Source organism: Setaria italica, chromosome IV (assembly GCF_000263155.2).
Source record: "Setaria italica strain Yugu1 chromosome IV, Setaria_italica_v2.0, whole genome shotgun sequence".
In the NCBI taxonomy this organism is placed as follows: domain Eukaryota; kingdom Viridiplantae; phylum Streptophyta; class Magnoliopsida; order Poales; family Poaceae; genus Setaria; species Setaria italica.
Window position 1 is genome coordinate 2,217,690 of NC_028453.1, and position 140,754 is coordinate 2,358,443.

The 140,754-nt window shown below is 46.8% G+C and overlaps 13 protein-coding genes across 20 annotated transcripts; 2 read left to right on the plus strand and 11 right to left on the minus strand.

Annotated features, from left to right (window-relative positions):
* Positions 1 to 7,384: 7,384 nt before the first annotated feature.
* LOC101766218 (probable WRKY transcription factor 72) lies at positions 7,385 to 12,424 on the plus strand. The gene is made up of 6 exons (XM_004964484.3): positions 7,385 to 7,623; positions 8,007 to 8,078; positions 8,325 to 8,408; positions 8,535 to 9,113; positions 9,241 to 9,354; positions 11,255 to 12,424. Exons 1-6 carry the CDS (start codon positions 7,570 to 7,572, stop codon positions 12,197 to 12,199), a joined length of 1,848 nt encoding a protein of 615 aa, XP_004964541.1. The 5' UTR covers positions 7,385 to 7,569; the 3' UTR covers positions 12,200 to 12,424.
* Positions 12,381 to 16,052, minus strand: LOC101765536. Its single transcript, XM_004964483.2, has 9 exons — positions 15,735 to 16,052; positions 15,543 to 15,630; positions 15,256 to 15,366; positions 14,989 to 15,071; positions 14,674 to 14,788; positions 14,189 to 14,280; positions 13,415 to 13,480; positions 13,240 to 13,333; positions 12,381 to 12,869 (listed from the first exon to the last, which is right to left on the minus strand). The coding sequence occupies exons 1-9, from the start codon at positions 15,995 to 15,997 to the stop codon at positions 12,759 to 12,761; spliced, it is 1,023 nt and encodes a 340-aa protein (XP_004964540.1). The 5' UTR covers positions 15,998 to 16,052; the 3' UTR covers positions 12,381 to 12,758.
* Positions 16,053 to 16,197: 145 nt separating this feature from the next.
* LOC101766626 (uncharacterized protein slr1417) lies at positions 16,198 to 18,541 on the minus strand. Its single transcript, XM_004964485.4, has 3 exons — positions 18,291 to 18,541; positions 17,061 to 17,285; positions 16,198 to 16,589 (listed from the first exon to the last, which is right to left on the minus strand). Exons 1-3 carry the CDS (start codon positions 18,439 to 18,441, stop codon positions 16,414 to 16,416), a joined length of 552 nt encoding a protein of 183 aa, XP_004964542.1. The 5' UTR covers positions 18,442 to 18,541; the 3' UTR covers positions 16,198 to 16,413.
* Positions 18,542 to 19,263: 722 nt separating this feature from the next.
* LOC101767039 lies at positions 19,264 to 20,411 on the minus strand. The gene is made up of 2 exons (XM_004964486.2): positions 19,981 to 20,411; positions 19,264 to 19,688 (listed from the first exon to the last, which is right to left on the minus strand). The coding sequence occupies exon 1, from the start codon at positions 20,381 to 20,383 to the stop codon at positions 19,991 to 19,993; it is 393 nt and encodes a 130-aa protein (XP_004964543.1). The 5' UTR covers positions 20,384 to 20,411; the 3' UTR covers positions 19,264 to 19,688; positions 19,981 to 19,990.
* Positions 20,412 to 23,500: 3,089 nt separating this feature from the next.
* Positions 23,501 to 24,378, minus strand: LOC101767447. Of its 2 annotated transcripts, none has more exons than XM_004964488.2 (2): positions 23,905 to 24,378; positions 23,501 to 23,780 (listed from the first exon to the last, which is right to left on the minus strand). In XM_004964488.2, exon 1 carries the CDS (start codon positions 24,358 to 24,360, stop codon positions 24,013 to 24,015), a length of 348 nt encoding a protein of 115 aa, XP_004964545.1. In that variant the 5' UTR covers positions 24,361 to 24,378; the 3' UTR covers positions 23,501 to 23,780; positions 23,905 to 24,012. The 2 variants fall into 2 exon arrangements, with proteins under 2 accessions (XP_004964545.1, XP_004964544.1); XM_004964487.2 differs by having other exon boundaries at positions 23,501 to 23,804.
* Positions 24,379 to 38,906: 14,528 nt separating this feature from the next.
* Positions 38,907 to 39,780, minus strand: LOC101768121. Its single transcript, XM_004964489.3, has one exon. The coding sequence runs from the start codon at positions 39,669 to 39,671 to the stop codon at positions 39,315 to 39,317; it is 357 nt and encodes a 118-aa protein (XP_004964546.2). The 5' UTR covers positions 39,672 to 39,780; the 3' UTR covers positions 38,907 to 39,314.
* A 5,431-nt stretch (positions 39,781 to 45,211) lies between these two features.
* On the minus strand, positions 45,212 to 45,976 carry LOC101768522. The gene has a single exon (XM_012845421.2). The coding sequence runs from the start codon at positions 45,815 to 45,817 to the stop codon at positions 45,458 to 45,460; it is 360 nt and encodes a 119-aa protein (XP_012700875.1). The 5' UTR covers positions 45,818 to 45,976; the 3' UTR covers positions 45,212 to 45,457.
* A 719-nt stretch (positions 45,977 to 46,695) lies between these two features.
* LOC101768920 lies at positions 46,696 to 47,519 on the minus strand. The gene has a single exon (XM_004964491.3). The coding sequence runs from the start codon at positions 47,394 to 47,396 to the stop codon at positions 47,028 to 47,030; it is 369 nt and encodes a 122-aa protein (XP_004964548.1). The 5' UTR covers positions 47,397 to 47,519; the 3' UTR covers positions 46,696 to 47,027.
* Positions 47,520 to 48,107: 588 nt separating this feature from the next.
* LOC105913542 lies at positions 48,108 to 49,345 on the minus strand. Its single transcript, XM_012845441.2, has one exon. The coding sequence runs from the start codon at positions 48,604 to 48,606 to the stop codon at positions 48,178 to 48,180; it is 429 nt and encodes a 142-aa protein (XP_012700895.1). The 5' UTR covers positions 48,607 to 49,345; the 3' UTR covers positions 48,108 to 48,177.
* A 6,427-nt stretch (positions 49,346 to 55,772) lies between these two features.
* Positions 55,773 to 56,626, minus strand: LOC101762849. The gene is made up of 2 exons (XM_004966578.2): positions 56,383 to 56,626; positions 55,773 to 55,952 (listed from the first exon to the last, which is right to left on the minus strand). The coding sequence occupies exons 1-2, from the start codon at positions 56,601 to 56,603 to the stop codon at positions 55,796 to 55,798; spliced, it is 378 nt and encodes a 125-aa protein (XP_004966635.1). The 5' UTR covers positions 56,604 to 56,626; the 3' UTR covers positions 55,773 to 55,795.
* Positions 56,627 to 84,106: 27,480 nt separating this feature from the next.
* Positions 84,107 to 96,840, plus strand: LOC101769334 (putative disease resistance protein At1g58400). Of its 7 annotated transcripts, none has more exons than XR_001163884.2 (12): positions 84,107 to 84,345; positions 84,514 to 84,612; positions 84,693 to 84,831; positions 85,452 to 85,713; positions 85,805 to 86,033; positions 86,130 to 86,280; positions 86,390 to 86,575; positions 87,297 to 88,433; positions 89,585 to 95,416; positions 96,031 to 96,195; positions 96,280 to 96,372; positions 96,489 to 96,840. XR_001163884.2 is itself a non-coding variant. In XM_004964493.3 (10 exons), the coding sequence occupies exons 3-10, from the start codon at positions 84,730 to 84,732 to the stop codon at positions 96,115 to 96,117; spliced, it is 7,986 nt and encodes a 2,661-aa protein (XP_004964550.1). In that variant the 5' UTR covers positions 84,107 to 84,345; positions 84,514 to 84,612; positions 84,693 to 84,729; the 3' UTR covers positions 96,118 to 96,487. The 7 variants fall into 7 exon arrangements, 2 of the variants coding, with proteins under 2 accessions (XP_004964550.1, XP_012700956.1); XR_002677431.1 differs by having other exon boundaries at positions 96,283 to 96,372; XR_001163883.2 differs by having other exon boundaries at positions 96,031 to 96,372; positions 96,489 to 96,834.
* Positions 96,841 to 138,040: 41,200 nt separating this feature from the next.
* Positions 138,041 to 139,264, minus strand: LOC101764469. The gene is made up of 2 exons (XM_022826170.1): positions 138,673 to 139,264; positions 138,041 to 138,567 (listed from the first exon to the last, which is right to left on the minus strand). The coding sequence occupies exons 1-2, from the start codon at positions 138,924 to 138,926 to the stop codon at positions 138,447 to 138,449; spliced, it is 375 nt and encodes a 124-aa protein (XP_022681905.1). The 5' UTR covers positions 138,927 to 139,264; the 3' UTR covers positions 138,041 to 138,446.
* Positions 139,265 to 139,380: 116 nt separating this feature from the next.
* On the minus strand, positions 139,381 to 140,022 carry LOC101764877. The gene has a single exon (XM_004966582.3). The coding sequence runs from the start codon at positions 139,857 to 139,859 to the stop codon at positions 139,506 to 139,508; it is 354 nt and encodes a 117-aa protein (XP_004966639.1). The 5' UTR covers positions 139,860 to 140,022; the 3' UTR covers positions 139,381 to 139,505.
* Between the last annotated feature and the right edge of the window lie 732 nt (positions 140,023 to 140,754).

A 140,754-nucleotide genomic window follows, 5' to 3' on the forward strand; every position in this document is an offset into this window, starting at 1 on the left:
AATCAGAATCCTTCAGAAACAGAGACATTTTGTTTGCATAGATGAGCATGAAAGGTAATACTGACGAATTAATTGGACCATTTTGGCCAACACTCTTTCCCAAACTTATGGATAAGTGTAAACACGTGAGAAAAATTACTGAGTCAACTTGAAGATAAAGGCAAAAACAAGAAACTCCATAAGAGGATGAAAAAGGGACCAGGTCATTTAGGACATTTACATTTCTTTGGTTTTCTTTTGCATTTTTCTTGTTTGCTTTTCCCAGTTCAAAGTGCGGAAATTTAAGTTTAGTGATTCCCTTCCAGCAATACTTGAACAGTGAACATGCATTTTTAGCTTCATTGTTGTGTGCTCTGACTGATTCTGTTTAGTTTGTGTCGTCTCCCTCTACGAAACCTGTTACATTCTCTTTTCTTTTTTACTTTGTAGATGGACAGTAAGGATGACTCATTTAAGTGTTGTGCATATCCCTGAAATGAAACAATCCTTTCCTTTTTTATCATTTCAATGGCGGCTTTTAGATAAGCACATGGACTGTATGAAGATGATTTGACTTTTTTGCATTATTGAAGAACAATAGAGAGGCTTCCAAGAAATAGGTTCAATGAGATCTTAGCTGTTTTATGCTTGCTGCCATGGTTATAAGTCGATTCCTCAAATGTTTAACACCCAATTGTCATTATCGCCTGCATATAAATATTCCATGTCAATACTAAAGAGCCAATGAGATCTGATCTTTAATAATTTAACTGCAAGGAACCAAATTTTACTTCTAGGTCTTATGCAATGCGTCGTAAAGGGGAATAAAGAAGTTTTGTGTTCTTGGCATGCACGATCCAATGCTTGATGAAAGCATTGACCTGCATCATTATTTTAAAGTTATATGGCTGCGCAAACTACTGTGATGATATGCTAACAAATTCAATTTTTCAAAGCTTGGACTTGTTACTCCCGATTTTCAATTGCATGTTGGCGTTTGTTTAATCTGATCGCGGTTGAATTACGAAAATGAAATGCTGCAGTAGCATTCCAAGTACAATGCGACAATGCACCTCTTGTCCCTTACATATAATCCCTCAAAGTCAAAATTCTTGAAAGCAAAACAGTTCTAGTTGACATGTTTCAGATGTTGATTTTTTTCTGCAACAGCATTGCTGCATTTTTTTTCTGAAGTTATTTAGGATAGATGCTAAATTTAGATGTAAATACTCATTTCTTTATATTTTTATTTTTCAATTTGATCTCACTTCTCCTGCAAATTTTCCCATCTTCTGACATTGAATGATTGGATCGTTCTATATGTTTGTGGGGAAAGTGCCCTTCTCTTGCTTGAAGGTTTATATTCCATTCCCTTGCTTCATTCCCAAATTCATCTGTGGAGATGTATTTTACTGCACTTGCAGCCGGAAATCTTTTATTCAATGTGGCAAGTTTAAAGAAGTTTCAGTTGGCGGCAAGGATCAAGCAGCTTTAGAAAAAAAGAGGATCAAGCAGCTTCTTGACTTTACATCATTGACTATTTACTTGCTAGGTAAACAGTGTTGTACAAACTACGAGCTGCAAACAAAATGAGAGCCTCTGCTTCTGATTAAGTAAAAGATGACATAGGATGAGTCCTGTTAATTGTTGAGGCAATGGTACCTCAAAGGCAAAAGCGTTGAAAATCATGTCTTAAAAGCACATGGAGAGATATCCTGTCACCTAGAAACCAGCAGCTAAAAGGCCTCTTACCTATTCCTCTGTTGTACACCAGAGACCGTATAAACTATTGTTTGGTCATGTTCGCAATCTAATCTGCTAATATTGATGAGATAACTCTACTGAGAGCAATTGACCACCGTGTACGTGATTTTAAAGTCTTGTTTTGTATTCTGAACAACCAGTTGCTCTCTCCATTTTCTTCTACGAGTGTGAGTTCTGTTGGAATGTGAATCCAGCCAAATTTTGGTGGACCTAGTTTATTCATGCAAATGTTATCCACTTTTGAAGGAAGCCCTGTGTGGCTATGTGCTGTAGTTAGAGGTCAGATGCAGCTGGGAGGCTAGCATCAGCTACCAATTTGTTTGATGCTTACTAAACTACGTGGTTGCAATGCTAGCATAGGCAGCTTGACCATTCCTCTCCTTGATGTAAGTCTCAAATCTTTTTTAGAAAAATATGCTCAAATAGAAAGTACTAAATTCTCTTAAGGTCAACAAGTTGATTGATGACTGACAATGATGCTTCATTGAATTTTTTAAAGAAAAAAATAGATGGAAACGGATAGGTTCTGTATAACCAGCACGTTTGGTCCACGTCCTGAGATGATTACGGACGCCAGATCCTAGTCTGTCTAGGACAAACAATTTCCGTGTACTTGTGCGTTGTAGATGGTCAAATACAAGGTTTGGATAGTCTCCAGCTGGTAACCCAGTACCAGAGCTTCAAATTCAACTTGTAATCTTTTTTTGCCAACCAAATTCTACATACAATCTACGGACTACCAAGTCGTACCGGCCCACGTGGCATTTGAAAGAACCAAGCCAATAGAAATGAATAGTCTCTGTCAGGAACGTAACGGAACCAAAAAAAGTTGTAACACCAAAAGAAGAGCATGTTTGAAAAGGGCTCGTGTACTGACCTCACCGGAAGTACGCCATCGGAAGAGCCAAAGCTAGCTTGACGAAAGTATGCAAGAGGTCTGCTGCCCAATCAGAATTCAGAGATCAGACTCAGATTCTCTCTCTTACTGCAGCTCAAGGTTTTCAGACTAACCAAATGGCTCTATGCAGCGCCAAATAGTGTCATATAGCTAACATAGCCCTACAGATTTGGTGTAGAAAGTTTTCATAATCAACTGGAGAAATATCTAAACTTGAAAAAGTAGAACATTCACCCTTCTATTCGAGAGAAAAAGAACATTCATGTTTCAGACCAATTACTATGAAATTGTGTCACTTGTGGCTACAAGTCAATGGACCATCTTTATCACGAGCACAAATGCACAGCCAACTGAACTAGAAGCTGTGTAACACCAAAAGAAGAGCATGTTTGAAAAGGGCTCGTGTATGACCTTACCTGAAGCACAACATGAAAAAGGTAGAGCCCCATGTTTGACGCCATGGAAAAAGTGGTGGCACAACGAGGTGCGTACGGACCGTAGAAAAGTATGCAGCGGTTTCCCTGCCCAATCAGAACTCAAAGTTCAGACGACATGCTCTGTCTTCATGCATGTCAAGGTTTTCAGGTTGGCTCTATGCATGTAGGCCCAATTATATGTCAACATAGTCCTATCAAATTGAGGTAGACAATTTTCAGTAATATTGATTTGCTTAGCAAAATGAACTGGGGAACTTTCTCAACTTGAAAATGTTGTCATGTGCGACTACAAGTCTACAACCATGCGACACCACTTGCACCTAGTTCAACAGCAATTCAAGCCTTTCATAAATACAACAGTGCACCGTACTTAGACTTCCATAATCCCATCGTCAAGAATTCTAATATCAGGAATAGGAAATTCTGAACTGGTGATCTTGACCCCCCCGGATACCACTTGCATGCTCACAGTTCAATGGAAAAGCTCAACCGATATATAGGAGAATAATAGTGGGCACAAGCTAGGTGAGGACTCTCAAGTCCCAATTCTGAATAGACCACGAAAGTTGACGGAGCAATACAAAAACATGCGTGGGAATTCACTTCTCTCAAGCAACCAGTTTGAAATTCGATTTTTCAGGATTTCTAATTGGTTCCCGTGCAGTTTCAACTTTCAACCAATGGCAATGAGTGGCCTCTCCATGTGGATGGCGACAATATTAGGCACCGCTTTGACGGGATCGTTGAAAAGCTCAGCCTCATATGCTGCTTCATGATGACCACTACAGATTATATGGTATAGGTTTGTTTGATGGAAATATATGAAGAATGCAAAGGTTATCCCTTTTTCTTTTGTGCATACACAGAGACCCGTGGAACTTGACTTCTTCTCAGAACTACGGCTTTCTAGTTAAAAAATAGCAAGACAAAACAACAGGACAAATTCCTACTCCAAAAATGTTACCAATTCACAAAGACACAGCTAAGCTTGACTGCATTTGGATCATGACACATAAGCATGACACAAGTCAGACGTCAAGTTGATGCTTCCTTCTATCCTTAATATTTTCAATTAACTAAAGAGACGTACTTCCAGTCTTGTCGTTGTGCTCGTGTGATCGATCTAACAACCCTATGTGATATACCTGTCAAAACTCTTGGTGACCAAAACCTAATATTTCTAGCAACCACTTAACTTAAGCTAGCTCCTAATTACATGATCACCAACTAGGTTATTTCCATAAATATCCAGTGGCCACTGATTATTCCAGCATGTCAAACTACCCACTGTCTGTTATGTACTGTGCTATTACCCAAACCACTGGACTCTATTTTAATTTGCAGCCAACTCTTCATTTCACTTTAGAGTTTAAATATCCAAGGAAAACAGTGCATTTTTGCACTCTAGTTGCAACCATTATTGCATCTGAACAAGATATCAGCCGTCGACTTTACTTATATACATACAACTGATTAGATCTGACCAGGCACTTCTTTTTTAGTATTCATGCTACATTTATGCATGTCATGATTGCTTTACATATGTTTATCTTCTTATTGAAGAGCTAGATCCGCAGATGCAAGCGGCAGCATTGCTTCATTTGTATGTATAGATTGATGGATTCTAGAGGTAATTAACCAAAACACATGGCCTCATTGTGTAAACTATAAAAAGATACTCAGTGAGGTCAACAAATACATACACAAACGCAAAAGGCAAGCCATAGTCAACTGTAAGGATGAACCTGCATTTCAACAGAACATGGTACCTGTACCGTACAAACACATATACTTCTAAATAATCAACATGTCAAAACACCTTACAAATCGTAACAGCTTAGCAACATTTGTTTACCTCTTAACAAAAAATACTATACTTCAGTTGACTTCTGGTCCATGAATCCAGATCAGAAACAGGTGAGCACTGGAATAAGGGCATATGCATGTATGGCTATCACACTGCTCATCTTGTAACTTCAACAGGACTCAAATTATAAGAGCTAGAAAGCAAGTTGCTTTTCTTTCTTCCAAGTCAAATAAGCGTAAGCATGTGACTTTGAGAAAGATCAAAGAACAGTACTCACAATTATTAGCTAAAATGATACTCTGATCGTAAAGAAAATACCACATTAGTTGATAAGCTAAATTAACAGATACTGTCATAAGTTAAATAGCGAGACAGAAGGTAAAGCAAACTTGAAGTGAACTAACATGACGGTACTGTTGAGTTGAAATCAGACTGGATTTTAAAACTACGGTTTTATACCTACTTCTTAAATTTCTGCAAACTTCAAGCTCTGAGCTATATCTAACATAAATATGTAAAGTCCAGCCGGTTTGTACACCAATTCAAAGTGAAAGCTTGAACGGCACTGCGCATAATAGCTGATTACCTCAGCTACGAGCTGAGAAGTACAAGTTTCCAACGCCAGCTATGGGTAGCATAGATATATATGTAATTTTCTCTGGTAATATATGAGCTAGTTATGAAGGTCCAAAACGGCAAAGAAAAGAAAGATTAATTTAGAGATTGTCCTTTTCTAGCTGGGTATGTACTGATTTCAAAAAAGATTTATAAATATACTGCTCTTTCTAGCTGTCTATACAGTCAACTATTCATAAGGATTTTAGATTGGCAAGGCAATAATCTCTGTTACTAATGGAAGACTAGCAGAACCATGCATGAATGCAAGGCAAATGGACAATAGTAAATGGAAGTTTCAAAGCATTGGGATCTAAAAAGAACGAAATCCATGGACTTAGCCTCTAAAAGAGCACCAATGGTGTCACCAGAAGAGGCAGTCAGAATCTCAAAGACCACCCCAGCTGAACCCACACGATATTCTAGAAAAATGGTACAGCTAGCTTTGGATCACAGCACTGCATCGTGTTCTTAATTTCTATAAAATTAGTTATGATTAAGGTCAATGGTCTTGCGATTGATTAATGTATAGCTTTGTTGATTTCCCAAAGAATACCATACAAGTGGACCATTGATGTGCCTGAGGAAGTGGAAACCTTGGATCTAGGAGATATATATAGTCACAGTCCAAGCTTTGTAGATGAAGCCCAATCCTTGATAGATCTAGCTAGCAACAAATCATTACTTTTCTTGAACCACGAATTTTTCATTCAGATGAGTCTTAGATTGTATAGCATTTTATCAATAATATCCCCTTTGTTTTCTTTTGGCAGAAGTTGCTATATACTTGGTCACTCTTTGTGTTCTGCATGTTCTGAGCATATAGATACACCAAAGACTTGGAAACAAATGTGATATTCCTTCATTTTTCTTAAACCAGGTTACACTTTTTTTGGGGTCTAAATGGTAAACCCATCAGAAATTTTTTTTTCGGTGGTAGACCTTCCACTGTAATACTAGTACCTATTTCAATCAAATGATACATGTTGAAGTCCATGACATGTGATTCAGAGATTGGAGAACACAACTTTAATTAGAAAACTTAAATGCATGTACAATGGCTGTTCATATACGCACCCAAAGAAATTGGTTTGATTTGGAAGCTATTATCACCATATCACATCATGCATGTAAATATAGCTCGTGGAATGCAGTGGGCTTTTCTCTAAGAGCAATACTGACTTCTGATAAAGACACGTGGTCCTCTAGTCTACCCAAATAGCAATACAGATAAAAAGACGTATGCGGTCCCTCTACTCTCATAAAATGACAATACTAGTTTTCCCTAAAAAATGTACATATAAGCCATCACTGAACTATATCTTAAGAAAACTTCCACCATTTCTCTGTAATCTGGTAGTTTCATCTAAACCAATAGCTTCCCGCCATCAGAGGATTCCAGAAAAAACGCATGCTCATTAGTCACTTAAGCTGTTTCCAAATTCGGCATGAGTTATCCATACTTTACAGCCCCACATGGTCAGAACTCAAATGCATAAGGAACCTTTATGGATACTATCCTACAGATACCAGATTACCATCCTACTATTCTGAGGTCCTATGTTGAAGCTTTGAAATGCAAGGTCTTACGTGAGGATAGCTTTTTAATAGTTAGCTGACGTGATGACTCGTGGGAAGCTTCACATGGACATTAACAGTGGACCCGCTCCTCCAGCTGGACGTATTCAGTCTGGACGCACATCTTAATTGGCCAAAAAACAACAGCAACATGTTGCACACGTTGAAGTCCACATAAATCTCAGTCGTCTGTGCCTGTTTTTTTTTCCTCTTTTTTCTGTCTCCAAGTCATGGAAGAGTGCGGCGATATTTGACATATCAGATGCTGACCGCCTAACATAGGTTAGCACTGGGTTATGACTTCGTTTATGCCAAAGTCCAAATAGGGGAGAGAGAAACAAGAGGCCACGGCCTGCCTTTATAAGCCATAGACTGATGCAGGAACAAAGAGATCCGAAGAGATAGAGCTGCTGGACCTAGACAGAAGCTAGAAAAGTAGAGAAGAGGGATTGCACCCCCAAAAGTTTGCTAGCTGCTGTCAAAGAGGAGAGATGATCAAGGGGGAGAAGCAGCTTGGTAGCCATGAAGAGCAGTTAACAGACGAGGTTTGGAATTTCTCTCTTCTCTTGTTCGCCTCTAGTTTTCTGAAGGGTTTGTGTATTCGATTATGCATGATCAGGACATAGTGAGTTTTTCTCTTTCGAATTCTTTTGTTCTTGATCTGTGAAAAGGGACTCTTCAGAAATGCAGTTTTTCTGGAATATATAGATATGATTAGAACTAAGATTAGGAACATGTTTAGGGGCAAATTCTGATGTCCACAACCAGTGTCCATCTTTTTACAAAATATTAGGAACTACCAGTTCCGCTGCATGTATATATAGCACACAGAAAACATGAGGATAAACTAAGAATTGGAATAGTCTGTGCTCATGATTTTCTTTGCTGATCTTACAAATAAATACAATTTTCCATGTTACTATTGCAGATCAAAGATGATGATCACATCCCGGAAGGCTATCTGTTTAAGTCCTTACACAAATCAAGTTCAAGAAAAGAGGTGCCTAACTATTAGTACAATATTCAATAATTCATTAACCATGAAAATACTTTGTGCATGGATGACCATGAGAGGATAAATCGTTCTATTTTTCTTTAATTTCAGAATAGTTAAGTTCCTTATCCTAAAACCTTTAACCTTGAATTTTCACGGAGAAGACAACCTTAGTTTCATGAGCTCTATGCTTTACCTCTTCTTATCTACTACAGTATTCTGATCAACCTTCTTTTGTGTGTTTGTTACTAGGCGTGCTCGCCAAACCCAAGGGAAAGGTCTCAAATGGACGAAGCACCAAATCAAACTTCAACAAAGTTGAATGCTCATAGCAAGGTCAGGATGCATTATGATTATGACAATAATCTTCTGAAGTTTACAACCAGAGACAAAAGTCCATTATCATATGTGATTAGGTTCGAAATGGATACATATCTCATAGTGGTGCATTTCCATCTTCAGGTTGAGGAAGATAAACTTGCATCCACAAGGGCAGAGATGGGTGAGGTAAGAGAAGAGAACAATAGGCTAAAAACAATGTTGTCACGCATTGTAGAGGACTACCGATCTCTTCAATTGCACTTCCATGACGTTCTTCAACAAAGACAAGGCAAGAAGCTTGCAGACCCTACAACTGCCATGCCCACCAACATCAAGGAGCCTGAATTCGTCTCACTAAGCCTCGGCACGAGCACAAGCATGCGCAAGAAAGAAGGGAAGAATACTAGTGTTTACGAAGGCGAAGGGAGAGAAGACTTCATGGATACTAAAGAAGGAGGGCTCTCTCTTGGATTGTCGGACTGCAAAGTTGGTGCAACTAACAATGCAAAGATACAGCCTGATGAGCTGACCTTGAGCCCTCAAGGTAGCTCTGAGGACGCCAAGGACGACGCCTTGGAGGCAGCAGATCAGCAGTGGCCACCAAGCAAAACGCTAAAGAACTTGAGGAGCGTTGGCGCGGAAGCCGAGGATGACATAGGTCCAATGCAGCAGGCCAAGAAGGCAAGGGTGTCTGTAAGGGCAAGGTGTGATGCACCAACGGTATGTAGATACATACATCTCAGAGAAAGATATAATGCATGCTTGATATGTAGGAGCAACTAATGATACACGTTGATGAGATGAGCTGAACAAATTGCTAATTAATATGCTTTGGATTGTTGATCAGATGAATGATGGATGCCAATGGAGGAAGTACGGGCAGAAGATAGCCAAGGGGAACCCATGCCCCCGTGCCTACTACCGGTGCACAGTGGCAGCAGGATGCCCCGTCAGAAAACAGGTACATCATGCGTGATCTGCATCAAACAATACTGCTCAATTCTCATCTTTGAAACCACACAATTCCAGTCCAAAATTGCAATGCTACTGTCTCTAAACATGAAAACTCGAACACTGAATCTAAGTCTCCTATACTATGCCAATTTATTTATTTAGTTGAAAAAGATATGGGACTTTATTTAAGATGAGCATAATGTAGTTGCAAGAGATTGACTTGGGGCTGGTAGCTGGGGACTGAATCTAAGTCCCCAACTAACAAAGGCATCATTATACAATTGATAGAGAACATGGGTTTGGAGTCAATGGATGACCCAATTCTGCTTAGTTTGAACTTTGAACAAATCATTACTTATTGTCCAGGAGGAATTTAAACTGCAAGTGACTGGTTGACGTGGACCCGTTAACCAACAAACAAATGCTGTCCTTAGTAGTTACTACTAAGTACTTATTAGGTCTTCCAAACCCAGTTAAACTGATCCAATGGCTTCCGAAGCCTCTGCTTAGTCTATGAATGGATTCTACCAGTTGGCGATAGACGAGCGACCGTTAGGTCCTACGAACTCATCAGAACTCATCAGTAAACACGATCGGAATCTCCAAACAGGATGCAAAAAAAAAACACGCATCTAATTGAACTCGTCTTCTTTTTCCCCGAACGTTATCTGTTCGAACTCGTGAATCAAACAATCAATCAAGCACTTGCGCCGAGCACAGATCGAGATGTACTGGAGACTGGGGACCCGGAGGCTTACCCGCGAGGAGGGCCGCGCGGCGCGGGAGCGGTAGGGAAGGCGACGCGCAGCCCGCGGTGTCGACCTCCAGCCTCCCTCTTCTCTCTGTCGCATTGGGGCACTCCGGCGGTGCCGGCTAGCCGCGAGGAGGAGTGTGGCGGCGCCGGCGAGCCCCGAGGAGGAGCGCGCCGGCGCCTGGTGGGGGCGCTTGCGGCCTCGCCGGCAGCGACGGGCTTCCGGTTCGCGCGCTTGCTTTGCTTTGAGGTTTCGGGTGCGCCTTCCCATGCGGGCATGCGGCCATGGCCCATGGCGATTTGAAGAGAACCTGGGCCTTGGAAAGCTTGTGTTCGGAAAGGGCTGGGCAATCGCAGCCATTTTCAGCCCAGAGGGGCAGGATTACGATAAGTCCATAATTATTAGTGTCTCTTTTATATAAAGTTAAAAAAACAAAGTGCATAACTGGCCCCCAACACTTGGTTCTCAATACAAAATTCCACATTATTTAACTCCATTGAGATATTTAAACTGAGTTAATTTACCCTTCAGTAAAATTGTCTTTGTTTTTGTATGGTAGTAGTGCCAGTTGTCTTTTGTTGAAACTTTTTAGGTGACAGATGGTACTATACGCTATGTTACAAAAACATATCAGATCTTTTCGTGATTATTTTCATAGTTTTGAGGATCTAATGCTAGTTCGATATATACTCATAAAATTCCTTGAAACTTTTTCCGGGTATATTTGGTCAGCCATTTTTAGTAAAAGCGTTACATATCCATTACTTGCTATATAACATTTTCTGGTGGTTAGAGCATCTAAATAGCACCTAGCAGGTTTGGGTTTAACTTCCTGTGAGAACGAATTAAACATGTATAAAATAAAACAAATTATAAAGAAATAGGTAGAGCTTCCCTGACTTCGGTAAAAAAAAAGCATTTTCTAGAACCTTTTTCGGGTATTATATTTTTGCTCGGCCATTTGTGGGAAAAGCGTTACATATCCATTACTGATGGAACACGAATTGAAGTTTCATCTTGAAAAAAAACAATAAGTTCATGTTTTACAACATGTCACGAGAGGGATAACTAGCCAGTGCCGCTTGATTATGGGCTCGGTGAATTTTTTTTTTACAAGCATCCGTCCTCACTCATCACAACGTGTAACATTTGCAGGTGCAGAGGTGCGCGGACGACATGTCGATCCTGATCACCACGTACGAGGGCACGCACAACCACCCGCTCTCCGCCTCCGCCACCGCCATGGCCTCCACCACCTCCGCCGCGGCGTCCATGCTTACATCGGGCTCCTCCACCTCCCTCCGCTTCCCCGCCGCCTCGTCCGCCGCCGGCCTCAGCTTCGGCTTCCCGTCGGCGCCGCACGACGCTTCCAAGCACTTCTTCCTCCCGAACGGCGGCGCAGCGTCCATCACCTCCACCCCGTCCTACCCGACCATCACCCTCGACCTCACCTCGCCGGCGGCGGCCACCTCACAGGCCTTCTCGCTGAGCAACAGGTTCTCCTCGAGCTTCGGGCACGGCGCGACGAGGTACCATCCCACGAGCTTCTCCTTCTCCAACTCCGGCCCGAGCGCGCTGTCCGGCGCCGCATGGCCGGCGGCCGGCGGTGCCGGGTACCTGAGCTACGGGTCGCCAGCTGCGTCGCTGTTCAACGGAAGGCAAAACGGCGGGGAGCTCCCGGCGGTGCTCCACCAGCAGCAGCAGAAGGCTTCCGCGAGCGGGAGCTCGCCTCCGGCGGGCGTGCTCACCGACACGATAGCGAAGGCGATCACGTCGGACCCGGGCTTCCACACGGCGCTGGCGGCGGCCATCACGTCGTACGTCGGCACGCAGGGTGGCAAGTCGCCGGCTGGAGGAGACGGCGGGAGCCAGACGCAGGGGCTTTTAAAGTGGGGGCAGCACCTCGGCCTGGGGCCGTCGCCGTCGAGCGCGGGCGCGGCGTGCTCGTCGGCAGCGATGCTGGCGCGGTCATCGCCGACGACGGCAGCGGCGGCGGAGCAGAAGGGTTCGAACGGGCATCGGTCGTTCTTGCAGCCGTCGCTAGGGCTGTCAGGCTCTCACAGTGCCTCGACCTCCCCTGTGGAGAACAGGGAGCACTGATCGCGTCGCGTCAGCTGAAGATTCTGAACGATGTTTAGTTCACTTCATTCAAATGTTTGTCAAAATTTGGTTGTTTCATCATTTTGGTGTATATATGCTGGGGATAAGTGTGCCATTTCAGAGGATAGATGTCCTGACTCTCACTGTAGGATAAAGAAATTGTTTCGGTTCACAACATACATGTAAAACAGAGAATTGAATTTATGTTCGTCCAGCCTTTCCTTTCCTGAGTTAGCACTTTAGCAGAATGTGTGCTGTTTATGACACATGAACCCAATAGTGAATTGCAATTCGAATCTCCACTGCTTCCAGGTTAAGGAATTATCTACAGAGATTTTTCTGGGTACACAGTTACAGTTACATATACATCGGAGTTGGGCAGAAATTTGATAGCTGCGCTGAAATGCCAAACCATACTGGCTATAGCTCCAAACAGCAGTACCCATGGTGTTGCAGACTGAAAACAGCAGGGATGCAACAAAACTATCGTCTGGCATAATAACTCAAGATTCAAGAATAAACCATCACCGTGATTATCAGCGACTTCAAATGTCCATTTTCACCTGGAGATGACCCTCATAAACCGGCTCACGGAACTAAACACGCCCATGACATTGTTCATCAACGACGGTGACTCCTCAGATTGCTCGTCGGCACCTCCAAATATCCTCTGCAAAATAGAATGGCACCAGTTTATTCTTTTATAAATGTACTATATTGACAGTAACAGCTTTATTGCTGACTACAAAAGCATATGTAATCCAGCCTTTTCCTAAACAGCGAACATATTTTCTCACAAAGAAAAAGGAATTAACGTTCTCCAGCTTGAGTTGAATGCCAATAGTTTGGCTGCTTAGTGTGTGTGTGTGTGTAGCCACAAAATGCAGCTTTTGGGTGCTTGCAGTTTCTATAGCAGCCGCATGCTTTGACTCATTTTTTCAATAATGCGCACATTGAATTCAGCATAATTACTTAAATAAGTACTGATCAAAGATAAACATAAACAACAAACAAAATATTAATTAGTCACAGTGCCTTACCTCAATATCTGTGGCATCAGGTTTACTTGTGAGTTCTCTGGCAAGCAAATACCTATTTGGTCTGCTTGGATCATCATAAAATACTTTCCACTTTCTGTAACACAAATAAAAGAAACATATATCTTTATCTTTTTGGATCATATATGAATGGAAAAGACAACAATGCTCTACGCACCCAGGATAGCATCTAAAGACTGCACCAGTTGGCAATGGCCTCATTGAGTAAACAGTGGTAAAAGTACTGCAAAGTGAGTGATGGGTGTTAGCAAAAGAAAGGGACAAACCAACATGTAAGAAGAGAACATGCTCTAATTCAATGGGATGTGCAGTCAACGGCAGAAAATATACGCAATTAATTTATAAGATTGAAAAAGATTGCTCAACTAAATGTGCTCATCTTCGCGACAGAAAATACTAGATTCATTAGAAAATATAATTGTCCAAAATAACCAAATGATGTACATGTACAACTACCATAGTTTAGACAGTATACTTCAGAAAACATATATAACTAATGCTTATCAAGGCCAGAGCATGGACTCTGTCCCTGAGACACTCTTGCCAGTTCAACAAGAACAACAACAACAACATAGCCTTTCAGTCCCAAGCAAGTTGGGGTAGGCTAGAGTTGAAACCCAACAAGAGCCACAAATCAGGGTTCAAGCACATGAATAGCTGTTTTCCAAGCACTCCTATCCAGGGCTAAATCTTTACGTATATTCCATCCCTTCAAATCTTCTTTTATTGCCTCTTCCCATGTCAATTTTGGTCTTCCTCTACCTCTCTTTACATTACTATCACGCTTTATGGTTCTACTACGCACCGGTGCCTCCGGAGGCCTCCGTTGGACATGTTCCACTACACTCTTGCCAGTTCGAGAAAAAAAATGTTTTCTGAAAGAAATAGTTACACAATGACAGGCAACAGTCTACAGATGTTTCCGAATTACCTTAAGAAATTTCTGCGTAAATTCCGAACATTAAAGCCTACTCCAACATCTCCACTAACAAGTCGTGGGTTCCACATGACAAGGGGTCTTATCTTCAAAAAAAAAAGAGTAGACACTGCTTAAGGATACAATATTGAATGGAATATATATACAAAAACCAACAATAGAGAAATATAAAGATGGTTGCCGATCAAATTCAATCTTAAATCGATGTGAATATGGATGGATGGTTTTAGGCATGAAAACTCATATGAGTTCTTTTATGAAATGGCTAAACATGTAGGTATAGAGACTAATCTGATAAGAGCAAATGCATTTAGATCCTGCATAGGTCCATGCACAGCCTTTAGCCTAATACTCTCTGTAGTTCATGCAAATGCTATTCTACCAATTCTCCATGGAATACTAAATGGAATTCAATTTTTCATATGTTTCAATGCAAGATCTACAGAAAGTTGCAGCTTGGTCAGGCATAAGTCACATACAGGATCATCCGAGAGTTGAGATGCGATGCGCTCAACAGATTCCAGCATCTGATGATCAGGAATAATCATAACAGCAACCTCATCCTCAGGACCAACTGGCTTCCTGTCACTTAAGCTGCAGGACGAATAAAAAACAGATTTTAGTTACAATCTGTGTACTATTTAATGTCATAGTGTAGAAGCATCCAATAATGTCATAATCTAGAAGGACTGATCACATTGATATCAGTAGCATGTCACTTGTAGTCAGAAAACCATGAGGTACAACAAGTTACATCAGTTCACTATGAAATCATCACTCTAAGTGGACAGTACCTGGCACACTTGAATTCTGCATCTTTCCACTGATACTTGAGAAGGGCAGCTGCTCCAGCATCGGGAAAAATGGCAGTAACTTTCTGTGAAGCAGCAAATCGAATCAGAAATGAACAATAAATAAATCACAAGTCACAAAATTACAAAGTAGTGATCCGTAGTCTCAAGTATCAATCAGTGCTTGGTAGGAGCTCGAGTAATGCAATTGTAAGCAGGCAAAAAAGGGTAAAAGCCATGACTATAGCTAAAACGACCTTGTATCCAAACCTGTCCTGTCTCTTGTACAAGTGTGTCCAGGAAAATTTTCGATAACGCCCAGAGCTCAGCTTGTGCTCCTTCCTCGTTGAGGAATTCCAACTGAGGGATCAGCAGCTCTGCCTGCAACCGTGATATCACCAAGCATAAGTACTCTAGAACTGTATGGTAAAGATGCATAGTCAGTGGTTCAGCACAAATGAGGACTTTTATCACTTTGTACTTTGTATACAGCATATAAGATTGAACAGGATTATAGAAGATAGACGCAATACGTATATGAACAATGTGAATCATACGATAGCTCGCAGGCCTCCTGAATTGACGAAATCGGCGCTCGCCTTCCCCGACTGCCGAATCGCGCCCTCCAAATCCGACGGCAAGCAGCTGAACCACACAGCACCAAACGCAAAATTGTGCACGGCCAGCGTCAGAAAGCGACCAACCTCTCCTGTGCTCAAGCACGGGTCTGGGGGTGCAGTGAGCCTAACCTGTCCTCCTCCGCCGCCGGCTGCGCCTGCGCCACCTCCGCGTCCGCCACAGCTTCCGCCGCCTCGGCCTCCGCTGGGGCGTCGGAGGCGTCGAACTTGCCGAACTTGGCCCCACACGGGGGCGGCGCGCGGCGGAGGCGCAGCAGCGGCCGCAGCCTCGCCGGCGCGTGGAGTGGAAAGGCGAGAGGCGGGGTCGGGAGGAGGCGGAGGTGGCGGCCAGGGCGGGCGCGCTGGTGCGAGAGCAGCGGCGCCGTGGTCGCCATTGCTTCGCCGCGCGGTGCAGGGAATACGTGGCCGGGAGCAGCGGACTGTTCAGTGTTCACCAGCTGCTTGGATAACGGCTTGGTCGTTCTGGTAACAGGATTCCATCCACGTGAGCCGTCGGATGGGAATTCAACGCATCAGATTGATTGCCACACGATACGACTGCAGAGAACTGAGAACATAAATCTGGGACCCATGGTTATGGTAACTATCTTTGAATTCCATTGAAGCATACAGGTTTACAGCAGTAACAAGTCCCACTGGATGCTGAATACATACTAGACTGTCGAATGTTATTATAAATCGTGTCAATCTTACAGTCTTGTGTATGCATCTGTGGTATAGCCACCAGACTCCAACAGGAGCAAGCTATATGTCATGTTACAACACTGTTTGACATGATTATCGAACTATTTTAATTGTTGCAAGCAGTCGCTGCGCTCTCAGTTTCTTTGCTGGTCGCAAAAGATTTGCCACACCCACATGTTTTTGTCGCATTTGGATTCTGGAAGGAGAAGCCACCGCCAATGAGTGAGTCGCTGTAGTCCAGCTCCATTCCGAACATGAAGAGAAGGCTCTTTGGATCACATACTGCAGAAGCGCATAGGCTGCTGTTAGAACTAGTTCATTCTGAATATAGTCAGTCAGAGTCAGTTCTCGGTGAAGATTCTAGACATTGTACTATACATCAAAATTCAGAAGGCATTCAAAAGTAGGACGCTAAGACCGGATGCCTATTGAGCAGCTATGCAAGTGATGTCAGGTTATCCTGCTGACCCGTGACTGCATTCACTTATCACATCTTTCATTTTAGTCCAAATAAGGAATGCATATTTCTTGGGTTCTTTTTTGTAACACACATCTCCAACAATCCAACTTAACATCAATAACGATTTCTTGACCAACTATACTTCAGAGTTTAGCAGAGACAGAAGCGGCAAAGTAGGAGAGATGATATTCAAAAACTAAATCATAGAAACAGTAGTCATTCCTAAATCCTAACACAGGTACTGCATAACATTTTTTAGATGAAGTGCTGCATAGTTAAGATAAGGTAGTTACCTATTGCAAAACCATCATATTCTACAATGGAATCGTCAGGGCTGGCATTTGCTCGATTTTCAAACTCCATGGTGTAAGACATGCCAGAGCAGCCGCCCTGTCTCACTCCAATTCTCAAACACAGATCTTCATTCCGTTCAGCCCTCATTTTGTTCAGATGTTTCAAGGCCTTTTCGGTCAACGAAATAGCTGGAGCAATGCTACCAGATGCTGCTGCTGCTGCGGCTGCAAAATATGATCAATCAACAATCATTTAGTCATTTGGTATTAAATGTAACTTGAACCAAATTATGTCCACTCCTTGGATTTCTTTTTTATACAGCATTTTGATTCCCAATATGCACTATGACAGAAAATTCAGTATTAACAGTTTCCTCAATATTTCCCTGTCTCCCGCTAATACGGGAAAGATGAACCAAGGAGTGATGTAGGATAAATTACTGAAGTGCCTTCAATCTATAGCTCCGCAATCATGTTAATTGGTAACAGAAAAAAGCTTATAATCTGATGTGCGTTCAGTTCACTTCAGCCTACCACTTCCCAATCATGAACATTAGAAACAGATCCTTATGGGGGTAACAGTGGTGACAGGCGTAATGAATAAAAACATGCAAGTTGATAGTTTCCCAGGTCATGAGTGGGCTAGCAGCAGCATATTTGTAAACTATGCATAGCTTTAGGAAAAGAGCTGTTTATTTAAAAGCCTTGAAAGAAAAAGGGAACAAAGTCTAGGAATGTGTAACCCGTAAATAAGAACTATCATCTACCATGGTTCTTGGGATTTATAAGATCTATAATTGGGGATTATGTCTGAATATAAGATTTCTACTTTCTCACATAGGAGATTGCACGGTTTAAACCTCTGATCGGGGAAAAAATATACTACATGGATTGGGAATTTGGGGCGGCCAGGTGACGATAGCAGTTACTTGACTGAAAAGACAATATAGGCAGATGACCATAGTGGGAATTCTGCAGAAGAAAATTGCTTATACTGCGGGTTATCCTCATTAACCAAGCATTCGATGGTTGTCACGCTTATTAAAAAATAGGGACTAGTCCTGCACGGAAATTATCCCCCTTTCCATAGCTAGAACAGCACGAATCAGTCCCAGACTTCAAGTTATAAGTTTCTACAATCCAAATCGATATCTTCTTTTACAGGAAACGTAACCCCCTACTGTTTCCAATTGCGTGGGGAAAAGAAAGACATCTGGGTTGACCAAGTACCTGGAGGGGAGGAGATGCGGAGCGAGACGGCCCTGCCGCCGCGGCGGGGGAACCGGATCGATGAGGCGGCGGAGGACGATACGGCGAGGTGGGGCCGAGCGGTGCCGGCGGGCCGGCCGAGGGTGCTGGACGTGCCGGAAGCGAGGGCCATGGCGGAGGGTTGGAGGCGTGCCAGAGAAGCCGGAAGCGAGACGGAAGCGGCAGGGAGGGGAAGGAAAAGATCTGGCCCGGATTCTTGGAGCCACCCCCCACGGCCCCACCCCACCCACTCGGGCTATACGTTCCGAGGAGCATTCAGTTTGTGTGGTTTTTTCTCGATTTTCTTAAATAACTAAGCATCATGCGGTTTGATATTGCTCCCTCCGTGTCGAGTGTTAAGGGTTTGTTTTAACTTTTCTAGGTATTTTGATATGCATTTATATATACACATAATAAAATGGATGTTCGTAATTTAGGACGGAGGGAGTATTTTCTAAATAACTTTTTCATAAATGATTGGTAGTGCTACTGTCTCCAGTAGCAATAAAAACTACTGTTGTACCTCTTTTTTCCTTTTAGGAAAGATAAATCAATCCTCATCTATTACAAGCTAGGTGGTGAATAATCATGATAAAATCAATTCCCCAAAATCAATACAAGATTTAAAATTTGGACGGTAAAAATAAAGTGAATATTTACTCCAAACTAACATCATAATTTCTCAATCAAATATATTCAATGTACCATGGCTTTAGCTGGGAAGATGCCAGCTATAAAAATTCTTAAGAGGTCAGAGCTGTGGCAACCAGACCTTTAGTTACTCGGTATGACACTGCCTCATATTGGCAAAAGCTGAAAAGTTTGGTCTCTATATGCTGTAGACATTTTATTATTAGTATATAATGAATTCATATGGAAAAGTATTTCACTCTTCTATTGGTATGATAATATACTCATGTGCATTTAATTCAAAAAAAAATATACTCATGTGCAATTGGCCAAAGGAATGGTTATTAGACCAGTAGTAGCCATTCATTTATTCAATTAATCCCACACCACTTACAAGAATATACAGCGTGCCCTTCCAAGGAAAATAAACATACAATACGCGAATGTTTCGTTCAACACGGTCGAGAGGCGAGGTTGTGCGTACAATGACAATTTGTTGCAACCAAATTAAAATTTACAATGCTTAAATAAAACCACACAACCTAATAAAAATCTATTCTTTTCCACGCTTTGCAAATTGCACTCGTCCAACATCCACAATCTTCACTTCTGTATAGTACGTAGCAAGCTTGAGCGACGATAAATACACCATGATGAATGACTTAATTCTTCCGCTTGCAAGTCACTTGTAGCATACTCGATCGACCGAAACTGTAGTTTTGTAGGATAACCTCTGAACATGATGTGTACCTGCAAGAATCAATCGTGAGGTATGTCTTATAATTGCAAAGTTTTAAATCTCAGGCTACTACCGCTATAGGCCGCTATAAGAGTACTTAAGGTATGGTACCGCTATTTGTAGAGTACCTATTTGTGCTGCTCATGTACAATTTAACTGTTATAATCTCATTTAACTCCGTTATTAACTGTTTTAGAATTCAACCGCTAAATTCCTCCCTCGTTCCGCTATTTAAAACACTGCAGAACTGTTAAATAATTAATAGTCTGAAAGAATTATTTATAGTTTACGGAGTGTTCTTTCCTTAACGTCGTCACGGGCCATGGAACAAGGCTGCGTAGCCACCGGCCGTGGTGAGGGCCGCCATGGCCCACACGGCGGCGGCGACAGGCCAGGACGGCATCGCCGCCGCCACCTTCCACGAGAACAGCACGGTGAGCAGCGTGCACAGCGCCCACACCTCGCGCCTCAGCCGCGCCCTTTGGTCGGCAGCTTCCCAAGGCGGCGGCAAGCGCTCGTACGCGCGGAGGCTGCGAAAGAGCAGCAGCAGCGAGGCGTAGCTTACGGCGACGAACGCCGTGGAGGCGAGGTCGCCCGCGGCGGCGGCTCTGTATGCGGACACGGCGGACGTCAGGGTTAAAGCGATCAGCCCCGTGCGGACGAGAACCGCCGTGCCGTCGGCGCCGCCTCTTTGTTCTCGTTCCATATCGAGCTATGATCGAATCGGATGCTCCCTGTTCTTACGGCAGGGGGAAATGTTGGGTATATGTGCATATATATAGTAGCAGAAGCAGAAGGCACTAGTATTCGTGCGACGTGCGACGCAAGGAACCAAAGTCTTCGTGCGACGCAAGGAACCAAAGTCAGCAAGAGGCAAGCTGTCAGTGCTGGCGTGGAAACGATTTCGAGATTCGTGCAAGAGTAAACAAAGAAAAGGATATACATGCCACTGTAGAAGGCATTCTGGCAGCGTACGCGATGTACACACGTTCGCTGATCACGCGTGCAGCAAAAGAAACAGCACGACCGATCAAAAGTCTCAGACGTCTGGAATATTAAATTAACAGGCGATTCAGAAGGCAACTTGCAACCCAAGGCATTCGAAAACGACATACGTATCTGGATGAGCACTTGCATCATCAGTTCAACATGAGATGCATCATATTCCATAATACATATATCCACAGGCATGAAAAGTAAATATTAAGAATTGTCAAGAAGTAAGGGAATGTTTGGATCTATGGACTAATTTTTAGTTCAGATCACATCGGATGTTTAGATACAATTAGAAGAAGGTATCTTTGCTTGTCAAGGAAGGTATCTTTACTTGCTAAGGAAAGTATCCTTGCATTGCATGACAAGCTGCCTCTAATGAAAAGCACGTGCAGTGGTCAACGACAACAGTCTCGTAGCTTGTCGTCTCTTGATTGTTTATACTCCAATGGACAAACCAGCATGCTGTACTAGTCTAAATGGGAATGTGGTTTGCTTGCCTCAGAACACGGAATTTCCTTGCCAGAACGACTTGACGTGGACTACATTCCTTTCTATCTTGAGCCCAAGTTGGCAGCACTGATTTGCACGGTCTACATGCTCCTGATCAGATCCATGTCATACAAGCGCTTCTCTTTTGATGGTGATTGGCTGATTGCCGATTGCTTCGTGTATTTTGGACTCACCGATCAGGTTCACCCTCTAGCCGAGAGTATCCGGCAACGGACAGAAATGCCTCAAAAGAATGCCGAAAGAACGTAACGACCAAAACACTGCAAAAATGCCTAACCGATCGGCATCCAACGTACGACTTGTTGCTTCCTATTTAATGTAAAATTTCAGAATAAATAATTGACATGCCAAAGCTCATCTTTCGTCGATGATGCATGCAATTGCAATTAAACTCAAACTTTGGGTGCACATAGAAACACAAGTTGTGAGAGCAAACAGGTTTAGCTGGCCAAGTTAGATGCTAACCTTGTTGTTTTGTAGCATATTCTCGAAAAAGTCCTGAATTCTTACGAGCCTTGTTTTATACGTATGAATGCAATTGTCAAACACAATTGCTCGAAAAAATTTGCTAACACAACTGCTGATGCCATTGAAGGAAAATGACATAAAATAAAATAAACACCTTAATACGCCTCGATGTGAACTTGAAATGTGGATGTTTTATCAAACGTTTTTCTATACAGACAAGTCGTACCAAACAAGCTATAAGTGTACATGCACATCATCAATGAATTGAGCTCAGCTCAGTCTCTCTTTATGTTTGGTCTTTTTTTTGGAAAGAAAAAGAAATTTCATGGCATATGCATTTGTTGCTAATTACGTGTGTAATGCCCTTTTCACTAACCCTAAGCTAAATTTATTCTCTTGTTAAACCAATATTTGGTAGTTTTTCCCACTAACTCGCTAATAATTAGAGGGCAACTGTTTACAGCTGCTCGGTAAGTTGGCTGCAGCTAGCCAGCCATCAGCAGCTGCAATCGGTAGTGTCTAATACAGAAAGTGACTCACAGCTGAGTCTGCAGCTGAGCGGCTGCGCTGCTATGCAGCAGCTACAAAAATAAGCACAAGCGAGTAAGCTGTTAGTGAACAGCGAATATATTTAAGCCAATCCTAACTATATGTAGTATTTGTTTGTTCTATTTTTGTTGTTTGGTTTTATATTACAACTTTATGTTTTAGCTTTATTTTCTTTGGTTTTTTATATGGTGGGAAAAAAGAAACTGATTCATAGAATCTAGTTTTTCATTCATTTGCATTGGAGGAATACTTCTCCTAGCCCCTCGTCTCGGTGCCTAGCATAAAGAGGCTCTCATGCAACCCCTTTGGATATATGATCAAAGATCGGATGGGATCAAATGATACTTTCTAGCTATCTTGCTGGGGAAAGCGCCTTAGTACCGGTTTCTAACCCCTTTAGTACCGGTTGTGCAACCGGTATTGCTATTTCCGTACTGAAGGGGGAGTCTTTAGTACCAGGTCAAATAACCGATACTAAAAGGGTATTAAAAAATAAAAAAATCCCGCCGGCTGTGCCCGGTTGCCCCACCACCACGCCTCGTCGGTGTTGGCTGCCCCTCCCCCGCCACCCGCCGGCCACCCCTTCTTCCCGCCCGACTGCCGCTCCTCGCCTCAGGCACGAGGTGAGGGGCGAGCGGAGGGGGGAGGAGAAGGGAGGCCGAGGAGGGAGGGAGGGGGCCGGTGGAGGGGGAGGGAGGGGGTCGACAGCGGAGGGATAAGGAGAGAGGAAGGAGAGAAGTGGGACTAGGGAGAGAAAGGGAGAAGTGGCGGAGGGAGGGAGAGAGGAGCGCGGACGTCAAGCGCGCTTAATTGAATTTGAGAAAGATTTCGAGTTCGGTCGAACCGGTAGTCACCCGTTAGTACCGGGTGTACTAATAGGTGACCTTTAGTACCGGTTGGAACACCCAGCACGGGAGGCTCATGAAGAACTAGCCGTTAGACCTGGTACTGATGATCACATAAGTACCAGATCGAAAACCAACCGGTATTAAGGACTAGGATCAATACTCAGTTTTCCAGTAGTGATAGTACCATGTGTACTAATAGGTGACCTTTAGTACTGGTTGGAACACTCAACTAGTACTAAAGGGGGTCACGGGAGTTCCTGCGGAACTAGCTGTTAGACCTAGTATAAATGCTCACATTAATACTGGATAAAAACTACCCGGTACTAAGGAACAGGACCGAGGACTAGGACCAATGTATAGAAAAATCTTAAGCGCCACCACGATAGAGCTTAGTTGACAATATACCGTTGAAATATTAATGTTCCGAATATCAGAAAATAGCATCCGTGATGTATGAGTATCAAAAGATACTTTGTTCTCCCCGCGACTTATTGCACAAAACTTTGCACTTAGAAGAATAGCCCCAAGTGCATTTTACAAATTCAAGTACATTTTCAAAATTAGTTGGAAAAAAACAAATATACATAAAGATTTCTTGCCTATGGGATCTCTGAAGAAAACTGAGATAACGCTACTGAAGAGAAGAAGATATGCTTCACACCTGTCGTGGTGTTGTGTATGAATGCAGATGCCAGCATCATATCTCTGGATCGGATGAAGTGCAGTGCAGACCTACAACCACACAAGCCACTTTAGCTGCAGTCAAACAAAGTTGAAGTCAATGACCGCGATTCCATGGACAAACTCATTTTCACGGAAACAGCGAATCATCAGTTTGGCAGGCCGCATATGTTACCTCTTCTCCGATCCGGTAGAGAAATTATTGGCACGCCGCACGCTATTCTTTGCGCTGAGGGCACAAGTTATTCACAACTCTGCTTGATAAGGCGAGGAAATCAGCAGGTCACTGGTGGAGAAACATGGACCAGAACCCTGCGCCGGCGGTTCCGGCGGCCATCAAGTACACCAAGGAACCGACGGGCGGCGGCATCAGCGGCGCGACCCTGGAGGCGAACATGGCCGTGAGCAGCGTCGTCAGGAGCCAGACGGCAGCCTTGGTCCTGCCCCTGTCCCCCTCCCCGCGCTCGAACCTACGGAGGAAGTGGAAGAGCAGCGCGATGGAGGCGTAGGCGCCGGCGACGAACGCGACGGAGCCCGGGTCGTCCCGCGATCTGTAGATGGCGAGCGCCGAGTTGCCCGTCAGCGCGGCGAAGCCGAGCGTGGTCAGCAAGCCGTGGCGGTGGAAGTCCATCTGCTCTGCCTAGTGCCGAGCGTGTGCGAGCTTGGCGGCCACGACGTAACCACGCCGCTTTTATAGGCCCATCCGCCGCCCAAGGAGATGGAGATTGGTCAGATGGGCAACGACAACATTTTAGAGCAACTCCAAGAGTATCCTAAAAAATTCTTCCCCAAAACTATGTATTGGGGATTCTCCTAAAAAAAATTTCCCCCAAAAACATATCAGTCCACAGCAGATCGCTAATAAATAGCCCCTAATATTTCAAACACAGGCCAAGTTATCATATTGGGCCCATCGGAAGGGACGCGCGGGCGTGCGGGAATCAGGATTGGGGGAGGAACGCCAACGCTAAAATATACACGGTGGCAGGCTGTTTTTTAGCGTCGCTAAAAAATTGGGGAAGGTTTAGGTGGATTGTTGGAGTTCATTTTTTCTCTCTTTTTTCCTAAAAAAAGTATTGGGGGTAAGATTAGCAGTCTCTTGGAGTTGCTCTTACAAACGAAAAACAGATGGCACGCAGTGCGCTACGTCACCTCCAAGATATCGTATTCTTCGTGCCTTTTTTAAACGAAAACCTCGAAGGTTCGAGCATTAATCATTTCATTGGATGTAAGTCCTGGAATTTTAGAGAGTTCTGAGGATGTTTCCGGAACAAGCACGTAGACAAAGGTCGGCCACGGTGTCAGTCGATCTGGTGCGGGGAATATTAAGGCATCCAGCGGATTATGACGTCAGCGCCGATGTGGCGTGACCGTCAGCCGTGACTTCACAGGCCATGGCCACGGCCCGAGGGGAGTTGCCGGATTTTGGGACACGGAGCGAGCATGGCGGCGCCGCGGTCCGCTGCGACCTACTCCAGGACGAGGCGAAGTCCTCTACCTCCTCCCTAGCCCATGGTCAGCGGCAAGCCGCCGGCGGCGCCTGTGGGCTGCTAAATTACAACGATGAGACGGAACTCGACTCGAAATTCGCCGGTGCGGCTGACGGAAGTCCCCAGTGTCCCCCAGCATCACATATATGCCCTTTCTGTAAGGAAGACTCGAAGTGCGCATCGACCTAGGCTGGTGATGCTTCTCATTCATAATGGAGATTCGATGCGATTCGATTGGGAGAGGGCCGTAGAGGAGAAAAGAGGCAGCAAAGCAGCTTCCAGGAAATCCTAGAGGTGGCGTTTGGACAGGGGCTGGGAAAGGGAATGGGAAATGAGGTGGGATAAAAAGAGGGTTAGGGATAAGGATATGTGTTTCAAACCCGTACCCACGTTATCCTCAACATGCTCATATATGTGCGCGTAAAAAAACAACTAGGCAAACAATATTCAGATTAGCAATGACTTTATGCATACGCATGCAGACTGCACACTGTACATATTCATGATTCGGTGACAATACAAATTTCACCATGGCTCCAAGTGATAGGAACTCAAGTTTGTTTCTGACAGCACATGGCAACAAAATAAAGGCCTTAGTTTAGTTGCCAAAACTTGGAGTGCCCAAATTACTGTGCGAGCACTGTAGCACACTGTAGCGTTTCGTTTGTATTTGTGAATTATTGTCCAAACATTGACTAATTAGGCTCAAAAGATTCGTCTGGCAAAGTACAATAAAATTGTGCAATTAGTTTTTAATTTCGTCTACATTTAGTACTCCATGCATGTACCGTAAGTTTGATGTGACGGGGAATCTTCTTTTTGCATAGTGCCAAAGTTGGAAGTTGGGGGTGAACTAAACAAGGGCTAACCCAATGCAAAATGAACTTCACTGTTTCGGTCAACCACGGTTGACGAGTACCTAGCACCTGGGCATCATGGCAATACTTAGAGGGTGTTTGGTTCTTTAGAACCTTCTAAAATTCCTGTCAAATCAAATGTTTAGATACTAATTAGGAGTATTAAACATAGATTAATTACAAAACCAATTGCACGGATGAAGGCTAATTTGCGAAACAAATCTATTAAGTCTAATTACTCTATGATTTGACAATGTGATGCTACAGTAAACATGTGCTAATAATATGTTAATTAGGCTTAATAGATTCGTCTCGCGAATTAGCCTCCGTCTGTGTAATTAGTTTTATAATTAGCTCATGTTTAGTCCTCCTAATTAGCCTATAAATATTCGATGTGACATGAATTTTAGTACAGACTAAAGATCAAACCACCCCTTATGCTACAGAAAAAGGGAGCACCGGAATTCTACATTTTCTTAGGCCTTTTGAGCACTTGATGAACAAACTCAGATTTCAACTCATCAGGCGTGGTAAAGAACAGATTCAACCGTTTCTCATTTTGACCAATCACTAGAGCAGCCTGCACGACTTGGTCACGGCTAAACCCAGATAATTTCTTAAGCACACTGAACAATTGCTTCCTCCTTTCATCAGTCCGCTTCTGAGCCTCAAGTTCCTGGGTAAATGCAGACTGCATTGCATTCATAGCAGCTGCGTTTGCTGTTTCAGCTTCCACAAGAGTGTTCAGTGCTTTTGAATATTTGAAAACTCCGAGGCAAGGATATTATCATCCAAAAGCACCCTCTTACGACCAGCTAAAGATTTAACTCCACTTGATGAGTTGCTACCATGGCATGGCGGTTGTGAATGGGAGTCAACTGCACTGTCCATCTGTTGGGTTTGTTCAATCACATCTGTAGAGGATAGCTCTTCATGCAAGTCAAATTGATCTCCAGGTCCTTTAGCCTTCGCTCCTTTTGCCAAGTCACTAGCATAAATCTCAAATAACCTATCAAAATTCACAAAGGGCTTCCCATACAAAGCTGCTGCTCCAGGTCGACTCTGCAGACATATTAGATTGTCATTATCAAAAAGACATTAGAACAAAATTATGAATTACGATGCATGTATGCATGACCAACTGTACCTTTGCCCAGCCCATGAATTGGTCTTTGTCTCCAACAACCATTTTTCGCTCATCATCCCAGTCAAAGCCACTACCAGACTACTGAATATCCAAGATATAAGACAGTAGCTTCTTCAGTGTCTTCACTTTAGATTGAATATGAGGGTCAGCTTTAATATGAGCATTTGGTAGTCTCTTAGCAAGCTCCTTTTCAATTAAGGAAAGGTATCCAGACTTATGGCCTGTGTCCACCTTCCATCCAGAATCATTCATTTCATACAGTACATCAGTAAGTACCTTTTCCTCTTCTGCAGTCCAGGGCCTCTTGTGTCTCTTCTTCCTTAGCCTTATAGGTTTGCTTTCCTTGTTTGTCTATTTTATACTAATAAATTAAGTAAAATGACAAGATGTATACAAGTGATTACTTAATTAACAATCAACATATCAGAAAGTTCAGTGTACAGACATTGAAAGTATATAGAACCACTAGAATAAAAGATATATATTGATACAAAAGCCATGACACTCAGTCCATTATCTAAACTTCAAGTTTAGACCAGCATTGCAAAATAATTAAACAAACATAACAAAAGAGACCGCTACAAAAGCCAAGCTACATGTAGATGTAAGCTAAAGCACATCTTTCACCGATGTTTTGCTTTCCATGCATCCCACATCTTACTTGCTACACCATCTCTAAATTCTATCCACTCCGTTGATGAGTCAGTACGGTCAATCACACCTGTGGTGCTGCCTTCATGTTCCAGAAGGCATCCACTTGTGCCTCAAATGGATCAGAACTCATTTGTTGTCGTATGAGATTGTGCAGGTAGCAGCAAGCAAGGATTATACCGTTTTGGGTATCTATAGGGTAATAGGATCCATTTCTAATTATACCCCAACGTAGTTTTAGTAACTCAAAGGTTCTTTCTATCACATTTCTTGCTGACGAGTGCCTCATGTCAAACAATTCCTCCTTTTTTTTTAGGTGGGTTACTCCATTCTTTTAGGTGGTAGCGTTGTCCTCTATATGGAGCAAGAAATCTATCGTAATTCTTGTACCAAGCATCCATGAGATAGTAGCAGCCTACGTTGCACAAAGCACAATTTATTTTCTTATAATCATTTCGTGTCTATTGACAGTATTGTGCACTTAGTTAATATCGCTCACCACGAGGAACCTTGACACCATTTGGCCTTGCCAAGGCATCTCGGAGCACCCTTGCATCCGCAGCTGACCCTTCCCAACCAGCTAGTGTATATGTGAATTGCATGTCAGGCGCACAACATGGAGTGCCATCAAAAGCTTTATTCTATGCGGTCCCATTTCTTGGCATAAGACTAGGATGTCTCTCTTTCTTGGACGACGGGCCATTTCTGTGAAATAATATTTGATAAGTTATATTGACATAAAATTTTGGTTTGGTACAATTAGAACACAAAGGCGCAACTCAAAATCATCGCAGTTGGACGACATAGATACACACAATCAAATATTGCTCAAATAATTGTTGAGTAAAATACATTTGACATCCAAAATTAAATGGAGTGAAACATATGTAATACATCATCAGTGTTGTCTTGTTGGGCGGCATCACCAACAGTTGGATAGCCGCTAACATCATGTTCGTTATGCTGAATGTAAACCTCTAAAAACTTAGCCCCGTTTGCATACTTCATCATTTCAGAAATAGAAGTGTCATCTTTCAGATGGTCTATACCACCTTCATCAAGACTACGACCTGGAATGGCATCCTTGAAGCCTACAGTTTTGGACAGTTGTACTAAATGATAGTATGATAATTCGTCCTTGTCAATTTTTTGAAAAGGAGTGATACCACCTCCATCGTAAGTTAGTTCATCTTGTTTTGAAAAAGCACCCCCATGGTGCATCAAGATATTGACACATCCTGGAGCCATCATCTGTGTAATGGTGGAGTTAATGTTAGCAATACATGATTTCTTATTTAACAGAATACTAGATAATGATGCATGCTATTTAAACAAAGGAAGTTATGTTAGTCAAATTAACCACTGAATTAAGCAAACTAACATGCTTAAATGTGCGCCGAAACTGAATATATATAATACATGTGTACTATCCATGGTAGGCTATACATGTGTACTATCCACGGGCACTGGGAGCAGGAAGTAGGAGGAGGCTATCAACGAGACAGGGGAAGAGAGTGCCCGAGGTAGGAATCAGGCGGGCGTGGCACGGCTGCTCCGTCGCGTCCCTCCGGACAAGGTGAGGAAGAGCGCTGGAGACGGATGGAGATCAGAGAGTGGAGGGACCTTATCTGTTTTCAAGGGTAAGAAGGTAATTTCACGTTTATTTCAGCTGTATCCCGCCCAAACCCACCCCCACCGGTGGGTTTTGAACGCTGGGAAATGAGGTATTTCTATCCCAATCCAGAACCTCCTCCATTTCCCTATCCCACTCCCAAATATTGGGAAAAAACTAACCCACCCCTCATTTCCCTATCCTAACCCCCATTTCCAACTTCCCAAACGCCACCAGAGGGTTCCACCGGTAGAACAATAACTTCGATTAAACCTATATCGATGGCCCTGGCTCTGAATCGAAGGCCATGAGAGGAAAGATGAGCGAGAAGGGATCATCAAGAGCTCGTGATCAGAGCCCATGATCGCATGGGAGAACCGTGAGGCGGCGTGATCCGGATCTAAGCGAAAACAACTGTTAAAAAGACACAGCACCAGAAGCTGACCTCGTGTTTGGCACTATTTGTATTTTCTTTCGTATGCATCGCCCCCGCGTGGGCGACACGGGCGGGCGAATGCCGACGTCGGCTCCCACTCCCCCCTCCTCCCTTCCCTTCACCGCGCCGCCGCTCGAGCTGGCTGCCGAAAGCCCGAGCAGCCCGCAATGATGGTGGCAGCGGGGCGGCCTTTTTCTCCTCTTCGTGGCCAGGTGGGCACGACCGCCTCAATCATTGGAGGGACGACCCGCAGCTGCGCCGGCGAGGACGGCCAGATCGGGCCCTGGCGGGTGTGGATTCGACGTCCCCGAGGCCGGATCCACTGATGATGGGGGGCGACGGGACGTGGTGGGCGACAGCCGGCGACAGGCCCTTAGGCGAGTGCTCGGGGAGGCAGAGGTTGGACGAAGACTAGCTTGCCCTCCCTCCGTACAGCCCTCAGGGCGTCGGAGAAGTGGCACCCGTAGAAGAACGGTGGTAGGCACCGTACTGCTGCTCGAGCATGCTAAAGAAGACGACCTCCTCGGAGATAAACGACGGAGGAAGAACTGGAGGCGGCGCCTGCGACGGTGGCTGGAGATAGTGGGGAGTGGCCGGGTAGTGGTGGCTCCGGCGGCGAGGGATCAACCTCGACAGGCCCTCCATGATGCTGGTCGGCATCCATGCCAGGGTGCGAGTGAAGTTGTTGCAGGAGTTCCGGAGGCTCTCGTCCGCGCTGCTACTGCTGCCCCAGGCGACGAGGAGATGGCTGGCCCAGCAGCACGCCACGTCGGGGAAGAAGATGCGGTGATCGCGGCAGCTTGCCCTGATGGATCTGGGAGGCTGTGGAGGAGGTGGCCTAGTGCGGTTGTGGGAGGAGGAGGACCGACGAGGCCCCGTGCAGGAACAGCGGCGGCCATTTTCAGGGAGCTGAGGCTGCACGTGCGTGATGGTGCGCGGTCAATTGAATGAGCGGACCGGCCAGCGGTGGTGGACGGAGGACGGCCAGTCCGGCGTGTGACTGCGCAGCGACAGTGTGGTGTCGGCCAAAGGTGGGGCAAGCGACAGGCCAGCGGGGAGTGTGGAGAGAGAGCGGCACGAGGACCGTGGCTGAGACCTGGGTTTGGCGCACACGGTAGCTCGGGGCTGGCGGCAATGGCTTCCTCTTCTCCCGCCCGTGTGACACGATAGCTCCTGTATCTTCACCGGTGGCGGCGTGGTGTCGCGGCTGGGGTAGCCTGTGCAAGGCGTGCCAGCGACGCCATGGAGGTGCGGTAGGAACGCCTAGCGCAGGGGCGCGCTGGCGCCACCGAGGTGGTGTTGCGGGCATTTTGGGGCCACCTCTTCTCTAAGGAGTTGCAGAGACAGCGCGGGAGAGGGAAGCGGCTGGGTGATGGTAGGGGGCTCGAGTAGCGTGGAGAAGGTTGCACACGGTGAGACGCATACGTAAGGTGGCGTTGCACCGAGGAGACACCCGACAACGCGTGTGTTGACCCAAAATCCTGAAGGTGGTGGACCCTGCATCACCACATGAGGACCTGGGAGATCTGCTAAACTCCAGTGCAGAATCCAAATCGGCGTGCATGGTGTGCGCGGGCGTGCCAGTCAGTTTGACCATTCAACTGACAAGGTGGAGATAATTCTCTCGAAGTTCGATGGAGTCGGCCGATCGAGCCGATTTAATATAATTTACAATAACCATCAGCCATACGACCGATAGGAAACACGATGCTGTTGAGTTGTTGCTCCACCATAGCTAGAGCCACAAGCCGATGAGATCTAAACTAACATCACCACCAATATTTTTAGGTGAAACCACAGCGATGCGCCCGGTAGTTGCAGTCTAGAAATATTTAGCAGGTCGTTAATCTGAACCCCGCCAACTGATGAATCCAATCACAATGGAACTTACTCCCAACAGCACTCGAAGGGGTAACCAAGATTAAGATGCAACAGGCTATTAAATGATCTATCGTCTATGATGAACCGATCTAAAGCTAATTAAAGCAAACTGAACGGCAAGACGAAAGAATAGATAAATATCAGCCGATGCAAGCTTAATCAAGGTGAGATAACTGGTGAATACCGTAGATCGAGACAGAAGCGATGCGACGTAAGTCAAAGATCCAAGATACGCGATAACTGGTAGATGAAACTAGACGAAACCACAGCGATGCGCCCGGTGGTTAAAGCCTAGAACACCTGGTGACGGAACTTGCAGCTCGCCAGAGATCGAGGTCGATGCAGCCCAGCTTGCTAGAAGGAACTCGTCGAGAATCTACATTACTCCTATTCCTAGGGCAATGGCGTGAAGCCGAAAGGTAAAGGTAAATATGTTGTATTATTGATCGTGTGATGATCATTACAATGGCCACAACCCCTTATATTTATAGGGCGGATGGCCTCTGATGCACCACGTACAAGGCAAGTCACGTACACAATCTTTTCTAATAAAAAACTCTATCTCTAACTAACCCAACTCTATCTCTAAAATATTTTATTCTATGAAACAACCTGCTAAATATTTCTAGACTGCAACTACCGGGTGCATCGCTGTGGTTTCACCTAAAAATATTGGTGGTGATGTTAGTTTAGATCTCATCGGCTTGTGGCTCTAGCTATGGTGGAGCAACAACTCAACAGCATCGTGTTTCCTATCGGCCGTATGGCTGATGGTTATTGTAAATTATATTAAATCGGCTCGATCGGCCGACTCCATCGAACTTCGAGAGAATTATCTCCACCTTGTCAGTTGAGTGGTCAAACTGACTGGCACGCCCGCGCACACCATGCGCGCCGATTTGGATTCTGCACTGGAGTTTAGCAGATCTCCCAGGTCCTCATGTGGTGATGCAGGGTCCACCACCTTCAGGATTTTGGGTCAACACATTTTGGCACGCCCAGTGGGACACGGTCATAAGGCTCACATTTTTATTCAATAAAAAAGCATCTTCAGCATCGGCATCAGTGTGTTGGAGTTAATTCAAATCAATATAATATTCCAACCAGAAGAGCCGATGGTACAGAAAGATGATCTTAATTTCAATCGGCTGCACATTGTATAGATAAATTTGATCCTAGATTAATTACGGAGGAAACCGATACAACATCGACACCATCATTCCTTACTGATGTTATATATCGACCAGTTCAGAGGAAACAAGTATCGGCTGGGCACATAGTAGCTGATGGAGTTTTTTTTTTTATCAGCTAAAGGAAACAAAGCATCGGCCGATGGAATATAATCGGCAAGCATAGTGGCCGATGGAATTATTTTTTAGCCAATGGAACTTTTTTTTTAGCCGATAGAAGTATTTTTCAGCTGATGCAACATTTTTTTAGCCAATTGGAAAAGCTCCAGCGGGTGGGCAAGAGAGAAATAAAAAAAATGCATCGGCAGTTGTATCGGCTGATTGGAAGAATTAAAAGGGATCGGCCGATTGGAAATTGCATCGGCTGATGGAAAATGGGATCGGCCGATTGGAGTTGTATCAGCTGATTAAGAAAAAAAACAACGGCCAATCGTAGAGAAAGACATCGGCCGATTAGCATCAGTCAGTTGGAATTAGAAAAAAAACAGAGAGAGGCATCGGCCGATTAGCGTTAGCCTGTTGGAATTAAAAGAAAAAAAATAGAGAGAGGCATCGGCCGATTAGCGTCAGCCAGTTGGAATTGAAAAAAAAAAGCGTGGCATCGGCCGATGGAATATTGGTATTGCCGATTGAAAAAAAAATAGAAGAAGAAAAAAGTTGGCATCGGCCGATAAAAAATTGGTTTAGCGGATTGAAAATTGCATTGGCTAATCGGCCGATTGAAGAGAAGCATCGGTGTATTGGTTAAAATAAAGTGCAGGGAAGCATCGGTGGGTTAGTTAAAACAAAAAGCATCGCCCAGTTGGAATTAAAAAAAAAAGGAGGAGGCGGTCGGCCGATGGGAAAGGAACGAGTGAAAGCAGGGCAAAAGAACAAAACAGAAAGAAAGAAATAAGAGAAGCATCGGCCGATTGATTAGAAAAAAAAAGCATCGACCACGTTGGTGCGTTGACAAAAGAGAGGGGTATCGGCCATTCGTGCGTCTCCTTTTTGATAAAAAAAATCGGCCGATTGAAAATTGGATCAGCCGATCAAAAGTTGTATCGGCCGATTAAAAAAAATATACATCGGCCGATTGAAATAAAGAAAGCATCGGCTGGCTGGTTCAAAAGATGCATCGGCTGACTGGTTCAAAAGATGCATCGGCCGATTGAGATAAGGGAAGCATCGACTAATTAAATATATATATATATATATAGATATATATATATAAGGGTATCGGCTAATTGAAAAAATTGCATCAGCGGATTGAAAATTGGATAGACCGATTGAAAGTTGTATCGGCTAATTAAAAAAAAATGCATCGGCCGATTAACTGCTTGGCAAAAAGTATTGGCTGATTGCTTCGGCCGATTAATTGTTTGGCGATAAGCATCGGCTGATTGCTTGGCCAATAAAAAATTCAGCTGATTGGATCAAGCAAAATAGTATCGGCTGCTTATAAAATATATTGGATATTAATTTCGAAGCATGAAATATTCATACTTCGAAACTGGGGGGCCTGTGTTGACAACAAAAGCTTGCTGGTTACTGCACCAAGTTTTGGTGTCAACATACTTGATCTTTTGTTTCCACTGCCAACGAATTCATTGGCTCACAATGGGATCAAGGCATCAAGCCGATGGGGTTCTTTACATTTCAAGAGGAGTCGATGGGGCTTCAAATATTACAATCAGACGTCATTGGCTTTAAAGACAAGCATCAGACTTCTATAATTAGTTTCGGAACATGAAGCATTCATACTCCGAAACTGGAGGGCCTGTGTTACACCGAATCGTTGGACTTCTATAATTAGTTTCGGAACATGAAGCCTTCATACTCCGAAACTGGGGGGCCTGTGTTGACACCGGATTTTGACCAATCCTATAAATTCGGAGTACGAGATAATTGGAGTCACGTACAACAATAAGAAGCTAGCATGCATGCACATGGCACGGAGTCCAAATTGGCTTCATTGGATTGATTGGCAAGGAGAGGCAAGGCTGATATAAAGGAAAGGCCAGCACGTATGGATAAAAATGATTAGAATATACAACATGGATTCTGGTGCACTTTGCATGCCATACGTGGGAGGCTACCAGAATAATTATGCATGCAGTCGATCTTTGCATGTACGGGAGGTTGTTTCATAGAATAAAATATTTTAGAGATAGAGTTGGGTTAGTTAGAGATAGAGTTTTTTATTAGAAAAGATTGTGTACGTGACTTGCCTTGTACGTGGTGCGTCAGAGGCCATCCGCCCTATAAATATAAGGGGTCGTGGCCATTGTAATGATCATCACACGATCAATAATACAACATATTTACCTTTACCTTTCGGCTTCACGCCATTACCCTAGGAGTAGGAGTAATGTAGATTCTCGACGAGTTCCTTCTAGTAAGCTGGGCTGCATCGACCTCGATCTCTGGCGAGCTGCAAGTTCCGTCACCAGGTGTTCTAGGCTTTAACCACCGGGCGCATCGCTGTGGTTTCGTCTAGTTTCATCTACCAGTTATCGCGTATCTTGGATCTTTGACTTACGGCGCATCGCTTCTGTCTCGATCTACGGTATTCACCAGTTATCTCACCTTGATTAAGCTTGCATCGGCTGATATTTATCTATTCTTTCGTCTTGCCGTTCAGTTTGCTTTAATTAGCTTTAGATCGGTCATCATAGACGATAGATCATTTAATAGCCTGTTGCATCTTAATCTTGGTTACCCCTTCGAGTGCTGTTGGGAGTAAGTTCCATTGTGATTGGATTCATCAGTTGGCGGGGTTCAGATTAACGACCTGCTAAATATTTCTAGACTGCAACTACCGGGCGTATCGCTGTGGTTTCACCTAAAAATATTGGTGGTGATGTTAGTTTAGATCTCATCGGCTTGTGGCTCTAGCTATGGTGGAGCAACAACTCAACAGCATCGTGTTTCCTATCGGTCGTATGGCTGATGGTTATTGTAAATTATATTAAATCGGCTCGATCGGCCGACTCCATCGAACTTCGAGAGAATTATCTCCACCTTGTCAGTTGAATGGTCAAACTGACTGGCACGCCCGCGCACACCATGCGCGCCGATTTGGATTCTGCACTGGAGTTTAGCAGATCTCCCAGGTCCTCATGTGGTGATGCAGGGTCCACCACCTTCAGGATTTTGGGTCAACACACGCGTTGTCGGGTGTCTCCTCGGTGCAACGCCACCTTACGTATGCGTCTCACCGTGTGCAACCTTCTCCACGCTACTCGAGCCCCCTACCATCACCCAGCCGCTTCCCTCTCCCGCGCCGTCTCTGCAACTCCTTAGAGAAGAGGTGGCCCCAAAATGCCCGCAACACCACCTCGGTGGCGCCAGCGCGCCCCTGCGCTAGGCGTTCCTACCGCACCTCCATGGCATCGCTAGCACGCCTTGCACAGGCTACCCCAGCCGCGACACCACGCCACCACCGGTGAAGATACAGGAGCTATCGTGTCACACGGGCGGGAGAAGAGGAACCATTGCCGCCAGCCCCGAGCTATCGTGTGCGCCAAACCCAGGTCTCGGCCACGGGTTATTCAGTTTGGCTGGGCTACCCGGTGCAGTATATCGTCAGAAGACGGCGCAAGCGACATCTCTAGCTTGCTGACATGATGGTGGAAGCTTTTGTGCGGCTGAAGCAAAGAGGCGAAGTCGACCTGCGGTGGCGGCTTGGCTGATCGATGGAGATCTGGTGGAGCGGGGCAGCATTGCCCACCGCTCTGAAGGCGCTAAAAGAAACGGATCCGTGACATGGAGTACCGTGACGGGCGAGGCAAGGCCCCCGCATGTGGTGATTCTTCGAGGTGACGAGAATGAGATAGAGTCCAACGACGGATGTGGCGAGGCCCCCACGCGTTGTGTTATCGTGGTGGCGACTGCGAAGCAGCCTGTGAGAGGTCCGGATTCGGTGGTATCACTCTGTCAGGTGGTACGGTGCAGTCTGCTTTTATTGATTCCCTGTCGACACATGGCTATGCCTGGAGATTTTGGCAAATACATGAGCATGAATGTTGGTGTGTGCCGCCATGGTGTGTGGAGTTGGGAGGCCGCGTTGACATCCCAATCCAACCGGTTGGGTGTAGCGGCTTTGAGTTGAGTGGTTACCCACGTTGATGTCCTAATCCAACTGGACAAATTTTTTATTTTTCTTTGTTTTTCCTTTTCCTACTTATGACCTCCCAGAACTGTAGTCTTGTATTCTTAGAAACTAAAAGAAGTGTTTGCCACTGATCACGGACGGGAAGGTCGTGAGGTGGTGCGCCGGCGAAGAACCACCGATTGGTTTTCGAAGCGGCCAGGCCGGAGGAATCAGGCAGCGATTGTCTCCGATTCTCCAGGCCTTTCCCCCTCTTGCAGTACAAGGGTCCGCGGTCCGCCCCCCCCCCCCCCTCTGTTTTTCTCAATCTTGTCCTCGACTTCTTCGCTCTTCTTTCCATCGGGTGCCGTCGCTTGGCTCTGAGTTTGTTAGGGGGTGTTTGGATACCCCATGCTAAAGTTTAGCACCTGTCACATCGGATGTTTGGATGCTAATTAGGAGTATTAAACATAAGCTAATTACAAAACTAATTGCACAGATGGAGTCTAATTCGCGAGATGAATCTATTAAGCCTAATTAGTCCATGATTTGACAATGTGGTGCTACAGTAACCATTTGCAAATGATGGATTAATTAGGCTTAATAGATTCGTCTCGCGAATTAGCATAGGGGTTCTGCAATTAGTTTTATAAGTAGCTCATGTTTAGTCCTCCTAATTAGCATCCGAACATCTGATGTGACGCTGCTAAAGTTTAGCACCTAGTATCCAAACACCCCCTTAGTTTGTCTAGGCACAGTGCATGCAGTGAACTAGTGTCAATATTTACATGCCCCCTGACCTTTTGGAGAACTCTGTCTCATGCCGTTTGTTCAAAAAAGAAAAAAAAAGAACTTTTGGAGAGCTTCGCTCCACAGCTTTGTTCTTCGAAGCCGTACATCCGGCGGCGCGCCTTGCGGTTCTCCTCCAAAGCTACTTCTCTTTCAAAATATGTTGGTAACTAACATTCGGAAAATATGTTGGTAACTAAAGTTGAACCGCTATAGTTAGATTTGTCGTCACCAGTGTGCATTATTAAGGATATTACGCACTTATAAATGTCCGCAAATGTATTTGTTCAAAATTAGTGGCCAAAGTACGAACAAAAAAGTGGGAGCACAAGCATTTGATTCTTCATACTCTTGGTAGATTTGGAATCACGGTCCTCAAAGGGCTCTTGTGGTGCGGCAGAAAATCCGACTCCATTTATAGGGTAGAAAGAGGGCATAAGAATGGGAAGCACAATTTCGCCATTGAAAGCGAGCCGAATTGACTCTATCAGAAACAAGATATTTTGGCCTTGCAAGTCAAGGTAACCCCCAAAAGCAAAAAAGAAAAATTACAATTCCAAACACCAAATCTAGTACAACAGGGCTAGAATTTTTTCTTGGTAAGGATCCAAATGCACCCGTAGTGAAGAGGATACTGATGGCATCCATTACTAGACGAGTGTCCACGTTATGTACAATTCTTAAGAATTTCTGTTTCATCAAAAAGATTCTTAAGAATTTCTTTGACCGTTTGTTTTATCACTTTCAGGTGTATGGAAACATATTGTTTCATTTCTTACCTTTTTTTTTCTTTGAGACAATGGCTCTATCTGTTGATATGGGTATGTTTTATTAAATTTTGTCAGTAATATAAAGAAATTGGTATTATTGTTGGGAATTGCTATATTTTAGGTGCCTGAAATTTAACAATTTTTCAGGCTACAAGTTGCAACATTTGGAAATCAACGATTGAATAAACACTATAGGTAAATTTGCCGAACAAGATGGAAAATGTAGGACGAAGGAAAATATAAATATGAAAAAAACTATTATCGGCACGCGGGCAAGAATAATTTTTTTTGAAGAACTGGTGCCTGTCATTTAAGGAGAAGAAGAAAAGCAGTCTGATACATAGGTCCTATTACATAATTAAGAACATACTCAAATAAATTAGGAAGCAATAACATAAGGAAACTAACGCACGCTGGGAGACCCACAGCCTGTCTTCTCAACTCCATTTCTTGCTTGGTGAGCACCATAACTTGTAATGGTGGCACCGATCTTCCTTCAAAAATTCTTGGCTGCCTTCAATGTCCTTCGCTTTTGCGGCAGCAATTTTAGTTCATCACTCCACCACTTGTCCACATCAAGCCCAGCGGCCGGAACCGGGCAAGAATAATAACTTCAGCATCTACGCAGCAGGTCTCCAACTGCGAGTGACACTGAAGCTGGCCGTTCACTCTTACTAACCAACGCACTCCTCAGGGGCTAAGAAAGAACGCCCAGAACCCACCGCCGGCCGTCGCGGCCGCCATGACCCAGACGGCGACGCCGACAAGCGGCGGCATGAGCGGAGCCACGCGCGACGCGAACATCGCGGTGAGCAGCGTGGAGAGCGCCCAGACGGCGGCCTTCGCTTTGCCCCTTTCTCCAGGCCGGGCGCCCTCGAACCCGCGCAGGAAACGCAGGAGCAGCAGCAGCGCCGCGTAGGCGGTGGCCACGAACGCGACCGAGGCCGGGTCGCCCCAGGACCTGTAGACGGCGACGGCGGAGTTGCACGTGAGGACGCCGAGGCCTAGCACGGTGAGGAGCGAGCGGCCATGGCCACGGTCCATCATTCCCGGCGTGCAATGAGCTCCCTACTTTGGCAATGGCAAGTGACGCTTATAATCCGCGCTCTTGGCCGCTTTCGGTGGATCCGTGGTGTGCTGCGTCAGCACTTTTGAGCGAGAACTCGCGCTGCCGGCCATATTTCATCAGATCAGATCATCAGAATCAGGTCGAGGAATATATGGTCACGAGGAAAGTAGCTCGATCTTCCGTGATAACTGCCCGTAACTGGTTGAGGCCCTGTTTAGGAAGGGGGTTTAACACCCCTTTTAACACATTTTTAACACATTGGCTGCCAAACAGTTGTGTTAAAAGAGTTGTGTTAAAGTTTAACACCCTATTTTTTATAAACACATGGAGGGGTGTTAAAATTTGCTAAAGGTGTTAAAAGTGGTCCCCTAGTTCACATATCCCCTGGTTGCCCCCTTTCTCTCCTCCGCTGCCCCCATCTTCCTCCCTCGATCCGCGCGCGGCGCTGCCGCTCTGCGCTCCCTCCGCTGTGTGCTTGTGCCCGCGCCGCCGGTCCGCCCGTCGCGTGCCGCTGCTGTGCCCAACACCGCCGGTCCGCGCCGCTCCTACGCCGGGATGCCGCGCCGTCGAGGACGCCGCGCCGTGGGCCGTTGCTCCCACGCTGCCTTCCGCCGCACCGGGGGCCGCCGCGAATAGCGGCGACGGGATCTCGGGAGGAGGGCGACAACGGAAGCAAGTAGTGCCGGGCTATCCATCCCGCCGGCCATCCCCACCCACAGGTCCTCCCATTCTACCCACCTTCGTCTCCTCCCCACGCCGCCCCAGATCCACGGCGCGGCGAGCCGGTGGACGGTGCCTTGGTCCTCCCCTTCGGCCCCCGCGGCTAGCTGGCGGCCTCGCATGGGCGGCGGGCGGCGGCATCTTCTCCCGCCCACAGGTCCTCCTCCATCTCCACTCCCTCTCTCTCTCACATCCTCTCTCTCCTCTCGGAGGTAGCGGCGGGCGACCGGGAGTAGCTGGCGCGGCAACAGCGGACGGGGAGGAGCAGCGCAGCAACAGCGCCTAGGCGGGCGTGGCTTCGGTGGCGGGGCAGGCGGCGGCGCGGGTGGTGGCTTCAGTGATGGGCGCAGGAGTGGCTGGGGCAGCGCGGCTTCGGCGGCGAGGCAGGCGGCGGCTTCGGCGGCGCGGCTTTGGGGCAGGTGGCAGCTTCGGCGGTGGGTGCGGGAGGCGGCTTCGGCGGGAGTAGGCGCGGGCACGGAGGGCGGCTCCGAGCGGCGCGGTGAGCGGCCGCGCGGGAGAGCTTGCGAGCGGCTTCTCCTCTACCACCGTCAGCCCCTAAGTGCGGCCCCTCCGTCCCCGGTCCTCTCCTCTCCTAAGGGGCAATGTTAGGAGAGCACTCAGCTCCCACCTCTCGTCGATTAGATAGCGCAGCAGCACGGGAAAGGGTAGTGTGCAAGAGGAAGGAGGGGCAATATTGTCATTTCTCGTGTAACGTGTTAAAGTTTAACAAACTATCTAAACACCGCAAGATACTAAAGTTTAACACTCCATTTGAGGGTGTTAAAGTTTAACACCCCTTCCCAAACAAGCCCTAACTTTGTTGCGCATTCAGTTTGTCCGTGGCGCGCAGGTGCATCCACCGCTTCCGTCATTGCCGGCGCAGAAAATGTTCTGAAGCAACGGGGAAGTGGGAACCTTCTCAGGCCTTGTTTAGTTGCTAAAGTTGGGAGGTGCCAAATTACTGTTACAGCACTATAGCACACTGTAGCGTTTCGTTTGTATTTGTGAATTATTGTCCAAACATTGACTAATTAGGCTCAAAAGATTCGTCTCGCAAAGTACAACAAAACTGTGCAATTAGTTTTTAATTTCGTCTACATTTAGTACTCCATGCATGCACCGCAAGTTTGATGTGATGGGGAATCTTCTTTTTGCATAGTGCCAAAGTTGGGAGTTAGGGGTGAAGTAAACAAGGGCTCAGTACTCACACTCGCCGGAGTAGTATTCGATGCAACGACACTTCTGAAAAAAAAAAGAACTAGGGGATGGGAGGAGCGGGTGGAGCTCCCGACAGCTTGTCGGCCGTGCCCACGTGCATCTCCTCCTCCCACGTCAGCGTTTTAAAATCACCAGAAAAAATGTATATAAATTTTATGCACACAAAATTTATACACAATTTTTTATACAAAACTATTTGCATGCAAAAGTTTCTGATCGAACTTTGTAGAAAAAAATATGTGAAAAAAATTGGGAACCAAACTGTAAGAAAAAATTTGAACAAAAAGTTTTGAAGAAAATTTAGGAAGGATACGATCCGAAAAAAAATTGAAATAAAAGTTTGTGAGCAAAATTTTGTCACAAAGATTCATGGAAAAAAATCTAGAAACAAAAAATCCGAGGGGTGGACGGCAGCGGGCGAGCTTGCCTCGGGCCCGCACCGGCTCTCTTGCCGCTTGGGGAGCCCACCGAGGGGGCCCGTGTGGTGCCACCGCCGGGAGGGGGAGGTGCAAACCGCATGAGGGATATGGGTACCCCATGGATCCCCACCGATCAGGATATTGGTCAGATCTGACAAGTGGGCCCGCCGGACCAGAACGTGCGGATCGAGGATATGAAGTTACTTGGAGTACACGTTAAGGCAACAAGACTGTTCAAATCTACCTGGACATCGCGGGACGCGTTTTGTAGTACGACTCAGATTGTTTTCCATGTAACTACCGAGTAGATTAGATACAAACCAACTTATAATCCTTGATCGTCAGCCATATGAGGCGGCCAAGGGCACCTCCGAGGACATCTCATCTCATACCAAGCTATACAATCCACGCATACAGGACGTAGTGTATTTCTCTTCGGAGGCTCGAACCTGTCTAAAACTCCGGTGTTCCCTTCATGTTCTCGCAATCACCATCGAGTTTTTAGTTTTGTAATCACCCTCACCTATAAATCAACCACCTGGGTAACCTCCTGGTGGACTGCCGGGCTTATAAATCCGACAATTGACGTGCCAAGTAAGGATGGTTGCGAGATCCTCTTAGCGAGCTTGATGGCATCCCATCCCAATATTGTTTTTCCCGAGATCACAAAAGACTTCCACGTGCTCGCCCACCCATCCACGCCGAGCGATCGGGTGAGTCGTTCTATATTTAGAAGTTACAGAATGATCTGATTCTTCCGTGGCTAATTTTGAACCCATCTTTGTTTCCGATCTGTTCGGACGAGGTCCATCGTGTTGATGGATCTTCTGGCATGAGCGGATGCACTCATGCCATGGACCTCGGCCACCACGTGCGCCGGGCAGACGACGCGCGGCCAACCACGACTTGACGAGGCGGCGGCCATAAAGCCAGCGCGTGTGCTTGCATGCGCGTAGTGTGCTTGCGTAGGACGGTATGCAGATACGTCCAAACAAAGGAGTCCGGGTGGAGCAATTAACGCGAGAGATAGGGAGCTTGCTTTTTTCCTTTTTTTCTTTTTCCTATTTCTAGTTTTCTTCGTCAGTCGAATCGGCCACTACATATTACAATCTCCTAATAATTCATATGAGCTAACGTGCGTTTACATGCCTGGCATACTGGAGCTTTGCTCGACGGCCAATGGTTTTGCAGACCGTGCATGGATCATGAGCCAGGCACCTATCGACTCCAATAGACGGATGGCTCAGGCATCTTCAATCCATGGAACATCGAGCACCTATGACGTTTCTACCTTTTTAAAGTTATGTTATCTTTTTTCTTCTTTTATTATTGAATAAATAGAACCTCCGAGGTTCTTCGCATACCTACTGCCCTGCTGTTCCTTTGTCCGAGCGATTCCTGACGCTCGGGGGCTGTCCAACCTGTTCAGCAGCCCACTCGCTCTTAAGCTCGGGGCTTCCCCCAGGCACCAACCTCTGGGTCCCACTTCCTTCTCCTCCCCCTCTCGAGGCTATATGACGAACTCGTATGGTCGGCGTCCTAGCTCGCGAAACCTAAACAACCTTACGTTCACCCCTACTACAAGCTTGAGATCCGATCTTAGCAGGACGCTGGTCAGGCAAGGCTAGGTGTTTAGCGGCTACAGGCATCAGCTACACGTTGTCCTGTCGTATGCGCCAAGGGAGGGATGAAGCATCTTTTTCTTAGACCACATACGATTAAGTTCATTACATCACATATTTCATCACACAGATTAATACACCGCAAGATTTATTTTACAGGTCTTGACTCGGTGTACTTCGACGACTCGTCCAGCTCCCAAGCTCGGGGGCTAGGCACCGACGAGGACTCGGCATGCCTCCCGTCACGCGGCCGACCTCTCTGGCTCAGTGCGGGAGGCAACTCGATGTGCTTCGACGACTCATCTGGCCCCTAGGCTTGGGGCTGGACACCGCCAATGACTCGACGTGCCTCCCGTTGCCCGACTGACCTCTCTAGCTCGGGGCAGGAGACGACTCGGCATGCTTCCACGTTCCACGACTCGTCCGGCTCCCAGGCTCGGGGGCTGGGCACCGCTTTCGCCTCCGCCGGGCTTATAAATCTGACACCGCCCCCTCCGTCGGAAGTGAAAGCTAATGGAGGAGAGAGCTGCTAGCCAGAGAGGAGGGGAAAGGGGAAAACCGGAAAAGCTAATGGGAGATGGGGAAGCTGACCGGCTGGTGATAAGGTTGCAGTAAGCCCCACCACGTGCGGATGAAAAGAGAACGGGGAATGGAGGTTCGCGTCGTCAACCTGACAGAAAGAAACGACCGGTCGACCATGAATTCAGCATTGCGTGGAGCTGGTTTATTGGGCTTCACCGGCTCCCTACCATAGTGCCTCAATGGTACGGTACAGCAGCCGAAGCACGTGAAGCGGTGCCAAAGACGTCCAAAATATCGGTGGTGCTATGTGATTCACAAAATAACTCTCTTGTTGCGTTTATTTCTACAAATGGACGCAAAATATAACGTGCTGGAGAGAGGCGAGTGATCCGTGGTCATCCTTTTTACTTCGACATTACTCTGGCGCCGCAGGTTCAAAGTATCGATCTTCCTCACTGCTCCTCACTGCTGATGACGTTCTTCTTTATGAAATGGACGCCTTTATTCTTTGACGCATCCCTGGGAGTGACGCGACATCCGCGGACGGTGCATAGGATAAGCAGTAGGATAAGCAGTAGGATAATGAGCGGTGGTGGTGGTGGAGAGCGGCCGCCTGCCGGTGGGCTTTTTACTAGGTGTTGTGGGTTGGACGGCGCGCAAGGCTCAAGGTTTGGCTACAGAACTAGGAGACCAAGAACAAAATGAGACAGGCACTCACAGCATAGGGCGTAGGCTAATCCAACTCATAAACTTTTTAAAGATAACAATAGTTCAATTTGATTGGTATAATGTTCTGAGATTGAAACCGGCCCTGTTTTTTTTTTAATATCGAAGCACCAGGTCAGTTTTCTCGCAGCGGGACACTTGTCGTGGTTATTGCCTGGACCCGGTCTGGCGCAGCCCATTGATTCGTGCCGGCCCTTTGGTGTTTCTTCTTTTTTTTGTTTCTCTCTTTTGGAGAGAGAGAGAGAGAGGATGACGACGATGCGTGATGGTTTGAACATTTGACAATGAAAATAAAAAATTCGGTTGGGCTGGCCAATATGAGATGTAAATCATATATAACAATTATTACAGCAAGTAAATTGTACTGACTACCTGCCACTACTACATATATTGGTCACTTTTTTTTTAACACCATCGCAGTGCAATTAGCAGCTGCTGCCTGCAGCATCTAAATTCTAACCAGCAGCTCCCTGACACGACGACACCGAAGCCAAGTCCAGCAGGCAGAGCGGCCTCTCCTTACTTTTGCTCGATCCATCATCGGTGGCTAAGAAAGAACGCCCAGAACCCGCCGCCGGCCGTCGCGGCCGCCATGGCCCAGACGGCTACCCCGACGGTGGGCGGCATGAGCGGCGCCACGCGCGACGCGAACATCACGGTGAGCAGCGTCGAGAGCGCCCAGACCTCCGCCTTGGCCCTGCCCCTGTCCGCGGGCGGCGCGCGCTCGAACCTGCGCAGGGAATGCAGGAGCAGCAGCAGCGCCGCGTATGCGGCGAGCACGAACGCGAGGGTGCCCGGGTCGCCGCGCGACCTGTAGGCGGCGAAGACGGAGTTGCAGGTGAGGGCGCCCACGCCGAGCTTGGTGAGGAGGGAAACGCCATCGCCATGGTGATCCATTCGACGCACGGTGCGCTAGCGAAGTGTATGTAGTACGCTCCACGGCGATCACACTTGCAGCTATATATATACTACAATTGTTGGAGACTTGGTCAAGCTAGTAACGGTCGTCACATCTGCCGCTGTTCCCAACATTGTTGTCCGCAAAAGACTGGGTCGGTGCCGGCTGCCGGCCGAGCGAGACGGAGCTCAGAAAGACAGAAATAAAACGCAGTTAGCACCGACCGGGCCGCCGGCCCGGACAACGCGAGTGGGCCTAGACGCTCCAGCGGCGGAGCCGGATTACCCGTTGTCAAATGAGACCGTTGGGAAAAGTACAACCAGTAGTATCCGTTACTATCTTTAAAAAAAAGGGAGTATCACCATTCACACTAGCATCGAAAGTGATGCTGCCAACGGTCGATAGAGAAGCTGACGAAGATGGTGAGCAACGTGCAGGCTGGACAGTACATGCTGGTGAAGTGGTGATTGCATTGCCGGGTTTTCCTGGGTAGGAAACGCATGCCCTATATTTTCAACAAGTTCTAGATAATCCATCCGTAGTTGTCTTGTGGTTGGTCGGTTCAATCTCTTGAGGCTTTAACCATGGGCGGTGAAGTCAGATAAAAACGGGTTGGTGCAGCTGATTTGTGACCTTAATTTCGGCCTGCTACGCTGTAGATCCAAGGTCGTTCGTCTTTGACAGCAGCAGCACCAGCGCCGAAAGCGACACTGGCAAGTGGCAACGGTCGATGGATGGAGAAGCTGTGAGTCTGTGACGCAGATGGCGAGCAGGGAGAAGAGTGGTTTGTGGTTGCTGGCCCTCCTCCGTGGCTCCGTTAGCCAATTTTGGACCAGAAATGCTCTGGAATTTCAGCAAGTTCGTTACCCTTAGTCCCTTATCGGCAGCAATTAAGTTCGTTTTATTTTATTGTACCGCTGATGTCACAAAAATTTACAAGCAGGGCACACTATGTACACAGCTGCAAAACACGACAAAGGGGAATACCATACTACTTATATACAGCCATATACACAGCACCTCTGTACACGACAGCTTCACTAAAACATCCCAGGCTCACTGTACAGAGCAGAGCAGAGCAGATAGGCCACCTCCTCTGAAGGCTGAATAATCTTATCCACCTTCAGGGTCAGCCGTGCCCGTGCACGAGCAGAGCAAAGCACGGAACCTGGTGGCGGCGGATCCTGATCCATCCATCCGTGCCGGTCTTCAGCCGGCGACGAAGAGGGCGAAGAAGCCACCGGCGGCGGTGGCGACGGCGAGACCCCAGACGACGGCGGCCGCGGCCGGCGAAGGCATCACCGCGGCGACCTTCCACGCGAACCCGAGCGTGAGCAGCGTGGTGAGCGGCCACACGGCGCGCCTCGCCCGCTCCCTGGCCGGGGAACCGGGGGGCGCGCGCTCGAAGGCGCGGAGGTAGCCGAAGAGCAGGAGCAGGGTGAGGTACGAGCCTAAGACAAACAAGATCGAGGCGGGGTCACCTTTGGCGCGGTAGATGGCAAGGCCGGAGTTGAGCGTGAGGAAGCCGAGGCCGGCCGTGGTGGCCCAGGTCGGCGCGAGGTTGCGATTCTCCGCCATGGCAGCGCAGAGGTGCTTTATGGGTGTGTGTGGTTCGGGGGGAGCAGAGAGATGGCCAAATGGGAGAGGGAAAATCTTATCCGCGGTTGACGGACCGACCCAAGTCGCCGGTCGGGTCAAGTGGAGCAGCTCGCCGTTTATAGTCGGCAAACATGTGGCTAGCGTTTGTGCCACGCACGGGTCTGCGATGCAATTTCCTCAGAGATGTGGACACGATCACCGGAAGTCTCCGTCCACGCACCGGCATTCAATGATACAAATGGAGACAGGTGGGCTGACACGCTTTATAGTGGGCCACGGCCACGACACGGCAGCCTCTGGGCCGTCTAGCCTTACCCCTGTGGGCTTCAACGTCAAAATTTGCTTCTTTGTCGGTACGGGACACCCAAGAGAATGACGGACATCGCCGCTGGCCCGTCGCGGCGCGCGACGTATACCCAACAACGCGGCGGCACCGGCCGCGCCACCCACGACGGAGTAGCTGACAAGGGCGGTGCGGCGCATGCCGCCGGCCAAGCCAACGTGGTTCATGAATCATGACGAACGTGCCCACCGACCGACGTATCGGCTATCCACTGATATTTTTATCCCTGCGAAGCATAGAGCGTGGTGTTGAAGCTACGCACGTAGGCAACTTCACCCAGTCACGCGACTAAGACGTTTTCCTACAGTCTACAGAGGCTAGCTGGCTTGCTCACAACAAATCCAACCTATAGAATAGGATATTCCTACAGAGGCAGATGCATACGGCTCCTGAGCTCTGACTGCGAACAAGGGAGGTTCAATTCAGGAACAAGGCCCAGAACCCCCCGGCGGCCGTGGCGACGGCCATGAGCCACACAGCCGCGCCCACGAGCGGCGCCACCCTCGACGCGAACATCGCCGTGAGCAGCGTGGACAGCGCCCACACGGCTCCCTTGATCCTGCTCCTGCTCCTGCCCCCGCCCGCCGCCCCGCCACGGGCCGCGCGCTCGAGCACGCGGAGGCAGAGGAAGAGCAGCAGGAGCGCGGCGTCGGCGACGAGCACGAACGCCACGGAGGCCGCGTCGCCCCAGGAGTTGTAGATGGCGAGCCCCGAGTTGCACGCCAGCACGGCGGAGGCTATCACCGTTAGCGCCGCCGAACGCTGCTGCCCGTCCATGAGGAGTAGTAGTGGGACCTGCTGTTGGAAGTTGCAACCAGCTTTGGACAACAAAGATGTACTTACCATTACCAGGGTTTCGGAGTTGTTGCAGACTTGCAGTGCAAGGAGAGGAACCAACCAAACGAGTTACTAGCTAGTGCAGGAGTAGCTATTTGTAGATTTTTTACGCCGACATAGCAAGGTCATTACCGACTGTACTACAGCAGCTAATAGAGCCTTGCAATGTACAGCCTAGCATTCTCGATCAACCTAGAAGCTTTTACCGCCATTGATCAACCGACATTGGTGAAGTCTCAGCAGCGTCAACAACTCGTTGCCGACACGCGCGCGCCTGCACTTCAGTAGTCAGACGGACCTCTGAAGATCTTTTGGGCGGCGAAACAGCGTTGCGAGACTCTCTCGCGTTTCTTCACGGAAGCTTCGCAATTGGGCCTGCCTCTAACATTCAGTCGGTAGGCCGAGTTTTATCTCCAAGCTTACGGGCCTCACTGGCCCACAAAAATCTGGGCCTTGAAAGCTCAAATTGCTAGTGAGATTGATGGCGCGGTCGCTGTCTCCTCTCCGCCGCGATATTATACACTCGTGCCGTCGTGGGTGCATGCCTGTGCCGTCTATTTATTTCTTGCAGTAGATGTTAGTAGTTAAGTAGATCTACTACATGTTTGAGAAACAAAGGGTGTTGGCGCTAACATGTGTAGGGGCTAGACGCAGTTCAACCCCGCGTGACTTTCTCCCATACTGACGTGCAAGGCGTCCTTAAAATTCGAAACATCGCCACTGTTATCACCACATGTTTTGTGAAATACTGGGGACATATATATTTACTCAATAAACGTTTGAGTTGGCATGTAATCGTATATGTGTGCTTTGATACGTTGATTATAGCATGATAGGATTGAGGTATACTACGTATATATTAAGGACGTGGCTAAAATATGGCAGGACGACGAGAGGGGGTGAATGAGAGTCTTTAAAAATTTTTCTCAACACCAAGCTAAGTTCCAAAATCAACTCACACATCCTTCTTCTAGAATTTTCCACATCCACATAGCTAAGGAAGATGCTATTGAACCTAGGAACAACACTAGAAAGCTCTTGACACCTAGCGGAAGCAAACACAGAGAGAGTAAAAAAGAACCACAAGCTTCGGAGAAAACCGGAACCAAAAACCGAAACTTTCTGTTTTCAAAAACCGGAACCTCCAGTTTTGCCCAAATAGCCTGAAGGAGCTCCAAGAAAAATAGAAAAACTCGATCAAACGAACTCCAAAATTCACAAAATTTTTACAATGGCTTTCCAAGACTGTCAACAGTCTATTTCCAAGAGATCTCCCCAAAATAAGCAAGTTGCAAAAACCTAAACTTCCTGTTTTGCAAAACCGGAATTTCCTATTTTTCCCTGCGCGGGTCAAGATCCAAAGAAAAGGGAAACTTGATCAAATGACATCCAAACTTCACAAAATTTTAGCTAGTGGTTCGCCCAGAAGTAGTGAGTCTTTGTCCAATAGATCTCCTCGAAAAGACCAAAACTTCACCTTTGAATTCATGATTTCGATCAAGAACACAAGAAAGGAGTAGTTTTTGGGCAACACCAAAACAAGCCGAATCCGTGGAGGATTTGAGGGGGGATGAAATCATAGATGCTCACAAGGATCCTAACAACAAATATCCCCAACAAACCTCGTGGGATTTGGGCTCAAACCCGAAGAACAAAAAATCCCACGAAAATGCTTCGAATACCGAAAAAGAAAAATACTCAGGAATCAAAGATTTAGCACAAATTGAGACATCAAACACACCTAAATCAAGAAGACATCATCTTTACAAGATGAGGGCTAGCGTCCTCCCTTCATCCGCCTACTAAGATGAAGAAATTAAGAAAAAAGAGCAATCACCCTCTCATCTCCCTCTTTCCTCTCTCTTTAAGCACTTGGCTAGCCTCTAAGCAAATGAATTAGGGTTTCTAACAAGGGTCATGAAACAACCAGCCATCCACCTATATAAATAGTCCATGGTAGATGACGAAACTACCCCTACAGCTACAACTAAGATAACCGCCCACGTAGGGGCATTTTGGTCCAGATTTTTATCGGCGCATCGGACGGATACGCCACCTTCATTAATTTGCTTCGCCTCGACGCAAGCTTCGTGATGATGCCATGTGCTCTCCTTCTCAAAGTTCTGGCCGCACCGGGCTCGCCCCCGATTTTAAGGTCCAAACCGGGAAACCTACTTGCGCGGTGGTTTTGAGGCCCAAACCACCCAAACCGTCCATCTCCGCTTGTCCGCCACGCGACCTCCTCGATGTCGGCGCGTGTCCGGCCTCCGTCGAGCCTCCCGCTCAACTCGACCAATGCCGTCTCCATTCGTCATGTTCTCTCACTGTTCCGTGCACCGTGTGGACTGCCCATGACTCCGCCTGGATTCCTCAGGTCCATTGATCCAAGCCTATTCGCATTCATCCTTCACCGCCCTTGGTCCATCGGCATGAACCTTTCGCTTGACCTTCACCACATAGTGTTGGTCGCCATGTCGCATCCTACACCTGCACATCGCAAGCGAAGAGCAGCATCAAACCAACACAACGTTGTCAATTACTCATCGTCTAAGGGTGACCACCATTGGTCCTCAATCTCCCCCTTGATGAGTGCATTGACAACACCCAATACAAATTCATAGTCGAAAGAAATAAAAGAAGGAGAAGGGAAAATAAAAGCTCATTCAAGTGATAAAAAAGCCAAGTGAAAAGACAAACACAAGATCACTTGAAATGAGAAGTCTCAATCCCCTAAGATAAGGGCAAATGAATTAGGGTTTCTAACAAGGGTTATGAAACAACCAGCCATCCACCTATATAAATAGTCCATGGCAGATGACGAAACTACCCCTATAGCTACAACTAAGATAACCGCCCACGCAGGGGCATTTTGGTCCAGATTTTTATCGACGCATCGGACGGACACGCCACCTTCACGACTTTGCTTCGCCTCGACGCAAGATTCATGATGATGCCACATGCCCTCCTTCTCGAAACTCCGACTGCACCGGGCTCACACCCGATTTTGAGGCCCAAACCGAGAAACCTGCCTGCGCGGTGGTTTTGAGGCCCAAACCACCCAAACCGTCCATCTCTGCTTGGCCGTCACGCGACCTCCTCAATTTCGACAAGTGTCCGGCCTCCGCCGAGCCTCCGGCTCGACTCGATCAACATCATCTCCATCCGTCATGTTCTCTCACTCTTCCGTGCACCATGTGGACCGCCCATGACTCTGTTCGGACTCCTCGGGTCCATCGGTCCAAGCTTACTCGCATTCACCTTTCACCGCTCTTGGTCCATCGGCATGAACCTTTCGCTTGACCTTCACTACACACCGTCGGCCGTCATGTCGCATCCTACACCTGCACATCACAAGCCAAGAGCAATATCAAACCAACACAACATTATCAATCACTCATCATCTAAGGGTGACCATCATTGCTCCTTACTAGTGTATCACTAGGAGCTAGCTCTCTTCTTTGAATGTGGCGCTCATCGTCGCTAGCTCGAGCGATGGGGTTTTCGTGTGGTTTTAATTAAGCTGCGTCTTCCCTCGGGAGGCGAGGCTACTTGCTTTATATAGGGATTAGCTAGGGATCGATGAGGACCTTTGCCGCTCCACACCACCACCGCATTATTGCATGCTTGCCCCGCGCGCGCGCTCTCTCTCTCGCACATCGGGCAACACGACCATTCAAACTTTTTCTTTGCAGCGGTTTCCTTGATCGGGTATTTTAATGGTGGGAACAGAGAATCGTTCTAAGTCTGGTAAGCTACCTTTGGAATTCTTGGCCAGAAGAAGCCTGACCTTTGGAGTTTGGAGTTTGGACCGACCAAGTCTACTCTTAGCTTTGGTCGAGCCAGGGGCACGCACGGCCTTCCCGAATGCTAGGAGCGGGATAGTGGTCCTCGCCGCCCTTGCCCACTAACCAAGCTGATATGCAAGCTTCCAGTCAGGTCCTTTGCCCACTAACCAATTATATCCTCTGATAGACATGAGTGTAGAGGGAACTGGACTAAACTCAAAACATGTGTGTCTCCAATCAAAAGCTCTAAAAAGTGCTGTGCAAGACCTAAATTTTTTTTATCTTGACACGAAGCTTCTCTTTTTCTTAATTTTTGTCTCTTATCATTTTTTTTTGTTACCCTAGGAGCTGTTGATGCTTCACTCTACATCTTGTAACGTGCATCAGGTTGGGCTGGGCTCTTGGGTTGCTAGTTTTTAACGTTGTTTGACAATTGGCCCAACACTACATTCCAAATCTGAGTATTTAGCTGCAAATTAATCAAGTACAAGAAATGACTGAAAAAACCCAATCTTATATTCTAAAATACCCTAGTTACGATGTTTTATGTTCCAACAATTACATGAATTGAATTGACACAAGCAACATTACAGCACCACAAATCAAGAGTAGCTTATATTGATTGTTGCATCGAAAACACTACATTATCACGCCATTTTGCACATGTACCCCCGGTTGTTCGAACCACCGTATTTACATTAAAATCAATCAAAGTCCATGTACGAGCTGCAATAACTTCGGGCTCAACAGCAAACCATCCACGTCGCTCTCCTGGGCGACACGGACGAACCCGACACCAAGCACCGCCACCACCTCCCCCTTCTCCCTCACGTCTCGCCGCCGTCGGAAGCCTGTGCGGCAGCCGGGAGGGCGGCAGCAGGGCCAAATCGCCGGCTCTGGGGCGCATACGGCCGTATCTAGACGGTGATGGACACAAGCGGAAGGTAGCGGCGGTGGCCGGCGAGCTTCACATGTGGAGGCCTCCCTGCTGCTGCGCATGGAGATGGAGCAGGGCGAGGCAGCCTGACAGCAGCGGTGTGAAGGAGGCGGCGCGTGGGAGTGCGTCGCGTGGATCTGCGGCAGCAGGGCACGGAAGTGGTGGTTGCAGCCGGATTTGCGCGGGGGGTGGCTTGCGGCGGCTGGAGGCAGCCCGATGCGTGGTGCAGGCCGACCGTCGTGGTGGGGGGCCGTGTAGGGACATGCTGGTCTTGGGCGCGAGGGGCGTTGCAGTGGCCGGCGACAGCGGCAGCCTGGTGGCCCTCCAGTGGCCCTCCGGCTGCTGGATCCACCATCCCCGAGGGTGGATCCGTTGCCCCCTTCGCCGGATCACTGTTACAGTGTCGAGCCCGGAGCAGTGCGGCGGCAGCGGCGGCTGGGAGGAACGTGGCCGGTAGAGCGCGCGACGGCTAGGAGGCACGCGCGGCCAGGAGGAGCACGGCAAGCAGATGCAGGATGTCGGCAGGGATGTGCAGGCGGTGGAGGGCGCTGCGTGTGGGTAGCGATGGAGGGTGTTGACAGAAACGGATGTGGAGGTACGGCGGCATGGCGAGTGGAGGCTTCGCGGTGGTGTCGCTTCAGCTAGGTTGCCGTAGGAGTGGTCTGGGAGTATCGAACCATGTACGTGCAGTGAGAGGTTGTATTGCTGCGGGCGAAAGCTCTCATCGGCCTTCATGCTGGTGGACATGACGGCGGCGTCCTAGGACGTCGTCTTCCCCGTTGGGGATGTCATGTTGGAATTACGACCTTGCTGCATGGGGTTCTCTAGGTGAAAACCCTGTCCAGATCCTAGATGAGCAATGATGGCGCCATTGGTGTCGTATCCTCCTTGGAGACGTCGTCTCTAGAGGCCCAACTTGGTTCGTGGCATTGTTGAACTATTGTCATGGGAGGCCATAGCCTATGGTGGCAACTCCGCCGCGTGGTGAGCTGAATGGGTGTTGCCGAACCCATGTGCAGGCGATCGAAGTTATGGTGGCGGCCAGTGGTTGTTGCATGGTTGTCGGATTTGGCTGCTTGCAGCGGACCGCGGTGGTTGACGTTGCTTGGCAGAAGTCAGTGCGGTGTGGGACTGCGTCGGAGGACGGCGCTTATGGCATCGACAGCATGGGACGACTACGCTTGCAGCGGACCGCAGCGGGTGGCTCAGCTTAGCCGGGCTATCCAGCACGGTACATCGTTTGAAGACGGCGCAAGTGACTTCTTTGGCTTGCTCACACGATGGAGAAGGCTATGTACGAGGGTGAAGCAATGAGGCGAGGTCGACACACTGTGGCGGCTTGGCTGATCAATGGAGATCTTGGGGAACGGGGCAATAGCGCTCAACACTCTGACAGTAACAAAAGAAACGGATCCATGACGTGGAGTACTGCGGCAGGCGTGGCAAGCCCCCGCGCGCAGTGTATCTTCGAGGCAACGAGAGGGAGGCAGTGTCCAACGGCGGATGTGGCGAGGCTCCCGCGCGTTGTGTTATCGTGGCAGCGACTGCGAAGCAGCCTGCGAGAGGTCCGGATTCGGTGCTATCACATTGTTAGGTAGAGAGCGATGTTGCAGCGGCACTACGGCTGAAGGTCTTGCATGGCGGTGGCCTTCTCGGTGCAGTGCGGTCTGCTTCTCGGTTCAACGTCGACGCTACGTTACGCTGGGAGTTTTTTACGACTTCTTGACTGTGTGTTTGGTGGTACGGGCTATGGTTAGGCTTCAGTTTTGTCGCCGAGGTGTTGAGAGGAGTGGAGTTCGGCGACAGTTGATGTCCCAATCCAACTGGCCGATGTGTTGTAGAGTTGAGTTGCGTGTGAGGGCGTGATGCGACATGCGTTGAGGACCCAATCCAACCTGTCGGTGTCTGTGCTGTTTTTTTTCTTTTTTATGTTTTCATCCGGTCTGTACTTCATCTTCTTTATTAATACAATCGGCAGTTGTGCTACCTAGTTTGTTTAAAAAAAAAATCAAAGTCCATGTCCATTTTGCACACGTACCCCCGGTTGTTCCATTTGTCTCATCAGGTTCTGCTTTTGAAAGTGACAGCCTAGTGAATACTTACTGATTAACTTTCGTTTCTGACCATGCACGTTATTTAGGGGTAGGTTGCCACATTCTTTAATTTGGAACAATTTCTTGCCCTGTTAGCTTAAACTTTTCTGTTCCTACGGTCGATGGTCGGAGCAGAGAGCTCGTCGAAGACCTCGGCCAGGTGACTGCAGGCGCCCTGGTGCCGAGAATGGTAACGGGAGAAGATAACAGGCAACAATCGACAATTAGAGAATGGTGCCGAAATATCAGGGCAACTTTATTCCAAGATAAAACAGACAATCAAAGGGACCATGCCCAGTAGTACATATACAACATTAGAAATAAAACACACACTACCTGAGTACAGGCTTCATTCGGCAACCAAGTGCAGCAGATCTAGCGTATCAGGGATTGAGGAAGAAGGCCCAGAATCCACCGGCCGAAGTCACCGCCGCCATCGCCCATACGACGGCGCCGACGGCCGGCGGCATGAGCGGTCCCACCCTGGACGCGAACATCGCCGTGAGCAGCGTCGTCAGCGTCCACAACGCGGCCTTGAGACTTAACATGCAGATACACGAGAAATAAGAAGAGAGTGAAGCGACGGCGGGCGACTTCAACTGAACGCGTTACTAAAGAACAAACCAACCACTCAACCCTAGTCCAGACGAACAGCAGCGTCGACAGCGGTAACACCGCGGCCTTCATCGTCCTGTCCGTGCCCGACCCCGCGCGCACGGGCTGCGAACGCACGGAGGAAGCGGAAGGTCAGCGCCAGGAGCGCGGCGTACGTGACGAGTACGGCTGCCGCGGAGACCACGTCGCCGCCGCGGGCGTCGTGGACGGCGAGCGCCGAGTCGCAGGCCATGGCGCCGAAGGCTGCCATCATTAGCGCCGCGACTTGCCGCTCCATGGGATGTCCAGCTCCAGCAGCTCCAGCTTGTGGAGAAGAGAACGCCACCGTGAGCAGCGTGCAGTGGTGAGCGGCCACACGGCGCGCCTCGCCCGCTCCCTCTCCGGGGACCCGGGCGGAACGCGCTCGTAGGCGCGGAGGCAGTGGAAGAGGAGGAGCAGGGCGAGGTACGAGCCGACGACGAAAAGGACGGAGGCGGGGTCGCCCCTGGCGCTATAGATGGCGAGGCCGGAGTTGAGCGTGAAGAAGCCGAAGGCAGCCGTGGTGACCCAGGTCGGCGCGAGGTTGCGCTCCGCCATGATCAATCGTAGGAGTACAAGTTGCCGACACGCGCGCGCCTGCACTTCAGTAGTCAGACGGACCTCCGAAGATCTTTTGGGCGGCGCAGCAGCGTTGCAGAGACTCTCTCGCGTCTCTTCACGGAAGTTTCGCAATTGGGCCTGCCTCTAACATAGGCCGAGTTTTATTTCCAAGCTTACGGGCCTCACTGGCCCACAAAAATCCGGGCCTTGAAAGCTCAAATTGCGTGGTGTCGGTGTGAAATCTGACTGAATATTTGTAGTTTTGCCGCACGTTAATCAGATATCGCCTAGCACGCAATGACACAGGATTTATACTAGTTCAGGCAACGTGCCCTACATCCAGTCGGGGGTCGATCGTCGACTTTATTCCTGAGCTTAGGTGCTCAAAGTTTGCAGTGGGGGTACAAATGAGAGGAGGAAGAGATAGGGTACCTGAGTTCTGGCCCTGTTCTCGTCTTAGTGAAGAAGAGTGGCAGAAGCCCAAGCATGCGCTAAGTGCTGGGAGTGTGTATGGTGCATGTGAGAGCGTAAGAGTTGTGCATGCGGATCGTCTGTGTAGAAGCAGGGGTCCATCCCCTTTTATAGTACAAGGGGACGGCCTTACAGGTTAGGGGAGGATAAGAGAGTGAGTGTACGTGCGCTGCTTAGCCTTATCGAATCCCACGTCGGTGGATACGGTATGGTCTTCGTCCTCAGTTCCTGTTCTCCTGGTCAGGCTATTACTTCGTAACAAGTAGGTTTACGGTGCCACTGTGCAGACGTGCGTAGGGCGTGACGCGGTACGACTTTGTGTATAGTCGACTGACTCGGGTGCTACCTCGTTATCCGTCCCACCTGCTCCCTGGACCCACGCCGGCAGGCGTCCTCGGTCGGGCGTCCCAGTCGGCCCCAACCGAGTTGGTTGGGGAGGTCGGTGCAGGTGGTATAGTGAGTCCCTGGTCAGGGGGTTAGGTTGGAGCACTCAGTCGGGAGGGCTTGGTCGGAGTACTCAGTCAGGGTCGGGTGGTGGTCCCACCCCCGACTGGCCCTTTCTGGTCGGGGCGCCGACCAGGCCTCCTGGTCGGAGGAGCCGGTTGGTGGCCGGATCGAGGCCTCAGCCCGGCTATGCGCAGCTAGGTTGGCCTAGGGATGCGCTGTTGTTGTGCCCTTTGTTGGGCTAAGTGTTGTGGGAAGGCAAACCTGTTGGGGACCCCGGGTCTATGAACTTGTTAGGAGCCCCCAAGCCCCTTTGGGGTTTTGTTGAAGCCGTGAAGGGGTTGTCGGTCGGAATGTTCCGTCGTGGGGAAACACACACGGGGGTGTTGTTTGTTTTTGTCTTGTTTCTGAAGCGGTCGGGCCGCATTGAGAGGTCTGGCCCCGTATCCAAGACGATAAGGATGGACTCCGCATGGGAACCGTACTGGCACCTCGTGACCTGGTACTTTTGCCTCGGTTTTTGATGTGCGGTAGTCGAACCATCATTTCAAGGTCTGGTGCCTTTAATGCGGGGTTGCTGAACCGTCACCTCGATGTCAGGCGCTTTTACCGCGTGTCCATGGATGCGAATCATAACCGCTCCTGGATCATGGCCGTCCACCCGGCTATAAATAGGGAGGCTTCCATGTCCGGAGTCCCCATGGCTCCCGTAGATCTCATGGCTTGAGTTATCAATCTGGTAGGTTTGAGGCTCTTGCTCTTTGCCCTAGGCAGCTTTGGCCGCTCCTCATGATGCCAGAAGAACTCTCGTAATAGGTGTTCCTCGTCCCCTTCGCAGCTTCTTGCTGCATGTTTGTGGGCCATGTTGCGGGAAGAACTCTTGTAACGTGGTCTCATCATGCAGTGAAGGGCTCGATGAGAAGACGAGGGCGCCACCTCAGGAGGAAGGGGAAGCATGTCTTCCTTGTCCTCCATGCCATGCTTGTACCCTGGGACACCGATTGCCAGAGGTCATTTGGCCTCCATCTGCTCCTTCCGATTTGTTGTGCTTGGTGGTGCGGCAGCGAAGGTGCACACTGAGGTGGCATGGGATGTAGGCGTCGGCGGCGGTGGAGCCAGTGAGAACCAGTTTACCCAGAGTACCAGCGCGTGGCACTCGTACTCCCTCCATGCCTCTCCTTATTTTCTTCTTTATCCAGGGTTGTCCCGGTTGAAGGAGAGAACTCTGGGGTTAGCACCTTGCGCTCACTAAGTTCTTTCATCTTCTTCGGCCCCTGGTGCCTCCTGCTCGGAGGGAGGAGATCGAAGAAGAAGTGGCGAGGATGAGTCGGTGAGCGAGGCTTCGAGTGCAACTTTCTTGTATTGCATGCGCTCTTTTTGTTTGTTTCGGTCCTGAGTTGTAGGGTAGCCTCTAGGTTGTACTTGCACACTTTGCGTGATACTGTAAAGCCTTTGGGCTCCTGAGTTTGCACGCTTTGTGTGATATTGTAAAGCCTTTAGGCTCCTGGGTTTGCATGCTTTGTGTGATATTGTAAAGCCTTTGGCTTATGTTTTCATCTTTAATGAAAAGCTTGTCTTTGATATGTGATTCTTGTGCTATCGCGCCTTTGAGGCGGATCGTTGTTGGGACTTGTGATATTTTTCCCTTTGTTTGCTGTGTTGCGTAGGGTAGTCGAGTAGGTTCGGGCGTTCTGGCCCTCGAGTAGGTCTTGGCACCCAGCTCTCGATGGGATGTCTGGCAGGGGCTGCAAGGGCACGTCAGATGAGTACTGACGCCCAGCTCCCGAGGAGATGTCTGGCGTGGGCCATAGGGGCACGCTGAGTTGCATAGGGAGTCCAGCTTCCGAGGACTCGCTCATAGTCCATGTTTCACTGGGTTCGCGTGAGTGGACCCAGTGGGTCTAGCCCTCGAGCCTGCGGCCAACTAAGGAGTCGGTCGGAGGCTGAACACTTTGGCATTTCTCTGACCAGAGGTGAGTCGAGTGGGAGCTGGCACTTTCCTCTCGTATAGGGGATCAACTGTTAGTCCAGTTTCCACCGAGTGCGCATTCGGTGGGTGTAGCCCCCGAGCCTGCGGCCGAATGAAGAGTCGGTCGGAGGCTGAACACTTAGGTATTCTTTTTTCAGGAGCCATGAACCTTAGTGTCCCAGTCCATTGGGAGGATGTGGTGTTGAGTCGGGGTGCTTGCCCGTGTTCGTTCTGATCGTGAATTGTGTCGTCGGTCGTATCCCTAGATCGGGATCTGGCGGCCCAAGCCCCCGAGCCCCGTCGAACTCAGTCGAGTTTCATGCGTCACCCCGTCCTCATTCTAAGCGACTGGAGGGGTTGAGCTAACGGCACTTGCCTCGATGGCTCGAGTGACGCGCTCGGTAAGCTCGCTAACGGGCATGTTCTAGCGGAATCTGGGTCCGTCGTTCGTAATGGGGTCGGCATAGCTTGCATGGGGCATTCCACTGCTCCTTAACCTAGCTCCTGGCAAATGCCTGAGTCATTCCGAAGACCAACTTAGGTGGCCCACTGGCCTCCCCTCGATGGAGATTCTGTGGGCATGGCTCGAAGTCGGGATCGAACGAGAAGGTCGAGATGGTCCCTGACTGCTTCTGAGCAGTTCAGGCGAAGGCCGCTGGGGCTCCATCTGCGTTTTCTCCCCTGGCTCTATTTGAGGTGAGGCGGCCTCGAGCCCTCTGTGGGTTGGCCTTTGAACCTCGATCGGTTGCAGCTCATGTCAAATGAGCCACTATTGTTTTGTGACGTGAGGCAAAGCAATTGAAATGCAATGGTTGCAAGTTATAAGATGAGTGTATGATGCAGGAATGAATGCATGCGTGCATGATACGCATGAATGAATGAGTGCTCGTTCACAGAGAAAGTAAATGGGGGGTTGGTAATGTTACCTTGGTCGGACGTTTCAGGCATCGCCCCCTCTGCGATTTTTGGGATTGTAGGGGTCAAGGTGTCATTGCTTATCTCGGTGGTTCGAGCGACCAGCTCGAGGCACCTTTAGCAGGTACACCTAAGTGGAATCCATATTCGTCGTTCATGACGGGGTCGGTATGTCCTGCACATTAGGTTTCCACTATTTTTTAACCGGTCTTCCGCCGGATGCCCGATCCGTCCTAATCGACCCGTGTGGCCTTTCGACATTGGTTCAGGGGAGGTTTTGGCGTTGGGTCCCCCCCGCTTCGTTCGACCAGCCTAAGTGCTAGCTGGCCTCAGTTCGGTGAAGGCTTCGCCGGTTGGACCCTCCGCTCCCTTGCCTCGAAAGGCGAAGGGACAATTGTGCATGGCCATGGCTAGTTTTTCACGGTACTGCCGCGGTAGTTGATGGGCCCCACCCTGGGTCACGTCCTGTCGCGTAGAGGCGCGTCCCATCATCTGCATCCTATCCGCCAGGGCTTCACATGCCCCATCCCTATTTATTAATAGGGGAGGGGCGGAGGTCTTTAGGCCCGTCCTTTCATCTTCCCTTGGTTGCTGCCGCTTCCCCTTCTGCCCAAAACTTCCTCACGCACTGCAGTTAGTTCTGGGAGAGAGGAGGGTAGAGAAAGAGAGGGAAACTTATAGATCCTTTTGTTACCTCCCATCGTGTGATGTCACTCTAGAGACAGTCCACCGTGGGGGAGGATTTGTTGGAGGATTTCGCGAGGAGGGAACTGCTGCTGCCGAAGTCGGTTGCTGGTTGGAGAGTGTCGGAGTTGGGGACCGTCATCCCAAAACCCCAGCTCGACGAGGTGGTCTCTTTCCTTGCCTTCCATTAGCGCGGGCTTGGATACCCCACGCATTTGTTCTTGCGTAGGCTTCTCCACTGCTGGGAGCTGGAGTTGCATTACCTCAATCCCACTGGGGTGTTGCACATCTCCATCTTCATTACCCTCTGCGAGGCCTTCCTCAGGATGGTGTCGCATGTGGACTTCTTTGCGAAGTTCTTCTTCGGCTGAGTCCGATCTAAGGAAAGGGGGAAGTCGGGACAACCTACCCCAGTTGGAGGATTTTCACTGCAGAGGAATCCCAAGGTGGCCTACCCATCGTACAACCCCAATGATTCTAATCGGGGGTGGCATGATGACTGGTACTACATTCGGATCCCAATCGAGGCACCGTTCCCAATGTTCACATGGGGGACGCTGACGAGGAAGGAAAGCTGGTCATGGGGGCCCACCACGAAGCATAAGAGTCACTTGGAGGTCCTTGAGCCAGCGCTGCGGGACTGTATTGATGAGGGCCTTAACGGGCTGCGTATCTTCTACACCTTTATCCGTTGGCGGATCGCCCCACTAGGGAGAAGGTCATGGGCGATGTGGATGTATTCCGACCCGATGGACCCCAATCACGTGTCATTGATGGAGTTGTCGAAGAGCGATGTTTGGGGGTAGCTCGACCAAATGTTGCTGTTGGAGAGCGACGCAACCCTTCAGGGGATGCCCGAGCCTTTCAACACCGGGAAGCGGCCCAACTTGGTAAGTCTCTTCCCCCGTGTCGTCATATCTTCTTATTCCTAATCTTCCAACTGATTTTGGGTCGTTTGCCTTGCAGGGGCTGGATCATTACAGGGCTCGGCCGAGCCTCCCATAGGGGCTGGAAGGCGCGGCTAAATAGGCTGCCGAGAAGAAGGTGGTGGACGAGCGACGGAAGAAGAAGTCCGCGAAGGCCTGGAGGCACGAGCACAAGCAGCAAGAGATCAGCCGCCGAACCCGTGGCGGCGAGGACCCATTGGCTGTGGCGGTGGAGCTCTCGTCTTCCGACTCCCCAGGGTTGGGAGATGACTCAGACTCCTTAGGGGGCGAGTCTGGTGGGAGCGTCGTCGAGATTTTGATCAGGCGGCGCGGATGCGCGGCTGCGCCCTCTGAAGGAACGCGTGGTACGGGGGAGCCTTCCGGTGCTCCCAATTCGAGGAAGCGTACTGCGGGCGAGGACGTTGCCCGCGAGCGGGAGACGAAGCAGGTGCAGTCACCGTTGCGCCGTCCGGAGGTGCCACCGGCGTCGCGGTCCCCGGCATCGGGCGCGATAGTGCGTGGAGGTCGGCCGGAGGGACGCAGTCGTGAGGCTACAGCCTAGGGCTCGAGGGACACATCTGGTCCTCAGCAAAGGGATGCCCCGTCAGCTGCTTCCACGGATCCCCCACGAACCAGCAGCCCCAGCCATCTGTGATCCAGCCCGGGTGCCCCCGCCCTTGGTCGTCCTGGAGGAGTGCATGTGGCAGCCCCCGAGCTCTGCTGGTCCAAGGGTCTTCATGGTTCCCCCGATCGTGTAAGTAAGTGTAGCTTTCCTTGCCCGTGTGGACGAGTTTTTTTGGTGTGGATAATCTGATCCCGTGTCTTGTTTTGCAATGATCCATCGTCGGCTTCACTGCCCCCGCCCTTGGTCGTCCTGGAGGAGTGCATGTGGCAGCCCCCGAGCTCTGCTGGTCCAAGGGTCTTCATGGTTCCCCCGATCGTGTAAGTAAGTGTATCTTTCCTTGCCCGTGTGGACGAGTTTTTTTGGTGTGGATAATCTGATCCCGTGTCTTGTTTTGCAATGATCCATCGTCGGCTTCACTGGTCGTGCCACCTCCCGTGCACACGGAGTGGATGCCCACCCTGCGGCAGGTCGTGACGATCGATGGGAGGAACATACTGGAATCAGCTCGTCCCTTATTGGTGGGGCTCATTCCTCCCCCGCCAGCCGCGAGTGCAGCGGTGGCTGCAGTAACAACAACGACCCTTGAGGTGGCGACGGATCCCTCGGCGGAGGTGACCGTGGCACTCTCATTGGCCCCGGTCGCGGAAGAGGTGAGGGAGGAACTTGCGCACACCCTCGGTTCACCCTCCTAGTCAGATTTGGAGGGGGGCCGAGGAGCCGAGGTCGGGACCGCCGGTGAAGCGACGGAGGTTTAGATGTCCCCCGAGCTGGCTGAGGCCCATGCTTTTGCCAGTGCTCTCCAGAGCCCACCCGAAGGTGGCGTGTTGGAGGTGACCGGGAGAGAGGAAGAGCAGCTACTGGTGGGGCACGATGTCCTGGTGGTGGCTCTTGCTTCCCCAGAGAGGAGGATGCCTAGGAATCTGATCAAGGTGTTCCGCTGTCTCAGGAGCGGGTGATGGTCTGAGCATCATCTGGCGCCACAACGGCTGGACCTTCAGGCAGGTCGGGGGCGACTGACGGCCTGGTGTGGCCTTACCCGAACGTGCCAGGGAAGGCTCGGTTCGTGCTCCATGCTGGATGGGAGAAGGAACTCTGGGCCTTGCTCATGAGTGGCGGGGCGTCGGTGAAGTCGAGCCTCACCTCCATAGTGGCGAAGAAGAAGGAGGTCCTGGACGAGGTTGAGTTCACCAATCAAGCCATGCTCGTCGACTTGCCCTGCGTCGGAGAGGTAAGTCTCGACGCTCCTGGTTTGGGTCTTGGTCTTTGGTATTTGATCGATCGCCCTAAGGCATCTACTCTTGTCTTGCAGGACTTGGAAATAATGGCGGCCGGCAAAACCCGGTTCCTTCAGGAGGAGCATAGTCATCAGGGATGGGACGTGACGGCATTGCGGCAGGCTGAAGGACTTGCTTGTGAGCTAGAGACCGCCCGTTGCGAGTCCCAAGACCGAGCGACGGAAGTGGTCGGTGCCTAGAATCATGTGACCGCTGCCGAGGAGTGTGCGACTGCTGTAGAGGAGCGCGCAATTGCTGCCGAGCAGGAGCTGACCGTGTCAGAGTCTCGCCTAGCGGAGGCCATGGTAACAGCCCGGGAGTGCGGGGAAGCAGAGGGTCACGTGGTCGAGCGGGCGACCATTGCGGAGCAAGGATTCACCACAGTGTAGGAGGCCCTGGGGGCAGAGCAAGCGGCTCGGGCGCATGCCGAGTAGGAGGCCGCTCAGTTGTGCAGGAGGGTGAAACAACTGGAGGAGGGGGAGTCCATCCTGAAGAGCGCCACCGGGAGCTGGGTGAAAGGAATGCCCTCATGCGGCAGGAGCTGGAGTGGTCGGAGCAGAGGTACAGCTCAGCCATCGCCACGATGAAGAGTAAGTCCCGTCATCTCGGGAGTTTGAGTTGGGGTTGTACTCATTTTTTTGCCTTCCGCTAACTTGGTTTCCTGTGCAGATCTCGAGAGAGAGTTGAGGGTGACCCAGGAGACGGCCAACCCAATCGCGGAGGTGTTGGCCAAGTCCCTGAAATAACGGTCCACCCTTGCTGATGAGCTCAACGCACTCCAGAACATGGCGCAGGTGGTGGTCACTGAGGTGCTGGGGTTGCGACCAAGCACCTGCACCCCCACGATCCAGCTTGCGGCGGTCCCGGACATGGTCTAGACGCTCATCTCCGACGGCGTGTTCCACGGAGAGTCGGGGGTGTTGACGTCTGTGGCGACCCACTACCTTAACCTGGACTTTGGGGCAATCTGCCGTGGGTACGCCGATGGGATGAGCTTCGAGGAGATCCGGGCACTTGGTCACAGCTTGGCCTCGGGCGCACAGGCGATCTGCGCGCATGTCACCGTGATGTGGGTCATGGAGGCTTGCCGCTTGCTGGTAGCCACGGGCGTGAGTCAAGAGGGCGCTACTAATCCTGGTGTAGCGGTGTAGGCCAGGACGGAGCCAGGCACTATCCCGACCGTGACCAACCCGAGCGTCGATCCGCCTGCAACTGGGGAGCCCTTGGCCTTGCCGGCTGCGATGCCAGCCGACCCGGCCAAGGGGGAGCAGTAGAGATTGGGGTAGTTAGTTTTCTTTTATGTAAAAAGAAATGTGCGGGGGACTGTGAGCCCCCGAGTGACAAGTGTAAGTTCGTTTGTGATTATATTGGGAAGTTGGTCCCCCCCGTTCTCATTTTCACCCTTAGTCGACTTCTTCCTTTCACCCTTTCTTCTCAGACCTGCCCATTGATGTGGGCTTCAACCTTAAGAACCCGAGTGTGGCCCGCAAGGCTCAGATGCTCATAACCGTAGTCGTGGCAGGATCTAATCAGTCCGCAAGCTAGAGGTTCAATTGTTTTTAGGGTGAGTTAGAGGATGGGATGCCCTTTCGTTCAGGTGTGCCCTTTCGTTTGGGCGAGGTGCGTGATGACGCACAAAGTGAAGAGGGGGTGGTGCACCCCTGTGGAGCCCCCAAGCGACCCGGGCCGAGTGTGCTCGGGCCGGGGTGCTGCTGGAGCAAGTGTGTAATAGGAAAGGATTAGAAATGAACCGAGTTAGGGAAAGAAGTGACGTAACTGCTCAATGTTACAAGTGTTGGTGAGGATGTTGCCGTCTTCTTCCTTTAGCCGGTAGGCGCCCGGTCGGATCACCTTGGCCACCGTGTATAGCCCTTCCCATGGTGGAGAAAGCTTGTGCTTGTCCTTGGTTGTCTGGGTCCTCCGAAGTATGAGGTCACTGACCTCGAGGGTTCTCCCCCGAATATTCCTCTCATGGTACCTGCGAAGGGTTTACTGGTAACGGGCGGAGCGGATGAACGCTGTCTCGCAAAATGCCTCCTCAAGTAAGTCAATCGCGTCTTGTTGAGCCTCCGCGGCTCGGTCAGGGTCGAACGCCTTTACCCTTAGGGTGCTGTAATCGAGGTCGGATGGTAGTACTGCTTCAGAGCCGTATACCAAGAAGAAGGGGGTGAACCCCGTCGACTGGTTTGGGGTCGTCCTCAGGCTCTAGAGGACCACTGGGAGCTCTGCGACCCATCGTCCGGCGTACTTCTTGAGTCAGTCGAAGATGCGTGGCTTGAGTCCTTGGAAGACCATGCCATTAGCTCGCTCGATCTGACCGTTGGTCTGCGGGTGTCCAACTGAGGCCCAGTCAACCCTAATATCGTAACCATCACAGAAATCCAAGAACTTCTTGCCAGTGAGTTTGTTTAATTGTCTGTGATGATACAGTTAGGGATGCCGAACCGGTAAATGATGTCGAGGAAGAACTCGACCACCTCTTGTGAGCTGATGTTGGTGATGGGTTTCGCCTCAATCCACTTTGTGAACTTGTCCACCACCATGAGCAGGTGCGTGTAACCGCCTGGGACCTTTTTGAGGGGCCCAACCATGTCAAGACCCCAGACTGCAAATGGCCAGGTGATGGGGATGGTTTGGAGTTCTTGTGCTAGCAGGTGAATCTGCTGGGCGTAGAACTTGCACCCCTTGCACCAATGGACCACTTCCTCTGTGTCGCGTAGCACCATGGGCCAGTAGAACCTTGACAGAAGGCCTTCCCGACTAGCGGGCGCGGGGCCGCGTGGTCCGCAGATTCCAGCATGGACTTCGAAGAGAAGCGGTTTCCCCTAGTTGGTCGGGATGCACTCCATGAGTACTCCCGACGGACTTCAGTTGTAGAGTTCGTCGCCGATCACAACAAACATTTTGGCGCATCGAGCGATTCATCGCGCTTTAGTCTTCTCTGGTGGGAGGACTTCTTCAAGGATGTAAGTGAGTAGTAGCACCCTCTAGTTAGTCGGGTCAAGCGCCATTACTGCCATGTAAAGATGGAGCGCCCGAGCGCTTGGTCGGGGCTGTGTTGCGCTAGTGTACCGGAGCCCCCGAGCGACTAGCTGGGGCTAGCTTGCACTTGGGTCGGATCCTCCCGGATGCGGGCAGATGGCTTATTGAGGTCGTTCACGAAAACTCCGTCCGAGACCGGCTCCTGTTTGGCTGCCATTTTTGCTAGGGAGTTGGCGACGTCGTTGTCCTTTCGCGGGATGTGATGTAGCTCTATCCCTCGGAATTTGTCCTCGAGCTTACGCACCTCTTGGTAGTACACTACCATGAGTGGACTTTTGTAGGAGGACTCCTTCATGACTTGGTCGACCACCAGTTCTGAGTCACCGCGGACGTAGAGCCGTGTTGCACCGAGCTTGACGGCGATACGTAGCCCGTTGATGAGGGCTTCATGTTCTGCGACGTTGTTCGAGGCCTTGAAGTGGAGGCGAAATGTGTAATGGAGCCTGTTGCCCTCTTGGGAGATCAAGACCACTCCAGCCCCCGTGTCGGTTCCCATGACCGACCTATCGAAGTACATCATCAAGTAGTTATGGGTGACATCTGGGGTCGGGGTCTTGACCTCCGTCCACTCGATAACAAAGTCAACCAGGGCCTGAGACTTGATCACGGTGCAGGGGGCGTACTTGATGTTGTGCCCCATGAGCTCGAGCGCCCACTTTGAGATTCGACCCGCAGCATCACGATTGTGGACAATCTCGCCTAGTGGGTACAAGGTGATGACCGTGACCTCGTGCTCGGTGAAATAGTGCAGGAGCTTCCCGCTTGCCATCAGCTCAGCGTACAGAAGCTTCTGCACCTAGGGGTAGCGTACCTTGGTGTCGGTGAGTACCTCACTAACGAAGTACACCGGTCACTAAACCTTCAGCACGTGCCCGGGCTCCTCCCTCTCACCGATGAGAACAATGCTGATCACATGGTCACTTGCCACGATTTAGAGAAGGAGGGGTTGCTTTCGCTCGAGTGCAACAAGGACCAGCGCTGAAGTCAGCAACACTTTGAGGCTCTCCAGAGCCTTTTGTGCCTCTTCCATCCAGACAAAAGTGTCTGTCTTCTTGAGGAGCTTGTAGATCAGCACTCTCTTCTCACCGAGTTGGGAGATGAACCGGCTCAAGGTGGCCAAGCATCCAGTGAGCCTTTGCACACCCTTGACGTTGCGTATTGGACCCATGATTGCAATGGTCGTGATCTTTTCGGGGTTAGCTTCGATGCCGCATTTGGACACAATGTATCCGAGCAATTTCCCCTTCGAAACTTCAGAAACACATTTTTCGGGATTCAGCTTGACGTTGAACCTTCGGAGGTTCGAAAACATTGCGGTCAAGTTCGTGATCAGGTTGCTTTCTTGAGCCGACTTTACCACTATGTCATCCACGTAAACAGCAATGGTGGCCTTTGGACGCTCGACCTGGTCAGGTTGGTCGGGCGGATCGATTTGGTCCACGAAGCACCATTGCATGTACAGGTAGGTGGCACCGGCGTTCCTTAGACCAAACGGCATGGTCATGTAGCAATACGAGCCATACGGGGTGATGAAGGAGGTCGTGAGCTGGTCGGACTCCTTCATCGTGATCTGGTGGTAGCCCAAGTAGGCATCCAAAAAATAGAGGATTTCGCATCCTGAGGTGGAGTCGACTATCTGATCCATGCATGGTAGGGGAAAATGATCCTTAGGGAATGCCTTGTTAAGACCAATATAGTCAACACACATTCTCCATTTCCCATTTTTCTTTTTTATAAGAACTGGGTTAGCGAGCCAGTCGGAGTGGTACACCTCCTTGATAAAATCGGCTACCAGGAGTTTGGCGATCTCCTCGCTTATGGCCCTGCACCTCTCATCGTCGAAGTGGCGTAGACGTTGCTTGATGGCCTTCGAGCCCGGGGCAATGCGTAGTGCGTGCTCAGCGACCTCCCTTGGGATTCCAGGCTTGTCGGCTGGCTTCCATGCAAAGATGTCTTGGTTGGCGCGCAGGAAGTTGACGAGCTCATTTTCCTATTTGGCTGGGAGCTTGGTCCCGATCTGCACCGTCTTGGTCGTGTCGCTGGGGTCGATCTCCATCGCCTTGGTCTCCTCGGTCGAGCTGAAGGCGCCTGCGACGGTCGGCTCATTGTAGTCGGGCATTGCCGGTGCTACCTACTTTCCAACCTTCTGGAGTTCAGCGGAGTTGGCGAGGTCGTGGCAAGCTCAAAGTTCTCCCGGTCGCATGTGTAGGCATATGGGAAGGTACTACCCACAGTGATGGTGCTGTTCGGTCCCGGTATCTTCAGCTTGAGGTAGGTGTAGTTGGGGACTGCCATGAACTTGGTGTAGCATGGCCATCCCAAGATGGCGTGGTAGTACCCCTTGAAGTCCACCATGCCGAAGGTTAGGATCTCCGTGCAAAAGTTGGCATGGTCACAAAACGTGACAGACATGTCGATCTGCCCGAGCGGATATGCCCGCATTCCCTGAATCACACTGTGGAAGGGCGCGATCATCGGTCAGAGCTCGGACCGGGGGATGCGCATGGCATCCAGGGTCTTAACATTCAAGATGTTGAGGCTGCTGGCCCCATCCATGAGTACCCGACTGAGGCGCTTCCTGTTGACGATGGGGTTGATGATGAGTGGGTACCGACCTGGCTGGGGGACACAGGGAGGATGGTCCTTCTGATCGAAAGTGATCGGAAGGTTCGACCAACGCAGAAAAGTAGGGATAGGTGAATCGACGGAAAATACCTCTTTGTGGCGCACCTTGCGCTGGCACTTGGAGTGGTCGGCGTCGGGTCCCCGGAAGATGATGAGGCAGGTTTTGGGCTCGGGGAAGCCGTCTTCATCCTTGCCCGATACGTGCTCCTTGCTGACTGTGTCCTCCTTGCTCTTGCGCTCCTTCGGCTTGCCAGCTTGTCGCAAGAAGCGCTTGAAGAGTTCGCAGTCCTTGTAGAGGTGCTTGACGGGGAAGGTATGGTTGGTGTAGGGGCTCTCCATGAGCTTCTCGAAGTGGTCGTTGCAGCCCTGCTGAGGTGGCTTGCCCAGTCGGTCGGATGCCGCGACTATGATCAGGTCGGTCGATTGGTGGCGATCCTTCTTGTTCTTCTTGCCCTGTTGTGTGGAAGGGCCCTCGTTTCGGTCTTCACGCTTGGGCTTGCCCTTGTCCTGACCATCGCTAAAAATCGCCCCGACGGCCTCCTCACCGGAGGCGTGGTTGGTGGTGATGTTGAGCAAGTCGCGGGTGGTGCGGGGCTTGATGCAGCCGAGCTTGTGGACTAGGGACTTGTAGGTTGTCCCCGTGAGGAATATGTTGATGACGTCTGCATCGACGACGTTAGGAAGGGAGTTGCATTGCCTAGAGAACCAGCGGATGTAGTCCCGCAGGGACTCGTTGGGCTCTTGTTTGCAGCTCTTAAGATCCCAGGTTTTCCCGGGATGGACATAGGTTCCCTGGAAGTTCCCAACGAAGAGCTTCTTGAGGTCCACCCAATCGCGAATGCTGTCGGGCGGAAGGAACTCGATCCAGGCTTGGACGAACTCCCCTACGCAGATGGGGAGGTATTGGATGATGAAATGGTCATCATCTACGCCACCAGCTTGGCAGGCGAGGCGGTAGTCTTCGAGCCACACACTAGGGTTCGTCTCCCCGGTGTACTTGCCGATGTTGGTGGGCGGTCAGAAGCGCTGCGGGAAAGGCGCTTTTCGGATACGGCGGCCGAAGGCCTATGGTCCCGATCTGTCCGGACTAGGGCTCCGATTGCCGTCTCGGTCGCTCGGTCGGCCTCCCCGCCTAGGGTGCACTTCTTCACGCTCCTCGTCGGACTAACCGCGGGCCGCGTTGGCTGCCCTGGTCGCCATTTGGTCAACGTCGGCATCGTGCCCTGCCAGGCGTCGTGCGTGGATGACACTGCGCACGTCACGGTTCGGCCCAATCCGCTTGCAAACGGGCTGTCGATACGGTGCTGATGCCGGGTCGGGCTGAGGTGCCGCTGCAGCGCTATTTCCTACATAGCGCGGCTGCGGAGGTGAGCGAACGGAGCGGTTTGGCTTGTGAGGCCCCAGTGCTCCGGTTGGGCAAGAGACCACGTGTCGCTGTCGCGATGCGGAGTTCTCCGCCTGCTGCACGGCGGCAGTTTCTACCAGCGTCCGGAGGTTCCTGTGGATTGCCTGCTCCTAGGGGGCAGCTGGCTCAGGAAGGCTGCGCAGATGCATCGCTGCAGCGGCAATGTTCTGTCCGGCTTGAACAAACTGTGGGAGATCATCCCTTCCTGCGAGGATGTTGCACTGCACCTGACGGGTGCGGCCTCGAGCGCCGCTCGCCGGGTCGCGCACATGCGGCGCAGAGTGATGCGCTGGGTGCGCTGGCGGCGGCGGCTGCGCATCCTGTTGCCGTTGTCGCAGCTTGTCGCCGTGTGCCTGCGCTTGCGCCAGGGCCTCTGCGCGATGATTCGGTGGGGTGCGAGTCTCAACGGACTCCACCTCTGGAAGCTGTTCCGGCGGTCCGCCATGGCGCACTCCCAGGATAGAGGATGGTCAAGCGCCATCATATCGCCAATGCTGGAGCCGTCACTCTCGAGCTCCTTGTCGCAGAGGTCATGGAAGGAGGCGGGAGCAGTTTGCCATTCCCACGAACTCGGACGGGTGGAGGGATGACGTCATGACCCTCCAAAGGCCCCAAGTGTATGTGTCCACCGGGGACGGTAGGCCGAAAGTGTCACACCCTAAAATTTTTGAACCTTAGGGTGTGATTAAAAGGAATAATTACACAATGATTTTCTCATAATTTTAATTTTTTTTCCCAATATTTATTTTTCTTTATAGGAAATTTAGCATAGGAAAAATAATTGTTTGTTTTTCTAAGTTAAATAAAGCTGTCCTTTGTGTATGCATTCGTTCCGATGCATATTGGTATTTCATGAGTGCAAAGGTTTTAATACGTTTCTATAATGATTATATTCTTCTGATAATTTCTAAAAAAATTCTGTGATTTATTCTCATTTTTTTCCGGAGCTTGCTTAGGCTGCAATTACGTCGACAGCTGCAACAGCAGGCCGAAGCCCAGCTCCTATCATCGATGACGTTCATCCACCAACACCTTTGACCTCAGCGTCATCTGTTCTGGGCCTACGTAGCCACGAGCCATCTCCCTTCTGCTCTCTTCCTGGGTTAGAGCTTCAACGAGCCTTAGTCCGAGCATGACTCTGCGTCGATTCGAGGCCCGCACGCAAGAGCGGCCCTCGCGTATAGATGGGTGGCCGCTGCCTTGGTCCGTCTTTTGCCCAAAACCAAATAAACAGAGCCGTGCCCTAGCTCACGTCCTGTGCCGCCACCGCTTCGAGGTTCGGCGTCTGCATCGCCACTGATGCTGCCCTAGCCGATCCAGGCCGCTGTGCCTTCGCTTGCCTGATACGCCATCGTTGAGCGATTTGCCGCTGGAGCACGACTTCCACGTGAAGCTCGGCTGTCCTCCTCTTCAACCTTCGGCCTCCATGCCGTCCTACGTGCCCTAGATCCCTGGCAAACAACCTCCGAGTTCAATCTGCTGCTGCCGTGCCGCCGCCTTGCCGTGCCGCGCGCCACCGCTTGTGTGCCGTCGCCCCTGTGCCGCCCTCGCCGCTGCTGTGCACCGCGGCGCCAGGGATCCCGTGTGCAGGACGTCGCCGTGGATCCATCACTGCAGCCAGCCGTCCACCGTCCATGTTTTCCAGTCGCCGGGGAGGACTTCACCACGAGGAGCACCAGCGAGGTGGTACCGAAGCCCGTCCCGAGGTCGCCGTCCCTGTGACCGAGCTTCTGCAGGAGGAGCAGAAGCATGTCCACGCCGAGGTTGAACCATAGATGTCGTCGTCACGTTTGGTCTCCGCTCGTCGCCGATTGTTCTGCAGATCGGGTCATCAGGATGAACGTCCCCGCCTGTGCCGTCGGCAGCTGCTGCTTTGCTGCTGCTGTCTGCGCGTCGAGCAGATGCCTTCCGCTGCCCTGCTAAGACAGACCATCTACCAAAGCTATCCACAAGCCGTGCAAGCCTGCACGTAAAGCATGGTAAGCAATGTTCTGAGTGCCCCTGGATGAGTTACGTGTAGCCATGCGATGCATACTTTTGTGTGCAGTACAACAAGGCCATCGCCAGTCGTTCTGCCGCTAATCAACCAAGTGCAATTCCTATGTACTTGACTTGGTACAAGCTCAATATGTACGCGTTGATGCCATGCATATTATGCAATAAACTTTGACCTTTTCTTTAGCAAAATAATTTGGTTTTCTACATATTTCCAGCATGATCAAAGATCCGAAGTCTTATGGTTATCATCATTGATTTGTAGTATATTCTATGGGAACTGCTAGCGCACGGACGTCCGACGTCCGGGCCTAGCATAGGATGGACCATCCACCGTCCCGTTCAGGCTAAACAAACCAAAGGATCAAAAAATCAAAAAAAATACTGCCGCAACATACATCTCACGTTGCATGCAACATCCATCCGAAAACACTTACAAACACCAGAGAAACTTGAAAAACAACATGCGTCTGAAAAAGTGATGAAACATTTGGAACAGATGCTTGCAACATACGTGTATAGCCATTGCAACATATGCAACATGTAGATCTACTTTGCAACATCCAATGAAACATTTGCAACATACTCCCGAAACATCTGAAACACTTGAAACATATACTTGCAGCATGCGCTCTCAGCAAAACCTGGCAGACATGCACGGGCTGGCGGGGCACGACATAGCGGGAGCCCCTGTGCAGTGCTCCCTTGACCGTGGGGGAGCGGCGGCCCGTGCGGCTCGCCCCTGGCCTCGGGGGAGCGGCGGTCAGCACGGCTCGCGTGGCCGCATGGTGGAGCAGCTCCTTCGGCGGTTGTACGGCAAGCGGCGGCCGATGCGGCTCGCCCCTAGCCGCGGGGGAGCGGCGGCCGGCGCTCGAGCGGCCGCACGATGGAGCAACTCCCTCCCCGGCGGAGCAGCTCCTCCGGCCAGCTCCGGAGAGAGGGAGATAGAGAGAGCTCGTGTGGTTGAAGAAGAAAGGTCACGGGAGAGAGAGATGGGCAGCTGTGTGGTGGATAAGGAGAGGGTGTGGTGGATAAGGTTGAGTGGTGGGACCCGCGTCCGATTTTTTTTCCTGCGATCGGACATGTTCACGGTAGCATTACCGATATTCTATTTCAAGTACTACAAACTTTGCCCACCATTACTTTGCTAACTTCATAGCTCTTATTATTCACTTCATTTATCTTTTTCCTTGTTTCCTGAGTCATGTTTGACATCTCTCTTGCACAATGATTTCTAATTTCTTTTTACTTCCATGTTTCTTGAACATGTTTATTTCCTTCACAACTTTGTTTATCTCATATCTTTCTCGTTTCAAATCCAATCTTAGCAATTCTTGCGCTCACGCGATCGTGTCAATGTGTAGAATGATTTATTATGATGATTGGTGTACTGTTTTTAATTTAGTTATTTTGTTTGCTTGTATGTGTGTGCTCTGGATGTTTGTCTTGGATGATTGATGTGAGTAGAACGAACATACTTCGAGGACATTCAAGAGCAAGAAGTTGAAGACATTCTGAGTAGCAACACTACTTATAGGAAGGCAAGTGTGTCTTAGTGCTTTTGTCCCAATAACTTAATTTAATCACTATTGCATGTGCTTGCATTTAATTTGATGGGTCCTATTAAGGTTTTCCTAGCTTTTATGATCATTCCTTGTCTACCTGCGTTTATCTTTCTGTTGGGTAGCTATGCTTAGCTGCTATACTTGGGTTATGGTGGTTTTAACGAACTCAATGATTAAACTTGTTTTATTTATGTTATACCTTTCACTAATACAAGATCACAATGCTTAATTGGAATATGGAGTGACCACCTAGGAAAACAATACAACCACAAGAACTATCATGGCTCTGGTCTTGGCTAATTAATTAGAAACTCTAGTCTGGGGTAATCTTACCAAAAGGGCAAGATGGGAGGTGTTGATGGGGTATAGCACCTGTCCTCTTGGGAAGTGGGCTTAGCTAAGACACTGTACCCACTAGGAAGTTGTTATGCTCTGCTTTGACCTGTAACCTTAGCGGGTTACCACTTACTAGCGAATCTTTGTAAAGGCCTCATAGCGTCCCTATGCAATCACACCTTGGAAGTGTGGTATGGTGCCTAGCTAGCACCGCATAGTTGGGTCCAAAGTTCTTTGAACTTTTACATGACTTGTGGGTAAAGATGTGCAACCTCTGCAGAGTATAAAGCTGATCGATCAACCGTGCTCACGGTTAAGAGCGGCCTGGACCCTCACATGATTAAGATACTTGAAGATGGACTTAAATCATGGTTATGGTTGTGCTGTATGCTTATGGCTTATGTTTATGTTTCTATTAATTGTGGGTTGGTATATACTTATACCTTAGTAATCAAGTGCTAATAAAATTTGACCAACTAAAAATGCTTAATGCAGTCAACCAGTCAGCCTTTCCTTGATTAAGCCTTGCATATATATTTTCTCCACACTTGCTGAGTACGACATGTGCTCACCCTTGCTATAACCAACGTTGCTCAGAAGAAGAAGCTGCTACCAAGTTTGTTGTGAAGATGGTGCTGAGTTCTAGGCGTACGCAACCCCCAGTCAATTGCCTATGAAGTTTGGAGCCTTCGTTTCCAAGATTAAGCTGTATAACTCTGATAGTCCTATAAGTCTTTATTTGTATCTTTTTACGTGATATTGTTGCTGTTATTCACTTATGATATCACCATATGTATGGAACTAGATCCTGGCATACATATAGGTAGCACTTGGTTTTGTTTTAAAACCGGGTGTGACAAAAAGTGAGCCATCCGCGCGGCGAATGTGGCAGAGATAGCGGAGGTCCTCCGAAGAGCTACTTGAAAGTGTTAGCGAGTGAATACATGATGGTATCCACATCATTAACCATGGGGTTTGCACCCAGCACGGACTCGATGCGGAGCGCAAGTGCTTCCACGTTGAGATCGTCGAGTGGCTCACGGACGACGATGCGAGCCACCTTTCTTGGGAATGCCGGGGGAGCCACCTCCTTGTGGAGGCGGAGCACACTGAGATGATCGGCGACGAAGTCCAGACTTCCAAAGCGGAAGGCCTGGGACGACACGAAGATGGGCGGAACCCACGTCCCACCGAGGGTGGGAGCGGGAAACTCCAGCGAGCCGAAGCGAATCGTATCGCTGGCACCTGCCATGCTGATAGTGGCGGTGATATGGGCCATCCTATGACCTACAAAACACGAACACAACTGCGTCTTCCCCACGGATGGCGCCAACTATCGGTGTGAAATCTAGCTGACAAGTAATTATTTGTACTTTTACCAATGCGTTAATCGGATATGGCCTAGCACGCAATGAGACAGGATTTATACTGGTTCGGGCAACATGCCCTATGTCCAGTCGGGGGTCAGTCATTGACTTTATTCCTAAGCCCAGGTGCTCAAATTTTGCAGTGGGGGTGCAAACGAGAGGAGGAAGAGATGGGGTGCCTGAGTCCTAGCTCTGTTCTCATCTCAGTGGAGGAGAGTGGTAGGAGCCCAAGCATGCGCTAAGTGTTGGGAGTGTGTATGGTGCATGTGAGAGCATAAGAGTTGTGCATGCGGATCTTTTGTGTAGAAGCAGGGGTCCATTCCCTTTTATAGTACAAGGGGACGGCCTTACAAGTCGGGGGAGGATAAGAGAGTAAGTGTACGGGCGCTGCCTAGTCTTGTTGAATCCCACGTCGGTAAATACGGTGTGGCCTCCGTCCTCGGTCCCTGTTCTCCTTGTCAGGCTATTACACCATACCGAGTAGGTTTACGACGCCACTGTGCAGACATGTGCAGGGCGTGGCGCGGTATGGCTCTGCGTACGGCTAGCTGACCTGGGCGTTGCCTCGTTATCCGTCACACCTGCTCCCTGGGCCCACGCCGGGCAGGCATCCTCGGTCGGGCATCCTAGTTAGACCTGACCGATTCGGTCGGGGAGGTTGGTGCAAGTGGTACAGTGAGTCCTTGGTTGGGGGGGTTGGGTCGGAGCACTCAGTCAGAAGGGCTTGGTAGGGAGTACTCAGTCGGGGTCGGGCGGTGGTCCCACCCCCGACTGACCCTTTCTTAGCGGGGCGCCGACCAAGCCTCCTGGTCGGAGGAGCCGGTTGGTGGCCGGATCGAGGCCTCAGCCCGGCTATGCACAGCTGGGTCGGCCCAGGTATGCGCTATCGTTATGCCCTTTGTTAGGCTAAGTGTTGTGGGAAGGCAGTCCCATTGGGGACCCTTGGTCTATGGACCCGTCGCCTGGTGAGATTGATGGTGCGGTCAAGATTTTTTTTTATTTTTATATAATTTTTAACGAATTTGCAGAAATAAATAGTTGAACAAAAAAATTGCAGAAATAGACCTATGCCGCCAGACGAAACGGTGGTAGGCCTGTATCGCTGGTTCAAACGGTGGTAAGACCTATAGCCGGGTGAAACGGCGGTAGGTCCCTTACCGCCCCCCATTTGGCGGGCCGCCTATGGGTTGCAATGGTGCGGGTTTCAAGGCGGTGGCACCGTTTCGTCTGGCGGAACTAGCGCCCCGCCAGGTCAAACAGCGGAAGCCACCCCTTTCCGCCGAATGAGCAGGCGGGGCCGCAATTATATAAGCGTCGCGCACAGGCGCCAGGGCGCTCACCCCTTTCATTTGTTGTGTGCTTGCCTAAGAGCCAGATAGAGAAGAGGAAGGGAGGGGAGGAGAGGTTGAGGAGAAGAAAGGAAGGGAGGGAGAAGGAAAGAAAGAAAGAAAGGGAGGGAGGGAGGGAGGAGGGGAGGGGAGGGGAGGTGAGATTGAAAGCCCATTCCTCGCGTCGTTACAGGTATTTTTTTTAGTCCTCTAGTTTAGTTAGTTTAGTGAATAGATCTAGAAGTAGATAAATGTAGTAGTTAGTTTAGTTAGTCTAGTGGATTTGAGACATAGGAAAATGTAGGTCAGATAGTTTAGTGAATTTAGCTTAGGGATTTAGTTGACAGTTAAATTAGGTTGCTGATTTAGGTATATTAAATTTAGATAAATTTTATTTGCAATGCTATGGTTATATTATTAGATTTAGTTAGAACTTTTGTGCTTATCGCATATATTGACTGGGTAATTGCCTATGATAGTATCACATATATTTTGTAAATGACTATGATAGTATCGTGTATATAGACCGGGTAAAATGAAATGAATTAGTTCGTAAGGTTGGTTTACTTTTAAATAGTTGTTAGTGTCGATGTTAGAATTAAATGATTCCACTATTTATTGAAATGAAGGTGTCGTTCTAGTTAACTGGTTTAAGTTATTGAGAGTAATTTGGACTGCTCATTTCGTGTATGTTGGCAGGCATGCTGGATAGTTTATATTCTCAAGTATTCTATGGTCCGGAGGAGGTTAGATATTATCTAGAAGGGGTAGATTTGAGTGGATTTTAGTATTTCTACAAGTATTTACCAACAACAAGAGAGAGGACTTGGGGAGGCATATGCAGGTGGCTTTGTAAGGATTTCGGTGTTGATAGAGATCAAGTGGATGTGTCTGTGAGGGCTGTAGTGAAAAGGTGGCCTGACATAAACTTTTAGGAGCTGCTCCTGCTTGAAAGAACCCCAAGCTACAAGGCTCCCGCTTGAAAGAACCCCAAGCTACAAGGCTTATGTAAAGGCTTGCACGAGGCGCAGTTTACCACTCATATGGTATGTTCAACTGTTCATGAATACTGGGTCTAGCAATTAGATGGAAGAAGAAGTAGGAGGTGCTGAAGTTGAAGCCGAGAAAAATGTGGAGAGTACTGATGGGGCAAATGAACAAGCTGATGACGATGGGGCAGAAGGGGGAGATGCAAAGGATGATGTTGCAGCCTGTGAGCCAAATGGGGAGGCTGATGAGGGGGAAGACATTGCTTAGTTAGTTGAGCAGGTGGAGAGGGAAGGAGAGGAAGCTAATGGTACCATGGATGATGACTTGTCGGATGAGGAAGATGCTTACCCTATCCAACGGAGCTGATCAAATTATGACCATTCCGCCCTACAGGTCAATGTAGGGGAAAATGTCCCTTGGGAGTACAAGGAGAATGAGGTTTGCGTGGATGCTTTGTACCCTAGTGGGGATGAGGTGAAGGCAGCTGTGAAGCAATGGTCCACTTTATCTTTGCAGCGTCAGTTCAGGGTGGAGAAGAGCAACCCGATAGTGTATGATGTCCACTGTGTGAGAAATGATTGCCCGTTTAGGGTGCACACATACAAGGGGAAGTGGAAAGATTACTGGGAGGTGACTAGAGTAGTTGAGCACCAATGCTTTGCTGGATGAATTGGAAGGAACACATCGCAACCTCACTGCTGATTTTGTTGTTCAATACATGTATCCTCAGATAGTGGAGAATCCCAGCTTCGAGCCTAAGTCGATTGTTTGTGCCATAGAGGAGAAGTTCAAGTACAAGATTAGCTATAGTAAAGCTTACTGAGCGAAGCAGAAGGTGCTGGAGATGAAGTGGGGTACGTTAGAAGCATCCTATGACAACCTCCCTATCCTGTTGCACACCATATGATAGAGGAACGCAGGAAGCTTCTACGACGTGAAAGCCTATCCATGTGCTCAATTTCTAGGCAAACAGGTCCTGCAGCAATCATTCCTGGCCTTGGGTCTTTGCATTGAGGCTTTCCAGCGATGTCGACTAGTCATTTGCATTGATGGCACATTTCTGACTGGAAGGTATAAAGGAACAATATTGTCAGTTATTGGGTCCGACAGCAACATTTAGGTGTTGCTACTTGCGATCGCATTTGTGGAGAAGGAGTCTGGAGATAGCTGGTATTGGTTCTTGGAGAGGGTGAAGAACATGATTGTGAAGGACGTGGAGGGGGTTTATCTCATTCATGATCAGCACAAAGACATTCTACAAGCAATCGAAGACCTACAGAATGGAAGTGTGGAGCGTTGCAGGGTGGTGATATGGCCGAACTTGAAGAGTAGGTGCTATCAAGCACGTTCACGCAAAGATTTTTCATCAGGTGCATCACATCAATTGCATTATGAACCTAAAAGACCTACCAATAAGGTAGCTCCCAAAATATAGACTTCTTCCACATAGGTGCATGTCCATCTTCGTCATTCGGAACATGTTGGCTACCAGAGCCCTTGCCAAATACTACCCTCACATCCTTTATCATAGAAAATACACGTTTACCATTACGGTGAACGGGCTTAGTACATTTTTTTCCTCCCCTTCAAAATGCTTCCCTTTCTTTCTTAATAGGTGCTTAGAAGGAAGAAATTGACGATGGCCCGTATACACGACCTTTTTACAATGTTTCAAATACATGCTGCAAGTATCATCTAAACAGTGCGTGCAGGCTCGGAATCCCTTGTTTAACTGTTCAGACAGATTACCAAGCGCCGACCAATCATTGATGGTTACGAACAACAATGCTCGTAGATTAAAAGTCTCCTTTTTGTCCTCATCCCACACACGTACACCTTCTTTCTTCCATAACAGTAGAAGTTCATCAACCAACAGTATTAGGTAAATATCAATGTCGTTGCCAGGTTGTTTTGGACCTTGGATAATAATCAGCATCATAATGAACTTTCGCTTCATGCGCATCCATGAAGGAAGGTTGAACATACATAAGGTCACACGCCAAGTGCTATGACCAGTACTGAACTCTCTGAATGAATTGAATCCATCTGTACTTAAACCAAACCATATATTCCTTGCATCCTTTTTAAACTTGGGAAATTCTCTATCAGCTGTTCTCCACTGGGACCCATCAGTGGGGTGTCTGATCATTTCATCCTGCTTACGTTCTTCTTTGTGCCAAGCATCAACTTTGCATGTGCCTTGTTTCTGAACAAATGCTTCAATCGTGGTACTACAGGGAAATACCACATTACCTTCACAGGAACTTTCTTCTTGATGGCCTCCCCCTCAACATCACCGGGGTCATCTCACCTGATCTTATAACGCAACATTTTGCATACAGGACAAGCCTCCAATTTCTCGTATTCCTCACTGCGATAGAGGATACGATCATTAGGACATGCATGTATCTTTTGTTCCTCCAAACCCAGAGGGCAAACAACCTTTTTAGCTTTGTATGTTGAGGATGGCAGTTCATTCGCCTCGGGAAGCATGTTCTTTATGATTTTCATTAACTCATCAAAACCCTTGTTAGAAACTCCATTTTTTGCCTTCCATTGCAGAATTTCCAGTGTGGTACCCAACTTTTTGTGCCCCTATTTGCAATCTGGGAACAACAATTTCTTATGATCATCTAACATATGCTCGAACAGTTTTGACTCCTTCCAATTCTCGCAGTCTTCCTTTGCATCTCGCAACACCTGACCTAGATTATCGATAAGATCTTCTGCCTCGCCCATCTCTTCTTCAGCATCGCCCATTGGAGCATTTGCAAAGGCACTTCCTTGAATCTAGTCAAGAATGTTGTCATATTCTTCTTCATCATCATCATCCATCATAACTCCTCTTTCCCCATACTTGGTCTAAACAAAATAGTTAGGCATGAATCCAAAATTGTATATGTGGGCATGAATAGTCTTTCTGGATGAGTAATCCTTCTGAATTTTGCAATTTCTGTATGGACAACAAATGAAACCTGATGGCGGTTTGTTGAATTTTTCCTAATCGAGAAAACTACGCAAGCCATTAATGTACTCCATGGAACTTTTGTCTGCATTGTACATCTATTGCCGATCCATCTACAAAATACTACCGAACTAAAGATATTCTGATCATCCATACAATTATAAATGAAACATAAAAAACATGAAACAAATAGCATTAAATTGAAATGTTGCTAAAAGTTTAGATAGAAATAACATGATTTTATATAAATTCTAGCTACTTCAAGATTTTTTTCTAAGTTAACATGATTTTCTACAATTTCCAATACAAAATGGTGCATATATTTAAAAAAACAAAAATAAGCTCTAATAACACATTCATATAAATGAAATAGTTAGAAAATATAGAAAAATTCTTGAATTAGCGAGAAATGAACATTATTTCTTACAATTTGATAACGTAATTGCTAAATTCACATGATCTAATTTTCACTTATTTTTATACATTTCTAAGAATTAACATGATTTTATATAAATTCTTCAAGATTTTTTTCTAAGTTAACATGATTTTCTGCAATTTCCTATACAAAATGGCGCATATATTAAAAAATTAAATATGAGCTCTAAATAACACGTTCATATAAATGAAAAGTTTCTCCATTGTACCTTATTCTAAAAATCACAAATTACTCTAACTCTAAAGTATAAAACTTAGTATACTATCCATGTATCGAGGGAGGATGGAGTTTCTAACCTTTAGAATACTTGAATGAGTGAAATCCTTAAGAAATGGTCATAAATCCGGCAGCACCCCCTATGGCGCCATGAATAGGGTGAAACTCGAGCTGTGTTTAATTATTTGTCTATTTCTGCAGTATATGAATTACTTTTAAATTGTAGTAAAAATGTTGAATTAGCTAGAGAATATAGAAAAATTCTTGAATTAGCGAAACATTATTTTCTAGAATTTGATAACGTAATTGCTGAAATAACCAATACAAATACCATTAAACTCAAATGTTGCCGAAACTTTAGATAGAAATACACAAATTAATATTTCAGATCCAAACAACATGATACACTATGATAAACCATCAACTGAGTGCTACCTAGAAGGACTTTAAGCATCCTTGGGCGGCAAAGACGAAAGTTTTGCTGACCCAGCCTCATCCTATGTTTTATTTGTACCTCCTACAACGGTAGTACTAAGTGGACCTGAAACACCCGGGACTGGCGGTGGAGCATAAAGACCACCAAAAGGAGGTTCCTAACCCGCCGCAACAGCATCTTCATGACATCTCCACAAATAGCAAAGCATTGCTTTCTTCAACGTGCTTATTTTCTTCAACTTAACATGAGAGCTATGGTTTTCCTCTTGCCGCGAGAGGAACGATAATCGCCCCACCATCGCCACTACCTCCAGCAGCAGAAGCTATCTCTATGTACATAATTTATTTAGCTCATATTTGCAAATGACTAAACTACGAACAAATTCTATATTTTTCACATAATTTACTTAGCTCAAACATAACATATAAATGAAATTTTCTCCATTGTAGGTTATTCTAAAAATGACTAATTACGTACCTCTATTTCATCTTATTACCTCTATGTACGACATTTTATCCCGCTCACATTTGCTATAATTTATTTACCTCATATTTGAAAAGTACTAAACTATGAAATTATTCCTCTAACCTCATATCAATTTCTTTGACTAGTACGAAACATGGCATCCAAAAAATTGTAGCTTATTCTAAAAATCATAAATATGAGCTCTAAATAACACATTCATATAAATGAATTTTTTTTGCATTGTACCTTATTCTAAAAATCACAAATTACTCTAGTTCTAAAGTATAAAACTTAGTATACTAACCATGTATCAAGGGAGAATGAAATTTCTAACCTTTAGAACACTTGAATGAGTGAAATCCCCAAGAAATGGTCACAAATCCTGCAGCACCTCCCCCTATTTCACCATGGATAGGGTGAAGCTCGAGTTGGAGGAGATGGCTTGGGCTGGAGGAAAAGAAGGGTATTTATAGGAAAGAAATTAGTACCGGGGGTATGGCGCATTAGTACCGGTTGGGGCCACTAACTGGTACTAATGTGCACCATTTAGTATTAGTTGGTGCCCACAACCGGAGCTCATGAGCGCTGCTGTAGGGACTATCCGTTAATCCCGGTACTAATGCTAACATTAGTACCGTGCCTAAAAGTGACTAGTACTAAGTCTCAGGATGAGAGATCATTTTTTCTAGTAGTGAAACCGGACTAAAATCCTCGGAGGCTTTAGTCCAAGTTTATAACACCAACTGTGATTAAAGATGTCTTCATCGACTACAAAATTTAGATGGATAAAAAATAATCGAGATTTTTGTGAAGGATAGAATTTTGTTTTTCTACTAGTGTTATTACAGGCTTGATCTTGCAATGAGCTAATTCGCAAAAGTATAATGGTCATCTTCATCGTATCCGCTGCTGGGCCCCACAAATCGATGTAGGTCCTACCTTTTTTTGCCCTTTATCCATCACGTGGGCTTGTCGTTACTGAAGTGCGTTTGGCAGTAGTGGTACTGTTTTCAGCTCTCAATTATCATGCGTTTGGCAGTAGCAACTAGGCCTGCGTGACTGCGTCTAATCTATTATCCGCGCGATTTCCAACATTTTATTTTGGCTTACGAGAGCTTGACCTTCGTCGACTCAAGCAGCAGCGGGCCTCCATCGACTCCATCAACTGCTTGTGGATGGTGGGGGGCGGCCGGCTATGGCAACCGGCGGCCATCGTCCGTGAGAGCTGGTTGATGCCGCAACCATTGGAGACGCCCAAGGGTAAGCTCCACTGATCTCCAATATCCATATTTCCATTCCACGCGGTCGTCGTCCCCATCGATCGAGCACGACCTGGGTCGGTCACTTGGTCATATGTGGTCTGTATGTGTTTGCCTTACTCGATCTGGGGCATATTTCGTCGTCATCCTCGCGTTGCTTCTAACTCAGATCAAATCGTCACCATCCTGCTACATCCCCGCTACTCCTCCTTGTGGCATGAGGACAAGGAGATCTAGAGTAGAGCAAGCACCTGGTAAATAAGTATAGGTACAACTCTGTTCTTATCTCTTGAACATATCATCTATTGCTTTAATTTTCTCACACGCAAGGGTTCTTTGCATCAAAAGAAACTACAAAGGTAGCGGCGATCTACAAAATACAACTATGGAGCTCGAGGATGTAACGTTTCAAGTATTGAAAGATGTAACAAATGGTTTCTCCGAGAAACAGAAACTTGGTGAAGGAGCATATGGAGTGGTGTACAGGGTAAGATTGGGAAAACGCTTGGTTTTCGTTCGCACATCTTTTATATGAAACATCATTTTGATTACCCAAATGGCACAACCAAGGTCTTGTTTAGTTGCCCAACTTTGGGGTGCCAAAATTACTGTAGCAACACTGTAGCGTTTCGTTTGTATTTGTGAATTATTGTCCAAATATTGACTAATTAGGCTCAAAAGATTCGTCTCGTAAAGTACAACAAAACTGTGCAATTAGTTTTTTAATTTCGTCTACATTTAGTACTCCATACATGTACCGCAAGTTTGATGTGATGGAAATCTTATTTTTGCATAGTACTAAAGTTGGGATTTTGGGTGAACTAAACAAGCCCCAGGTCTTTTTGGCGAGTCAATTGCTAGTAACATCTGCAGCGATAATATCCCTGCAGCGCATGTCATTGCGAGTGGGTAACGACCTTTGCCACAGTTAGTTTGTTACTAACGGGTGATCACTAAATGTAGCAGAGCCAGCACTTCGTTTTTCTGCCTGTCAATCCATTTTTGACGGTGACTGTCTCTGTTGCATTTAGTCTTTCTGCCTGTCAATCCATTTCCTGTGAGAAAAAAGTCAAACTTGCTTGAGTACTGATAACATGTCTTTGACAGGGACTGACTAAAAATGGAGAGGAAGTTGCTGTCAAGAAGCTTCGTGATGTCAATCCAGATCTTGATGATAAGCAGTTCCAAAATGAATTTTATAACCTCATGAAGCTGAAACATAATAACATTGTGCAGATTCTTGGTTATTGCTATGAAATAGAGCAAATATCTATAGAACACAATGGAAGAATAGTGCTTGCTGAAAAAACATACAGAGCACTCTGCTTCGAGTACTTGCACAATGGGAGCCTTCAAAAGCATATTTCTGGTATGCTACTTCTCCATGTTCGCTATGTCATGGAATAAAATTGTCCTGTATATTTACATTAGGTTAATAATCCGTTTGTATACTACTGCAGATGAGCACTGTGGACTTGACTGGCACACACGTTACAAAATTATTAAGGGGATATGTGAGGGCCTAAAATATATCCACGAGGAACTGGAAAAACCTCTTTACCACTTGGACCTAAAGCCTGACAACATACTGCTAGATAAGGACATGGTGCCAAAGATTGCAGATTTTGGTCTGTCCAAAATCTTTGGTAAAGAACTGACACGGACATCACAAAGTCCTCTAGGAACATGGTAAGTTGAATGCCGATCATGGGAACATATCCATTTTTTTTCTAATCACAAAATGCACACATGTATTACAACATTGTTGAGTGTGGTGCAATGCAGTGGATACCAGCCACCAGAATACATTGAGCGAGGTGAAATCTCAAAAAAGTTTGACATATTCAGTCTGGGTGTCCTAATGATAAAGATAGTATCAGGACCTGAGGGCTACTCCAAAAGTCAAAACATGTCTTATGATGAGTTTATTGATCAAGTGAGAACACATATTTCTTCTTAACAATATAAAAAATTATCCCAATACTGTGCAAAATTTACATTTGAATAATATAACATCCCCGTTTGACAGTAGTTCAATTTCTCAGGTACAAAATAACTGGAGGAACATGTTGCAGGAAACTTGGAGTGATTCCTTGCTAGAAGGATATTGCCACCAAGTACAGAGATGCACCCAGATAGCATTAAAATGTTTGGAGAAAGATAGCCAGAAAAGGCCTGACATAATGATGATCATCGATATGCTGAATAAGATTGAAACAGACACTGTCAAGGTGATTAATATAATTATATAATTTTGTGTGAAAATTTCCTGTGTAACATTGTGCAATGAAATGTTACGTCAGTAAATTACTTGACTACATGTGCAATCCTGTTCTCCCTTCATTTTGCAACAATATTTTAGTATATTAGGGGTTTTTTATACGACAATAAAGATCCCTCTTGGATTCAAGAATGTAATAACAATTCGCAGTTTTATATCCACTAAACATGATCTAATGACGTGGGAGATATTACTTTGTAAGGTGAAAGGAAAACTGTATTTTATAGATTTTGTTTTACCTTCAATTGAATGCCATATCGTCATGTTTCAACACTGAAACTTGATAGGCTCATGAAAAAACAACTAGTGATTCGTATTTAAAAGTTTCATGTGTAGTTTCTTTCATATATAACTATCTGATACATTTGGTCATGGTCTAACGAAACAGAGCCAACTTTGTATGTGCTTTTGAAACAATTCTCTAATGAAAATATAAATTGTGTTATGATTGTGTTGGTGAAACATTGTTAGCTTTGATCTCCAATATATAAATGATTACTGGGAGTGATGACATAATACTGATAGTATTGGATCCATCATGAAAACAATTTTCAGTAATATATAGTAGTTTTTTCATTAGGATATTTTCATGGAATTTGTCAGTATAAACTTTATGGATCATACAGAGCAGATTTTTCCGATGTGTTGACAAATAAATTTAAATCTTGCAGCTTCCCCATAAAGGATGTCACGGAACTGTTCCTAGCATGACAATGCTTGATACGGTGACGAAGATGAGAACAGAACAACCGGATATCACAAATCAATACCAGCATTTCAACTCGATGATGACTAGCTCGAGGTGCAATGACCAGGAATTTGTTGATACACGGAAAAAAACATTAGATGCAGGTGAAGGACAAATTGTAGGGAGGACAGAAGAGAAAGAGAAAATAATAGCTGCTCTGTGCACGAAGGAAAAGATCATCGTCCTTCCAATATATGGTATTGGAGGCATTGGCAAGACAACCTTTGCCAAATTGATTTACGAGGATACAATGTTCAAATATTTCTCTCGGGCATGGGTTTATGTATCCCCAAGATTTGACTTAAATAAAATCGGTAACTCCGTGATTTCACAGCTATCTGTAAAGGAGAGCAAAACTAATGAAAAGCATGAGATGGATAACATCCTCACGAAAATACTTTCTAACAAGAAGATTCTGATAGTTTTAGATGACCTGTGGGAGGACAATCCATTTCAAATGAAGGATTTGAAGGCAATGCTAAGTCTTGGTGATAAGAATAATATAATTGTTTTGGTAACCACACGCAGTGAACACATTGCGAAGAACATTTGTGTTACTCTTAAACCGTACAAGATACGACCTTTGACAAATGACATGTGCTGGGATATAATAAAACAAAGAAGTCACTTTGAAACTAGAGATGACAGGGAAGAGTTGATGGGCATAGGAAGAGAGATTGCCCTGAAGTGTGGAGGTGTGGCTTTAGCAGCACAATCTCTTGGATACATGTTGCAGTCCATGAAATCTGATGAATGGGAAAAAGTGAAAGAAAATGATATCTGGAATGAATATATTTCAAAGGATGGCTCTTCACCAAATCATGTTCTTGCATCATTGAAGCTAAGTTATAGCAGTATGGGTCCATGCTTGACATCATGCTTTACCTATTGTGCAGTATTTCCAAAAGGCCATAAGATAGTTAAAGATGATCTGATTCACCAATGGATTTCTTTGGGTTTCATCAAGCCCAAAAAAATACTCTCTCCTACACAGCTATGTGAGAAGTATATTGTGCAGCTCCTGGGATTATCATTCCTTCAACATTCTGTGTTACCCACTGTGAGTTGTTTTTGAACTTTTCTTATTATTAACTTCAGAAAATTGAAAAGAAATGTATATCATGCATATTTATATATTGACAGTCATGCTGAGAACATAGACAGTACCTTGAATCATAACAAGCACATAAATGCACAGCTTACATGTAGTTTTTTAGAGTGATCAAAGAATAAGGGGTGGCAATGAGCCACTTTTTTGAATAAATACTATCTTATAAGATTACGGAGCTGCAGAGTACCTCATATGTGCTAATTATGGAACTGGCACAATGGAGGCGACACAGGTATCCATACTGGCGTACAAAGCTAGCATGAATAATAGATTATTGGTACCCGAGTTGGAGTGGAGTGCCGGAGCAAATATTTTAGTATCCCTACCGATGTTAATGATGACCTTGCACATATTTTACCATATCCCTAGTGACCCAAGTGATAGGGCAATAGGGGTATTACCGTATTAACGTATCCCTACCAGTGCTAACTATGGGATGGCACCAATACAGTTTCCTAACAAAAAATGAACTCAAGTTACTACACATGATTGTTACTAAACATCATTGGCAACTAAAATAAACAAACAAATATCAAGCAATATAAAGTCAAGTAATTAACACATTGTTAATGCCATCATTCTAGACAAAGTCCATCTTTGGTTATGGATAGCCTGGACCACAAGGAATACTCATCATTGGCAGGTATAATTTCAAAAGTTAAAAAAGTAATCAAACAACTGCTAGTACATAAAACAAACAAACAACAACTTATTCAAATATGAAGTAATTGTCATAAGATTTGAATCATTTGTGACATAGTTTACCAAGTTATGGTATTATTTGTTCAAAATTTGTTTGAAAGGTGTTTAATAGGGGTGCGCATGTACAATGAAAGATCTTCAAGATAAGCATAACCTTATCAAACACTATGAGTGTAAACTGAACCTATCACATATTACTCACTATTGACACCAAACTCAAAGCTATAGATAAACAAACAAAAAGATAACAACCAATCAAAATGTAAAGTAATTGATATTTGTGCATCCACTTGAACAGAGAACCTGACGCTAGTATGCTTTTTTCGATAAAGGAAGTTTTATTAAATTTTAAGGGCATTACATCATGACACTATATGTACTATATATTTCTGTTGCAGACCCTTCGAGCCTATAACAATGGCTTTACATTATACAAAGGAGTCACAGTGTTCACCATGCATGACCTGGTGCATGACATGGCAAGATTAGACATGGCCGATGAAATTCTGGATGGTAGCAAACAAGGCATTACTGTGGAAAGCACTGGTCGATATGTATTGCTAACTGATTGTAGTAAGCCTCTGAAATCGTCAACATGTTTTACTAATAAGATTAGGGCCCTGCGTTTTCTTGACTGTAGCCAAATTGAGCTACACGGCGATGCATTTTCATCTGCAACATCCCTACAAGTCCTGGATTTAAGCGAGTGCTGCATATACCAGTTGCCAGCTTGCATAAGTGAATTGGTGAAATTGAGGTATCTCAATGCCCCCAAGATTCAAAGTCAAACGATCCCGTATTGTATCACCAAGCTCTCGAAACTAATTTACCTCAACCTGAGTAAGTCCAGGATGTTAGCGTTACCTGAGTCAATTGGTGACTTGAGATGTCTGATGTATCTTGACATCTCAAATTGTGACTTTATAGATAACCTCCCAAAATCATTTGTGAATCTCAAAAGGTTGGAATATCTGGATTTATCAAACAACAATAAGCTTAGAGGTGTATCGAAAGCTTTGGGTGGCCTCACCAACATCCAATACTTGAATTTATCAATGAGAAAAGGTTATGTATGGGATCAATTTCTTGAGGGGCTGCCAGAGGTCATTGGTAATCTAATTGGACTCCGTTATTTAGGTCTATCACATACCACACGATCCATCTTCTGGAATCCGAGCTCAGATGAACTATTCAGTTTCATTGACCGCATATGTACCCTTTCTAATCTGCAGCATCTGGACTTGTCTAATAATGATAGTATAGTAAGTGTTCCTGAGAGTATTGGCAACCTCAGGAATCTGCATACACTGGACCTCTCTTGCTGTTCACATCTAGTTAGGCTTCCAGAATGTTTGGTTAGAATGGATAATGTGAAGATCTTGAATGTCACCGGGTGCCGCAAACTGGAAAAATCTGCACTGTCCCGATCAAAGATTTTTGACTTGTTGCCGCATTTCGTGGTCCAAGCTGATGAAGGTGAATCTAGCAGCAACATCGGTCTTCTACAGTACGCAAATCCTAATGAGTTGCACATAACTTGCCTTGATAATGTAAAGTCTGCAGAAGAGGTCCAGAGTATAAAGCTGATAGAAAAACAGGGGATTAATGATTTGAAACTTCAATGGACCAGTGATGCTTGCAGGTCTGTTGAGGATATGGAAGTGATGGCAAGTCTTGTGCCACCAAGCACCTTGAGGGAATTTAATATGACAGGCTACAATAGTGTGAGCTTTCCGCCCTGGCTTATGAACATAAAGCTTTATCTACCGGAACTTAGCAAGATTGAACTGTGGCATATATGTAAATGCAACAGCTTGCCTGCATTAGGTCAATTACAAAACCTTAGAGAGCTAATTATTGGAGAAATGGACAGCATTACGATCATCGAAGAGGATTTTTGTGGTGGTGCAAGGGCCTTCCCTCAGCTGAAGAGATTTTGTCTATACCACATGGAAAATCTGGAAGCATGGAAGACGATGTACTCCAATGGCAAGGATGTTGAGAAAGAATTCATGTTCCCTAACCTTAAGGAGCTGTCAATAAATGATTGCCCAAAGTTGAGAATGGAACCATGCCTTCCTAGAGCAAAGAAATGGGAGATAGAGAACAGCAATAATGTATTATCATTATGGGGAGAAACTCGTGCTACCTCCTCTGTTGCACCTATGGATGTGAGTGTAACAGTCAGATCTGACAAAGCGCCTTTGGATCAGTGGAAGTTCTTTCACGACCTCCCTTCCCTGAGTACTTTACACATCAAATGTTGCACTGATCGGACATGCAGCTCCAATATGCTAAGCCAATTCCTGTTCAACATCATGTCACGGTGGTTCACAAATTCTAATGATTTGTACATAACTAAGCTGATGAAAAGACAAGTTATTAACGATTTGAAACTACAGTGGACTAGAAATGCTGGTGGTTCTGTGGAGGATGTGGAAGTACTGGGAAAGCTTGTACCACCAAGTAGTTTGAGGGAATTTAATATGACAGGTTACAGCAGTATGAGGTTTCCTGCCTGGGTTATGGACATTACGCTTTATCTCCCAAGTCTTAGCAAGATTGAATTGTGGGATATACGCAAATGCAACAGCTTACCACCACTTGGCCAATTAACAAACTTGCAAGAGCTAGTTATAGGTGTAATGGATAGCATTACGACAATTGATGGGGATTTCTGTGGCGGTGAAAGAGCCTTCCCTGAATTGAGGAAATTTTGCTTATGCCGTATGGGAAACCTCAAGTTGTGGGAGACAATGTACTCCTATGACATGGGTAGTGTGAAGAAATTCATGTTCCCAAACCTTGTGGAATTGTTAATACGTGATTGCCCAAATTTAAGATTGAAACCATGCCCACCTAGAGCTAAGAGATGGGAAATTGAGAGCAGCGATAATGTATTATCATCATGGGGAGAGAATCTGTCATGCAACTCATTAGACATAATTGGAGACCTCTCGTTTATCAAATCATTGTTGCTAGAAGATAATACTCAGCCAGAACATCCGAAATGGTTGGGTGGCCTCAGCTCTATCCGGAAAATGGACATCACAAGGTGTAAAGAGCTGTCTGATTTGCCTGGGAGCATGCGATATCTGACATCCCTCCAGGAGCTTTCTTTGATAGATTGTCCAAGAATAAAAGTGCTGCCAGAATGGTTGGGTGATCTTACTGCTCTGAAGAAACTTCAGATCCGGTATTGTAGGGGTATCAACTCTTTGCCACAGAGCATACAGAAGCTTACCAAGCTTAAAGGACTAGCTATTTACCACTGCCTTGAATTGGTAGAGTGGTGTAATTTAGAGAAGAACAAGAACATGCTGGCTCACATAAAAGTAAAGGTATATGTCCCGCCATGCTATCTGCCATGTCCTACTTATCTTGACAGTAGCCAAATTAAACTACACGGTGATGCATTTTCATCTGCAACATCCCTACAAGTCTTGGATTTAAGCAAGTGCCACATATACAAGTTGCCAGCTTGCATCAGTGAATTGGTGAAATTGAGGTATCTCAATGCCCCCAAGATTCAAAGTCAAACAATCCCGTATTGTATCACCAAGCTCTCGAAACTAATTTACCTCAACCTAAGTTGGTCCAGGATGTTAGCATTGCCTGAGTCAATTGGTGACTTGAGATGTTTGATGCATCTTGACATCTCGAATTGTGAATTTATAGATAACCTCCCAAAATCATTTGTGAATCTCAAAAGGTTGGAATATCTGGATTTATCAAACAACAGTCAGCTTAGAGGTCTATCAAAAGCTTTGGGTGGCCTAACCAACATCCAATACTTGAATTTATCAATGCAAATAGGTTATGTATTGGGTCAATTTCTTGAGGGGCTGCCAGAGGTCATTGGTAATCTAATTGGACTCCGTTATTTAGGTCTATCACATACCACACGATCCATCTTCTGGAATTCGAGCTCAGATGAACTATTCAGTTTCATTGACCGTATATGTACCCTTTCTAATCTGCAGCATCTGGACTTGTCTAATAATGATAGTATAGTAAGTGTTCCTGAGAGTATTGGCAACCTCAGGAATCTGCATACACTGGACCTCTCTTGCTGTTCACATCTAGTGAGGCTTCCAGAATGTTTGGTTAGAATGGATAATGTGAAGATCTTGAATGTCACCGGGTGCCGCAAACTGGAAAAATCTGCACTGTCCCGATCAAAGATTTTTGACTTGTTGCCACATTTCGTGGTCCAAGCTGATGAAGGTGAATCTAGCAGCAACATCGGTCTTCTACAGTACGCAAATCCTAATGAGTTGCACATAACTTGCCTTGATAATGTAAAGTCTGCAGAAGAGGTCCAGAGTATAAAGCTGATAGAAAAACAAGGGATTAATGATTTGAAACTTCAATGGACCAGTGATGCTTGCAGGTCTGTTGAGGATATGGAAGTGATGGCAAGTCTTGTGCCACCAAGCACCTTGAGGGAATTTAATATGACAGGCTACAATAATGTGAGCTTTCCGCCCTGGCTTATGAACATAAAGCTTTATCTACCGGAACTTAGCAAGATTGAACTGTGGCATATATGTAAATGCAACAGCTTGCCTGCATTAGGTCAATTACAAAACCTTAGAGAGCTAATTATTGGAGAAATGGACAGCATTACGATCATCGAAGAGGATTTTTGTGGTGGTGCAAGGGCCTTCCCTCAGCTGAAGAGATTTTGTCTATACCACATGGAAAATCTGGAAGCATGGAAGACGATGTACTCCAATGGCAAGGATGTTGAGAAAGAATTCATGTTCCCTAACCTTAAGGAGCTGTCAATAAATGATTGCCCAAAGTTGAGAATGGAACCATGCCTTCCTAGAGCAAAGAAATGGGAGATAGAGAACAGCAATAATGTATTATCATTATGGGGAGAAACTCGTGCTACCTCCTCTGTTGCACCTATGGATGTGAGTGTAACAGTCAGATCTGACAAAGCGCCTTTGGATCAGTGGAAGTTCTTTCACGACCTCCCTTCCCTGAGTACTTTACACATCACATGTTGCACTGATCCGACATGCAGCTCCAATATGCTAAGCCAATTCCTGTTCAACATCATGTCACGGTGGTACACAAATTCTAATGATTTGTACATAACTAATCTGATGAAAAGACAAGTTATCAACGATTTGAAACTACAGTGGACTAGAGATGCTGGGCGTTCTGTGGAGGATGTGGAAGTACTGGGAAAGCTTGTGCCACCAAGTAGTTTGAGGGAATTTAATATGACAGGTTACAACAGTGTGAGGTTTCCTGCCTGGGTTATGGACATTACGCTTTATCTCCCAAGTCTTAGCAAGATTGAATTGTGGGATATACGCAAATGCAACAGCTTACCACCACTTGGCCAATTAACAAACTTGCAAGAGCTAGTTATAGGTGTAATGGATAGCATTACGACAATTGATGGGGATTTTTGTGGCGGTGCAAGAGCCTTCCCTGAATTGAGGAAATTTTGCTTATGCCGTATGGGAAACCTCAAGTTGTGGGAGACAATGTACTCCTATGACATGGGTAGTGTGAAGAAATTCATGTTCCCAAACCTTGTGGAATTGTTAATACGTGATTGCCCAAATTTAAGACTGAAACCATGCCCACCTAGAGCTAAAAGATTGGAAATAGAGAGCAGCGATAATGTATTATCATCGTGGGGAGAGTGGGGAGCATCCAGTGTGTCCTCTGTTTCACTAACAAACGTGATGGTGACAGTGAAATCAAGCAAGGTGCCTTTGGTTCAGTGGATGTTGTTTCACCACCTCCGTGCCATCACTGAGTTAAGGATAATAAGTTGTACCGATCTGTCATGCAACTCATTAGACATAATTGGAGACCTCTCATTTATCAAATCATTGTGGCTAGAAGATAATACTCAGCCAGAACTTCCGAAATGGTTGGGTGACCTCAGCTCTATCCGGAAAATGGACATCACAGGGTGTAAAGAGCTGTCTGATTTGCAAGGGAGCATGCGACATCTGACATCCCTCCAGGAGCTATCTTTCATAGATTGTCCAAGAATAAAAGTGCTGCCAGAATGGTTGGGTGACCTTACTGCTCTCAAGAAACTTGAGATCCGGTATTGTAGGGGTATCAACTCTTTGCCACAGAGCATACAGAAGCTTACCAAACTTAAAGTACTAACTATTTACCACTGCCCTGAATTGGCAAAGTGGTGTAAAATAGAGAAGAACAAGAAGATGCTGGCTCACATTCAAGTAAAGGTATATGTCCCGCCATGCTATCTACCATCTCCTACTTATCTTTCACTGACTGCTCTTTTGTCAACTCTGTAACGAATTTGTCAACTCTGATAGACAAAAGTCTAGATTTACTTGAACATTGGCTCATATTCCATTTATTCTGTTCGAATCGGAAGTATGTCATTCAGCACATAAGAACCCCAATAAGATTAAGACTGAATGAACTGCACTGCATTCCCAGTCTACTACAATTTCCTAACATAAAGAACATTGTGTAAACAAAACCAAAAAAAAAGGTCTAGTCACACTTATATAGTTATATTTGAATCTTTGAATCGCATCTGCTTTTAGCTTTTTATGTACGAACAATTTTGTCACTGAAAGTTATTGATAAAATAAACAAAACATTGATGGGTTGATGTCTCCTGCATTGCTCATTGCAAGATCAGAATATCTAACTTCCATCTTTTTAACAGGAATTGCTGCAGAACCATTTATTTACTACTTCCGCTCTCAAATATATGACATTTAGGACAAGCTAGCTAGTTCATTTTTTAACTAATTAACTTATCCTAAATATCATATATATAAGAACGGAGGGAATATTTGATATTTCTGTGTCATTTATTTTGCAGTATATCTTTCTGATGAATGATCACCTCGTACAAAGAGTGAAGCTCCATGGAAAACGAATTAAGCGGTCATGTGGAAGAACTATTTGATTATAATATTTGTTCCAAAGCATGTGTTGCATCTACATTTCTCGCAGCATGGTCAATTAGTTCAGTCTTGATTCAGAGGTACAATTTCTGAAGAGGGAAAAGTTTATTTCATGATGTACCTTTGTACTTGACTAGTGACTACCCCATTGTATCATTTGGAAGAAGAACTTCAGACTTCAACTGGCCGAGGAACATCATCTTGTCCTCAAGATCCATCCACCTGGTGTAGGGATGGAGTTACATTGTTGGCACTAGGTGCGACCGCACCCCAGAAAAATCCACAATCACTTATCATTTTTTAATTTTCACCATGTTAGCACGAATATTCTACATATGCTATGAAGTGACGCACCCCCTCTATTTTTATGTAGCTCCGCCCACCTCCCACCAGCCATCATCCAAGAGGGTCTTACTTGAAACCAATGGTGAATAGGTTCCTGCTTTTGATGTTTATTTGACACCATGTACACCAGCGGGGAGCTGTGTTGCTTGGCAACCTGAAAGGTGTCCTACAAACAATCACCATCATATCTGATGAAGAAAAGGATCAAGTACGTAAGCTTGGGGCGGGAAAGCTACTGTTTCTATTACTGTCAATGCCATAGAGAGTGGGGCCGTACATTGCTTTATACTAGATGAGATTGGTGTAGTCTACCGGATGCTATTGATGCCCCTAGCACTGTCCTACCAATTATCAAATACCCCCGCCATCCCAAATTACTATTTATTTTGACTTTTCTAGGTACATAACTTTTGCTACGTATCTAAACATAACATATATCTAGGTGCATAGCAAAATCTATGTATCTAAAAAAGTCAAAACGAATACTAATTTGGAACTAGGTGCATAGCAAAATCTATGTATCTAGAAAAACTAAAATAAATAGTAATTTTGGATGGAGGGAGTACCTTATTCATGCAGTTAGGCCCTTCCAATAGGAATTCATTTTCTAACTGACGTCATGCTTTGATGAGAGTCATCTGAGATCCTTTAGATGACTAATGTTTGTTGGAGGTTGTTGGCGCTAGAAATCGGCTGATCGAATCTCCAGCGTCGGACATACGACCCGAGAGAATCTGCTTAGCTCCTGTTCGGGTGATCGCCCTGGTGCGGTTCGCGCGGCGTGCCAGCCAATCTGACCTGTTGATTGGCAAGGAGAGAAACGTGTCAAATCCCAGAGGTTGCGATCGGCTAAGGTTCCGATCTCGAGGAAGCTTATCAGCGAATCGGCCGATTTGCTGTAATAAGAAAATCGGCTACAATGTGACCGATTACCAGGCAACGTTGATAAAGAAAACCACTGAAGTAACCTAAACAACGCTACAGTAGCAACACTAGGAACAGATCTAATCGACTATGCGTAAAAATAAATAGATTAAATGACGAAGTACAAGAAAAGCCGAAATTGCCGATTCCTAGCTGGATAACTGGTGATAAAACCAGAACGACAGGTAAAACCTAGAATTCTAGTAAATATCGATAATTGGTGAATAAATCTAAACGAAACGACAGCGATGCGCCCGAAGTTAAAGCTTAGAATTTACTCGATAAGCGGAACTTACAAGATCGGCCGGAGGTCAAGTTGATGCAGCCCCGCCAACCCGTACGAACTCGTGAAAAAGGAGAAAAGTATTGGCGAAGTCGCCGGCTTGAAAGTAAGTATGAGGAAATAGTAGTTTGTTGTATTGAGTTGATGATGATTACAGATCTACAAGGGTGGCTATTTATAGCCTGTTACAAACGACTTCTTATCCGATTAGAACTCTACCCCTAAATTTAAACAGAAAACGAATATTTACAAGTACGATTCGTACTAGGTCGATTATCGCGCTCTTCATGGGCTGATTCCCTCTTCATCTTCATAATCCTCTTTAGGCCCACACCGGCCCAATTGTTCCAGCCTCCTAATCTGCCGATTTCTATTCACCTCATCGGCAAGGGATAGCCGATTAGGACCCACATGTCGGGGGCTCTGACTACTTCGACCCTGGGACCTAAGGTCGGGTGAGGCGGAGATCCTCCCTCGGAGGGTCGGGCGCATCCGATCCTAGGCCTCAGGGGTTGGGCGAGGCGGAAATCCTCCCTCGGAGGGTCGGGCGCATCCGATCCCAGGCCTCAGGGGTCGGGCGAGGCGGAAGTCCAAAGGTCAATCGGCCGATCCATGACTGTAGCACCAATCGGCCGATTCCCAACCGCCACCCCTGTGTCTCGCCGCTCCTTCTGATTTCTTCCTTCCCTGACGCCGATTACACACGTGTCAAAATCTGGCGTCAACACATGCCCCCCAGTTTCGGAGTAAAACATAGTCTTTACTTCGAAATTCTTTTCAACTTCCCTTCCGAAACGAACGCATTGAAAATATCCTTCCGTTTCGCGGTCTCCAGCCTGATGATTGCAATTTTTTCGAAACGGGCGCCCACGACAACCACTCCTCCCGAAAAAATCGAAACGTCGGCGCGGTAAAAATTCCACTTTTACCCCTTCTCAGACCACCTTTAAATATCAGCACGTCCCGTACTTCCCGTACGAGCTCACGTCTTCCTTCTTTAGCGCACAGGTCTTCTTCTTCCTCCGGCGCCTTCCTTAGTCCTCCAGTTTTCTCCGGTGTCTCCTTCCATCCACATTCCTCCCTACTTCTCCAATGGCGGCACCTTCAGGCACTTCACCAACGCCCGAAGCTCCGGAGATGGCGCCTCCGGCGGAGGTTCCAGCAGCAACGGCGGTGGCTCTATCGACGGGAGAAGGAACTCCGTCAGTGGAAGTTGGGGCTTCAACCGAAATCCCACTGGCGGCTTCATCATCTGCAGCTCCACCGGCGATCCCGCCGATTACGATGAGCTTCATCCCGGAGGTCATTACCAAAACTTTCCTTAACAGTAATGCATTTACTTTAGATCTATTCTTACTCCTGCACCCCCTTTTTCCTTTTTTAGGCGGTTAGGCATCACATTACCATTCGCCTCACAGAAACTCCCGGTCTTATCTGCCTTGGTCCCATGGGAAACCCAGATCCAACCGACCTAATCAATTTGGAAACCCATAGGATCCCTTTTAAGCAATCAACTATGGACCTAGATCATTGGTCGGGTACCTTCAGGTCATGGCCGAATGAAACCCCCGACTGGAGGGAATGGTACCAGTGGATAGCCGCCTCTAAGAGGGTCCAATGGGATGAGCGCAAAATCGGCCAATGCATCGATCTATCTTTGTCCCAAATGGAAAGGAACGAGCCATTAGTGATGGCAGCCTCTTACTTCTGGTCTGATGCTCTCAATGCATTCCTTTTTGGACACGGACCCATGACCCCCACCTTGGCCGATGTAGTCTTGCTGACCGGCCTGGACATTTCCTCCCCGGACACCCCTTTTCGCCTTTTGGCCACGACATCTCTTCGGCTGGACACAAGGGGAATCGGCGGATGGAAGGGGTTCATTAGATGCAACAAAAGGGCCGGATCAGTCAAGAACAGAGAACACACGGCCTTCCTGATGATGTGGCTAGAGAAACATTTCTTCTGTGGGAGAACAGCTGGTCCGTCCGCCAACACTCAAGCTCTGGCCGAGGCATTATCGACAGGGGCCTCTGTTCCCCTTGGAAAGCACCTACTGGGGGCAGCCTATCACATGCTTCACCAAATCGGCATTAAATTATCCAAAGGGGAACCGATTGGAAATCCTGGTGGGCCCTGGTGGTTTATCAACTTATGGCTTAACCTGTACATGAGCAAGATTTCCCAGCAGCGAGTGGAGCACATGACATTCCCCAACATTGAATCGGCAGAGAACCCCACTGTCCGACGCCGATGTACATCTTTCGGCGAAGCGGCATCGGCCTTTTCTGGTTGCTCGTATTCTGCTACCAAGGTGGTCGAATACTTCAGGTGTTTTTATAATGGCTTTAGTGAAGACGCAACCAGCTGGTTCCCTTATCAGAGGGATGACCCAATCTTTGAGCTCCCTTCTTGCTTTGACTCGACTACTGGCCGATTCGATGAAGACCTCACAGACGAATTAATTAAACCGGGAATCTTACCGGCTAACTTCTTCTCGGGGAAGGATGCTCCTACTTATGAGTTCTACAACCCCTCCGTTGCAGCACGGCAATTCGGCATGGGTCAATTGCCGATTCAGGCATACTTCACCCGCCGAGCAAAGTTTAGAGATGAACTCACCAAAGGTCTTGACTATAATCGGCTGCGAGATCGGATCCCAGACTCCAGTACCATAGACCTGAATGAATGGGTAGTAGCCCCTTTCGCTGTTCAACCATTCAAACTATGGTGGGCTGAATGGAAACAATACCTGTTTTGCATTTCTGCATCGACATACTACAACCTCCTGGATCTAGCCAACATCGATCCGAATGCCGAGGTATTCTTCTCTTCCCTAGCCGATTTTTATTTCCTCTTAATGTTGTTAAACATATATACTAACTCTTGCTGTTGACTCAGTCTGAAAACCGCGTTCCCCCAAAACGCAGCCGGAGTGGCCGGCCGATAGAGGACCGTTATCCATATACCACCTTCCCCCTTATCGGCTATCATGCCCCTTCCGTGGACGTTATTGCCGGTCGAGCGAAACAGGCGCAGAAGAAGGTTGTCAAGAAGACCAGTTGCCGAGTACGCGCTCGTATAGAATCGGCCGATCCTCCTATGATTACATCGGCAGAAACTTCGGCCGCGCCGCCCCTTCCGACTGCTGAAGAAGTAGACATTCAAGTTGCCACGGAAGTCGGAGCAGCCGCTGCATCATTACTGGTGGAAGCTGTGCAGGTAAACTTGTTTTCCGATCTTCCCAATCGCTATCTTTATACTGACTTCTTTTATATTAGACTACACAGATTACCCTTGTGGACCCCCAGCAATCGGCAGTAGTCCAAGTGATCGATAAAACGCCAGCGCTTCCTACTGTCAAGGTATACCATCCTTCAACCCGTTCTTCTAATATTTGGGTGATGCTCTTATTAAATTTGACACAGGTCACCGGCGCGCTAAGCGTCTCGCCTAATCAACCATCGGTCATCCTTCAAGAAGCTGGCCCGAGCAGAGCGCCGATTGTTGTTGAGTCTTCTTCTTCCGATGAGCCAATGGCTCCAGTCCCAGAGTCGAGGGTGACGGTCTCGCAAACGCAGCTGGAAGAAATCCGTTTTAAGGAGGTAAAAGATCTCCCACCCTTAATTGGCCGATTTGTTACCACCATCGGCTGACCTATTTTTTTTTCTTTTTTCATTTATTATTTTCTAGGAATAAGACACCCCAAATAACAGCCTTTTCTCATTTGCGGTCACTCTCTCCGATGACGAGGAAGTCGCCTCCCGTCAGGTCACTTTGAGCTCCGTTCCTGATGACGTCCGTGCCAAGCTCGAAAACATACGATCCCTTCTTCAAGAAGACATCGGCCGATTGGTAGAAGATGCTTCGCCGATTCGGCAGCTCTTTGGTGACGTCAGCGGGCGAGTACCAGAAGAGGCGGAAGAAGCCTTGGCGCCGGCCGCTTATATTGAGTCAATGCGGATTCCGGTCTTCAGGGCTCTGCGTCACATGGCCGATCGCGCCAAACTGACAAGACTCGTGAAGAAGAAGATCTGTACAAGCGTCAAGCTCAAGAGGTGCATCAACAGATTCACTTTCTGGAAGATTCTTGCCCTGGAATCGTCGGCACGATAGATCGCCTCAAACGCCGACAAGCAGAACTTGCTAAAGAGATGGAGCGAGTGACCAAAGAAATAGCCGCCGAAGAGAAGAGGCTTCAGGAACTTCCTTCCGTCATCGCCGATCTGAAGCGAGAGAGGCAGCATCTGGCTCACGAAGCTCTTAAACTCCACCACCACATGTCAGAAGTCCCAGGATCGGCGGAGGATGACCAACGGATCCTGGACTCGGCCGATCAGATCCGGCGTCGAGCGATTGCGGCTATCAACGCCCTTTCTAGGCGACCTGTAAAAGCACTGGTAGTCTTGTACGAACATTAATGCCTTCTTTGACCGTCCTTCGTGGCGCCCCCTTATTTATTTCCCTTTTTACTTCTGATGGGATGCATCTTACCAAACGTCCACACCTTCTCCGCTTATAAATACCGGCCTCGGTCCCATTTTCGAGCGCACCCGTTTAACTCGACTTTCTCTTCCCTGACTTGTTTCCGTCGGCGTGCTTTGCAGTCATGTCTTTTTCATCCTCTTCCTTTTCCTCAGTAAATCAGGTAAGAGATTTGCCATCCCCCCTTTCTCAGTTTAATTCTTCTGAAAAGAATCACATCTTTGGCGGCTATACATTGTTGCTTTTCCCAGCCGCGGCGCCTCAGTCCTGAACTCGAACGAGCCATCGGGCTCGTGTACTCCGACGAACCATTGTCACAAGAAGACAAGGATCTAATCAGGGCCCATCATGAAGAACTCAAGGAGCACGTTCCTACCGATGTCCAACGGATCTGGGACTTCCTTGATGGCAACGACCATAGGCGACCTCAGGCCGACAGGAGTCACACGCTTCCTCGTCAAATCGCTCTTGAAGATGCAGCGGCAGGAACATCACGTCCGGCAATGGACCGGAGTCACCCTCTTCCCCGTCAAGTTGAAGCGGAAGCCGCGATGAAAGATATAGAAGAACGGCACATCCGTCTTCTGATAGAACTAGGTCGGGTTGAGAGAGAACTTAAGAAGAGGCGTGGTTAATCATTTTTTGTTCTAAGGGTGACTTGTACCGCGTCGGCCGTGTAACCCATCGTCCATACCGAATAATATATCGGCCGATTTGGACGATTATGTTTTCTCTTTAGGCGATTCTTTTGTATCGGCTATGTGTTTGTTCATCATGGTTGATCCTCATGCCCCGACCCATATACTAGGGTAGTACCTTTTCAAGTACCTTCCGTTCAAAGCCCTAGTAAACTCTTCTCCTTCGATCGTTTCCAGAATATAAGCGTTTCCTGGAGCACATCGGCCGATTTTATACGGCCCTTCCCACGTAGGGGACCACTTATCGAATTTAGGATCTTTGGACCTGATCGGCAGCACTAACTTCCATACCAGGTCTCCCGGAGAGAACTGCTTGACTTTGACCTTCTTATCATACCATCTGGCCACCTTCTTCTTGTTTTCTTCAATACTGACCAAAGCTCTCAATCGTTGGCCAGCCAAGTCATCAAGTTCCCTTTTCATGAGTGAGGAGTAGTCATCGGCCACCAACTGGTCTTGGAGCGAAGTGCGTCTCGACCCTGTCCTCAATTCCCATGGCAGTACCGCCTCGTGACCGTACACCAACTGATAAGGGGACATCTTGGTGGCCCCGTGGCAAGCCATCCTGTATGCCCATAGGGCTTCGGTCAAACATAAATGCCACTTTTTCGGCTGTTCTTCTATCTTCCTCTTGATTAACTTAATTATCCCTTTGTTGGAAGATTCGGCCTGACCATTAGCTTGCGCATAGTACGGAGAGGAGTTTAACAATTTGATTCCCATATCGGCCGTGAACTCTTCGAATTCTCCAGATGTAAACATCGTTCCTTGATCGGTCGTGATAGTCTGGGGAATGCCAAAATGGTAGACGATATGGTCCCTCACAAAGTCAACCATAGCGGCCGATGTTACGGCCTTTAGCGGAATCGCCTCCACCCATTTGGTGAAATAGTCTGTGGCTACCAGATTGAACTTGTGCCCTTTGCTTGACGGAGGATAAATTTGCCCGATGAGGTCTATTCCCCACCCTCTGAACGGCCATGGTTTGATAATGGGATTCATGGCCGATGCGGGCGCACGTTGGACATTCCCGTATTTCTGACAATCCTGGCATCCTTTATAATATTTGAAGCAATCTTCGAGGATCGTCGACCAGTAGTACCCATTATTCCTAATCATCCATTTCATCTTATGCGCCGACTGGTGGGCCCCACATACTCCTTCGTGGATTTCTCCCATCAGAGTCTTCGCCTCCTCTGTTCCTAGACACTTGAGTAGGACACCATCAATTGTTTGGTAGAAAAAGTCGTCTTCTAGTAACACATATTTTTTAGCATGAAATCGTATCCGCCGATCCACTTTCTTGGATGGATCTTTCAGGTAATCGGCGATCTCTTTTCGCCAGTCATCGGCCGCGAGTTCTAGAGCCATGGCGCCTTGAATCGGCCGATACCCAGATGCATGTTGAGCGAGCTTGTTAGCATCCTTGTTGTGATTCCTAGGGATGTGCTCGATAACTACGGACTTCAATTCTTTCAGAAGCTGCAGGCAATCCTCGTAATAAATCCTTAACACATCGTCCTTGCATTCGGACCTCCCTGTTAATTGGTCCACGATAAGCATGGAATCCCCAAAAACTTCGACAGCATCAGCCTTGACTTCCCTTAATAACTGTAACCCCTTCAACACAGCTCGGTATTCTGCTTGGTTGTTAGTGGCGGATGCTTCTATCGGCAGAGAGAAATCATAGCTTGCCCCCCGAGGCGATATGAGGACGATGCTGATTCCTGATCCGGCCCCACATGACAATCCATCAAAGTATAAGGTCCAGGGTACTGGTTCCGCAAGGGTAGCCTCTGGTCCACAGTGCTGGGCAACGAAATCGGCCATGACGTGACCTTTGACGGCCTTTGCCGATTCATATCGAAGATCAAATTCCGACAAAGCTAAGATCCACTTTCCGATTCGTCCTTTTAAAATCGGCAATGACAGCATGTATTTTACCACGTCGTCTTTGCATACGACCACACACTCTGCCGATAGCAAATAGTGCCTGAGTTTGGTGCATGAGAAGTAAAGGCATAGGCACAACCGCTCTACTGGAGGATATCTTGTTTCGGCGTCCAGAAGTCTTCTACTGACATAATAAATTACCCGTTCCTTTCCCTCGAACTCCTGGACCAGAGCCAACCCAATGGCTCGTTCATCGGCTGATAAATATAGTTTAAACAGCTTATTATTTTGAGGTGGGACCAATACTGGTGGTGAGACCAAGTACTGCTTGATATCTTCTAATGCCTTGCGTTGCTCTTCTCCCCATATGAACTCCTGGTCGGGCTTCAACTTTAATAATGGTGTGAAGGCTTGGATACGCCCAGACAAATTAGATATGAATCTTCTGATGAAATTCACCTTGCCGATTAGAGATTGCAACTCAGTTTTATTCTGCGGGGCCACGACCTTATTGATGGCCGCTATGGTCTTCCGGTTGATTTCTATTCCCCGCTCATGAACCATGAATCCTAAGAATTGTCCGGCGGATACACCGAAGGCATACTTATTCGGGTTTATCTTCAGCCCATGTTTCTTCGTGCATTCCAGTACCTGTCGCAAATCGGCCAGGTGCTCCTGGTGTCCTTTTGATTTGACTACGACGTCGTCGATGTAAATTTCTACCAGTATGCCGATAAGTTTGTGAAATATGTAATTCATGGCTCGCTGATATGTAGCGCCGACGTTCTTCAAACCGAAAGTCATCACCACCCACTCGAATAAACTAAGGTGACCCGGGCATCTGAAGGCCGTTTTGGATATGTCCTCTTCGGCCATTAGTATCTGATTGTACCCAGTGTTTCCATCCATGAAACTAATAACCTTGTGTCCCGCGGCGGCGTCTATCAGCACATCGGCCGTCGGCATGGGGTACCCGTCCATTGGTGTGGCCTGATTGAGGTTCCTGAAATCGCCGCATACGCGTAGCTTTCCGTTCTTCTTGTATACTGGTACAATGTTGGAGATCAATTCGGCATAACGGCATTGCCGAATATATTTTGCTTCGATCAGCCGTGTTATTTCAGCCTTTATATCTGGTAGGATTTTAGGATTACACCGCCATGCAGGCTGTTGATACGGCCGATACCCCGGCTTTATGGGTAACCGATGTTCGACAATAGATCGGTCTAATCCGGACATCTCATGGTATTCCCAAGCAAAGCAATCCTTAAATTCCCTTAATAAATTTGTCAATTTACATTTGTATTCCGGATCCAAATTTGCACTAATATATGTCGGCCTTGGTTTGGTGCCATCACCTAAGTCTATCATTTCTAATGAATCGGCCGACGTGAACCCGTGTCCCAGCTTCCCATCTTCTCGGGCGAACTGATCCATTTAGTCCGAGTCTTCGGAGCCGACTGCTCAGATCGGCTGCAGGCTAAAATCGGACACCTTCAAGAAATCAGTGTCCCATATTCTCCCGGATATGCACTTGACGTTCTCGCAGCTCCACTGCTGCGTGTCGGCTGCCGCGACGCTGTATGCGGAATCGGCGATGACCACCTCGATATTGTCGCCGACCCATTGCACGAGGCATTGGTGCATCGTAGACGGGATGCAGCAATTTGCATGTATCCAGTCTCGGCCGAGTAGCATGTTGTAGGACCCTTTGCCATTAATGATAAAGAAAGTAGTAGGAAGGGTCTTACTGCCGATGGTGAGGTCGACGCAGAGCGCGCCACGAGCGGGGGATACGTTGCCTTCGAAGTCCTTGAGCATCATATCTGTCCTGGTCAGGTCGTCATCGCTCTTCCCTAGCTTCCGGAACATGGCGTACGGCATGATGTTAACTGCACCTCCTCCGTCTACCAGTAATCTGGTGATGGGTCGGCCGTTGACATGCCCTTTAAGGAACAACGCCTTCAGGTGTTGTCGTTTGTCATCTTCGGGCTTCTCGAACGTGGCTGTCATTGGTTCCAAAGCCAATTGTGCCATCTGCTCTTCTATTGCCGACATGTTCTGTCGGTCGGCAGGAGTCATGAACTCCATCGGCAGTATGAAAACCGTGCCGATGTCGGCTGCCGATTCGTCGTCTCCCCTGTCGCTTCTTTTGGGGCGCCAGATCTGAGACCTGCTGTTTTTCTCATCCGTCGTATGCCGTTGTTCTTCTTCCTGCTGTTCCCACTGGTGGAGACATTGGATTCTTCTTTTTTGGGACTTGGTCAATCCATCAGGGCACCACCTGGGGTTCACTGGTTTGGTCTGTGGCCTGGCGCGTTCCCATTCTGGTTCGCGTCCTAAAGGATTCTCGTCTGATACCCGAGCATCGGCCATCTCTTCAAGTCGATTGTGGACGCTAACCTTGTTTTCTGGCCGGTCATGTCGATCAAATCTGCCCCCCGGCCTATCGTTCCGCTCGCGCCTGCCTTCCGACCGGTCGTATCGGTCACTTCTGCCCCCCAGCCGATCATGTACTGGAGGGCGCCGGCCCTCTTGGTCGCGCCAGTTCCTGCTGATCGGCTCTGGTCTTCCATCTCTGGAGCGAGACCTTCTGAATGGCCGATTGTCACGATACGGGCCGTTACACTCAGGGCAATTATCGGCTGATGGCAACCTGAGGTTGCTTTCCCAACAGTGGATGAAGAACGGACATCGCCAGTGATCTTCATGTCGCCGCATCGCCTCTTCCCGGGATCTTGAGCGTTCATGTTGCCGTTGATATTTATTGAGCAGAAATTGGGAAGTAATAGGCTTGCGTGGTTCTCCCAATCCATCGTCATCATCCTCCATCCGCCGTTTTCCCTTGACGTCTTCGGGTGTTGCTTGATTTCTGGGGTCCATGGCGCCGCTTTGCTTAGCCGATTCGGAAGTTAGTACCTTGGTTTGGAGCGAATTTCTCCCCGTATCAACCATGTTGGTGGGGAAGGGGTGCTGGTCGATCTTCATCGGCTTGGCCGGTTTCGTTGGAACTTCAAATTTGAGTCTGCCTTGCTCGATGGCCGACTGTATCTGCTGCCAGAAGATTTTGCATTCGTTTGTATCATGGGAGGTGGCGTTATGCCACTTGCAATATTTCATCTTCTTCAGCTGTTCGGCAGACGGAATCGTATGGTACGGCGAGAGCTTGATCTGTCCTTCCTGGAGGAGGAGGTCGAAGATTTTATCGGCCTTTGATGTGTCGAATCCGAATGTTTCCGGCTCCTTCTTTCCGAACGGACACGATATCGGCTTCTTCCCTTTAACCCATTCCGCAAGGCCGATCTTTGTGTCTTCTTCGGTTTCAACCTCTTCTAAGTATGCCACCTTCTTCTGGAAGTTCCTCCGTGGATCGAAAGGGCGTACTTCTTGACCAGACAATCGGTGGACGATTTGGCTTAAGCTCTCAAACTCCTGCGAGGCGTATTTTTGTTTGATATGAGGTAGGAGACCCTGGAAGGCTATATCGGCCAATTGTGCATCGGTCAGGGCCAGGGAGTAGCACTTATTCCTGATCTCCCTAAACCTCTGCACATATGAGGATATCGGCTCGTCGCTTCTCTGCCTGAGGCTGGTTAAATCGGACAGCTTCATTTCATGTATCCCGGCGTAGAAGTATTTGTGAAACTGCCTTTCCAGATCAGCCCACGTAATTATCGAGTTGGGCGGTAATGTAGTGAACCACTGAAAGGCTGACCCAGATAGGGATGACGAGAAAAGACGCACCCGTAGGGCATCCTGCGCTGCTGCTTCCCCGCATTGAATGATGAATCTGTTCACGTGTTCCACAATTGAGGTGTCGTCCAGTCCCGAAAACTTAGTGAAATCGGGAACTTTTTACCGATGGGGAAACGGCAGCGAGTCGTATGTAGGCGGGTAAGGCGTCTTGTATGTGTAGGTCTGCACCTTCGGTTTTAAGCCGAATTGCTCTTGAATCATCTCTGCTATGCGCGCCGTCCAGTCTGGCTGTTGCTGGTGGACTATCGGCTGGGGAACTGGTACGTGCTGGTACACTGGCGGTGGGATGACTTGGTGATGAGTGAAAGCGTGCAGCGTCTGATGTGTCATAGCCGGCTGCGTAGTCAGGGTCGGCTGTCTCAATGAGCCGCCCGCTTCGTCATACAGCACGAGCGGCGCAACGCCCCGAAGTACTTCTGTTGTTTCTGCCGCCCTGCTCATCTCCGGTGTGACAGGCTGATATTGTGGCATGGTTGGCCTAACGGCCGCCTGGAAAGATGCCTGGAGTTGAGGACTTCCATGGCTGGCCGGTTGATCCTGGGCGGCCGTCACTGATGGTGCCCCCCAAGGCGCTGAATTCAAAGGAGGAAACTGCGCGGAGGACAACTGAATAGGACGCGGCTGGAGATATTGCGCGCCATTAGACCCCATAGGGATCAATGATGAGGAAGCGCCAGGACCTCCAACTGGAATTTGGGTCGGCTGAGAAGCCGAATAAGGTGCATTTGAATAACTCCTGTTCGGAGCCATAATTGGTGGAGCATATGCCGACCCCTGGTACCCTTGAGATATGCCGCTAGCCAAGGAGCTGATGATGGCATTATACACCGTATTAGAAATCACCGGGGATTGATCAATGAAAGCTTGATAGACAGATTGTTGAACCATCTCAGACATCTTGTCTGAGTCCTCGATGATTGTGATCTGGCGGGGAGTTGGAAACGGAGTCTTTTTGACAGTTTCTCCGCTCCTGGTGCGACTGAAGGATTGCAGACATGTCTTCCGGTAGTATGCCATCTGCTTCTCCAATTCTTCCCTCTGGTCGTCCCTGAGGTCTGCTTCTGTCACTTCGATGACGTTATCTTCCGAGACTTTGGCAGCTTTCGACATAGTGGCGGTTGTATTGGTCCCACCGGGCGTGCCAAAAGTGTGTTAGCGCTAGAAATCGGCTGATCGAATCTCCAGCGTTGGACACACGACCCGGGAGAATCTGCTTAGCTCCTGTTCGGGTGATCGCCCTGGTGCGGTTCGCGCGGCGTGCCAGCCAATCTGACCTGTTGATTGGCAAGGAGAGAAACATGTCAAATCCTAGAGGTTGCGATCGGCTAAGGTTCCGATCTTGAGGAAGCTTATCAGCGAATCGGCCGATTTGCTGTAATAAGAAAATCGGCTACAATGTGACCGATTACCAGGCAACGTTGATAAAGAAAACCACTGAAGTAACCTAAACAACGCTACAGTAGCAACACTAGGAACAGATCTAATCGGCTATGCATAAAAATAAATAGATTAAATGATGAAGTACAAGAAAAGCCGAAATTGCCGATTCCTAGCTGGATAACTGGTGATAAAACCAGAACGACAGGTAAAACCTAGAATTCTAGTAAATATCGATAACTGGTGAATAAATCTAAACGAAACGACAGCGATGCGCCCGAAGTTAAAGCTTAGAATTTACTCGATAAGCGGAACTTACAAGATCGGCTGGAGGTCAAGTTGATGCAGCCCCGCCAACCCGTACGAACTCGTGAAAAAGGAGAAAAGTATTGGCGAAGTCGTCGGCTTGAAAGTAAGTACGAGGAAATAGTAGTTTGTTGTATTGAGTTGATGATGATTACAGATCTACAAGGGTGGCTATTTATAGCCTGTTACAAACGACTTCTTATCCGATTAGAACTCTATCCCTAAATTTAAACAAAAAACGAATATTTACAAGTACGATTCGTACTAGGTCGATTATCGCGCACTTCATGGGCTGATTCCCTCTTCATCTTCGTAATCCTCTTTAGGCCCACACCGGCCCAATTGTTCCAGCCTCCTAATTGGCCAATTTCTATTCACCTCATCGGCAAGGGACAGCCGATTAGGACCCACATGTCGGGGGCTCTGACTACTCCGACCCTAGGACCTAAGGTCGGGTGAGGCGGAGATCCTCCCTCGGAGGGTCGGGCGCATCTGATCCCAGGCCTCAAGGGTCGGGCGAGGCGGAAATCCTCCCTCGGAGGGTCGGGCGCATCCGATCCCAGGCCTCAGGGGTCGGGTGAGGCGGAACTCCAAAGGTCAATCGGCCGATCCATGACTGTAGCACCAATCGGCCGATTCCCAACCGCCACCCCTGTGTCTCGCCGCTCCTTCTGATTTCTTCCTTCCCTGACGCCGATTACAGACGTGTCAAAATCTGGCGTCAACAGAGGTATATCTATATGATATTATCAGTTTCATAAGATCTGCAGTAGCAACAAAATGAGGAAGTTATCAAAAAGTAGAGTTCTTTTCAATTTCATTTATCTATGTACTAATTTATTTCTAGGAATAAGTCTACTTACACCCTAACCTATCAAGGTTTGTTTACTTAACCTCCTCAACTATAAAAACCAGGTATTGTACCCTGAACTATCCAAAACCATCTAAATAACCCTCTAGGCTGGTTTTGGAGGTGGTTTTGCATATTTGGCATTACGCGTGGACAACGATATGGAAAAAACATTTTTGGAAATGTACTTTACCCCCGAAAACTATTGAAGTTCAACTACATAACTCCCTCAACTATGTAGCGAGATATTTAACTTCCTAAAGTATTTCAATGCCATCTAAATTATCACCTGTAAGAATTTTTATGTTTTTCCATTGACGTGGAGTATTATATCGAAGATGGGCGCTAATACCATCTCTCTCGCTCACACACAAGCATGCATGTCCTCGTCTCTGCATTATTCTAACTTTGTGACAACTAATTGACATCAACTTCGCCTCCATTTCGGGTTCTTATTTTATTATCGCCATGAGCTAAAATAGTGAAAAGATGACAAGCGGGACATGCTTTTGTGTGCGTGTGTGTGTGTGCACATGCATATGCGTGTGCACGCGTGTGTGTGGTGTGTGTGTGTGAGAGAGATGGAGAGACGGAGAGAGCAAGAAGGAGGAGGAGAGGGAGGGAGGGACGGAGGGAGGGAGAGAGTCAGTGCGAAGTTATATCTTCCATGTGCAAGGGATGATTTAAACGGTATTGAATACTTTGAGGGGCTAAATATACAGTTATATAGGTGACGTAGATTTTTAAACGTGTCCTTGCCACCTCATTGTTCACATGTTGTGCCACGTTGGCAAAACCGTCTCCGAAACCACCCTAGGGGTTATTTAGATAGATTTGAATAGTTGAGGGGTAAAATACCTAGTTTTATAGGTGAGGGGGTTAAGTAGACCAACCTCAATAGGTCAGGGTCAGGTAGACTTATTCCTTTATTTCTATTCCTACGCATTAGTGTTAGTTAGGGATCCCGACTCTATGAGTTCTTTCCTATGGGATGAATTCCTTTTGGCACCAGTGCCCTCCATCCTTTTCTTTCTGTGGACAAAGGCAAAAGGGCCTCATGAAGAAGACATCATATCATAAGAGAAGCATTGACATGGTGGATATGCTTGAAATATGTTGTTAGGTCTTAAACATGATTAACCCGTGGGATCACTAGCCTAATCAACAAGAACACCTAATTACATAATTAAACAATTAATTACTGTTTAATTAATCTTAGTCAATACATATCAAGATGCATGTAGTGCTTGCTGGTGTTCCCCTAGCAGGCATACGCCGGTGGTGGTGTAGATCGTGTGCTGATAGTCGTTGATGAGGGCCTGCAATGACGGGATAGACTTAGTCTTCCCATTACTTCAGTGCCTACGTGATTGGGTTGTGACGGGGTGGCTTGCCTCGCGACTCCTTGACAGGAACCTCCCCACTGATAGCACTGTGTCACAGGGACAAGCGCTACTACAAAAAATGGTTTTCATTGCCAGTTAAAACAACATTTGTAGGAGCGGGTGCATTAGCTGCTCCTACTTTTCACAGTTACAAATAGCTGTTTGCAGGAGCGGATAACTGTCCGCCCCCGTAAAGCTGTTTCCGAGGCAGGCCACGCCATCATCTACACCTAGAAACATATTTCCAAGGGTGGGAGATGTCGTGACCCACCCTTGTGTGGTAGAACCACCCAAGTTAACCCAACTAAAGTGTACTCAACATCACCTCAAATGCGAATAGACACTTTAATCGGATTAAAATGGTAGTCTGTCGGGTTTCACCCGATACAACCACGTGTTTCTGATCAAAACAAGCATACCAAGCTCGCACAATGATGAGTTCAGAGATTACAACAATCCAGATAACATGTTACAGGTTCCAATTTAAGTTATTACAACTCAAGAGTTCAAATGCATAAAGTAGTGCTCAGAGTTCGAAAGCAGCGGAAAAATAAATGATAGATCTAACGTTGATACAAAATACCATGGTGAAGCCTGCCATGATATCAATCACCCCGATCCTCACCGACTAAGGATGGAAACCACTCAACCGTCTAACCCAAAGGAAGCTGGGATGGCCAAGTCACACTGGCAACCAAGTCATTCACATCCATATTACCTGAAAATATAGCCACAAGCAAGGCTGAGTATACTAATACTCCACAAGAATTACCCGTCAGGTGATATCTACTCCACCGACTCCTAGACATGCAAGGCTTTTTGGCTGAGGGGTTTGTTTTAGCCAAAAGCTTCTATAGTGGATCCTTACTTTCAAGTTTTAGCATTAGGTTCTAGTTGATTAACCATTCTAGGTAAGAACTTATTCTAAACAAGAATGGTGAACAAGCAATTTAATCAAGCATTAGTATTAAACATCATCCTTTGTTCCTCTTCTTACTCAGTGCAGAAAGGTGGTCAAGCAGTCCCAAACTGTGAGAAGCAGATGATTCAAATCGAGTTTGTTAACCTTGCAAGGTGGACCTAAACACACGACATATGCGTACCCCCACGGTTCACACGTGTCAGCCATTTCCATCGATCCCCAGGCACGTGGCTAGGGCCCACTTCCCTCAGATACAATGCCCCACGGTCCCGGACGACGTCGTACCGTGACTGCACTTGTACCCACATGATGCATCTAAGGAACCTAGTTCTAAAGAGAGTGGGGATAAAGTCCATGCCTCGGTTCAATTAGGTACTAGGCTTCCCGATCCCATACTCGGTATGTGCTTAGTACTTTCAAATACTTGACCACAACTTTAACACATTTCGACCTTAGCAGCTTTCTTCTAGACAGACAGGGCATCCACCAATTCAAAACATAATACCAAGCCTCGCCCGTCAACCTTATGATTCCAACATAAGTAAACAGGCAACTCTTACAGCTCGCGAGTGACAGGAAATCACTCGACTTTTACCGTGTCCCTATTTAGCATAGCAACTACGCGACTTATCCAGCTAGTATTCAGAACATAGGTACTTAGGAGTATACAACTACGGTTTCAAGCAACTCCTATGAACTTAATGCACAAACATAAGTAACAAAAGTATTGCTTAATTTTAGAAACCAAGGTTATGCTCCGAGGCTTGCCTTCTTGTACTACGCTAGTCTGAGGTGCTTCCGAAACTTGGCTTGGGTCTTGTGTGGCCTCAATCAGGTTCACCGTAGCAGCTGAGGGTTCCTCTTCAGCTTCCGGAATCAGCTTGTTGGTACCGTCCGCGAGATTAGCTTCTACACGAGATGCATATGCATAAGATTTCCATTACGAGTTTTCATGGTGTAGGTTGTATTTCGTTAAACATTGCAGAAGCATAGGTTGCATTTCAACTACATTCGCCTAGACAAGAATTTAAACTTTTATTTTTTTTTTGCCACATTCACCTAGACAAGATTTTAACAAATCTTTTCTTCGTAAACTAAGGTGGGTTGTGATTAAAACTTGGGGTTGATTTTGATGGTGATTGTGTACACATATTAGATTTTAACAACTTAGAATTCATAAAAGAAAGGTAGGGTGTCATGCTGGTAATGTCTAGCAACCATTTCAAAAGTTATCCTGTTTTTGAATTTAAACATTTGCTAGTTTACCATTTCTAGTTGCCATTGTTATTATTAATTAAACTAGCTTTTAAATATGAATAATTATTTCTGGAAGCGTCTGTTAAGATATGATCATGAAATTTTTATAGAAGCTTCCCCTCGACACAAGTGATCTACTGTAAAAAGATGAGATGCATTTAACTTCTACATAATTTACTAAAAATCAAAAAGTGTAAATTTGCAGAATATGAAGATTGATTTTTAACTAAAGTTTCATCAATAGTCTGGCTCCAGAAATTTTACATAAGGGTTACCAATACTAACAGAGGCTACTGTAAATTTTCAAGGTTTTATGAGGATGAAAACTATTTATTACATAATAAGGATATTAAACAATCATGTATTTCCTTAAGTAAGGTAAAACATATATTTTGCAGAAGCAAGTATTTTTACTAGTCAGACATGCACATCAGGATCTAAAAAAATTTATCGTGCATTTTTATCTAATTTTCACTATTTATCATGTAAATAACAAGATTAAAGTAGCTTTTAAGCATTTGAAATTAAAACAGTAGGAACATCATCTATTCCAGTAGCACAAATTAAAGATCCTGAACATGCATGTCAAAAGTAAGCTAACAAAAATGGGTTCATATTTTTCAGAGCATTCTATGATTTATCAAGCATTTATTGGCTTTTATATTAAATAAATTCTAGTGCTCAATACATAATAGTAACATGCATATGAATATTTTTAAATTAAACTAGACATCACTGGGAACCTAGCAAAACTAGCTTCACATTTTTCCCATTTTTCTACATGTTTCTACGCATTTTCCAAGTTTCAACCGTTTAAATGGACTTTAATTCAAATTTGAGTTGTGCGTTTTACAGATCGACCCTTGAAACTTTTAAACATTCAAAACGAGGTCCTTACACTTTACAGCTTAGACCCAAGAAATATTTGGGGCTTTGCAATGTAGCCCTCGGGCTCGGCCGGCGGCGCTCCGGCTAAATCCAGCAAGCTCCAGCGATGGGGGCGCAAGGTGAAGGCTCGGGCATGACAAGGGGCTCACTGGGGGTCGTCGGGCTGTGGGGGTCGAAGGCGGAGGAGGGCTGGTGCGCGCTCCGCGGTGGAGCTTCGGGTGCGGTGGGGGCTCGTCGTCTCTAGCGACGGTGGCGGCGAAGAAGGCTGGGGGAGTGCTCGGGGAGGTGTTGCTGGGTGTAGGTGATGCTCTGGAGGGTTCAGGGAGCTCTGGCGGAGCTCGGGAGTAGGAGTTCGACGGTGAGGGGGCAACAGCGTGCACGACGAAAGGGAGGAGGAGTGGCGGGGGCGCCGGCAAGCTCGGGAGGGGGCTTTTTATAGCGGCAAAGAGGTGTGGGCGCGCTGGCGAGCTCAGGATAAGCTCAGTGCGCGATTGGGTGAGCGAGAGGTGGCCAGGTAGTGGCGCAGGCGGAGCAGCGCCGGGGGTTGACCACCGATGGCGTGCGGGCCACGTGCGCGCGTGGGCGACGTTCTGATGTTGGCCGGCGGGGATTTGGCGTGGAGAGGGGGTGATAGCGTGGCCGGGGACTTGGCGAAGGCCGGCTCGTCCCGTCTTGTCGCTGGTGAGGGTTGGCCAGGCGGCGCGGGCCAGCCGGGCGGTGTGACATGGCGACATGCGATACGCCATGCGCGATCACCGCAATCCCGGTTCACGTGGGCATAGCGTGTGGTGCGCGAGGGCAGCTGGTTTCGAGGTGAGTTTTCTCCAAAAATTCAAACTAAACTTTGAAATTTCCAAATACAAAAATTGGAGTTTGAACCTCAGGCTACAACTTCTACAAAAGCAGTGATGTGAAATTCATTCTGGATTAGGAGATGAAGTCATGCAAACTTTGGTAGAACGTGGGCTAGGTTAAATTTGAATTTTCCCCAAAATTTGACCAAACTTTCATCCAATTTTTGAGTGCCTTCCACTCAAAATCATAGGATGTGCAAATTATGAAAGTTGCTTGGTTTGAAAATTTCTACAACTTTTATATTGGCCAAAATTTGAGTTCTTATATAAAATTATGTTTTTAAATCCTACCCCATTAAGTGCCTTTTAGGGGTTTTTTTCAACACTTAGGGGAATTTGAAAACTTTTTGAGTTTGACACTTGGCATGTTTGATTTATTCCTAATTTCCTTCTTAATTTCTCTTGTTTTATCCTTTTAACACTAGGGATGTCATATCCTAATCCCCTTAAAGAGAATCTCGTCCCGAGATTCGGGTGATGAAAACTAGTGTGGCTATGCGTGTACCTTTTTGGTCGAATAGAAAACCGTGAAAATTTTTATTGAGATACTCTTCAGTCTCCCACGTTGCCTCTTCTTCAGTATGATGGCTTCATTGGATTTTGAACATTCTCACCACTTGTCTCCATGTTCTCCTTTCCTTACAGTCAAGTATCTTAATGGGAAATTCCACATAGGAAAGGTCCGGTTCTACCCATACTTCTTCTTATTTGATAATCTCAGTTGGGACTCGAACACATTTCTTGAGTTGAGATACGTGGAAGATATCATGGATAGCGCAAAATCTAGGTGGAAGTTTCACTCGATAGGCAATGGGTCCACATGTTTCCGTGGTTTCATAGGGACCAATATATCGAGGAGCTAGTTTTCCCTTTACTCCGAACCTTTGCACACCCTTGGTTGGTGAAACCCGAAGGTATACATGGTCACCAACTTTTAATTGCAATGGTTTCCTCCTCTTGTCGAAATAGCTCTTTTGCCTAGATTGGGGGGCCTTAAGGTTTTCTTGTATTATCCTCACTTTCTCTTCCGCCTCGATTACTAAATTTGGTCCATATACATTCTGTTCTCCAGCTTGGGACCAACTCAACATAGTTCGACACTTGCGACCATACAAGGCCTCAAATGGTGCCATCTTCAAACTAGCTTGATAGCTATTGTTATAAGAAAACTCTGCTAGAGGCAAGCATTTGTCCCAGTTTTTATCATAATGAATGATGCAAGATTGAAGCATATCTTCAAGGATTTGATTTACCCTCTCAATTTGTCCATCCGTCTAAGGGTGATAAGTTGAGCTGCGGATTAGTTTAGTGCCAAGAGAAGTTTGCAACTGTTCCCAAAAGCGTGCCACAAACTGAGTACCTTGATCTGAGATGATCATTTTGGGCACTCCATGTAGGCAAACAATGCGGTCAAGATACAGTTCGGCATATCTCTTGGTTGTGTAGGTTGTTTGAACCAGAATAAAATGTGTGGTTTTGGTCCGTCTATCAACTATAACCCATATGGAATCATGCTTCTGAGAGGTGTAGGGCAGACCAACAATGAAATCCATACTTATGTCCTCCCATTTCCATGATGGTATAGGTAATGGTTGAAGAGTACTGGCTACCTTTAAGTGTCTTCCTTTTACCCTTTGGCAAGTGTCGCATTCCAACACATATTTAGCAATCTCCGGTTTCATCCCAGTCCACAAAAAATTTTGCCAGAGGGTCTTGGTACATTTTGGTGCTACCTGGGTGAACAGAGAAGTTGGAGAGGTGTGCCTCATCTAGGATTTGCTTTCGGAGATCATGACTGGCTGGAACCACTAATCGGTCCTGGTACCATACAACTCCTTACTAGTCTCGACGAAAACTTTTACTTGATAAGCTTTATCTCTTCATCCTCTAGTTGCGCCATAATGATTGGATCGTGCAGGGTGGGTTTGATAGAAATGTGGCTCAGTGTGCCTTGAGGAATGATTCCCAAATTAAGCTTCCACATCTCATGACACAAGGTTTCTGTGTAGTTTTCTACGGAAAGGCAATTGCAATGAGCCTTGCGGCTTAATGCATCTGCAACCACATTTGCTTTTCCAGGTTGATAATGCACCTCTAGATCATAATCCTTAATCAATTTCAACCATCTTCTTTGACGCATATTCAGATCGGCTTGAGTGAAGATGTACTTGAGACTTTTATGATCGGTGTAGATATTGCAATGAGCACCCATCAAATAATGTCTCCAGATCTTCAGAACATGAATCACCACTGCTATCTCCAAGTCATGTGTCAGGTAATTCTGCTCATGAGGTCATAGTGCACATGAAGCATAAGCAATGATTTGATTGTCTTGCAGAAGAACACATCCGAGACAAGTGCTAGAGGCATCACAGTAAATGTCAAAGGGCTTGGTGTTATCTAGTTGGGCTAAGACTGGTGCTGAGGTCAATAGTTTTCGTAAAGTGTGGAAAGTTTTTTCACACTTTTCACTCCATACAAACTTGACCCCTTTCTTTAACAACTTGGTCATTAGCTTGGCTATCTTTGAGAAGTCTGGAATGAAACGCTGGTAATAGCTTGCTAGACCAAGAAAACTCTAGATCTGATGAATGGAAGTGGGTGGCTTACAGTCCATCACCTCTTGCACTTTGCTTGGGTCAACTACTATGCCTTCACTGGATATGGTGTGTTCCAAGAATTTCACACTATCCAGCCAGAATTCGCACTTGGAGAATTTGGCATAAAGCTGATGATCTCTAAGGCGTTGAAGAACAATGTGAAGGTGTTGAGCATGCTCTTCTTCATTCTTGGAATATATGAGTATGTCATCAATGAAGACGATGACAAACTTGTCAAGCTTGGGCATAAACACCCATAAGATACATGAAATAGGCTGGAGCATTTGTGAGCCCGAAAGACATGACCAAGTACTCATATAATCCATACCGAGTAGAGAAGGCGGTCTTAGGGATGTCACTTGGCCAGATTTTAATTTGATGATAGCCGGAGCAGAGATCAATCTTGGAGAATACTCTAGCTCCGACGAGTTGATCAAAAAGAACATCAATACGGGGCAATGGATACTTATTCTTGATAGTCACCGTATTGAGAGGTCGGTAGTCTACGCACATCCTTAGACTATCATCCTTCTTCTACACAAAGAGAGCTGGGCAGCCCCAAGGTGATGTGCTTGGGCGAATGAAACCCTTATCTAATAGCTCTTGAAGCTGGGTTTTCATCTCTGCCAACTCCACAGGCGGCATTCAATAAGGTCTCCTGGATATCAGTGCCATGGCTGGTTGTAGCTCAATGGAAAATTCAATGTCCCTATCTAGTGGCATCCCTAGCAAGTCATTCAGAAAAACATCGGCATACTCACATACCACGGGAATATCCTCCAGTCGGGACTCTATTGCCGGATAAGCGCACGAATTTATGCACTCTAGGGCTGCCAGGTGAAGTGTGGAAGATCCATGGGTAGGTGAATTTATTTGGACGGCCCGTGCTGCAATGTATAGCATGACTTTTTGCTGAGTCATCCAATCCATCCCCAAAATTATATCTATATCTTCCAACCCAAGGATAATGAGGTTGGTTTTGAAAACTTTTCTACCCAACTTGATTGGTACATGGCGGTTTATTTAGTTGGAAGCGATTTTACCACTAGGTGTTGAGATCATATATGATCCTTTAGTATGACAGAACTCCAATCCACATTTGCTACTGAATTTTGTCTCAATAAAGCTATGCGATGCGCCAAAATCAAATAATATAAGGGCAGGCTGGTTGTGGACAAAGAAAGTACCCGTCATAACCGGTGCGCCCTCTGGGAGATCAGCGAGATTGGTGAAGTTAAGTCTCCCTTGCCTGACCTGAACCTTTGGCCTCTTGCCCTTATTCTGGTTTGAATTCTGCCCTTGGTTCTAGGCCCCTGTTCTGTAGACATTCCTTTGCAAGGGGGTGGTGGCGGGAGAGGGGGCAGCAGCGGGGGTGGCGGTAGGAGAGGAAGTGGAGAGAGACGGATAGAGAAGAGAGGCAGAGAGTGAGAACGGCGGGAGCTGAGAGTAGAGGGGGGAGGGAGAGGGCAGAGAGGAGAGTGAGAGGGTGAGGCCAGGCAGAGGGGGCCGTGGGGATTGTGGGGGCTGGGAAGATAATATATGGGTGAGGCTAGGTGGAGGAGATAGTGTCTGATTTATGGATGACCCCGTTTAATACCGGTTGGAGGATCCAACCAATAATAAAGGTCACCCATTAGTACTGATGGAGCCTCCACCCGGTACTCAATTCCCTCAGGCATATTAGTAATGGGTGGAGGCTCCCAATCGGTACTAAAGGGGGTCATGGGGGGCTCCTGGGGAACTAGCCGTTAGACCTGATAGTAATGCTCACATTAGTACCGAGTCAAAAACCAATCGGTACTAAGGGCTAGAACCAATGCTCAGTTTTCCAGTAGTGACGCCTCACCTGATCTTTCTACCCCTCGCCCGATCTCACCCCACATTCCGCAAAAACGAAACCCCTACATTCTTCCTACCGCGCTGGAGCCACGCTGACGCCGAACCAGCATCGGAAGGTGGAGTCACACCGTTGCCAAACTAGGCTCAGAAGGTTGAAACTGCCAACAACAAACCACAAAAATGGAGCCCCCACGTTCTGCCTACCGCGTCGGAGCCATGCCGTCGATCGCCGAACCAGGTTAGTTTCATTCATGTTCTTGGACGAACCACAGAACCTGAGTTTCATTCTTCTCTTTTCTCTTCTTAAGTTTTTTCAATCATCTTGTCTTTATCTCAAATCCAGAAGTTTCCTAGACATGAGAAGTTTTCCAGTACCAACATAGCCTGCATGCAACTTAGTGAAATAATCTTATACTAGCAATGATAGACTGAACTAACAGGGTAGCCAAATCTTAAAAGGCACTACACTGAATCATATGTCATCCATTTGGAAACACTTTCAATTCATTTGATGAATCAGATTTAAAACAGATAATTTGCTGGTCATACTGTTGGATTTATTTCTATAGTGCAACTGTGTTTTCTTTCTATGGTTGTCTGATGGAAAGAAGATCAGTGCATGCTACATTTGCATGGAGAAGCAGCATGCATCCTGCTCAGGTGTGTACAACATCCATGGGCGATGAATCTCACCGACCATTTGTTCTAAGGGCGATATCTGCCATACTGTTTTAAGCGTCTTACCACACACTTGGATGATACTTCTTCAAGTACCTCCCATTCAAAGCTCTAGGTAGCTGAAATCCTTGCAATGTCTCTACCATATAGGAATTTCCACGAAGCACACTTGTAATTTTATACAGCCCTTCCTAACCTGGAGACCACTTTCCAAATTTATTGCTTTGGGCTCCTATAGGTAGAATTGTCTTCCAAACCAGATCTCCTACCTGCAATGTCTTAGCTTTGACCCTTTTGTTATATCCTCTAGCTACTCGAATTTTATCCTTTTCGATTTCAACTAAATCCTCCATTCGCTTGTCGGTTACCTCATCAATATTATCCATCATTAAAGCATAATAGGTGTCAAAATAAAGACCATTTTGCTTAGCAAACGTATATGCACCCAGATTTACCTCGACAGGTAAAACGGCTTCTTGACCATAAACAATCTCAAAAGGAGTAACTTTAGCAGTGCCATGTCTAGAAATACGATGAGCCCATAAAGCTTCAAATAATACCTCATGCCATCTTCTAGGATTGTCTTCTATCTTCTTCTTGATGAGCTTAATTAAAATCTTGTTGCTAGACTCGGCTTGACCATTAGCATGAGCATAATAAGGAGATGAATTGAGCAATTTGATGCCATAAGATTCAACAAACTCACGCACTTCCTTAGATATGAATGAAGTCCCTTGATCCTTAGTCAAAGTCTATGGAATGCCAAATCTATGTATAATGTGTTCCTTAATGAACTGAATCACCTCTCGATGTGTCATAGTCTTAATTGGAATCGCTTCAATCCACTTGGTGGAATAATCAGTAGCCACAATCACAAAACAATGTCCCTTTGATGAAGAAGGATGAATCTTGCCAACAAAATCCAATACCCATCCTCTAAACGGCCACGGTTTGATAATTGGGTGCATCAATAAAGTAGGCACCAACTGAATATCCCCGAACTTTTGATACTCTTCACAACCTTTGTAGTAACGAAAGGAATCGGCTATCATATTAGGCCGATAAAAGCAAGCCCACCTAAGAAGCCACTTCATCACATGAGTCCATTGATGCATACCACAAACTCCTTCATGCACCTCTGCCATAGCCACTTTGGTCTGATCAGAACCCAAGCATTTCAAAAGTAAACCATCACTTGTCCGACGATACAACTCGCCATCAACCAAAGCGAACTTGAATGCCCACCATCGGACTTTTCTATCAATTGAACACTTAGGATTCTATAAATAATCAATTAGAGGTTTTCTCCAGTCATCAACTTTGTCCTTAGCAAATTTAAAACATTCCATAGCTGAAGTGGGAATTTCACTAGACAGACCGGTCAGACCAGCCGTCTGTGCGGTCGACTGGTTAAACCAGTCAGACGGGTCCCGGAGGCCGGTTGGACCGGTTCCTCCAGGACATGACCCTCAGCCTCGTAAAGCGTCAGCTTTCTTTCATGAAAATTTCTTTTCTGAATGCTATAACCAGACACTTGTTGTGCCAGAGCATTAGCCCTTAGATTCTCTTCCCTTGGTACATGATAAATAGTAAACTCATCCATACAAGATATGATGTCTAGACATTTATCAAGATAGGCATTTAGAAACCCGTCCAAACAATGGCATACCTTGGATACCTGTTGTACCACCAGTATAGAATCTCCATAAGCTTCAACATATTTCACCCCCAATCTCTTGTAAAATCTCCAAACTGAATAACAAAACCTCATATTCGGTTTGCTTATTAGTACACTTGTGATCCAATCGGTTAAGAGCCTCAAAAACAGCCCCGTTCAGTGAAATAAGAACTACACCAACACCGCAACCGCTTCTACAAACCGATCCATCAAAGTGCAATTTCCAAGGGGTAATAGTGATATAACAGACATTTAAATCAAGTTGCTCATCAATTCTATGCTCAACAATAAAACCGGCTACAATTTGACCTTTCATTGATTTCAATGGTTCACAAACCAAATCATATTCAATGAGAGCATAAGCCCATTTGCCGATTCTACCACTCAAAATAGATTTTTGCAACATGTATTTAATTATGTCGGTTTGACAAGCCACTATGCAAGTATTTGATAACAAATAATGCCTCAACTTGGTGCAAGCATGATATAATGATAAACACAACTTCTCAATAAAATTGTACCTTGTTTCGGCATCCAATAACCTTCTACTCACATAAGTGACAATATGCTCCTTCCCTTCGATTTCTTGAGTCAAAACAGCCCCAATGACACCTTCTTCGGCCGCCACATATAATTTGAAAGGAATACCATGTTTCGACGCCTAAAGAACGACCGGTGAAGACAAATAATTTTTGATTTCCTCAAATGCTTCTTGTTGTTTTGCCCCCTAAGTAAAATCAGCTTCGTTCTTTAACTGAAGTAAAGGAGTAAAAGCATTCACCATCCCAGACAAGTTGCAAATAAATCTTCTCAAATAATTCACCTTGCCCAAGAACTTTTGCAACTCTCTTTTGCAAGTAGGAGCTTGTAGTTTTCTAATGGATTCAATTCTTTTAGGATCAATCTCAACACCTTTTTCATGCACTACAAAGCCCAGGAATTTCCCAGCCGATACACCAAAAGCACATTTGAGTGGATTCATCTTTAAGCCATATCGCATTTTCTCAAATGCAAGCTTAAATCAGCCAAATGGGATTCTGACCCAGCCAATTTAACCACAACATCATTGATATAAACTTCTAGCACTACTCTAAGTAAGTCATGAAAAATTAAATTCATAGCCCTCTGATAAGTAGCACCAGCATTTTTCAAACCAAAAGTCATAACGACCCACTCAAATAAGCTACTGGACACACAAAAGCCGTTTTGGATATATCCTCTTCGGCCATAAAGAATTGATTGTACCCAGCATTGCCATCAAGAAAACTAATCATTTTATGTCCAGATGCAGCATTAATAAGCACATCCGCTATAGGCATAGGATATTCATCTTTTGGGGAAGCTTTATTAAGATCTCTAAAATCAATGCATACTCAGAGCTTACCTGTGCCTTTCTTCTCAATAGGCACAATATTTGAAACCCAATCAGCATATTGACAAGGCCTAATAAACATAGCATCAAGCAACCGATTGATTTCTTCTTTCACTCGGTCATAAATAATAGGATTAAAGTGCTTAGCAGGTTGTTTATGAGGCCTAAAACCAGGTTTAATGGACAGCCAATGCTAAACTAGCTCGCGGCTTAAACCAGATATTTCAGTATAATTCCATGTAAAACAATCGACATACTCTTTCAATAATTTTATTAAATCGGCCTTAAAAACAAGCCCAAGATTTTTGTTTACAAAAGTCGGCCTTGGTACAGTACCATCACCAAAATCTACCACCTCTAAAGGATCAACCGACGTAAACCGCTGTCCTAATTTACTCATATCATGAAAGTCCTCAATGGCCTCACACATATCATTCTTCTGTGCCTGATAGTGTTCTAGCCTCTGCTGCGAGCACTCTAGATTTACATCCATTAAATCATATGGGATGATTTAGTTGATCCTCAACTGGCTTTATTACAGCAACGACAAAGACATCCTTTGTGCAACTAATGAACTCATAATCAGAAGGGTCTAAACCAGATGAGCACTTGACATTATCATGCACACTTATGGTAGGACTATCGACTACAGCAACACAAGCCGATGTATCACCATGTACTACTTCCACTTCATCGCCGACCCATTGGATTAAGAATTGATGCAAGGTAGAAGGGACACATTGATTCGCATGTATCCAATCACGACCCAAGATTAAACTGAAATTACCCTGAGTCTCAGCAACGAAGAAAGCAGTAGCCAATGTCTTGCTCCCAACAGTGAGCTCCATAGAGACCACGCCTTTAGCTCTCATAGGCTCGCCTCCTCTCACACCGCTGACAGTCATGTTGGTCTTGATTATCTCCTCATCTAAACCTCCCAATTTCTTGAACAAAGAATAGGGCATTAAGTTGACAATCGCTCCTCCATCAACTAGCATTCGACAAATTAGCCTCCCATTGATATGATCTTTCATGTACAGCGCCTTTAGATGACTTTCAGTAGCTTTAGGCTTCTGGAATATAGCTTCCTTAGGCCCAAAGTCAAGGTGAGCCAATTCCTCCTCAGAGATGACATAACCATCCATTGACATGTGTATCACATTAATGTCCAGGTTCATGCATCCAGGCAAAGAATTGTAATCAACAAGTTGTTCATCATCCTTTGCTTCAGGGACTGATGCCAACTCATTGCCACAAGCCATAGGGACAGAAGAAGTAAAACCGGGTGACAACTCTGGCTCGGCCGGTCTGACCGGTGGAGCTGGGGCGTCGGCCTTGACTCTCCACTCCTTCTAAGGGACCATGGGTCTATACTTGCTGAATGTCTCATCCCTTTGCTTCTCTAGCTCTTGTTCTCTTTTTTCTTGAAGTCTTAACCATTGTAACTTCCTCCTTTGGGTGCGAGTCAATCTGGGAGGACACCACCTTGGCAAGAAGTACTTGGAGCTTGAGCCACTGCTACTAGCCTCATGATCATTGTCAGCAGGAACTCTATGAACAGATGTCTCAACCAGACTGCCTAGGTCAATCGGTCTTTGGCATCGCTCTCAACGGGAACGTTCATAGACCCGATTTGGATGACATCTTTCTTTGTACCTTTTTCTGAGTCCATCTTCTGAACCTCCTCCTCCTTCTTCTTGGGATGATACACTTGCTTTGGAGGAAGTGCTCTGGGTGCCTGGACAGGCCGGTCAGATCGACTAGGGTAGACTGGTCTGATCGGTCGGACCTGTGGACCCTGACTAGATGAGCGAGGTGCCCAAACGGCCTTGCCTGGAGTGTGAAATTCTGTCCAAAATCGACTTTCTTGATTCTCCCCATCCAGGATGGAAAGACGGCTATTGCACGGACTGATAAGGCACCCACATTACCCCATTGTCATCCGACACCGGGCATGGAGTATTTGATGCCGGAGGAGCCCAAGATGTGGAGGGGTACTATTTTGGCTGAACTTGATCGTCCTTTTGTCTTGTAACCGCCCTTAGAGGTGAAGCTCGCCTCCCTTAATGAGTAGGTGACCTCATTCTATTTTTTAACAGCCGATCACTTGTAACGATCTTTTGCTTGGAATACTTATCAAGAAGCATATCAAAGGTAACTTTTCCCTAGGGCTACTCCTCTGATCTTTTGCCACATTAAGCTTCCAAGTTCCAATCTCTGGACGCCTTGGTTTTAGCATTCGGGGGCGATCTTGGAGCTGACCGGCCTGACCAGTCTCCTGCATCGGTCTGACCAGTTCGGTCTGTCCAGCAGATTCGAACAACTTTTGACCAGATGCCGTGGGCGTCCCTTGCCCCCCATGTCCAGAAGGTTTTACAATGATTTTAAATGACTCCTTGCCATCTGGAGTCTTTTCATACACCACTTCTCTTGTCAACTCTTTTCCCCTCAAATTGGGCTTCTCTTCCCTGATCACAACATTCTTGCCTTTGGTAGCTTCGGCTTGATGCAGCCGAACTAGTACCTTGGGCTGTTGTATGTCCATAGTGTTAACAGGAAATGGTGTCTTGTCCACCTGCATCTCATGAAATGTCAAACGACCTTCATTTATAGCCGATTGAACCTATGGACGAAACACACTGCAATCATTAGTGGCATGAGAAAAAGTATTATGGAACTTGCAATATGCTTTCCTCTTCAACTCTTCAAGTGGATGAATAACATGGGATATTTTCAAATTTCCAAGTTTAAGCAACTCATCAAAAATACGATCGCACTTGGAAACATCAAAAGTAAATTTCACTTCTTCTTGCCAACTCTTATGAGCCGGCTTAAGGGACGCACAAGAATATGATTTAGCTTTAGAGGGCCAAACAAATTCAGTAACATAAACTTCATTGTCATCGTCATTCAAACTATCAGAATCATATTCAATAGCATGGATGTTAGACCGATGAGATTTAAAGCTATCATTTTCCTTAGCAACCCTAATTTCCATTGTTGAAGCCCTTACGAGCACTTGTGATATAGTATGAAGCTCAAAAACCTTCTAACTGATCCCTAATATATGATTTTAAACCCTTAAGAGCAAGATCAACTAAATCATCATCAGAAAGTGAAAAATTAAAGCATCAGTTTTTAGTTTCTTTGAATCATTTTATGTAATCAAAAATAGATTCCTCTTTGCCTTGCCTAACCGATGTTAAATCTGTCAATTTTAATTGAAAATTCCCGGTGTAAAAGTGATCATGAAATTTCTGCTCTAATTGATCCCATGAATCAATAGAGCCAGGAGCCAAAGAAGAATACCAAGAGAAAGTGGTTCCAGTTAATGATAAGGAAAACAAACGAACTCTCAAAGCATTATAATAACTAGCTTCACCTAGTTGAGCAAGATATTAACTAATGTGCTCCCAAGTAGTTCGGTTATCTTCTCCACTGAATTTGACAAAATCGGGCATGCACCAACCGATAGGATAGGGGACATAGTAAAAGTTAGCATGATATGGTTTTTGATTCAACTTCAAATTGCCTACATCTATGCCAAATTTGCTTTGTATCATAGACAACATTTTGTCTTTAAATTTTCTGATCTCACTATAAGGAGTTGGCTCTTGTTGCATTAGGGCTAATGTATTCACAACATTCGCACGGGGTGGATTGCCATTCTGAATGCGATATAAATAAGAAAATACATCATTTGAAATACCCCTAGAAACAACAATGGTATTAGGGATCGGGGGCGACGTGTATGCTATTGTGCTAATTGAGGGTGTAGGCACTCCAAGCTCACCAGTACGGTTAGGAACGACCAAACTAGGCACAATAGCAAGCGGTACAGGTGATTTAGGGACAATTGCCAACTGGCTGTCCTGAGAGGCCTAACCGGTTAGATCGCCTGCCTGGACCGGTCTGACCGCTTTAGCCGTGTTCGGCTTTGCTAGTTGGACCGAGGGCGGCGTCTGTCCTGCATAAAAGTTAAATAGCATGCCCACTTAGGGTTTTCATGAGTAACCCCTAGATCTGCCGATGGACTTGCATGCATAACCCCACACGAATCAACTTGAGAAGAATCATTTTTACTAGATCCAAAAGATTTACCTTCTGCAGGTTGGTCTATGCGAGCTATCAAAGAAGTAGCAATCTGATTTTGAACCTTAAAAGCCTTTTGCAATTCTTCATTGATAGCAGATTGATTGAGGGGGAAGTTACTTACATTGGACACTTCCTCAATCATGTTATTTTTCATCTTCATCGCAGGCATCTCGAAGTCTTGTGATCTCATTGCTTTGCACTTGCGATCTTTATTGACGCCCATTAGATATTGCTTCGTGACGTATTCATGGAGCGCCGCGATGTTCCGCTGCTCCTCCTCGCTGAGATCCTCCACAGAAGCCTCGATGATATTGTTCTTGTCAATCTACGTAGTAGATCTCATCTTGCTAGGGTTCTCCGTAATGGTTGTAAAACTAGATCTTTCCTCCCCAGTGGAGTCGCCAAAATGTGTTGGCACCTTTTACGGCCAACACATGAGTGCGCTAGAATGCACGTAGATCTAAAGATAACCTCGTCGGGGCTTCTGTGCCTAGCCGGTCAGACCGGTCAGGGGATCCGGTTAGGCCGGTCCTCGCAGGGGCACCGCGAAAACCTACGTTCACCACCTCGGGAGGGATCCCGTCGGAGATGGCGAGCCTAGGGTTGCTCTGAGATTGGTCAGGCCACTCAGAACGTTCTCAAATGCCGCTGGGACGCTAGAGGAAAGCAAAGGAGTTGGAAAAGCTAGGGTTTGAGATAAAAGTGTAAAAAGATATATTTGACGATTAGGTGATAGCCCTCAATTGGCTAGGGCCCTTTATATTTATAGGGTGGAAGATCTTTTCCCGCAAGGAAATCCTGTTTCAACTACCATTCGACTAGGACTCTAAGATTCGCCTCAGACGTAGGGTGGCCGGTCTGATCGGTCAGGGCCACCGGTCAGACCGGTGGGTGCGTGCCAGACCGGCTACAGTGGCCAGACCGGTCAGACCGCCCATAGAGACCGGTCTGACTGGCCAGTCCAGCTTGGTCGGCACTGCTACCACTTTTGGGCTCCAACAATTTGTTGTTGAGGGCTTGACCTTCAGGGCTGTCGGGAATTTCAAGACAGCGGCGCGAGCGTAGACACCTGGGAGATAGAGGTCGTCTCGTGTTCATTATCCTGGTCCGGCTACCGACGTCCATGCTAAGAGTGAAAGAAGAACATGTGGGAAACGCATGCAGGAATGGAATAATCCATGGCCCGCAGGAATTGCTTCGATCTGCTGCCCCCAGTCTTGGTCATGGTCGCTCAGATCAACGCCCATTTTGGATTCCATGGTCATGCAACTTCAATTTTGGGTACGTATGATCCAGAAACCACTTCGTCTACCCCGAGTGACACTGGTAGAGAACTCACCTTCCATCTAACATTTTTTTCCCGGTTGTTTTTGTCTGGGGCCAAAAGGGCCTTTACTCCCGAGTCAAAAGGGCACCACCGATGGCCACCGACAGGAGGCTCCTTAGTCCCAATTGGTAATATCAACCGAGACTTAAAGTACCATACAATTTGTTTTAAAGAAAACAAACAGGTACCATGGCATCCCGTGTATGCATTATTGGATGAAGGACCGGAAAGGCGATCAGAGGGGGTAATTGGGAGCCGATTCAAATTTTATCAAAGAACCTCGGCTAAAATCCCAAACCAATCCACAAACCTCTCTTCTAGCAAAGTTAAGTCCATTTAGCTATGCACGAGCTAATGGACCTAGGAATGATGCTAGAAACTCAATTTGAGACTAGCAGAAGTAAGAAGGAGCCCAAACAAGTGTCGGAAGAAGAAATTTGAAAACCAACACAAAGGTTTGGAAAATTCCGAAAAATCCTTCAAAAAATTTCAGACTTTCAAAAATTTCCGCAAAAACTTTCGGAGAATTCCGAAACTTCAGAAATTTTCGGAATATGCCAGAATATTCCGGAACTAAAAAACAGCCTTCATGAGGAAGGTGAAAAAATCAAAAACTCGATCAAACGACCTTCAAAAATCACGAAATTTGAACCATAGACTCACAACAACATACCAACGGTATTCCCAAATGCTCGAGTCAAAAAGCCCAAGAATTTGACACCATATTCAAAGGATTTGGGAAGGGCACAAGAAAGGGGATTTTTGGGAAACCTCAAAATTCAAGGTGCTCGTGCATGGATTTGCTAGGGGATCATCCTAGATGTTCTTGCGTATATCCTAGCACCGATTTGCTCCAAGAAAAACATGCCAAAACGCAGCCAATCGCGAGATCCAAAAATTCACCCAAAAATGCTTTGAAAATAGGAAAAAAAGGAGAAATTTCAGATCTTGAGAAGGAGAAACAATTGAGTATGAAATTGATTCTTGGATTATTTCACCATGTCCGGTTACAAGCCACTCCTAAGCACAATCTAAGCTAGGATGGCAAAAAGATCAACACAAAAATCCCTCCTCTCTCCCTCTCTCCCTCTACCAAAGGCTCTCACAAAACAAATGAGAAAACCCTCCCCAAAACAACCAAAGGGATGGCTGCCCCAACGAGCCATATCTCATATATATAGACACCTGGCTATTTCCCAAGTTGCCCTTACATGAAACATACAACTCCAAACCCCCTAGGGATAAAACCGTCCAACTTTTTCTTTATACATCCAACGGACCTGGCGCCTTCATGACTTCGATTCGCCTCGACGCAAGCTTCGTGATGGTGCCACGCAACCTCCGACTCGACGCCGTCCAGCCGCACCGGACTTGTCCCCCGGTTTTGAGGCTAAACCGATCAAACCCTCTTGCACACCCCGCAGGCGTGACTCATCCCCGGTTTTGAGGCCAAACCGGTCAAACCCTCATGCACGCCGCACCCGACGTGACTCACCAATGTCGACGCGTGTCCAACCTCTGTCAAGCCTTTGACACCTCCAAGTCTTTCGCTCCTGGCTCCCAAGCCGCCTACTTGACTCGTCTCCATCCCGCTTGACTTGAACGACGTCGTCTCCATCACCGTCCGTGTACTCTTGCTCTTTCGTGCACCATGTGGATCACCCATGACTCCGTCCGGACTCCTCAGGTCTCTCGGTCCAAGCTTACTCGTGTCCACCCTTCACAATCCTAGTACATCAGCATGAACCTTTCGCTTGACCTTCACCTCATGCTGTCGACCGCCATGTCGCATCCTACACCTGCACATCACAAGCCAAGAGACACAACACACAACATATCGTTTACACAAATAGCACAACACAATGCACACAACACAACACATGCGGTTAGCCATTAGCATAAACATGCACATATGAAATATGGACTCAACAGGTAAAGCCTCAAATCATCTAGTCAATCACTCATCACAAATAGATCAAGGCACATCTCAACTTGGTCTCTCAATCTCCCCCTTGATAAGTGCATTGACAAAAGATGATTTGAAAGCAAAAGAGAACTCATTCAAGTGCCCAAAATCTAAGTAAAAGCAAACACAAGGCCCCTTGATATGAGAAAGGATCATGCAAGCTCCAAATAAAAAACTCTTGGTTCTTAAAGAAAGCGCAAAGGACAAACACAACCGAAGAGTCAATCAAGAGACACAAAAGCTTGATGAATCCCAACATGCCATCAAAGTCGTTTCAACATTTGTCAAACGCTCATCACAATCAAATCAAGGTTCATATCAACTTGATTTTCTTAATCTCCCCCTTGATGAGTGTGTTGACAACATTCAAGCATAAAGAAATGGTTTGAAAGGCCAAAACTAAAAATCTCATCCAAGTGATCAAAAGTCAAGTAAAAACTATGATTAAAGTCACTCGACATGAAAAGCATCACAAAGGCCAGATCAACTTGGAAAAGTCTCGGTCCCCAAAGACATGGGCAATGGCTCGACACAACTGAGACAAAACAACACATGATCCCTCAAGAAGAGGCAGAAAGGGCTCAACACCAATCATGTGAAGATCGAAAACACAAGATCCCTCAAGAAGAGGCAGATAGGGCTCAACACCAATCATGTGATGATCAAAAGCTCAAACCAAATGTCAGTTCCTCAAGAAGAGGTAACAGCTCAACACAACCGGCAAAAGAGCAAAAGAGAGCACAAAACTCACAAGCTCCCCCTGAACACATGCACTCCCTCTGAAAACATGCCACAATGAAATGCATGCACAAGAACAAAAGAATGCATGCTCCCCCTCAAATGCAAAACTCCTCATTAAATGCAAGACTTCCCCTGAAATGCAAACATAAGATATGCATGGGAGCGCAAAATGCATGCCATGGGATGTAAAACCTACCAAGCTTCTCAAATATAACACAAAGCACTTACAAAGGCTATAAGTGAGATAATGCACAAGCTGGTAGATCATAAAGAGCAATTGCATCACCATCAAGAGGATATTATAGTATAAGCAAAAAACGAAGCAAGTTGTCAAGTTTTGCAGTTTATAAAAGTATCACCACATGAGCAAGCACCTAGTCATGAATCATTCAAGCAAGAAGCAAACTAGGCCATCAAAGCTCATACAAAGAAGATACATTCTCAACAAGAGATCATTGCAAACACCCACATATACATCACAAGTCATGTCAAGACTTGTTGAAACCATGTGCCTAATTCTTTTGGTAGACAGCATGTAACAACTAAGCAAGCAAGGATATCAACATTAAGCACAATAACTTGATCAATTATTGAATTTTTTTTATCATCATTTTTCATTATTCACATTAAACAAGTTACATGAAGTGCCTTTGTGACACAAAGAAGCCATGCTTCCCCAAGGAATGCATCATGGGCTAAACATTTGCAATGATACCTAGATCTTTGATCCAATTGAAAAGAATATGAATTCCAAGCAAAAGCTAAACATGGAACTAGCATTCAAGCAAGAGCAATGCATAAACAGGTAGCTAGTCATGGGTGATAAGCATTTCAGAATTCATTATTCAAAATTAACATTTGATTCACAAAAGCATTTAGCTCAACATGGTTATATGACAATATCATCTAGAGCATATGCTGCACATTGCTACATAATCACCAACTAATGCACTAGCTCACAAATAGCATAAGAAAATGCTAATGATATATAGGGGAAGCTTATCTAGTGCAAAGTGTACAAGGTGCAATATGGTACAAATGCAATGCGATGCTAAAAGAGACGGGGTTCGACTCAAATCAAGAAGGCTCATGAGGAGTCAAACCAATCTAGGAAAAGCTCCGTGGCAAAAGAAGAATCGTCAAGGATCCCAATTGAGTACCATAGAAAAGATACCAATTGAAGGATCAAAAATTGATATCACTTGAAGAAAATGAAATCCAATTGAAAGATCAAATGTGATACCAATTAAAAGATCAAAAGCGGATATCAAAAACCAAAACAATTCCTTGGTCCAAACTCCCCCTCGAATGAACCCGAACTCCCCCTCAACCAAAGACACCTAACAAAGAAAAGCTAGAAATAGAAGGGGTAAAAGAAAAGCTCTAACTCCAATCAAACAGAAGAGAAAATGCAACCCAAAGACAAGGAAGCCTAAAAGCAATATAAAGCTCAATTCATGTCATGCAATGCAATGATGATACCAATTAGAGGAATTAAAGCATTGCAACATGATTCTACATTTATGAATAAAAGATTGGGCAAGCAAACATGTCAACAAGGTGCAAAGGATTATACAAAGATACTAAGCTAAAATGATACCAAATGAACAATATGTCATACCCAATACAAAGACTAAGCTAAAGCATGGCACGATGTTCATGTGGATTATCCACCAATATATATTACAAAGCTAGCATGACAAGATATACATGAAGATCACACATGCTAACATGAAAAGGTGGCTAGCCCACCATGGTATATTCACAGCATGATACAAGTATAAAACATGCAAAAGAGTCCACAAGTGAGTAGTATACACGAAAGGAAAAAAACTCACAATACAAGTGTACATCCAAATGGTGTGGAGAACCATCAAGTCTTGATCACTTCAAGCAAAAGATCAAGTCCCTTCGAGCTCATGTCCTCCACCCGCATCCCCGTACCTACACATGAAGGAACAATAAAGACCGAGTCTTGGATCCCAAAGGATTAGCAAGCATGTACTTGGGAATCCAAAACTTAGTCACACAGGTAAAAGATGCACTCAACTTATCATGTGGGTTAGCATGATGCGAATGCCGGTTCAAATGAGATGATTTTGTAATACCCTTGGAACCATGCCTCAAAGGAGCCACTCGAGAAGAAGAATGAGTGCTACCACTAGCAAAAAGACAATGATCCCCCGAGGTCTTAAGAGAAGAACCAACACAAGCACCATGAAAACCATGTCGTGGACCAACATAAGAATAACTAGAAGCATGTCCACAAGTATGACCTAACTCACTAGAAAAGGAGTCATAAAACCCATTAATGAAATGTGGCTTCTTACTAGACTCATAAGTGCTCATGCCATGAGATGGGCTATGAACAACCAAAGGCCTAGAAGCACGAGTTCGCCGCATTTATCTTGCACGACAATAACAAAAGCTCTCTTGATGCCCATCTTTCTCACAATAAGAGCAATGGTACAAAGGCCTTTTTGTAGGCACGGTCCGAGAGAACGAATCATCATTCTCATTCAAGTGAGAAGTCCCTAGGACTTAGAGCAAGAAGTATCAACAACACCATTTAACTTGGTGCCCACATTAGGTTCACACGTGTCATGGGAAAGGCTACGTGGCTTCCTAAAAGCTTTGGCACGCACACGTCGCTTGTGCTTGACATGGCAAAAGCAAAACTCAACGGTATGCCCATCTTACTTACAAAAGGTGCAATGGAACTTCGGTTTGGGAATATGAGTTCCAAAAATGTGAGAAGTACCCTTGCCACTTGAATTGTCTGGGCACTACCAGAAGAAGCAACAAGGGTGTAGCTATAAAAGAGCTATCCAAAGCACTACCACAAGTACTACCATCCAAAGACTCACGCTCAATAGAAGAAGCCAACTCCGGTTGAGAAGAAACAATTTTGAAAACACCAATATCGGAGTGACAAGAATTGCGAGAATCAAAATACTTAGTACAAAGACTCTTATCAAAAGACTTAGTACAAAGACTCTTGCATTTTGTGGCTAAAACCTCATTTTCATGTTTGAGGCGATCACAAGTACCACATGGAGCATTTCTTAAATTATCCATCTCCTTTTTAATGCACTTAGCATATGTGGTACGTAAGAGTTCATTTTCTTTCTCAAGGTTGGCACTCATCTCATTGTGCTCAAGCAACTTGGTACTCATATCATCGTGCATTTGTTTCAAAGCCAAAACTTCATTTTTCCAATTCAATGCATGATATGCAAATAAGACCGCATGAACAAACATCGTCATTCACATCAAGCACGATATCATGATTATCACAAGAAGTAAGGCAAGCATCATCATCAAGAACCAAAATGCACATGCTACAGGGTATAGACTTCATTTCATAAATTTCAGCCCTAGCATTCTCAAGTTGATCTACACATGTGGTGTGAGTCAATTTTAGTTCATTAATTTCAGCAAGTAAAGACTCACATGAAACACATGGTAAAGAAGCATTGCACTTTAACAAAACAATTTCATCTCTAGCCTTATCAATATCATTATTCAAAGCAATACAGGAATTACATGGCATAGAGGTATTGGATTTCAACATTTCATTTTCAGATTTTAAATTATCATAATCAATAGAGAGCTCGTCAAGTAATTTTCTATGAGATTCAAGTTGCTTATCATCAAGATAAACATCTCTTTTTAGTTTCACATTTTCAATGTGCAAAACATCACAAGATTTGTATGGTAAAGGTAAGCTAAACTTGCATGAAGTTGAAGCATTCACATTATCAAGTCTAGATATGTCCAAATTCTTCTTAAGCTCAGCAATCATCTCGCCAAGAGCACAAAAGCGAGTGAACAAACCAATTATACCTTGGGAGAGTTTACCTCTACTCATCTTGTAAAACTTGTGTCGGAGATCATCTTCTTGATTCATCTGTTTCATCAAAAGGCGCATCAAAGCCATCGCTTCATCATCCTTGTTAAGCTTACCACACTTCTTTCTCCACTTGTGTTCATCCCCCGATGCAATCACCCTTCCATCAAAACCTGAGGACAAAGACGCACACAAAGAAGAAGAACTTGGTGCCATAGATCAAAGCACCGGTTAGGATTAGCCGAAAGCAAGCTCAAATCTGGAAAATCAAATCTGCAAGCAAAATGCTCCTTTATCTTATCACCCAATGGATCACAAAGCTGATTAAGGTAGTGTGATCCTTAATCAAGCTCTGATACCAATTGAAGGACTGGAAAAGCGACCAGAGGGGGATGAATGGGAGCCAATTCAAATTTTCCCAAAGCACCTTGGCTAAAATCCCAAACAAAACCACAAATCTCTCTTCTAGCAAAATTAAGTCCACTTAGCTATTCACGAGCTAATGGACCTAGGAATGATGCTACAAACTCAACTTGAGACTAGCGGAAGTAAGAAGGAGCCCAAACAAGTGCCAGAAGAAAAAATTTGAAAGCCAACACTAAGGTTCGAAAAATTTCGGAAAATCCTTCGGAAAATTCCGAACTTTCTGAAATTTCCGAAAAAACTTTCGGAGAATTCCAAAACTTCGGAAATTTCCGGAATATTCCGGAACTCCAAAAACAGCCTTCGTGAGGAAGGTGAAAAAATCAAAAACTCGATTAAACGACCTCCAAAAATCACGAAATTTGAATCATAGACTCACAACAACATATCAAAGGTATTCCCAAAGGCTCAAGTCAAAAAGTTCAAGAATTGGTCACCAGATTCAAAGGATTTGGGAAGGGCATAAGAAAGGGGATTTTTGGAAAATCTCAAAATTCAAGGTGCTCGTGCATGGATTTGCTAGGGGATCATCCTATATGTTCTTGCACATATCCTAGCACCAATTTTCTCTAAGAAAAATACCCCAAATCGCAACCAATCACGAGATCCAAAAATTTACCCAAAAATGCTTCGAAATTAGGAAAAAAAAGATAAATTTCAGCTCTTGAGAAGGAGAAGCAATTGAGCATGAAATTGATTCTTGGATTTCTTCACCATGTTCGGTTACAAGCAACTCCTAAGCACAATCCATGTTAGGATGGCAAAAAGATCAACACAAAGATCCCTCATCTCTCCCTCTCTCCCTCTACCAAAGGCTCTCACAAAACAAATGAGAAAACCCCCACCAAAACAACCAAAGGGATGGCTGCCCCAACGAGCCATATCTCATATATATAGACACCTGGCTATTTCCCAAGTTGCCCTTACATGAAACATACAACTCCAAACCCCCTAGGGATAAAACCGTCCAACTTTTTCTTCATACATCGAACGGACCTGGCGCCTTCATGACTTCGCTTCGCCTCGACGCAAGCTTCGTGATGGTGCCACGCATCCTCCGACTCGACGCCGTCCAGCCGCACCGGACTTGTCCCCCGGTTTTGAGGCCAAACCGGTCAAACCCTCTTGCACACCCCGCAGGCGTGACTCATCCCCGGTTTTGAGGCCAAACCGGTCAAACCCTCATGCACGCCGCACCCGACGTCACTCACCAATGTCGACATGTGTCTAGTCTCCGCCAAGCCTTCGACACCTCCAAGTCTTTCGCTCCTGGCTCCCAGGCCGCCTGCTCAACTCGCCTCTATCCCGCTTGGCTCGACCGACGCGGTCTCCATCACCATCCGTGTACTCTTACTCTTCCGTGCACCTTGTGGATCGCCCATAACTCCGCACTACATACTTTACGTACCTAAATCTTCACCAAACAGGAGACTGGAGACGAGATCATGCTGCTAGCTCATACAGCAACAAGACAACAAGCAAGATACTTATCGATCAATCGAGGGGCATCTTACTACTTGCATGCAGATGAAGTGTTCGTCAGAGGCGACGCTGCTGACCAAACATGAGGACAAAGCCACCCGCAGAGGTAGCAGCGGCCGCGCCCCAGACGCCTATCGTGACAGGCCACGGCACGACGCCGGCGACCTTCCACGCGAACATCGCGGTGAGCAGCGGGCACAGAGCCTAGACCTTGCGCCTGATCATTAGCGCCGCGACTTGCCGCTCCATGGGATGTCCAGCTCCAGCTCATGGAGATGAGAACGCCGCCGTGAGCAGCGTGGTGAGCGGCCACACGGCGCGCCTCGCCCGCTCCTTCTTCGGGGACCCGGGCGGCGCGCGCTCGTAGGCGCGGAGGCAGCGGAAGAGGAGGAGCAGGGCGAGGTACGAGCCGACGACGAAGAGGACGGAGGCGGGGTCGCCCCTAGCGCTGTAGATGGCGAGGCCGGAGTTGAGCGTGAGGAAGCCGAAGCCGGCCGTGGTGACCCAGGTCGGCGTGAGGTTGCGATTTTCCGCCATGGCAGCGCAGAGGTGCTTTATGGGTGTGGTTTGAGGGCAGCAGACTAGTGGGAAATGGCCAAATGGGAAAGGGAAAATCCCAAGTCCCCGGTCGGGTCAAGTGGAGCACCTCGCCGTTTGTATAGCCGGCTGCCGGCCGAGCGAGAGGGAGCTCAGAAAGACAGAAATAAAACGCACTACGCACTGATACAATGATCCCCGCCCCTAATTTCCGTCCACGCACCGGCATACAATGATACAAATGGAGACAGGAGGGCTGACACGCTTTATACTGGGCCACGGCCACGACACGGCAGCCTCTGGGCCGTCTAGCCTTAGCCCTGTGGGCTTCAACGTCAAAATTTGCTTCTTTGTTGGTACGGGACTAAGACGTTTTTTTCTTTCTTCTTTTTGCTACGGGATAGCTAGTATGAATGCAAGGGAAGAAGAAAAAAACGTGGTGAAAGCAATGCAATTCTTATGCACAAACACACAGTAGCTAGCTGGCTTGCTCACAACAAATCGAATCTATAGAAAGAGGATATTCCTACAGAGGCAGATGCATACGGCTTCTGAGCTCTAACTGCGAACAAGGGAGGTTCAATTCAGGAACAAGGCCCAGAACCCCCCGGCGGCCGTGGCGACGGCCATGAGCCACACAGCCGCGCCCACGAGCGGCGCCACCCTCGACGCGAACATCGCCGTGAGCAGCGTGGACAGCGCCCACACGGCTCCCTTGATCCTGCTCCTGCCCCTGCCCGCCGCCCCGCCACGGGCCGCGCGCTCGAGCTCGCGGAGGCAGAGAAAGAGCAGCAGGAGCGTGGCGTCGGCGACGAGCACGAACGCCACGGAGGCCGCGTCGCCCCAGGAGTTGTAGATGGCGAGCCCCGAGTTGCACGCCAGCACGGCGGAGGCTATCAACGTTAGCGCCGCCGAACGCTGCTGCCCGTCCATGAGTAGTAGTAGTGGGACCTGCTGTTGGAAGTTGGAACCAGCTTTGGACAACAAAGATGTACTTACTATTACCAGGGTTTCGGAGTACAAAAATCTCAGAGGAGACACGCGCCACCCGGGCCGAGTTGTTGCAGACTAGCTAGCGCAGGAGTAGCTATTTGTAGAATTTTTACGCCGACATAGCAAGGTCATTACCGACTGTAACTACAGCAGCTAATAGAGCCTTGCAATGTACAGCCTAGCATTCTCGATCAACATAGAAGCTTTTACCGACATTGATCAGCCGACATTGGTGAAGTCTCGAGAGAACAGCAGCGTCAACAACTCGTTGCCGACACGCGCGCGCCTGCACTTCAGTAGTCAGACGGACCTCTGAAGATCTTTTGGGCGGCGAAACAGCGTTGCAGAGACTCTCGCGTTTCTTCACGGAAGCTTCGCAATTGGGCCTGCCTCTAACATTCAGTCGGTAGGCCGAGTTTTATCTCCAAGCTTACGGGCCTCACTGGCCCACAAAAATCTGGGCCTTGAAAGCTCAAATTGCTAGTGAGATCGATGGCGCGGTCGCTGTCTCCTCTCCGCGATATTATACACTCGTGCCGTCGTGGGTGCGTGTGACTGTGCCATCCATTTATTTCATGCAGTAGTTGAGGTTGAGGGAAGTTGCTAAAAGCTTTCCATGGCCCTAGCTTACCTCATGTTAGTTAGTTAAGTAGATCTACTACATGTTTGAGAAACAAAGAGTGTTGGCGATGACACGTGTAGGGGCTGGAGGCAGTTCAAACTCACGTGACTTTCTCCCATACTGACGCACAAGGCGTCCTTAAGTTCGAAACAGCGCCACTGTTCTCGCCAAATGTTTTGTGAAATATTGGTGACATTTATATTTACTCAAGTT

Excerpts from the sequence above, each read along its gene's own strand:
- LOC101766626 (XM_004964485.4), bottom strand. The coding sequence starts at position 18,441 with ATGGCCCTCGCTTCCGGCACGTCCAGCACCCTCGGCCGGCCCGCCGGC. Across the intron at positions 17,286-18,290 it reads CCGCATCTCCTCCCCTCCAG|CCGCAGCAGCAGCAGCATCT; the intron begins GTACTTGGTCAA and ends CATATTTTGCAG. Across the intron at positions 16,590-17,060 it reads ATATGATGGTTTTGCAATAG|TATGTGATCCAAAGAGCCTT; the intron begins GTAACTACCTTA and ends GCGCTTCTGCAG.
- LOC101768121 (XM_004964489.3), bottom strand. The coding sequence starts at position 39,671 with ATGATGGACCGTGGCCATGGCCGCTCGCTCCTCACCGTGCTAGGCCTC.
- LOC101768522 (XM_012845421.2), bottom strand. The coding sequence starts at position 45,817 with ATGGATCACCATGGCGATGGCGTTTCCCTCCTCACCAAGCTCGGCGTG.
- LOC101767039 (XM_004964486.2), bottom strand. The coding sequence starts at position 20,383 with ATGGAACGAGAACAAAGAGGCGGCGCCGACGGCACGGCGGTTCTCGTC.
- LOC101769334 (XM_004964493.3), top strand. The coding sequence starts at position 84,730 with ATGGAGCTCGAGGATGTAACGTTTCAAGTATTGAAAGATGTAACAAAT. Across the intron at positions 85,714-85,804 it reads CCTTCAAAAGCATATTTCTG|ATGAGCACTGTGGACTTGAC; the intron begins GTATGCTACTTC and ends ATACTACTGCAG. Across the intron at positions 88,434-89,584 it reads AACATTCTGTGTTACCCACT|ACCCTTCGAGCCTATAACAA; the intron begins GTGAGTTGTTTT and ends TTTCTGTTGCAG.
- LOC101764877 (XM_004966582.3), bottom strand. The coding sequence starts at position 139,859 with ATGGACGGGCAGCAGCGTTCGGCGGCGCTAACGTTGATAGCCTCCGCC.
- LOC101766218 (XM_004964484.3), top strand. The coding sequence starts at position 7,570 with ATGATCAAGGGGGAGAAGCAGCTTGGTAGCCATGAAGAGCAGTTAACA. Across the intron at positions 9,114-9,240 it reads CAAGGTGTGATGCACCAACG|ATGAATGATGGATGCCAATG; the intron begins GTATGTAGATAC and ends ATTGTTGATCAG. Across the intron at positions 9,355-11,254 it reads GATGCCCCGTCAGAAAACAG|GTGCAGAGGTGCGCGGACGA; the intron begins GTACATCATGCG and ends TAACATTTGCAG.
- LOC101762849 (XM_004966578.2), bottom strand. The coding sequence starts at position 56,603 with ATGGCGGAGCGCAACCTCGCGCCGACCTGGGTCACCACGGCTGCCTTC. Across the intron at positions 55,953-56,382 it reads GAGCGGGCGAGGCGCGCCGT|TCTCAAGGCCGCGTTGTGGA; the intron begins GTGGCCGCTCAC and ends CTGCATGTTAAG.
- LOC101767447 (XM_004964488.2), bottom strand. The coding sequence starts at position 24,360 with ATGGACTTCCACCGCCACGGCTTGCTGACCACGCTCGGCTTCGCCGCG.
- LOC101765536 (XM_004964483.2), bottom strand. The coding sequence starts at position 15,997 with ATGGCGACCACGGCGCCGCTGCTCTCGCACCAGCGCGCCCGCCCTGGC. Across the intron at positions 14,789-14,988 it reads GCAGAATTCAAGTGTGCCAG|CTTAAGTGACAGGAAGCCAG; the intron begins GTACTGTCCACT and ends TTCGTCCTGCAG. Across the intron at positions 13,481-14,188 it reads TTACGCAGAAATTTCTTAAG|TACTTTTACCACTGTTTACT; the intron begins GTAATTCGGAAA and ends CTCACTTTGCAG.
- LOC101764469 (XM_022826170.1), bottom strand. The coding sequence starts at position 138,926 with ATGGCGGAAAATCGCAACCTCACGCCGACCTGGGTCACCACGGCCGGC. Across the intron at positions 138,568-138,672 it reads ACCACGCTGCTCACGGCGGC|GTTCGCGTGGAAGGTCGCCG; the intron begins GTTCTCATCTCC and ends GCTCACCGCGAT.
- LOC101768920 (XM_004964491.3), bottom strand. The coding sequence starts at position 47,396 with ATGGCGGAGAATCGCAACCTCGCGCCGACCTGGGCCACCACGGCCGGC.
- LOC105913542 (XM_012845441.2), bottom strand. The coding sequence starts at position 48,606 with ATGGTAAGTACATCTTTGTTGTCCAAAGCTGGTTGCAACTTCCAACAG.